This window comes from Zootoca vivipara, chromosome 1, assembly GCF_963506605.1.
Source record: "Zootoca vivipara chromosome 1, rZooViv1.1, whole genome shotgun sequence".
Lineage (NCBI taxonomy): Eukaryota > Metazoa > Chordata > Lepidosauria > Squamata > Lacertidae > Zootoca > Zootoca vivipara.
Window position 1 is genome coordinate 106,267,215 of NC_083276.1, and position 113,895 is coordinate 106,381,109.

A 113,895-nucleotide genomic window follows, 5' to 3' on the forward strand; every position below is an offset into this window, starting at 1 on the left:
ATATATATATGCATATTTGCAAGGTTGGGGCTCCGAGGCTATCCTCCAGCAGAGAGTTGCAGTAACAGACCTGTTTCTTGATAATAGCAGTTACAGTCCTATTTTTAAATACGGTAGTTATAGGGAGGAGAATCCCCCCCATCCCATTCCTTTATTCTGTGGGGTTTAATGGCTCAAGTTTAATTCAGTATATTCAGAGGTAAGTGCTACTGAACTAAGTGGGGCTTGCTTCCAAGGAAGTGGAACCTAACTAGGATAATTTCCAAAATTAATTGCAGAATTGCAGCATGCACAGTTCAAGCTTGCCACCCTTTCCCCTATTTCAAGGGGAAAGTTCAGCAGATACTAAACCTAGTGCAGCTCTTGTCACAATTTCCAGGCCAAGGTATGGGTTTCCTATGAAAGTACAATTACAGAGGGAGAATTCCTTCTTTGATTATTCCTCCACATGAGAGTCTTCCCATGCAAAGCCAGGTAGCATGTGGTAGTCAAGAGTGAAGCATAAGGGTTGCCCCTTGTTGTTTGGATAGTCAGAAGCCACAGGCCACATGGGAGGAACCCAACCAATAGTTCATCCTCATATTCGTGACATACCTTCTGGAAACTGAAATTCCGCACACACCCTCAGTGGTAATGCCAAAGTGGGCTATTATGGCTGACCTACCAATAGTTCAGAATGTGGCGACAGCATTCTGGTCTTTATACTGTTTTAATGACCCCTACCATGGGGTTTGGGATGCGGGTGGCTCTGTGGATTAAACCGCTTGCCAGTGGCTTGCCGATCAGAAGGTTGGCGGTTTGAATCCCCACGACGGGGGGAGCTCCCGTTGCTCAGTCCCAGCTCCTGCTAACCTACGGTAGCAGTTCGAAAGGACGTCAAAGTACAAGTAGATAAATAGGTACTGCTACAGCGGGAAGGTAAACGCGTTCCGTGTGCTGCTCTGGTTCGCCAGAAGCAGCTTTGTCATGCTGGCCACAAGACCTGGAAGCTCTACGCCGGCTCCCTTGGCCAATAACGCGAGATGAGCACCGCAACCCCAGAGTCGGTCACGACTGGACCTAATGGTCAGGGGTCCCTTTACCTTTACCATGGGGTTTGCCTTTTCCACAGCTGCCACACACTGAGTCCACACTGGGTCAATATATTCAGTGAGCTATCCACTACGACCCCAAGGTCTTGTTCCTGGTCAGTCACCACCAGTTTATATCCCATGAATCACTTTTCACTTTGCTTACTCGAAGTTTCATTTGCCATTTTATGGCACATTCACTCAGTTTGGAGAGTAAAGGCGTTACCTGGGGGTACGCCTCCTTGAGCACACCACAGTGGGACTTTCTGAGTAAACATGCATAGGATTGCATTAAAATAGTATGGCTGCAACTGATTAACTTGTTCGATCAAAGATTAACCTTTCAAGCAACTTATAAAGATGTTCCTGATTATTTGGGTAACTTACATATGTGTGTGTGTGTGTGTGTGTGTACTTTGGGGGCTTCTACCCCGGTGGGGAATTTCACGTCAACAAAGTGTAGGATCATAGCAATGAAAATAATGAATAGAGTTGGGCCAATAACACAACCCTGTTTAACACCTGATCTCACTGTGAATGGTTCACTTTGAGAGCCATTGTTATCTGCGATTGTTGCTGTCATATTATCATGGAGGAGCCGAATGATGTTTACAAATTTATCTGGGCAGCCAACTTTCAGAAGGACAGTCCACAGGGCACTACGATTTACAGTGTCGAAAGCCTTAGTCAGGTCAATAAATACAGGGGTTGGTTTTGCTCTCTGCTGTTGAGCGGTGAAAATCATGTCCACTGTCCCCCTAGAAGGCCGAAAACCATTTTGGGATTCAGGAAGGGTCACCTCGGATATTGTTACCAGGCAGTTTGCTAAGATCCTTGCAAGAATTTTGCCGGCCACAGCTAATAGAGAGATGAAGAAACCCGATCTCAGGATGCAAGGGGGAAACATGCTAAGAGGAAGGCACGCTTGGCAAATCCACACCGTGATCAACTCCCATCTGGAAACCAATGTTCCCACTGTGGAAGGACGTGTGGATCCAGATTTGGCCTCCACAGTCACTTACGGACCCATTGTTAAAATCGTGTTTATGGAAGACAATCTTACTCGGCTACATGTGATCGCCAAAGAAGACTTGGGGGGGGGAGTAATATAAGTAAATACGGTACTTATATAAATGGCAGGTGTCATTTTGGGCGGGGACGACTCTTTTACAGAGAAGGGCTTTGCTCTTCTAAAATGTAGCACATTCATTAATCATCTAAAAACAAAAAAGCGGAATATTTTACATGTCCACTCAGAAGTAAGGCTATATAACATTTACCAGGTTAAAACACAGCTAGGCCATTCAGTTTGGATCAAAGCTGGTTTGGGGGGAAGTGCATCAAAACACAGTATTTCATAAGAAATTACAGGATAGATACAGTCTATATATGGATTGTGGCTAATGCCATGTGTACAACTGCTACCCTAAACAGTAGTGGGGGTGCACTGGATGTACAGTAAACAGGACTGTGCACGCAGCTGCTATGTGTACACCCTACTGCTTCCCAAACCCATGGATGGAGCGCACTGGATGCAAAGCCAAAAGGGGTGTGTACAAAGCCTAAATCACATTGAACAGTGGAGCTTACTCCCAGGTAAATGGATATTGTATTGCCATTTTAAGTTTCTTGACCCATTTACCCGAGAGCAAACTTCATTGAACTCAGTGGGCCTTCTGAATAGATATGTATATTGTAGCACTTTAAAGCTATTGATTTTTTCATGTTCATATTTGTATAGTATTACTCGATTAATTTATTAAATTAAATGGATTGAGTAATCTTTGTTTTATTGATCAAAACAGTTAAATCACCCAAGATTTCTGTAACGGGTTGAAGCCCAAAATGGAAGCCATGCACCTTAAAAGGCGAATCTAAATGTGCCAGGACTTTAGAATGTGTTGGATAATAATATTTTGGATAAAATGTCCCTTTTATGTCTCATAATTAGGGGTTGATAGCGAGACGGAAAACAAGAACCCAGTCATTATATCTTTGTATCTAATAGGGCAAACATTCTCCTCTGTGTGGAGCTCATAATAAGATAAAGCCCTGGAAACTGCTAGTTGCAGTGCTGTAAAATTGAATTAGGAGGGACTGTGGAGCAGAAGGCTTGTTTACAGTATGCAGGGGATAATATTAAATATCACTGCGAGGAACTAGATGACCATTTCCTAGGAAAACAGAGCTGTAATGAACAACTATTGCTGAACAGCAGGGCAAACAATAAAACTGAATCTAATTAGCAACTCATATATGTGATATATAGAGGGATACACAACATAATTCCAGCAGATGCAACAGGACTTTCTATTACTTACCTCCTGCAGTCCCCTAGAACTTTTCCTGCAGATTCTTGGAATACATAGGTGACTGCAACATACTAGATATTCTGGTTTGAATGAGGCCTCTTAAATATACTTTGGAGTAAAACATACCATCCTAAACAGGTTCAATTTCCCTATATATATACTATTGCAAAAGCCCATCATTAGGGCTTAATTAGCAAACGTGGACGTACTGGTGCTAAAACTGGTCATTTTCTCTTAAACGGAAGCCCTGCTGCATAATCCAATACAGTATATGCAAAACCTGGTTGTGGTTACGCAGTGGGGGAGACTGGACCCCCTTTACATGCTCAATGTAACTCTTTTTGTTATTACTTTTCTAGCTCTAAAGTTGATGCTTGGCACTGTAAATTAGGTTCTTGGGTGAGCCCTGGCTCACATTAAGCCTTGTCTTTTACTGCTTGGCCTCATTTAACCTCAGCTCATCAGTGTCAACAGTATTATGAAAGCTCACTGTAGTATTGGTATGGTTTAAACTTTACAGTATGTCTCATCAAATCAAAGAAGGAAAGAGAACCATTTTTGTATTACTGAGATGACTTAGATGTAATTGCTCCAGTCCATCATCCCTAATTGCTGTTGTCAGACATTACAGAGGAGCACAACAGGGGTAAGGAGGGAGAACTTATGCCTGAAGAAAGAAAAAGATGAAAATGAGATGACATTCAAAATATCAAGCATGAGCGTGCAAGGAACTCAGGAATAAAGGAGACACTCTCTCTTTGGGAGTGATTGTCTTAACCCTATTGGGATATATACACACACACAGAGGGAGACTTTTTTCTTATGGCATTCAGTTCAGTTTTATTTATTTGAGCTATTGGATTTAAGCAAAAATTAAATAAGATGGAATTTAATCTAGCATCTACTAAATTCATAAAAACGAACTGGGCAAAATTCCATTATTCATTTTACAAGCAATCAACTCCTATTTGGATACTGTGCAAAAAATAAATTATGTGATTTCCTAGAGACCATTAAATCACAGAACACAAAAACCAATCTCAAATTTATTCATTTGCTTAAAACATTGTACTTATTTCAATTACTGCTGCTATGTGGTTCTCTCTTTTGCAGCTGGTAGAATAAAAATAAATAAATAAATAAGCAAATTCCAGTAATAATTTAATTTAAAATGCATTCTTGATTTCCCATGGAATTTTATTTTGATTTTAATAATAATAATAATAATAATAATAATAATAATAATAATAATATTTATACCCCACCCATCTGGCTGGGGTATAAAACCTACAGATAAGAAAATACATGTCCACCAGTACAACAAGATACATAGTCACCTCTCTTGTCTTGTTTTAACATTCATTTTAATCGCTGGAAAACATATCAATAAAAATAGGCTTTCCAGATTATCTGTAATTTGCATATAATTTTGAACATAATTGATATGTGAAGTTTTGAAAGTGCAATTCAAAATTTTATTTCCCCAAAAGTAAAACAAAAACACTTCACAGTTGAAGGACAGGACTGTTTTTCCTATTCCCTTTGTTTTAAACGAAGCAGACAGTGCTGCAAAGGACTGAACCATTTATTAATGCTTTCCTAATAGCTTATTATTATACAGTACCTGTTTCACAATTACATTCTCTCACACCTACACACCCACACCCACACCCACACCCATACACCCCATAAACTCACAAACACAGAGAGTTAAACAAATCAGAGCCTGCATATTTAGAGACTAAGTGTCGTCACCCTCTTGAATTTCATCAAGGCTTTCTGAAACAAAGGCTTTAAACAAATGATTTCATCTGCAGGGAGGCTCTTGAGAAGAGGCACCCTTGTGTACGGAACACTTCAACCAGGCTTCGCTATTTGCCCTTGGACATGCATTTTGTTGCTGCTGCAGTGAAGAGATTTTATGGGAATGGTCAGGACCTTTGCACAAACACACAGAAAACCTTTTGATATGAATTAATAGAAGCTAACTGTATAATCCCGGTTTGCTTGCACAAAGCTTATAGTGACGTTAGATTATATCCACTCTTTATTGAGCATACATCATGTTCTTAATCATTCATTCCAATCCATACTTTTCAATTAATTTCCATATCATCTTCCAAAATGCAAAAAGTCTGGTCTATTAAAGGTGCCTGGTTTATGTGTTTTGCTGGTTTTTATGTTATACCCAGTGTGGCAGAAAGTCACACCGCCCTAAATCCACCACTGTTGCCGAGTGGAGCAAGATGGGCTACGAACCCCTGCCCCCTGTGTACAGGTAAATATATCTATATTCATATCTATACCTTTAGTACCAAGTACTCACATTCTCCCATTTGAGGTTTCTGGAAATGGCATCTTAACATTTCATTTATCTTTAATTGTTCTTTTTGCATGCAACTTTTCCCATGAACATTTCTTTCTATCTACTGTCTCATGTTTAACTCAACCATGATTATGACGACCTGAAGCTTTGCCATTAACACTGCACAAGGATGGGATGCAATGCCTTCCGTGTATGAAAAGTGCTATGGAAATTATGACTAATTATTACTGTTGAACAAACCTGTGATGTGACTGTGGAAATAGGCATTTCTAACCTATGTGTTTTAGAAATCCATGTTCCATCACATGGGTGGGACCCAGGTGGCGCTGTGGGTTAAACCACAGAGCCTAGAGCTTGCTGATCAGAAGGTCAGCGGTTCGAATCCCTGCAACAGGGTGAGCTCCCGTTGCTCGGTCCCAGCTCCTGCCCACCTAGCAGTTCGAAAGCACATCAAAGTGCAAGTAGATAAATAGGGACCGCTCCGGCGGGAAGGTAAACGGCGTTTCCGTGCACTGCTCTGGTTCACCAGAAGCAGCTTTGTCATGCTGGCCACATGACCCGGAAGCTGTCTGCGGACGAACGCCAGCTCCCTTGGCTTATAGAGCGAGATGAGCGCCGCAACCCCAGAGTCGGACACGACTGGACCTGATGGTCAGGGGCCCTTTACCTTTACCTTTAACCTATGTGTTTTAGAAATCCATGTTCCATCACATGTCAGTGTTAGTTCAGCTTGGTAGTGTGTTTGATGCCCAGTCAAGCATGACAGCATCAAGCCATTTGAAATGAAGAGCAGGGGGGGGGGGAAACATCATTGAAATCTATATGTGAAGCGACGCTGACTACAGAATGCATCTTTTCTTTAGTTCACAAAGTCAGCATTTGTGAGGGACTCTCATCGCATCTGAAGCTCAACAAAGTACCATAACATCCTAGTTTTCTGAATCTCAGTTCTGTTAGACTCTCCCAACTTTAACCTATGAAGAATTATCAGGTTCCCAGCTAGGAGAATAAAAGGAAGAAAACGTGTTGACTTTTGCCTTGGGGCAGTGGTTGTGTGTGTACCACTTGACAATTGCTGGGCACTTAAACTTCTGTTCAACAAATCAAAGCATTCATTAACTAGAATTTTAATAGCCACAAGTCTTCTGGACTAAATATGAAGAAAAATAAAATTACACTTAGCCTTATATCATCATCAAAACCAGTACTATATTATGAAAATCATGGGTCCTGTACAAGGCGGCAGAGAGGGCCCTCATTAATTGGTAAATTTTCAGGGGCGAAATAGTACACTTCCCCATGCTATATTATAAAAACCAAGGGCTCCAGGAGAGTGGTTTATTTTTTAGAACTATTTGGTCTGCAAACACTAAGTAGACAACTACTTCATTTTCGGTCAATTGTTAAGCACATATTTGTACCAGCCATAAGTAGCCTTCAATGTAGTAGTTTGTTGTCATTACCCAATAAAACGTTTGCATTTCTATTCTGTCTTTAATAAAAATTAAGCTTTACTGAAAGCCCGAGACTCCACTTTTAATAAAAGTACATAAAGTTTTGAAGGTTTCATTCCCTAATAAGTCTTCTGCCTCTGTTCAACCACCCAGTTGCACACAGTGCCAGTAACTGCACTTTTTGCAACACAACATGTGAGCAAAATATCAACAGGTCAGTACACTGAAGGGCTGAATATAATCCAAGCAGTTTGCCCCACCACTTTGGGGTGGAAAACACCCAACACCAAAAAAAAAAGTCAATGCAAAAAGGAGATAACATGGACTGAAAAGGCATAACAAATAACTCCGTATACCTTGCACCGTAAAGCGCCCCAAACTGGCAAAACATATAATAAAAATAAAATAATCAAAGAAGCCTGAAAGAGAGATAATGAAATCCTGTAAAGTGTAGTACAGTGTAGCAGTCTTTATTTTTCAAATAAAACAACTTGCATACAAATACATCATTGGTACAAGTCAGACATAAAAATGGTTTTGGCAGGCATCTTAGTAAAAACAGAAGATGCTACTGTATAATTCGGGTAAGAGGAAGGGGAAGAGAAGATTTGTTGTTGTTCAAGAGGAAATGCTTAGGTTTACAATGCTTTCTAAAACCCTCAATTTTGCATGTAGAGAAAAAGCATGAGATTTTGGAATTCTTTTGGAAGTTGATTGATGCTATCAGTGTAGACGTAGGTATATTGTTTAGTGTATTAAGAGATTAGGAAGTTTAAAAATTTGGAAAATTTAGAATAAGGATTAATTTTTAATTTTGGTAACTGCTAAAGATGAGTAAAATTGAAATTCAGAGAGGGGGGACTTGAGGAAGTCACCCAAAGAGGTAATAATAATAATAATAATAATAATAATAATAATAATAACAATAATTTATACCCCGCCCATCTGGCTGGGTTTCCCCAGCCACTCTGGGCAGCTTCCAACAGAAATATTAAAATACACTAATTTCTTAAAGATTAACAGCTTCCCTAAACAGGGCTGCCTTCAGATGTCCTCTAAAAGTCTAGTAGTTATTTTTCGTTTTGACATCTAGTGGGAGGGCGTTCCACAGGGCGGGTGCCACTACCAAGAAGGCCCTCTGCCTGGTTCGCTGTAACTTGGCTTCTCGCAGCGAGGGAACCGCCAGAAGGCCCTCGGCACTGGACCCCAGTGTCCGGGCAGAGCGATGGAGGTCGAGACGTTCCTTCAGGTATACTGGACCGAGGCCGTTTAGGGCTTTAAAGGTCAGCACCAGCACTTTGAATTGTGCTCGGAAACGTACTGTGAAAGGAAATCATGATATGATAAGAATCTATATGTATTTTTTTTGGTTTGTTTTTGTTTTGTAGTGTATGTATAAGTGTGTTGTTCTAAAATGAATTTTAATTTATTTATTTTTTAAAAAGAGAGCTCTGCTAGATCAGGCTAAAGTCCCATCTAGTCCAGCATCCTGTTCTCACAGTGGCCAGAAGCCCATAAGTTGGATGTGTGACCAGTGGCGGAGGAAGAGGAGTGCAGGGGGAGTGCACCATCCCCCGGCAGCGTGATCCCAGTGGGGTGCTATCACCCCCAGGACGCCCACCATGCCCCTGGGGGCAGTGGGACGTGTGCCAGCCCTGCCCCCGTCTGTTCTCCACACACACCCCCGGTGCCAGAGCATGAAGCTCCACCACTGTGTGTGACATAATTAATACCTATTATACAGAGGCATACTGCCTCTAGCAGTGGAGGCATCCTCCTCCATGAATTTGTCTAATCTGCTTTTGAAGCCATCTACGTGGATAGCCATCAGTACATCTAGGTGAGAATTCCATAGTTAAAGTACTTCTTCGCATAACTCAGCTATCTTTTCTGCCCTAAAACTTCCAATGGCCTTTGTGATTTGAGTACAATACAAACATGTATAAACAACTAAGCAGGTGAAATCGCCAAACTCAATTAAAATTTAAGAACTATACCATTTAAAACTCAGTGCATTGTTGTGGCCCTTATTTTAGTTGGGGTTTCTAAACAATTTTGCAGTTTTTGCTGTCAGGGGCTTGTTTTGATCTCCAGTGAGAAAAGTCACATCATAATCAGCTGGACACTCTGACTGAGACAGTAATAATGCAGGCACCCCCAAACTGCGGCCCTCCAGATGTTTTGGCCTACAACTCCCATGATCCCTAGCTAACAGGACTAGTGGTCGGGGAAGATGGGAATTGTAGTCCAAAACATCTGGAGGGCCGAAGTTTGGGGGTGCCTGGTAATAATAGAATGATTAACTCTTTATGTAAATCTCTGTACAAAGAGCAAGACAAAAGCACATCAACCAGTTTTAGCTCTGCCGTCTCCGCATGAAGATGTCTTCCACTTCTTCAGCTTCATTAGATGATGCCAAGTTCTAGTATTATGAGAAAGGCTTATCCACTTTTCCCATACCACTCAAAGTTATATATATTTATTTATCATGATCCCCGCCTTACTCAATTTCTTCCTCCAAAGAGCCCTGAAAGTTCACTTAGTAGATGCTAAAGCAGCCTTTGCCAACCTGGTGCTCTCCAGATGTTTTAGACTTAACTCCCATCAGCCCTAGCCAGGGTTTGTAGTCCAAAACATCTGGATTGTGGATTTATAGTCCAAAACATATGGAAGGCATCAGGTTGGCAATGGCTGTGCCAACAGAGATTGAAGATCTGGCCATGCATGTAACACTCTTGTGAGCTTTAATTAATACTTTTTAAATGAAGTCATCCAACTGTGAATACACGCTTTATAATAATAACATCTGATTGATTGACATTTATTACAGCCATTGGCCCATCACACAACAATTCATAACATCTGCTTCCTTGTGAAAACACTGAATGACACATATCTGTGGGTCCTATTTGATGTCACTGTGTCCTGAGATTTTAGCATTTGCGAAAATGACTTCTGTGTAATCAATGTAGTTTTGAAATGATTCCTCCTCCTGCCAATCACATTAGTCAGTCTCTCCACAAAGGAAGTGGTAGTCAAGCAACATGCCTTAGAAGCAGCTTATCCAGTATTTACTACTATACTTCTTATCTGATGAAATAGCCACACTTAAGTTGATCAGAAGAACCGTACGGTCTGCAGTGGTTTCTTTCTTTTTCTTTCCCCCCATCCCCTCTGGATGCAAACTTTTCTGCCTGGGAGGACTCACTTCATTAGTACTTTACCACTAAACTGAAAGCACAGGACGTTAATTTCATGCGACATGCTGCTTAAGTGTTCTCATTTCCCATCTGGCTAGAACAATTATTATTCTGACTTGGAAGGCTATGTCTGTGACACATCTTCCTTAACTTGGAAAGTATAGTTCTCTGAGGAAAGCAAATAAGAATGGAGCCCTTTAACCCCAGCGGTGTTATTTTTGGGGATGGGAATGAGGAACTGTATTATATGAGAACAAGCTTTAGCAACCCAACTCTCTTGTTACAGAAGTCGCTTTGCAATTTCAGAACTAATCAATTTTTACAATTTATGTTGCAAGGACAATGAGCTAACCTTCTTTTTCCTTCCTTGGAAGAAAGTGCCTCACTTCCCTAAAACCAAAAAGAGAACTTGCTTTTGTATTGGTTTCTTTAGCTCAGACATGTTTTCATACACACCATTATTAGAAGCTTTATGAAAGAAGACACATGAAGGGTATGTGGAAACCATAGCTGACAAGCACTGAGGAGAAACGAACTCAGCCCACTCCAAACCACTACAGTGGAGAGTTGCTATGATGTACCTTTCACAGACCCTTTCACACAGTGAAATAAGAGAATTCTAGTCCATGGAAGAGGAGAATAATAAGGCATGGGGTGCTGGTATTTTGAATCCTCCTAAGGATTTTGATTCCAGCAGCATCACAGAAGGTCATGTTCTCCAAGGTACCATCCTTAGACATCACTCAATGACTGCTTACTAAAGAGTCTTGCGCTGGAGAACCTTGTGCTTGATCTTGATTCTTCCAGTGGGTTTACTGGACGATAAATATCAATACAGTGGTACCTCGGTTTATGAACACAATTGGTTCCAGAAGTCTGTTCATAAACTGAAGCGTTCATAAACTGAAGCGAACATTCCCATTGAAAGTAATGGAAAGTGGATTAATCTGTTCCAGACGGTCCGCGGAGTACTTAAACTGAAGCGTTCATAAACTGAAGCGAACTTTCCCATTGAAAGTAATGGAAAGTGGATTAATCCGTTCCAGACGGGTCCGCGGAATACTCAACCTGAAGCGTACTTAACCCGAAGCATGGGTGTAATTGGTTCCGGAAGTCTGTTCATAAACTGAAGCGTTCATAAACTGAAGCGAACTTTCCCATTGAAAGTAATGGAAAGTGAATTAATCCGTTCCAGATGGGTCCGCGGTGTTCGTAAACTGAAAATTCATAAACCGAGGTGTTCATAAACCGAGGTTCCACTGTAGCATCATATCTGCTTCAAGTCTGTGCACTAACTTCCATATATAGCAATGAACATATAACATGGTGTAGGCTGTAGTAGGTCTCTTCCATTCTCGATCAGTCAAAAGCTGATTACAAAAGGGTACAGGCACACAATGATCTGATCTTACATTGTGATAAGAACACGAAATTGTTTTTAATTGTACAGGCTGAATATATAATATTTTGTATTAAATGAATGTGTTCTTGGTCCTTATTGCTGTATCATTGAATTTCATCGTTCTTCTCAAGATTGCAAATGAGGATGCTTTCTTCAATGGGTGGAGTGTCAGAGTTTGCTTCTTCTGGACAAGCACTTCTCGGCTGCAGCATCCTTCTAAACAGATGGGTGGGTTTGTTCAAGCACCACCAACATGCAAATATAGCACTGGCAGCTATCACAAATGTCAATAATACCACCAAGACCACAATTCTACGGTACGATACTGGGAAAGGTGAAGGAGGAGAGGAGAAAACATTAAGTGAAATAACACTACATTTTGTTTTTAGCTTCAATTTCTCTGACTGAGATATAGCAAAGTTATTACAAAACATACCTTTAACGGGCTGTACTGAAATTTCATGATGAGCTGAAAAATAATAATAACCCAGAATTGAACAGTGCACAAGAGTGGGTTTGCACAATTAACTGCTTAAATGGTAATACACAGAAGATATTGTTCTGTAGCCATCAAGTCAAGTCTCACATTTATTAAATTCATCTACATGAAAAAAGAACTTGAGAACCAAGGAACAAATCTGGCCAGGCAATAACATCAATACCTTAACTAAAAATGGTCCAGTTAAAGGACATTTTATCAACAATTAACCATTCATTCTTCTAGCAACAAAAATGCTTTTGGTTTTTATTCACATTGTACAGGGTTCTGTACATATAGTGTTTAACCAACTAGCAATGCAGTCCTAATACCTTACTTGGAATAGAAGTAATCACAACTGATTCAATGAAAGTAATTGAAAGGGAATCCCACAGGAAAGTGATGAAGTAGTACGTTTCTTGCTCACTAACAGGAATCAATTTTCAGTATCCAACCAAGTGACAGGAAAAAAACCCTACTCAAGATATGCGATGGGAGCAACAAAACTGATGCTGTGGGAAGCTGGGCTGCTGATGTGGTGGCGTCTCTGCTACTCCATAGAGCCCTGCTGACAGGAGGTAGGATTTTTACTGGTGCCAATAATCTGATTACTGACAAAGCATAAGTTGGAAGGCTAGAATTTGAAGAGGAAACATCAAACATCTCCTTTGACAACGCCCGCCTCCAGCTCTCCCAATTTTGTATTTTGACATTTGTGTTTAGATCAGGGGTTGTCAACCTGGTCCCTACCGCCCACTAGTGGGCGTTTCAGGATTTTAGGTGGGCGGTAGGGGGTTCTACGGCACAAGGTCAATCCTCCTTTCATCGAACACTGGTGGGCGGTAAGGAAATTTTACCATCAAGAAAGATGCATTAGTGGGCGGTAGGTATAAAAAGGTTGACTACCCCTGGTTTAGATAGATGTGTTACTTGATTTGTTTGCTTTTTTTGTATGTGTCTACAGTTGTCTTGGCTTGGGGGGGGGATGTTCTGAGCATCACCTGTTTTTCTTCTGCAGATTTTCAGGTGTGCTCCCCCAGGCCCAAAAAGATTGGGGACCCGCATATGTTGTTTTAAATGTAGATTCATACCTGTGCTTCTTTTGCATACAAATCCTTTTTTATCTTGGCAGGTTGATGATTGCCAGACTCCATCTGTGGTCCTTAAGGCAATACATACTTTTCCTGTCAGCTGACCTAGATCAGGTTCTTGGATGCCCCAGTTTGAATATTGAATGGGGGAACCATCAAACCACGTTATTGTATTGTCTATGGGCAAAAAAAATATTGAAATCATTATACAGCTGTGCAAAGCAGAATGTAATTCCAGTTGTCACCTTCCTTCCCCAATATTTGCTTACATCAGAACTGAAATTTTGTTTGGGTTTTCTAAGAGCATCTATGAGCAGAATACCATATTTTGTTGCTTCCTGTATAAAAACTAAGCGGTTTTTTGAGGTCTGCAGAGGTGAGGGTACGTTCCACCTAGCTTTATCCACCTCCAAGCAAGACCAAGGAATAAGAAGGTGTTCTCCTTGCCATAGAAGTTAAGCTATTTTGGAGGCGTTAATGGAATATTTATGAAAATTCATTTTCTTTGGGGATCTACCCTCGTTTTTTTTAAAATGCAATGTGTTTTTTATTTTCATTTTTTTAAAAAAAATATTGGTTTTTAAGTGTCTGCTGCTCACAGCCTTTGGGATGGAGTGGGTTACAACCCCCCCAAAGTTATTTATTTATTTATTTATTTCATAAACTTCATATCGCTTGATTGTAAAAAACAAAAAAACCTCAAAGCAATTTACAAATGATCAAACAGTAAAACCAAAAAAGTTCACAACCGTACTCGAAATAATAAAAGGAAGTGTTTCCTCTAAGTCCAAATGTTTAATTCAGCTGCAGTGCCAATACTGTGTCCTTCCAAAATTATTTTGGAATCATCCCACAAACCTGTAACAAGCCTATAAGCGCAGTTCAGCAGAAAGAAATCTCTAAATAAGATTTGTCAATGTGCAAAACAGAAATGCTTCTGGGCTCTCTGGTAATGGTACCTATAAGAATTCCAATTCATGTTAGGAACATTTAAGAACTTTGGCATAGGAACACTGACCCCGCAAGACGCTTAAAATTGTATGTACTGATTATTACTCTTTTAAATTTGTAAATTTCATGACATTGTAACTTGCTCCCAGATTGGTCACGATGGAGTGTCAATTTTAAACAAACAAACAAACAAACAAATATGCCTTGACTTGTATTTCCTTCCCTTTTTAGTATTGGGAAGAATGCTTATAGCAGGATAAGATGTAATAATAACTCTGGGCGGCTTCCATCACATATAAAAAAACATAATAAAACATCAAAGGCTTCCTGATACAGAGCTGCCTTCTGATGTCTTCTAAAAGACATCTCCTTGACATCTGATGGGAGGGCGTTCCACAGGGAGAGGACTACTGCCAGGAAGCCCTTGAAAAATGTGCCCGGGCTGAACAATGTGGGTGGAGATGTTCCTTCAGATATGGCAGGGGATAGCAGAAGATAGAAGGAACAACATTGACCAAAAGGTGTGGCAGGGTGTGTGTGGGGAGAAACCTGGAGGAAGCAACAACCGGCTTTCCTTCCAGACCATCTGTATTTCAAACACAGAGACTTACCGGTACTTAATAGTAGGTATTCAGACTAAGGAATTAGCCCATAAGAGGAAATGCAACAGAAGCAAAGTGATCATGTAGCCAGAATGTGGCAGTGTGTCTTACCAACTACAGTGGTACCTTTGGTTTAGAACTTAATTCGTTCCAGAGGTCCGTTCTTAACCCGAGGTACCACTTTAGCTAATGGGGCCTCCCACTGCCGCTGCTGCGCAATTTCTGTTCTCATCCTGAGGTAAAGTTCGTAACCTGAGGTACTACTTCCGGGTTAGTGGAGTCTGTAACCAGAAGTGTTTGTAACCCGAGGTACCACTGTATATGTTAACTAATGAGCAAAGCAACTTGCCCTGTAAAGACAACTATACAGAAATGGATGGATGTATCTGCTCAATTCCCTTTACTTACTCTCAGTAGCGAACTGGATATTCAGCCAAATCGTTTCAACTGAAGGCCCAGAAGAATACAATTCTTCCAGAAGAAAAGCATTTTCATGTTCATCTGCAATAGTTAGAAGATTAGAACCTGAGGATGAAAGCAGAGAGAGAGATTTATGCATGATTTGCTTAAAAACCAACAGTCTCTCACAACGCTATCTGAACTCTATGTATTGCTATCAAATGCAATGAGCAGACCATGCCAGTACATTGCCAATTGCAATAGTTTCCAGTTTGTTTCTAGGCTCAGTTATTTGAAGTGCTAGTTTTTACTTTTAAAGTTAGAACCTGAGTGCCTAAAGGAATGCTTGCCCTCACATGTGCCTCCTTGGAACCTAAGATCTTAATCAGAGACCTTCTCCTTTTGTCCCCACCAAGTGAAGTACAATGGGAGGGTACTACTAAGCAGCCCTTCATCCACCGATGACACACTCCCTGTGTGATGCTCACCTTATGGAGTTTGCCTATCTTAATGTCAGTTCAGCAGCAGGCAAAGACTTTATTTTAAAAGAAACCTTTCATGTTTTACCTTCAAATCTATGTTTTGTTTCTGTGTGTGCATGCAACTAAGTTAACATATATTTCTGTTTTATTGTTTTGTTTTTGTATTTCTTGACTACATAAACTGCCCTGATAAATCACTGAATGGTAGGGCATTGATACTCAAATATGAACAGTACTACATAAATACCCCCTCCCCATTAAATCCTCAGCTAGCTTCCATGATACTCTGAATCATTACTCAACATCATGGGTGCAACCTTGGATCAAGAAACATTGTCACATTAATTCAAGATATATATTTACAGAGTTTGGATGAGCAAGGCTGCACAATAATCTAAAGAGGAAGTTGCATGGGTCTGTTTCATTGCAATTTTCTCTTGCAGGCATGTGAATTTCCCCCTCCTTGGTAGCTCTGGGACCTGCGCACCAACAAAAAAGCCTAGCAAAAAAAATTCCAGGCTAGGCCTTCTGATGATGTAGGCCTTCTGATGATGTCTGGTATGAAGAAAAACAAAATTACATGCACAGCAAGATTACATACTTCCTCATTCCAAATCAACACCAATAACCTTTCCATAGTGGTTTCCATAAATGCAATGGTTCAGGTGAAGGGTTGCCAGACTCAATAGAGGACAGGACTTCTGTGCCTTTAATTGCCCTGCTCTCTTTTGAGACTGGAAACCTTAAAGAGAAACCAGCAGACCCTTTGCTTGGAAATTAAACAAAGGGTCTGCTGGTTTCTCTTTAAGGTTTCCAGACTCAAAAGAGAGCAGGGCAATTAAAGGCACAGAAGTCCTGTCCTCTATTGAGTCTGGCAACCCTATTCAGGTGTGCCCAGCAAGGCCAAGCTGGAACTGGGGAGGTATAGCAGTAGACTATCCCCCAAAATCTCAGAAACAAACCACCTCCAGAAACAGAATAGTTCTGCTTTTGGAGTTTTTGTGTCTATACTAGCCATAACAATATTAACCAGATTTCCCCCCAGTAAGGGGAAATCTGAAGTAACAAGCAGGGGGTGGGGTGGGGTGCAGAATTTTGGATGCATTCAAGTCAAACATGATGCTGTGGATGGCTGTTGTAATTGCATGTAAATTGCCTAGTTAATTTTTATTTTAAAAATACAGTATTCAGAGTACAATGAACTAATAACATATAGTAATGTGTGAAGTGGCCATGGACTCACCACTTTGGCAGTACCAGAGATTTATCTAGCTTTCTCTGGACTGCATCTGCTATGCTGAACAACATCAAAGCAGATCAATAGTCTTTGAAATAACTTCTCTGAAACGTTGAAAAGAACACTGACGATTAGGCAATGCAAGGCCATAAATCCTCTGCCAATTTTCCCACCAACAGATTACCTCGCTTTTTGCAGAATTCAAATGCTTCATCAAAGTCTGAGTTCTCTAAAACTGTGGAAAAGCTGTAGCAGCTCCTTTCAAATTTTATCCAAGGGACAGGTTTTTCATCACACAGTCCCTTATATTCAGTTGGCTTCTCCTCTGTGACAGAAGGAATAGTTTAGCCACAACAGAAAGACAGAATTTGCTCTCCAGAGGTCTAACAAATTCTGCGTTAGCCTATTGAGACAAATATATTACATTAGCACCAGTCCTAGGTCTGTAGAAGAGTACTTGTGTACCTTATGCCTAGGGTACCGGTATGTACATTACCAAAAACTGGGAGGAAATGGGGCAACTCTCTGCTTTTAAGTAATCTTTTGCTTTTTTAAAAGGAACTTCCCCCAAGAACTATGAAGCATGCTGTGGGCTCATGACATAATATTTTCTACTCCTTCACTGTACTCTTTTATTTTTTTATCAGCTTAGCCCCAGGCAGCCAACTCCTTCCCATCACAAAGAACCAGCTCAACTGAGCAAACTGGTTGCACTTCTAGTCGTATTTGGGGAAAGCTGCCTTCTTTCCTTAGGCAGGCATGTTATTACAAAGTCTGACTATTTACAACACAGGCGAAATATATCTCAACATGGAGCATTTTAAACAAGACCCTTTCCTCATTTTAACTTCCTTAAGACAATGCTCAGAGGCCAGAATGGGCTCTTTGCTGAGTGTTTAACGTGAGAAAGAACCAGCTTACGGGGTGGAATATGGCAAACTGCCCCAGTCAGAAGTCTCTCACAATCAGTGCTTCTCCAGCGCCCGTCAATATCAATGTAGACACAGCTTCCAGAGGTCTGTGATTCCTCATCTCTCCAGAAAGTATACGGAGGGTTGGTACCATCTGACCATTCAAAATTAAGGCCGTTCTGACAAAAGAAATGTTTGATTACCTCTAGCAGTTCACAAACCCTTTCTCACAAAATTGCAGCCCATCCTCTCTCAGACAGAAATCTCTCCCAGTCCCAAATAGAGATGCCAAGGATGGACCCTCGGACCCTTGTGCAATGCAGGTGTTCTACCACTGAACTGCAGCCTCTCCCAGTATTTTTTTAAAAAATAAGGTACTTTTAGAGGCAAATGGTAATAGAGACACACAGACACAGATAGTTTTATTTACAAACTCACTTAACATGTTCAGCCACTGAAAGGGTAAATTTGAACGTACTTGCTAAATCACAGCAAAGGAACAAATCTTTTAAATACCTACATCTGAAGTGGATAATCCAATCCAATGGGCAAAGCCTAGTCGATTAACAATTACAGTGAGGAAGGCTTGGTGATAGTGGTCTGAAATGCTGACCAATTCAGCCCCATTTTCCTTGCAGGTTTTTAAAGCCATGTACCAAGTCATATTCCCACGGATTAATGTATATGTCTTGTTTGCATATTCTAAAGTATCTGGTACTGGGTTCATCACGGAAGAGTGTATGACATTTCTAGACATATCTGTGACAAGAATAAAATGAAAGATCAAGAGTCAACTGGAAAGCCGTAGAAAACCTTTTCAGCTTAATGTATGCTATTAAGAAATTTACATTTTCAAACAGGATATAGCAATGTCTGAAAGTAATATAAGTAACAACTAAATTAGTCTATTAAAAGCAGCAAGGAAAAAAAACCCCAAACAAAATAGATATTAGAAGATATTATGGTACATAATACTATTACCAGAACTTGTTTAAAATTCATCCAAAGGAGGAATAAATAATAAAATCACATTTTTCGTTGGCTCAGCATTTGAAAACCTTGAAAGCACCAATCACTGCACAGACTTGGACCAGAACTGAATTGTAGCATAAAGGAACCAGTTGTGCCTTTTCACTGACACTAGCACTGAGTGCTCCCTGGAAGGACAGATCCTGAAGCTTAGGCTCCAATACTTTGGCCACCTCATGAGAAGAGAAGACTCCCTGGAAAAGACCCTGGTGTTGGGAAAGATTGAGGGCACAAGGAGAAGGGGACGACAGAGGACGAGACGGTTGGACAGTGTTTTCAAAGCTACCAATATGAATTTGACCAAACTGTGGAAGGCAGTGAAAGACACGCTCTGGTCCATGGGGTCAAGAAGAGACACGGACACGACTAAACAACAACAACAACAACAACAACAACAAGCACTTTTAAGCATAGTTAAAAGGCATAAGCCCCATAATAGCACATCACAGATCAAGCTGTAAGTGCTTTGAGAATTTAAGTTCAGAAATTATCTTTATGCTGAATTTTAAATTACATTACCATAACAAAGAGGGTGAATATGACAATTCTCCAAGCAGTTTCAACTAAGTTGTTGCATGCACAGATTGGGGTCTGCACACATAATGGAACTTACCCTCTCTTCCCTCTTTGCCCCCTAAATTTGTTCTGGAAGGTTGGGGGAACCCCCAGAATAGGTGTGGGGGGAGTGTGGTAGGAAGGAGACGGGGGGGGGGGGAAAGGTCCCATTGCATGAGTGGACCGCATTCCCATGTGCATAAGCCCCACCATGTTGAATCCTACCCAATGGAAACCGACTCTGAGCAGGACTTAGTTGAATGGAACTCTATGAATCACTCTTGCTTATGGGGTGCTACTACTAGTATCCAAATACAGTGGTACCTCGGTTTTTTAATGTCTCCGTTTGATGAACGTTTCAGTTTTCGAACGCTGTAAACTTGGAAGTAAATGCTTTGGTTTTCGAACATGCATTGGAAGTCGAACATGCTACGCAGCTTCCGTATTGAGTTTTCAGTTTTCAAACGTTTTGGAACTCAAACAGTCTTCCGGAATGGATTATGTTTGAAAACCAAGGTACTACTGTAAGGACAAGAGTTTTCCTCTGCTCTAGGGTGACATCTGCTACTAGTAAAAAATAAAATAAAATCATATGATGAAGCTTGAAGTAATCTTGGGAAATGGGAAGAGTGAAAAGCTCAACCACTAATCTTAGCCAGTAGGACTGTAAAATGCCCAAACATTCACTAGAGAGAAAACATTTCATGTTTCATTTCCAAAGAAGAGAGTAGAGATACAAATGTACCATTGCAGCTGGATGATTATAGGCCATTTTTGTCTCATAATACTGTTGTGTCTACTATTTATTAAATTGCTTACTAAAATTAACTCAGAGCAATTTATGACTCATATGGCATCTTAAAATATCATTTGCTTGTATTTGCTTTAAGATAACTCACTGGGGATTGACAAAACTGGGAGAAAAAAGACACAGAAAGGAAAAAGAAGAGCTTCTATTTTTTTGGCAGACCTTTAAAACCCCACTATGCCATTTGTTTAAAAGCAAACCCTGTGCATTCTCTTGATTGTAAGCTAAAGATCAGTCCCATGTCAAAAACTGCACCCCCTGAAAAGTAGCTCCACTGTAGCAGCCAACAGAACCAAGAGAGATACCGTATGTGGAAAGAGCAGCACCAACTAGCAGTTTACTGTATAGCAGAATGGAGGGTGCTGGCCCATTCACTTCCCACTTCTCACTCTTCTAAAATCCAATTACTAATTGTAGCAGTAAGCACTGAGGGTAGGGGAAATGCTTATTCTGTGTTCTGCACAATGCCAGGAACACTGTTGGAGCAAAATAAATGTTAAATAGTAAGTTAATCCCATACTATGACTATTACACCTCCTGAAGTGCTAATATGCCTTGGAAATTTTCTTACACAGAAAAAGAACAGAACATACATGCTTACAAAAACAAATGTTACATGACTTATGGTACTTTTTTTTGCCTCTGAGGGCCACAGGTGTAGCAATGGGTGTGTGCTCGGGACCTGCCCAAACACAAACACAAACACAAACACACACTCGCTCAACAGATGTGCATATACTCATTCAACACACACAATAGTTTTTCAATCCTCCAGCTACTTATCTGGGAGTAACCCCTGTAAATTCAGTAAGACTTAATTTGGAGTAGACATATATAAGTGCCTTTTTAGAGGGGGGGGGGTAGTAGGGAAAAAATAATTTTTTACCTTGAGCCTTTTGGCAGATAAACCCATTACTTTCCCCACAGTTTTCTAGGTGCCATTTTCCCATTAAACTGAAGCTAGGCTTATTTAATATGGAAGCACATAGCGGGGCTTTTTCTTGGATTCCAGTACTGTGATCACTGTGATTCTGTAATCAATACATTATGATGGAAATCACTGTGAGAACAACACACACACACACACATATATACATATACATGTGTCATATTAACAAAACAATCATCAGAAAAAATAGAGATTACTCAGTAGATACAGTAATGAGAAGACCCTGAGCCTTTTATGAAAGAGCAATAGATTTCCCAGTACTTAAAACAGGCACCCCCAAACTTCGGCCCTCCAGATGTTTTGGACTACAATTGCCATCTTCCCCAACCACTGGTCCTGTTAGCTAGGGATCATGGGAGTTGTAGGCCAAAACATCTGGAGGGCCGCAGTTTGGGGATGCCTGACTTAAAAAATAAAAAAGTTTAATGAAAATGCAGACTAATAGTGAATTTATGAAGGCCATGCTGGATCAAGCCAAAGGCAACTTATTCTAACATTGGCCCATGGGCAGCCAGAAAGCAGTATCCAAGTGCAACAGCACTCTTCTCACTTGTGATTCCCAGCAACTGGCATTCAGAGGCAGCCTGACTTCGATAGTTCAGGTAGAGCATAACCATCATGGCTAGTAGCCATCATAGCTGCCAAGTCCGGGTCGTAAAGATCCAGGATCGGCAGCGCGCGCATGACCGGAAGTTGCGTGACGCGACTTCCGGTGGCGCTTTGCCCTTCTATGGGCACCAGAAAATGGCGGCGCCGGCGCCGGAAGTCGCTTCCGCGCATGACCGGAAACACGTAAAAGCGACTTCCGGCGCCGGCGGCGCCATTTTCTGATGCCCATAGAAGGGCAAAGCGCCACCGGAAGTCGCGTCACGCAACTTCCGGTCATGCGCGGAAGCGACTTCCGGCGCCGGCGCCGCCATTTTCTGGTGCCCATAGAAGGGCAAAGCGGCACCAGAAAAATGGCCGCTGGGCAGAAGCCAATTTAAGGGACAATACCGGGATTTTCCACCAAACGGGAGACCACCGGGAAACGGTAAGAAAAAAGGGGTTTTCCCAGCGGATACGGGATACTTGGCAGCTATGGTAGCCATTAATAGCCTTAATCCCCCTGTGCAATCCTGTCTACCAGCTGTCTATCAGCTCCATCTGGTACGCAGGCTGAGACCCTACCTGCTCGCAGACCGCCTTGCCAGAGTGGTGCATGCTCTAGTTAACTCCCGCTTGGACTACTGCAATGCACTCTACGTGGGGCTACCCCTGAAGGTGACCCGGAAACTACAACTCATCCAGAATGCAGCAGCCAGACTGGTGACTGGGAGTGGCCGCCAAGACCATATAACACCGGTCCTGAAAGACCTGCATTGGCTCCCAGTACATTTCTGAGCACAATTCAAAGTGTTGGTGCTGCCCTTTAAAGCTCTAAACAGCCTCGGCCCAGTATACCCCCACCGTTCAGCCCAGACACTGAGGTCCAGCGCCAAGGGCCTTCTGGTGGTTCCCTCACTGCGAGATGTGAGGTTACAGGGAACTAGACAGAGGGCTTCTTGGTAGTGGCACCCGTCTTGTGGAACACCTTCCCATCAGATGTCAAGGAAATAAACAACTATCTAACTTTTAGAAGACATCTGAAGGCAGCCTTGTTTAGGGAAGTTTTTAATGTTTGATGTTTCATTGTGCATTTAATATTTTGTTGGGAGCCGCCCACAGTCGCTGGGGAAACCCAGCCAAATGGGCGGGGTATAAGTAATAAATTATCATCATCATTATTATTATGACAATTTTTATTAGAAAGGACTGAAAAGGAGGATACAAAAAAAAGCCAATGTCAAAAAACGCACAAACAAAAACTCCACACAAAGCTACTTTTAACACTTGCCTGCACTGCTTCTACTGGATACCAGTTGGAATATTCCACCTCTTTCCCATTGACCCATCTTTCATAATCAGTACTCTGCAGACCAATCCAGACATTCGATTTATGCCCAAACAGATTCATTGTTATGAAAGCTAGACAAGGAAATCACAGTTAGAAATGAATCATCATAAGTATAAATCAAGCAATTGATGATGACAGACTTTGTTAACTCATTAAGAACAGAAGCAAAACAAATAAGTTAGTCTCTACTCAGTGGCACTTTACAGAGGCTGAAGTCACATGGAAGTGAGAAACGAAAAGACTACTGATTAAGTCAGTGGGAAATGACCTGATGTAATGATGTTTTCTTTCCCCACCTACTCTGTGGTGTATTTTGCCTCTTGTGTGTGGTACAACAGAGGCTAACACAGCCTGATCTATGCCTATTTACTCGAAAATAAGTCCTGGTGAATTAATTGAGCCTTAATTCTAGGTAACTCTTCCCACAATTGTGACCACCCACTTGAAGTTTTCTTTGGAAGGGAAATGAAGAAGCATTCTTCACCGCAGTCTAGTCCTCAGCTGTTCCACTATCTTTCCAAAAAGGTCATTTGCTCTGGCGGAAGCCAGAACAATAAATGCAGTCAAAACAATAGAACAAGAAATGAGGGCCCAATACGTGACAGACACAGACAACAGCAGCTTCTTCTTCTCCTTTTTCCTCCCAGAGAACGTGTGAAACGGCAAAAAGGTTGTCATGCCAGGCACAGTTACATGGGAGTAACTCAGGCTTGCTTTCAAGCAACCTCCCTATATAGCTCTCTGTACCTCTGTCTCCTTTGTACTGTCAGTTTCCAAGTTTATTTGCCAAGGCTGAATGCAGTGGAATACTTTGCCAATGCAAATACAATACAAGATTGGGTGATAGTGATAGTGTTTAGATCTGGCACCTTACCCTAGCAAGCACTGGCACTGGTTAGTATCAGTATTTTGAAACGGGAAGTTTTTACCCGATGCTATTTTTGCTCTTTTTTAATATTAGGTTAGAACCCACCTCCTGTGAATAGAAGGCAGGTCTAAGGCCATTTCCTACGTGAGGCAGGAATCCTTGATCCTCAAGTAACCAACCTTTAATTCTGGAGGAGGTTACGAGGGCAGCAACAAGTGACATCCTCTTAAGGCCATGTTTTAGGCATCTGAAGATGTCTGAGATGGAGGACAGCCCATTTGCCCACATGGATAAAGTGCACAAGGCCATACAAAATCTATGCAGTGGCCTGTTTCACCTCTTTTAGTGTGAGATGTGACAGCAAGTCATCAGAACCCATGGACAGGATAACTTTAGCTACAGGAACAGGACATGTTTTTAGGGAAGTCATTGGTCTTTGGAGAATATATGGGACAGATTTCAATCAAATCAGAAGAGGCTGGTATGCTTTCCTCCAAAACACTTCTGAAAGCTATGTATATCTATTTCTTAATGACACATTTATTCTTTTGGCCCCTGGCTGAACCCAGGTGGAGAGAGTGAAGTGTCTGCCAGTATGTATAGTGTTACATAAGTACATTTTCAGATACTGCCCTAAGCCACATACTCCCAAACCTTCCCTTCCTATCTGGGAGGAAGTGCTGAAGCCATTGGGTGTCTACAAATTGTCTTTCTGCTATTGTTTTGACATTGCCTTTTGATTTTTGCAGTTCTTAAAGAGCTCAGCAGAAATCTTGTTTTGCTGTCTGAGGCAGGAAGACAAATAGACATCGTGTGTGTGTGTGTGTGTGTGTGTGTGTGTGTGTGTGTGTGTCAGTCAGTCCCAAATGCCAGAAAACGGTTTTAGCCCTGTTTTCTGTTCCCAAGAGATGGGACCTTTCCCAGAATGAAATGAGAATATACATCTCTTTTGAAATCATTACTCCCCTCTCCCCCGAAAATACATTTCTCCTCTTTTAACTACAGACTTCAAAGTACAGCTGGAAGAGAAGATCTGTAGTGGTAACTAAACGATGGGCAGTAGTATTTTACAGCCATAGTAGAAAACAACAAATATTTGAATCTAGCACAGAAAACTCATTCAGGTCATATTATTTTTAGTGTTGAAGGAATCGTATTTGGATCCTCTCAGTACCAATACTTAAGAATAACGACTGAAGCTGTTACAACTCACTTGTGGTTTTATTTAAGGTGCACAGGTTATCTCTCGGTTCTGCCTGGGATCCTATTCATAAAACAAACAAATAAACAAAAAATCTTTATAGTGTTGTTATGAAATGGTTCACTATTATACCTTGTTGAACTTCATTTTCAATTGATGCAAGTGATCCATCATAGTGACTGCAGAATGCTTGTGCAGAATTCCAGCTCTTCAGGAGGCCTGGGTCCTTTGGAATCTGTACCAGATAGCACTGCTCAAAAAAGGAAATAGTTATTTAAATGGAGCAGTAACTCTTAATGGAGGGGAAGGGTATATTTTGACCTACTTTCTCACCTAGACCTTACTCTCTAGGGCAACCCATACATAATAATATCCAACAACTCAGTGCTGTGGAAATAGTGGGTAGAAAGAGGAATCGCACGGCTCCAAACACAGAACAGCACATTTTAAACCTTGGATACCTTCCAGGAGGCGTTTAAGGTCCCCTCTGCCCTTGGTAGGAACTTGGCAATTTCCGCAACACAGTAGAAAGGGAAAAATTGGATCAGAAGCACTAAGTGCAGGGATACACCAGACCCTATTACTCATGGCACGTTCCTTGGCACTCTGCAGAAAACTTAACAAATGCTTCTGTTCCTTAGTATGTAATGCACTAAGCCCAGCCGTGAACTCAACCAGACAAAACTGGAACAAATAACTGGAGACTTGCACAATGGACAAAAAGCTTTGTGCAGCATTAAGGCAGCCACCTGCAATATTAGACTGAGACTAATTCAACAACAACCACAACAAAAACACTGCATCGAGCCTACTGGACACCAGCACGCTTTCAATGCCTGGGCATTTTGCCCACAGACAAATGCTTCTCTGGCAGCCAAACGAAAAATTCTCCATCACTGGAAATCCTGAGTCACACCAGGCGTGGATGGTTGGATGCAGGATTATTATTATTATTTTTAGCAGCTCAGGAGAAAATCTTGTTTCGCAAACAACATAAAAACCCATTCTTTCAAGAGATTTGGAGTGACTTCCTGCAGCTCTTCACCAAGTAGCTCACATCTTGCCACGAAAAGTGGGAGGCTTAGCGTAGAAACAGCAGCCTTACCAATCTGCCATCTGCTTCACGGATAACGCAACAAAAGGTTGTTGCATATTGATTTTGATCTTTATTTAATTCACTGCCCATTTAATTCACATTTAATCACGACATGATTGAAGAGATTAAGGAGTAAAATGGAGGGTGGGGAGGGAAAGACCAAACGGCGCTGTTGGAAAAGTGTGGAAACTCTAATAAACTGTCCATGAACCCCCACCCCCAAAAGAAAACTTGCACCATTAAAGGCAAAGACAGATTTAACATCGCATGTGTTTTGGCCCTGAATAACCCATATAGGATTTAAGTTGCATGGCCTAGACAAGAGGAAGTTTGGAAAGAATGAAGAAATTAAGTTGAAGAAAGAAAGGAAAATGAACAGGAGTGGCTGACTTGGTGGTGGGGGGGGGGCAGAGGCCACCCTTCCAAATGTGGTGCTGTTCCACTTACCAGGATGGGGCAAGATTTAGGGCTAAGCAGGCACACTGGCAGGCGACCCACAATGCTGACCACTTCTGAAAACAAGTACATACTCTTGAGCATGTTACGGTGGGGGAGGAAATACAAAAGAAACCTCAGATTAGGAAAATAGATGAATAAGGAAGAATTAAGTGTACTTGGAAACAGAAAGCCACAAGGGAGAGAAAGTGACAGGGGGAAAAAGGTGAAGCGATGAGCAACAATGACTAGTGAGGCAGCTTGCCAAGGGAAACTGCTGACAGTGACTGTGTGAAGATTAGGTCAAGACAAAGCAGAATTAAAGTGTGTGTCTGTGTGGAAATTCCCACTACTACTTTTGGGTGTTGGGAGGAAGTGTTAGAGGCAGGAGAAATCTCAGCCAAAAAAACCCAGCCAAGTGCGCAGTTGCAGCCTGAATGGTTGCTCCAGGTATGAGCTGCTGATTTTCCATGGTTCTACCTGAGGTAACTCACCAAGAGCACATAAGAACAGCCAAAGGATCAGGCCAAAGGTCAATCTAGTCCAGCATTCTGTTCTCACAATGGCCAGACAGATGCTCTATGGGAAGCCCGTAAGCAGAACCTGAGTTTAACAGTGATTCTATAGCTGGGTTTACAGCACCCTTCCATTTTGGAAATGCATGTCTTTTTGCTATGGAGGCTGCTCAGATTCAGAGGCACAGTGTAAATCCAATTTCCAGGTTCTGCTGAATTAACTACCGTATTTTTTGCTGCCCGGCGCCTCTCCCAATCGTGGCTCCTATCCCTGCTCTTGCGAGCGGGCCTTCACTGTGTCTTACGGAGCAAAAAATACCTAACCATAGAAGACATTTCAGAAGATGTATATGGGTGTTTATAGAGGTGGGGTGTGTTTAGAGTGGAGGCTATGAGTATTATTATCAGTGCCAGATTTATGTATAGGCAAAGCAGGCTGAAGCCTAGGGCATCTAAAACTAGGGAGCCTCGCCAGCTGTCCCGCTCCCCAGTGGGCAGTCTCCCTCTCCCAAAATTGCAAACCCAATACTTCATGTGAGGGCAGGACAACTCAGGCCTCTAGATCTAGGGGGCCTCGCCAGCCTGCCCGCTCCCCAGTGCCGCAGTCCCCTCTCTCCCAAAATTGTAAACCCAAGACTTCATGCAAGGGCAGGGCAACTCAGGCCCAGCAACTATTAGACTCAGGGCTAGCCAGTGAGGCCCAATTTGAAGCAGTGGGGCGCAACTTGAATTTTTTCATTCTGGAGTCCCACTTTTTAGAAAGCATAGCTGGGCAGGCCGTAGGCCAGGTCGTCCTCTTATATACCTGCTGGGATTGACAAGGCATCTGACCTCACCTGAATCTCATAGCTCTCCTGTAGCTGCCTCTGATTAGATATCATTTAACTCTTGGGGGAAATAATTAGCATCACACCACATGTGCATGGAAGTCACCAAGCCAATTAACCAACTAGAAGGATTACTATGAATAGCACCAGTTTTCCTATAACTGGACAGCCTCCAGGTCCGCATCCTGCCATGCGTTCTACAGAGGGCTGCCTCCAAAGACGCTCCCGTCCGTCCCTCCTCCCGGCTCGCCACAAAGCAAGCGGGGCAGGCTTGGTAGCCTTGGTTGGGAGAGGTGCTGCGCTGCTCCTCTCCCAACGGTGGCTACCAAGCCTGCTCTTGTGAGCAGGCCTTCACTGTGTCTTTCCCCTTCCTTTTTAGAAGGGAAAAAGTGTGTCTTATGGAGCGAAAAATACGGGGAGTTAGTTTCGCCCTACTATGTTGACAGGGATGCCTGCCACCTTCAGGAAGGTGGTCATTATTAGCTATAGCTGCAACGTATGATATCAAGGCCTGCCAGTTGTTTCATGTGCTCTCAACATTTGTCTTCCTTCTGACAAAATTGTTAGATTTTCCAATAAATCAGTAGTCACCAATCTTTAGCGACAAACTGTAGAAACCGTACTTCTATTGGCTGCAAAAGAATGCTTATTTCAAGCCTAATTTCAATGGGGAAGGGGTGGGAGAACCTGTGGGTATCAGAGAAAGCACGTGGGCTTCTGCAGCTGACAAGTTGGTGAACTCTGCTATAAATCAATGGGAATAAATTATATATGAAAAACTTTTCCCTTGAACTCTAGCAGCATCCAAATGCCCATTTATTTTTAAAGGTGTATGTTAATATGCTCTGGTTTTTGTTTGTTCAAACAATCAAGAAAGTACCTTGAATGCAAAATAAAGCCATCCTTTCGGGCACACTCCTTGATTAGGCTGCTCGTTTGGTATTTCTCTCTCAATAGTCCATATCTTTTTACGTTTGCAGATACAAGGTAGAGAATTGGTACAGCTTGCAAATCCCCACAACCCTAGGATAAAAAAACACCAGAATGCTTATTAATACTACACTTACTATGTAAATACAAATATAAAAACACTGGCTATGAATTTGTTTTTCATGCATATACTTATATATGTTATGATTTATGGGCAATGGTTATTGAGACTTATGTCCCTTCCAGAAGAACACTTATTAAATCCTAACTTATTTAATCAAACTATATTGCCATAAACAGCTGCTGATGCAACACTAAAAACACATGAATAATACTTAAGGTAGGTACTTCCTGTTTTTGTTGAAAACTCAGTGTAAGAAACACAGCAGGCTTGACTTTGTTCCAGAATCTTCTTTCTTGCAGTTGGTAATTACAAGGACAAAAAAATGTAACATATCCATGTGTGAATCCTGGATTTTCACAAACGAAGCAACTTTGCTCTAAGCTCAATAACGTGGGAGCAAAAAACTGAAAAAAGGCCATTTCACAGTGCTCAAATCTTTCTCCAATATTAGGGCTCGTGGATCTTTTTCAGGGTATTGTGTGGATCTACAACAATCATTGCTGGGATGAAAGAAGCTGTAGAAATTGGAGTTCTTGGTGAAGTCCAGAAATAAACAGTAAATTGCAAGAACTTGGGCCAGAAGGAAGATGAATTTCAAGTGAATCTTCAAAAGGTTTTATTTATGTAATGAAGAATTCAAATAGGAATCAATTCCAGTATAATAGTCAAATAACCATTAAATACCAAATAACCATTAAAACATTGCTGACGAAGAATTGTTGAAACAGGGCCTTGTCCTGGGATTTTTTCACTGGAATTTATTTTTATTTGCCTATTATACTGGAATTGATTCCTATTTGAATTCTTCATTACATAAATAAAACCTTTTGAAGATTCACTTGAAATTCATCTTCCTCCTGGCCCGAGTTCTTGCAATTTACTGTTTATTTCGGGATGAAAGAAGCTGCCATATGTTTTGTGGGGTTGTTTCCTGAGCTCCCCAAGATCAGACTGTAATCTTTCTATTGTTGAAATAGTGATTTATTGTAGCAATAGTGTAACGCCATAGGTAAAACTGTAGAAGGGCAATTTGGTGGCCATGGTAGAAGGAAGCACTTGGAACACGCCATGTATTCTTAAGGCTATGATCCTATGTGCATTTTCTTGAGCCTTGGAGCCAGGGCAGTCTCGAGCAGGGCGGGTGCCCTGGCGCTGAGGGGTGGGGATTGCTCCGGTGCCCCCACCCTTGCAGGGCGCAGCATGGTTTCCGCGCGGCTTTGCCGCGCAGCGCCCTGGTTACCGGCCCGGCGCTCTGGTGCACCGCGCCACCGGGGCTCTACCTAGAGCCGGCCCTGCTTAGAGCTCATCCACACTTCTGCTTGTATGTACCGTGCCTACACAGCATGGGTCCAAGTGGTTTTCTCCTTGCCCCTCTCCTTTCCGAGGGAAATGAACAAATAGATAGGAACAAATGGCAATCCAGGGAAAACCCAAATTGCTGTTTGTTCTGATTGAGCAGTAAGGAGCAGTTTCCACCAGGGAAATGAAGTGATACACAAGAGCAAGTGTTGATAAGTCCTACTGAGCACAGAAAGAGGCACTGTGGCAGCACTTACTATTATTCACATAAGTACCATGCTAAGTAACTTTTGCTAATAGGGTATTTCATCTGTTAGCAACATGCCAATGTTTTGCTTGCTTGCTCAGTTAAATTGGGCTGCAGAGCAACTGATTCCGTACAGGAAAAGATAAAAGAACAGGTATACAAAGAGAAAAGGAAGAAACAAAACAAAAGCATATGGCTCCTCGAGGATTTGCAGTCTGGATGACAAACACAGCATCTGTGGCCAGAAACATATCCTCAACACATTATGCATTTTTGGTTATGAAATGCATATGCATAATTTATCATGAAGGAAAAACCTGGCAGAAATGATATGAATATCTACTGTGTTATCGGAGAATATATTGGGCTGGATCCAACCTAAATTAGACTGCATTCCTATCCCCTTGCAATCAGTTATGTAACAGAAATAGCTTCCTAAATATTTCATTTGCAGGAAACAGGAGGCAAGTCCTAGTGTTTTCAATGAGACTTGCTTCAAAATAATGTGTTTTAGGATTTGTTTTGGGATACCAGTGATCAAAAGATAATACACACCCCATTTTTCTTCACAAGTTACTTTGAAATGAATGTTGTATAAAAGAGGAAGAACACCTTAGTTCTTTTTTTCTCTAACTGCATATGACTCAGTTTGGTTTTGCAGCTTAGCCTTGAACTCCCAACCCAGCTTAAGTCATGTGTAGTTGCACATGACTGGTTACACTAAAACGTAGATGAGAATTCACACCTAGTATAAAGTAATACACAACATCAGAATTTGCATATGCACTCAATTTATGTGTTATTGAACAGTTGGTATGCATACAGAAGCCTGCTTCCATGAGCAAATCTCCTCCAGCGCAATCTCATTTCAACGACTCACTGATGACTAGAAGCCCAAAAGTCATGCTGTCAACATTTAAAGGCCAAGCATGGGGCATACCAACCCCTATGCCTGGGACATGAGAAACAGCAATACGTTGTTCAAATTATCGTCACCAGCTTTAACAAGAGGAGATATTTTGGAACAGAATGAAAGCTACTTCAAAGAAAAGTTTCATTCACGAAATACAATCAATCAATCCCCTTTATTGACATAGGAAAAAGTGCATCGTATACATGAACACAACACAGCATCAGCAACTCAGGTGATAGGCCACAGGTTCTGATTTTGCTCTAAATGCAAGCTAGCCATTTGGAGTGGTGGGATTCTGCCAGCATGAGGAAAGTTACAGAAGACAGATTGGACATGAAATGTAGGCGGAGACAGAATTTTATAGCAGTGAGCCACTATAAATATATGTACCTGTTTGGGAAGAAATAAAACCACATTTCTCTCCATCTGCATTCATAGGTCTTTCTTCACCTCCTTCCCAGTTTTGGTATAATAATGGTGAGCCATCTGCCCATCTGTGTAGACATTTTAAGTATTTAGTTCTTTCACTGCAAATGACTGTCAAAAAACCCCTTTATTCTAAACTTAGGGCATGGGCAGTCTGAAGGCAAGTTGGAGCAATCTTGAGAAGCTAAGCATATCTGGGTCTTGCCGGTATTGGATGGGAAACCACCCTGGAATTCCATTGAAGAAAGGGGAGAAATGACTGGAAAATATAATGCATTTCCTAGAACAATGACTTTGAATTCATTGATTCAATTAGTGGATTAAGACGTAATTAAATATATCATTATATATATATATATATATATATATATATATATATATATATATATCCATGACTGAAATGATTATTCAATACAAGTGTAAAAATAAGGGACAGGACCAGAGGAATCCAACTCTAACAGTCAAAGAAGCTGCAATGCTTGAAGATAATGGATTACCAGCATATTCTACAGTACCAATATTCCCCCCCCCCCAAAAAAAAATCTGTAACAAATATCTAAGCTAAATTCAAAATAAAACAGATGACGGAAAAAGAATCCTTTCACCAGAAGCCAAGTATAAGAAGACAGAAATAATTTGTTTAGGTATTATTATTATTATTATTATTATTATTATTATTATTATTATTATTCCCTCCCATGAAAAAACCGTATTACACTTATATTTATAATACAGAATATATTATTGTAAGGGAAATGTCTGGGAGTCCAGATCTCTCTCCCTTGGTGTCAAATCTAAACGTATTTTGTAAGATTGGACATAATAATTCAGTCTTACCGAAATCCTTCAGTAGCTATTTCTGAATGCAATGCAATCCACCAATCATTATTCATTTTTGATACCTGTAAATATATATATATATTTAACATTTTTTTTCAAATGTTAGATTCAGACATCCCCAAACTGCGGTCCTCCAGATGTTTTGGCCTACAACTCCCATGATCCCTAGCTAACAGGACCAATGGTCAGGGATGATGGGAATTGTAGTCCAAAACATCTGGAGGGCCGAAGTTTGGGGATGCCTGTAATTTCTTGCTTGCTGGTAAACAGATTTATCCAACTCCATCTTGCATTATTTATGTTATACCAGTCCATTAAAATGAAAATATGGGAAACATTAAAATGAGCGGCAGAAATCAGACTGCCATCCTATGGACTCCTGTCCCACAGGTAAATACACAGTCACCTCTGGCTGGACTTCACCGTCCAGGGACCCTTTACCTTTTACCTTTACATAGCGGTAGTAAAGAACCTTTGGCCTGTGGGCCAAGTTAGGCTTGTCAGTCTTCCTATTTGATGCAGCCCAGCCACACCCACCTACCCAGCCATTTGTAAACTCAAGAGAAGATACACAACAGCAGCACCTACACCATTAACTTGCCTCAGTCTCTGGAGAGGAAAGAAACTGCATTTCACTAATTTGGAGTTACTGTATATTTACGTTTGTCACGATTATGTAGAGATGGTTACTATAAGAGTTAAACTATAAACGTCTTTCAAATATTTTAAAGTGTTTAATCCCCAGGGATTTGTTTATTTTTTGTAATGCAGAGGAGGCAGGGATAAATGCTGTTCCCTGAAAATGTAGAGAAATGACTTGTTATAAGTGTTACCTTTTTTATTCTGTTGTGGATAAATTCCTGTTCGTTGGAAGAATGTATTGTTGCTATATTACCACGGAGCCAGCCACAAACAAACTGAAAAGTGGGCCAGTCTGAGGCGCTGTCATAAAAAAGGTACTCTGCTCCTTGATAATAAAACCACGATGGCTCTAAAAAAATCAAGTTAAATATTATCTATTTGAATATGTACATGAGGTAATTTTAGAGTTAATTCAGTTTTATTGCCGTGGAGCTGATGTTCCACAAAAGGACCACAATCCTTCTAGATCAGAACTTGCAGCATGTTTGGATAAAGATGCACCCCTAGTGGTAAGATGTTGCTAAAACTGTTTCATTTGGGAGATTCTGCTGCAAGTACATTTTCAGGATTATCTAACATACAAGACTTGTTTTTGTTTTGTTTTTTGAAGACATTCTGGTAATCCAAGTAAAATTTAAGTTATTACAACTGACTGTTTTTATTCATGTCTTTAAGGAAACACAGAGAAAACTTTTTTAAAAATTATGTTCATTAATATGTATACAGTTACAGGTAGGTAGCCGTGTTGGTCTGACGCAGTCAAAATAAAAATAAAAAATCCTTCCAGTAGCACCTTAGAGACCAACTAAGTTTGTCATAGGTATGAGCTTTCGTGTGCATGCACACTTCTGTTTCAGTGTATCCGAAGAAGTGTGCATGCACACGAAAGCTCATACCTATGACAAACCTAGTTGGTCTCTAAGGTGCTACTGGAAGGATTTTTTATTTTTAATATGTATACAGTATCTCATAAAATGATACTGTTGCAGCATGTGTGAAATAAAACAAACAAACCCTTCCCCCCCACCTCATACCATGTATATACCACTGCGGAATCCTTGGTTTCACACCTGTAACAGAAACAATGAACAATTTGTGCCAACCATGCAATGGGATTTCACAGAAATTATTTAACCAATCCTCCCTTTCTTAAGTATCTTTTGCTAGGATTTCATTTCCAAATTCTCATCAACACTGAAAACTTCCAAACTAATGATCAATACTGTACAAGCGAGCTAAATATACTGCCTTGTAATCTTCAAATCCTGGTAACTGTGATTATATTCTGCTGGTTGGTTCTTCGAGTGACTGTCTTAGGTCAAGGTTAATGTAAAGGGGAAAAGGTAAAGGACCCCTGGATGGTTAAGTCCAGTCAAAGACAGTTATGGGTTATGAGCAGCACTCATCTTGCTGCTAGGTTGGCAGAAGCTGGGACACAGCAACGGGAGCTCACCCCGTCATCCAGATTCGAACTGCTGACCTTCTGATCGGCAAGCCCAAGAGGTTCAGCGCCACCTCCATCCCTTAGCTCATCTAGCCCAGTATTCTCTACTCTTACAAGCAGCATCTCTCCAGGATTACCTTGCCACCTCATCCTTTTCTATCTAGAAATTCTGGGGACTGAACCCAGGTCCTTCTGCCATCAGGAATTGGCGAGGCAGGTCTGTTCACCTGCGTTCCTAGTGTCACACCAGGGGAGCAGCTCAAATGTATTCTGCATGCAAGGTATGTGCTCTACTGAGACATCATCCCTCTTCTTTATAAAATAGTCATAGCCACATATAATGAAATATAATTATTAAGCTAGGTTTTTTACCTTTCAGTATTTTGCATATCCATTCACGCTCAGAACTGCAGTGTAGAGGCAAGACTGTTCCATTAACTGTATATGCAGCACAGCTCCTCACATTATCTTCAATGTAATTGTTTTCTAAAAAGGCAGATGCAACCTGCCACAGAACAGTGCATTAAACTGAGTTATGATACACAGATAAAGATGGATACAATTAGTAAGGAAAATACTTTTGGGCAGGTTATGCTCCTTCTATTTAATGTATGGACTGTATTTGTTTATGGTCACCCTAAAGGACACTTCTCAAAGTGCATTGTACACTTGGCAACAGGCACATGGATTGTGTCAGATAAGATGAGCATGTGTGTATAATAGCACTATCTTTAAACTACATGGAAGCAGCAAGCAGGTAGAGATGAGTTTCCCACCTGTGTGATCCCTAAATATGAACAGCAACAAAAACTGGGGGTGGGTGGGTTGTAATTCATTGCTGGTATACAGGTCCACAACTTTTTTGGGCCCAGGAAAACATTTGGACAAGTAGAAAACAATTGTGGTATAACTAAATATCCCTTTAAAAGAAGAAAAATTGGGAGGGAGTACTGAAGATGCTCAGAAACAAACCCCAGAACAGGAAAACAAAACACAAACTCCTTAAAAAGGCAGCCATCTCAACCAAATACCAAATCTCTCTCTCTCTCTCTCTCTTTAAAAAACAAACAAACCAGAGAGACAGGTATGTACCCAAGATGCTGAAGCATTTACGTCCCCAATGATACACCATGACCCTTACGTTTATTATTTTATAGTAGTCCAGTCATCTTAGTGGCCCTACTATAGTTTCCCCCCTATCACTTTCATTCTGATTCTGCCGTTTTAATTTCCCTTTGATTACATTATTTAAAATATCTTTCCTTAAGATATGATGCATCAAGGCAAGGGCTTGTTAATGTTTAAAGTGTACTAAAAGATATAGGGTGCACTTGCGTGTAACGCTAAGTTTAAATGCATGAACATGCTGGCTCCCCTGGAAGAGAACAGTTGCTTTGCTTTCTGCCGATCCTTTAAGCTTGGCAGGGCATGACAGTTAGCCAAGGTTTGCCCTACCATTACAGTTTGTGGTGAGGAGGCAGCTTAATCACAATCTCATGTTTGGATGACACAGTTAAGCTAAACCCTGGCTTAGCTGCCATCCTGAGCTAAAAGGACCAGGGAGGGGCAAAGTGAGTGTGAGCTCCTCTCTGGGAATCAGCAAATTTGTATGGACCATGTAAACTGTGGCTTGACTTACTGTGATGTGTGACCCAGACCACAGATTGAATCTTGTTTTGAATGGTCAGGAAGTTTATCATTGGTGAAGCAGACAGATGTGCAGGAAAAACAAGTCATATCTAATGGTAATTTTGACTTGGTGGAAAACCTTTCCTCTCATGCAACTCAGGCCATCCAATTTTCACTGATCTCACCTATCTTCTATAGCTTTTCTTCGATTATGTTCCATTGGATAGTAGAACCTTTAGAACAGGGGTTTTTAGAGGTTGAATTGGTAGGATGGGTTAATGAAAATTGGTTTCCCTGCTTTGCATGAGCAGGAATGCTTTTTCATACAGCAAAGCCACCACTGGAAACGATCTAATTTGTTTTCTACTTTTTAAAGCCTATTTCAATGTAATGAGGGAAAAAAAAATATTTACAGGCGTTCCATCCGACCATTCCCAGGATCCTCCAGCTAATGGGTTCCTTTTGTTGAGTCCAATCCAGAACTGTCTTTCTTCATCACTATGATTAAAAAACAAACAAACCCCAGAAGACAGATGAACACTGTTAGCCACTATTGTACCCTTGCACGCGTCAGAATAGGATGTGTGCATGGAGCTGAGGAAAATTGACCGAATTGTTTGATTCACTCCTGAGTTTTCTGAAAGGGTGACCCAATTCCTGACCTTTTGAAAACAGGAAGCAAACAGCATGCTACAAGTGCATAGAGAAGCCTTAATTGGTTTTAAGGAAAATAAGTTGCAATTTTTATTAGAGGAGCTGTGAGTAGAGAAAGGTGGTGCTTAACACATTCGCTTCCAGATATTTTTTACTATAAATCAGGAGTGGGAAATTTTGGCCCTCCAAATGTTGTTGGAGTAGTTTCCATCAGCCTTAGGCCATGCTAGTTGAGGCTGATAGGAGTTGTAGTTCAGTAACATCTATCTGGAGGGCCAAAGGTTTCCCCATCTTTGCTCTACATATTACACCCAATCAGCTTTTCTTGGCACTATTTGTGGGCTGAAGTCCATTTTCTCAGATGCATGAGGTATCATCCTCACTCAGTGTGGCAAAAAGACCACAAAATGCAGACGGTAAAGTCTTCCGGGTGAACGTTATTTTCTACAACTTACACACACTGTATGATTACAGCAGAAATATTCTAGTCTATTCTTAGATTAAACTGCAAGTTCAAAAGATCTATATCTGAAAAGAAATCGAGGGAACAAACACTCATCTGATTTCCCCTCTCTTCTGCAGAAGTCTCTTTGATAGTAAATGGAAGACTTACACATGAAACATGGTGTTCAAAAGTTTGCTCAAGAAATCCTCTTCAAAGGCATGTGTAAAACTAGCCAGATGTGCTCCAAAATCTTGACACAATGCTTCAGCTTCATCCCAAGCCCTTTTCATCAGTACTTTTTCACTGTGAAATACCTGTGCAATAAAACAAATACCCCCCCCAATAGTTTAATTTGCACATTGTCAAAATACTATGGAGGGAAGAGAATATACAACATATACTAAAAAAAACCTACAAGCCTGTTCTAGAATAAATAAATTATTCTCCTTTTGTTATCTATAAACATATCACTCCATGCCTTCCAATATTCCACAACTGAAAAAAGGCACATGTGTATAAAATCTCCTGTCAAGTGTCACTGCCTGAGCTTGCCCCAACTATTATATGTGGCTAAAGGGTCTACTTTGCTTGCTGCATGTTGTATTCATTTGCCCACTCAGCAATACAGTGGTGCCTCGACTTACGAATTTAATCTGTTCCGAAGGCACCTTCGTAGGTTGAAAAATTCATAAGTCGAAAAGGGCCATTGGAAACGCGATTTCCCATAGGAATGCATTGGAAATGGAAAAATTCGTAAGTCGGAAAAACCCTATCTAAAACCGCTGTGGTTTCCGTTCAGGTGTCGAGAAATTTGTAAGCGTGCGGCCATTTGCCCCATTTGTAAGTCGAAAAATTCGGTTGTTGAGTCGTTCGTAAGTCGAGGTACCACTGTAGTTTTGTTTAAAAGCTTAGGTGTTACTTGTTCTTTTTCGTAAAAGATACAATATTTTAAAAAACCCAAACTGCCTGGCAATATGCTATCAAACTTCAAATATATATGCAGCTTATGCAGCATGTGTAACAATAGGCTCTCCACTTCATGGTGCTTTAGCATTTATACCCCATGTACTGTATTTAAATGCACACAAGGCAAGTTGCATCCTTCCCAATTGAAGCCCTGCAGAGGTAGTTTGTTCCTGGGGAATGGCAACATGAGCAATTCACAGCAATTTAATAAGGCATCTTAGAAGTCAAAAATAGGAACATTGTGGGGATATTGGTTTCCCAGGAAAACCAGAACTGTCCATACTAAATAGGGCCACTTGAAATTTGTGTCTGGCATATATAATACTATTTATTACCCCACCATGGATTCCTAAGTTCATTTCATTTGAGTTTTCAGTGATAAATTTGTCCTCCTTCTCACCTTATAACAGCTGAGCAGATTGTGGTCCGATTCCCATCCAAACATGCAAGAATTAAAAGACTTTTCAAAATGCGATTCTTCATTAGGGTCATTTTCTCTATGGTATTTAGCTTTTTGCTTACACAGTGACATAGCCTTGAAGCTTGTACAGTTTTTCACTTCCCAAACACCAAGATGTCCCTTCTGTCGTTGCATAACAACACACCCTCCAGAATGCCCTATAGTGGGGGTGGAGTGGGGAGAGAAAGACATTTTAGTGTTGAGTATAATTTTTTTCTTTCCAAATGTGAATTTTTTTTTGTTGGATGGTAGGTTTTTCCCTTCCAAAAGACAGAAGCAGAAGGAAGCTATTTTCAGATGCCATGCTTTTACTGTTACCAGTTGATGCCAAATGTGATGTTTACATTACATGACCACTTTTTATTTTGACAGCACTTAAAATAAATAAATAATCTTTGTTTTTTGTTACGCCGGTTCTGAGTGATACCTAAGGCTTATTTCATTACATCAAACATTCAGTGCTACCTAAAAATATTATCACTTTTACCAAAACAAAAACACTGTTCAAAACATTGCAGGCATTCTTCACACTGTTACTGGTCTGCGTTTATAATGTCCAATTTTGGAAATTTGAGGTTTGTTACTTATTAACTAAAAACAAGAATTGTGGTGGGCAGGGAAAGAAAATTATTACTACAGTCATACCTTGGTTTAAGTACGCCTTGGTTTGAGTACTTTCAGTTTAAGTACTCCGCGGACCCGTCTGGAACGGATTAATCCACTTTCCATTACTTTCAATGGGAAAGTTTGCTTCAGGTTAAGTACGCTTCAGTTTAAGTACTCCGCGGACCATCTGGAACGGATTAATCCACGTTCCATTACTTTCAATGGGAAAGTTCGCTTCAGGTTAAGTACGCTTCAGGTTAAGTACAGACTTCTGGAACCAATTGTGTACTTAAACCAAGGTACCACTGTAATCCCTAATTGTAGCCATTAACTTATGATTTCCAAAATACAGTAATATCTAAATACCATAGATTCACAAAAGGGAACAAAAATTACCTTTTAGAAGTCCTAGAGCAGGCACCCCCAAACTTCGCCCCCCCAGATGTTTTGGACTACAATTCCCATCATCCCTGACCACTGGTCCTGTTAGCTAGGGATCATGGGAATTGTAGGCCAAAACATCTGGAGGGCCGCAGTTTGGGGGTGCCTGTCCTAGAGGATAAGGATCAAAACTTTCCTCCCCTGTGCTTGGGAAAGTATCTAACTTGTTATGCTTTGAGGGTGAGTCTGCATAACTACTATAATTTAAGGCTGCAATCCAGTGCACACTTAATATGAGAGACAGACAGACAGAGAACCACTTTATACAATGGAACTCTTTTTAAATAAACTTACAGAATTACATTGAATGTCAGCAGCAAACTGATTTACAACACAATCTCCACAATGTCCATGCAGAAGTAAGTCCTGTTGCATTAAATGTGGCATACTCCCAAAGTAATGGAGTCACAATTGCAACCTTATTCAACAGTTTCATCTACAGTACTTACACTGGAAAATCTGAAGAAGAGTTTGGATTTGATATCCCGCTTTATCACTACCCAAAGGAGTCTCAAAGCGGCTAACATTCTCCTTTCCCTTCCTCCCCCACAACAAACACTCTGTGAGGTGAGTGGGGCAGAGAGACTTCAAAGAAGTGTGACTAGCCCAAGGTCACCCAGCAGCTGCATGTGAAGGAGCGGAGACGCGAACCCGGTTCACCAGATTACGAGTCTACTGCTCTTAACCACTACACCACACTGCCGGTAGGCACTACTAGAACCAGATGGTTTAAGTTCTTATGCTACAAAAATATGCCAACTCATCCAAATAACTTAGTACCTGGCCATTATCAAGGCAGTGTGCCTTTCTGCCCCCTCTGCTTTCCCCCCTGCTATCTCTACCATCTGCCTGCAACAGACCTGATCCTGTTTTCCAATGGATTCAAGATGAATATCTGAAACATTGTTTTAGATATATTGTTTGGAGGGTCTGCTAAGGTGCACATGAAGCTCAGACACTACTTGCCCCCAAAGCAATTCCTTCTTGAGAAATCATAATACAGACAGCAGCTTTAGTTATCTGGGGAAAGGATATAAGAAACACCAAATAACTACGTAGGCTTTTGAAGTCTGTGAATATATTTCCCTATAGTCAACCAGTAGAGGTCACTGTTGAAGGACAAGAAGAATCCTCCTTAGTAACAAACCAGGCAATGCTTGTCCTTCCGGCTATAAGAAATGAGTAAGTAAATGAAACTACAGAATGATGCAACTTTAAATCACTGTGCATTACTAAATGGGGATCGAATACAAAGAGAGAGATGTTCAAAGGGCTGTCTCAAGTGGATAAATAGCAGCTTGGCAGATAACTTCAAAAGCCTACCTGCACAAAATATAGTTTTCAAGCCTTTTAGTTCTGCATGTACTTACAAGGCAATTTTAATGGTGAAGCTGCTAGCAGACTACTTGCCCACAAGAGATTGCTAATCAGGTTAAGTATATGAGCAGCTAACTGTAAGAATGGAATCCGGAAATTAAGGCTGCAATTCTAAACACATTATGGGGACTGTAGTACAGCAGCTGTAAGACACCAGGAAGGCTATCCCTGGTATCTAGCAGGGTATCAAACACTTAATTTGTTGTATTTGCAGGTTCCATTATCTTGAGGTAAATTGTCATGTTATACTCTGCCCCAAATTAAGACAGCCTGTTAATAAGCGGAAAGCAGAAAGTGAGGGAAAGTGGCACGTTTGCTTCAAGAATCAAATATCAACAAGAGCTATAAAGGTTATAACTCACTAGGTTGATATTTCCCCCAGTTTGTATAGGTCAGACGATGAGGCTTCCCATCTTTATTTAGCCAAGTGTATTCTCCTGTATTGTTGAGGTCTTGCAGTGCTATCCAAAAATAAAGGTTATCTGTTTTCACCATGTTGTGAATCATACTGTAGAGAAAACCCTGTTCAAACCTTGAAAAAAATATGAAATAAAAACAAGGTATTAGATTCCTTACACCACAGTTCACCCTATTCATCCTTTTGAGCGATACAGAAAGCAGTATAGAAGCCTGTTGAAACGGAACAAATTACATAAGAACAGCAGATGAAGCACATTAAGAGTCTGGTTTTTAATACTGCAAATGGTGAGCTGTGATGCAGAGGCAAGCCCCGCTAGAGGAAACTTGAAAGTTCCTTCAAGAAAAACAATATGCCAGATCTCACCGGCTTAGATCTCTTGGAATATAAGTTCAAACGGCTGCTTGCTCAGGACATGCCTCTTTTAACTGGCATCCTGCTCATGCCATGAGCATGCTGGCTTTCAACTCTACAGTGGAATCACAGAATCATAGAATTGTAGAGTTGGAAGGGATCCCAAGGATCATCTAGTCCAACCCCCTGCAATGTAGGAATATGCAGCTGTCCCATATGGGGATAGAATCTGCAACCTTGGAAACACATTAAGAGGGCATCTGTAACCAGATGAAACACATTAAGAATCTGCAACCAGATGAAACACATTAAGAGGGCATCTGTTCCCCCAACTACAGTTATTCTTTTAAAGGTACAGAAGAAAGGTACTTTCAGTTGACATGATTGGTGCATCATTCAAATAAGACTATGCAGAAAGCCATCCCTAGTGGTTGTTCTACATCTCTGTAACATGCTTACTACATAGGTTTGTAAACCCCCATGTGTGGAACATCTACCAGAAACAGTGCAAGACTATTTTTTAAAAAGTGATCTTGTTCTGCGACCCTGTGAGATATGGAAAACAGAAACCTAAGATCGGCCCTTCTCCATAGTACTGCCTAAATTACTACAATGGAATTCACCACCCTGGGAGGTCAAGAAAGCCCCTGTACTTTGTGCACTTAGGTAGCAAGTTGAGGCCTGAACTAGACACAATGTTAAATGCATCCTTATGTTTGCACCTGTTGTGGGAGCTGATAATTATTGGGATCTCAGCAGACGGGGGCAGGGAGGGGGAAGGATTGAACTCTTTCTTCTCCTGGCTGCATTCCTGATGAAAAGCATTCCTTCAAAACTTGTTTTTGTGCTGGGAAGAAATTCTCAGTTGAGACCAATGGGGGAAGGAGGCTTTTTCCAGTGCAAATAATAGCTTCAAAGAAGAGTTGTTGGTTTTTTTTTTATTTAAAAAAACCTGGACAGCAGCAGGGGAGTTAAACTCTCCCTCCCCACCTGCTATGAATTAAACCTATGCACATTAAAAGCACAGAGTTTATAATGAATAAAAATGAGTTATCATAATCAACATAATGTTGATTCAGATGGACAAACAATGACTAGCCAGATGCGTCTAGAAAACTTGCAACTGTTGGAGAATTATTTAAAGACTGGAGGTATCCCTCCCAGAGACCCAAAAGGAAAAGATGCACACTGCAAGTGAAAAGATAGGCTTTTAATTGAATACAAACATACGTAGGGTCAGCCTCCTGAAAAATCTGAGAGAGGCTGCAAAGAACCACATCCAAAGCACTGTTTCTTATACATTTCCTTTCCCATAGAGATTTCAACCCATAAACTTCATTCTAAACCAAGCAGAGATACTTATGCTTTTTTGACTAGCCCACTCCAACCTTGTCATTATAATATGTAATCACACACTGCCATCCTTCAATGTTTGACTTAATTAATTACTGATTAATTATGCTATTCTTTACCTGTCTACAAACGTCTATTCTTAATAACCCATGATTAATATATCCATTCTCTACATTAACCTAAATTCAATGATACAGTCCTGCCTAGCCGATCACCTTTCATGTGTCTCAACTTTTCATTCTTACGTTAGAATGCTGTACAATATGTTTTCACAGTAGAATGCAGGATACGCTTGAAATATATGGGGTGGGGGCGTGTTTCTACTAGGAGAGGTTGTTGAGAATTCATACATGGATTGCTAAGCAGCAATGCTAATGTCAAATACGGAGTTTTAACAAGCAAAATGGAATCCTAACAGAGAGATAAAGGGAGTTGGGACATTTTCCTTCACAAGCAGGGCATGAAGCCAGAATCCTTCTCCTGATGTTCTGCACCTCAGCCCTACCCCAACTGGTATTCAAATGAACACCTCTGTTCCTAGAGGCTCAATTTAGCTAATAATAATAATAATAATAATAATAATAATAATAATAATAATAATAATTTATTATTTATACCCCGCCCATCTGGCTGGGTTTCCCCAGCCACTCTGGGCGGCTTCCAACCAAATATTAAAAATATTAAAATATTAAAAACAGTACAGCATCAAACATTTAAAACTTCCCTAAACAGGGCCACCTTCAGTTGTCTTCTAAAAGTAAAATAGTTACTTATTGCCTTGACATCGGCTGGGAGGGCATTCCACAGGGCGGGTGCCACTACCGAGAAGGCCCTCTGTCTGGTTCCCTGCAACCTCACTTCTCGCAATGAGGGAACCGCCAGAAGGCCCTCGGTGCTGGATCTCAGTGTCTGGGCCGAATGATGGGGGTGGAGACGCTCCTTCAGGTATACGGGACTGAGGCTGTTCAGGGCTTTAAAGGTCAGTACCAACACTTTGAATTGTGCTCGGAAACGTACTGGGAGCCAGTGTAGATATCTCAGGACCGGTGTTATGTGGTCCCGGCAGCCACTCCCAGTCACTAGTCTAGCTGCTGCATTCTGGATTCATTGCAGTTTCCGGGTCACCTTCAAAGGTAGCCCCACATAGAGCGCATTGCAGTAGTCCAAGCGGGAGATAACCAGAGCATGCACCACTGTGGCGAGACAGTCTGTGGGCAGGTAGGGTCTCAGCCTGCGTACCAGATGGAGCTGGTAGACAGCCGCCCTGGACACAGAATTAACCTGTGCCTCCATGGACAGCTGTGAGTCCAAAATGACTCACCTGGTCCTTCAGGGGCACAGTTACCCCATTCAGGACCAGGGAGTCCTCCACACAAGTGAGTGCCCAGGGGTCTGAACACTCATCCCCCAACACCACTTTCTGAACATGGCCCAGGAGGAAGGAGCGGAACCACTGTATGACAGTGCCCCCAGCTCCCAGCCCCTCTAGACGGTCCAGAAGGATGTTATGGTCGATGGTGTCAAAGGCCAGCTACAATGGGGAACACTCACTGAAAATATCCTGTCCTTCATAAATTTGTCTAAGCCACAAATATAACTAAGGCTGCAATTCTATACACACTTTCCAGGGAGTAAGTCCAAATGAACTTAATAGGACTCACTTCTGAGCAAGCAGATTAAATTGAGTTGCCTTCAATGTAGAAGTATGGCAAACACTAAGTCTGTGCAAGGATTTCTCATTGCACATCAGTACATCTCCCCCCTCTGTTCCACCCATGTACCCTCTAAATCTGTTCTGGAGCAGATTTCAGGACAGCACAGAGCATGTGTGGGAGGAGAAAGGGGGGAAATCCCACTGCACCAGTGCTAAACCCTGCAATAGTGTATTTAATTGAATACCTCTCATTGCCTGGGATTTACTTCAATTTGAGAATAAAGTGTAATGAAGAAGAGAAAATCGCATCATCTAAGTAACCAGAGAAAACCTGTTACTGGAGTCATACATTTAATTTTTTTCTTATTGTGGCGAAACTAGGTTATTAAAACAAAAACGAAGAATGTGAATAGTTTGCATCAAATAGCTGCATGTGAGCAAATGAGTATATATTTGTCAGGATTGTTAGAAAACACTCCCCAGCTTCCTGTAATGAAGACGGTGTAAATCAACACTGAAGGAATTAAAATGTCAGAATTATCGCATGCATGAATAATTGCATGCCACTGAACATTTCAATCTAGCAAGTAACTGATTAATTCTATCCGGTTTTCATTTTGACTTGAGCAATAACAATCAGAACATTTTATTTCCGTTAGTTTTAGCTATTGATCCAGTATGGTTCTTCAATTTTCTTCTCCAGTGCCATAAGAGAGTTAAAATACTGTTGTTGTTTTAAATTGTATGGTAGACTTAGGTACCTGTTCATTATTGTTGCAAGTGAAGGACAGTAATAGCCACTGGAGGAGTGTTCAAAGCTTCGAGGGGTTTTGTCCACATGGTAGCAATATCCACCGTGCCTTTCCCATCCCTTCAAAAATAAACATTGGTTATTGTAACATATGGCATATTATATACATGAACTTATCTATACATAATTCTTAGATGCTACCCAAGTAGGTACCAGAGAGACTACTGAGGAAGGGAAGGAACCATTGACAGTCAGAGTAGGCAGGAATAGTCAACCATGCCTTCCTGATGTCGTTGGAAAATACCTCAGCTGGTAGAGCATGAGACTCTTAATCTCAGGATCATGGGTTCGAGCCCCATGTTCGAGAAAAGACTCCTTCATTGCAGGGGGCTGGACTAGATGACACTCATGGTCCCTTCCAACTCTACAATTCTATGATTCTATGATGACAACTCTAACTATCCCTGACTATTAGACATGCTGTACTAGGACTGATAGGGAGTTGGAGTTTACAACATCTGGAGTGCATCATATTGGTGATCCCTAGAGTAGGCGATGCTGGCCTAGATGGGTAAAAGTTTTGAGGTGGCAAAATTGGCTTATTTTGTTCCCTTTCTATAGCTGCATTTTACCCACTCATCATGCAAATATAATTCACACACACACAGAGAGAGAACAGAATCCATGGATAGTGAAATCTATTCAGGACACAGTAATTTCAAGGGGAGATTTAAGCAGAGCCTAGTGGAGAAAGGATATACACATTTAATCAGAAACAAGGCTGACTGTTCAATGCGGCATGCTCTTGGGAAAATGTACATAGGATTGCACTGAAATGTTTAACATTGACTGGATTGTGACCACACTGCACCTTGAGAAGAAAGTGTCAAGATTCAATGCAAATGTAAGGATGATAAAGTTGGGTATAAAAAAGTGTATAAGAAAGGTAGAAAATAGAGTTATTTTGTTAAATATTTTAAAAAGTTTGGTTGCTTAAAGCATCGAGAGCTGTTGATGAATGTCAGGTCAGTGGGTAAGTGTTTCATTATTTTATTTAATCACCCATTTAAACAATTTATATACCACTTAGCTACAATAGTTTCTAAATGGTGAATACCAACAGCAGCAGCAGCAACAACAAAATGTGCTACCCACCTGACTGGGTTGCCCCAGCCACTCTGGGCGGCTTCTAACAAATTAAAACATTAAGTGCAGTAAAACATCAAACATTAAAATCTTCTCTATACAGAAATATATTGAACCTGCTTACTGAACATCATGCTGACTCAGTCTGTATTACTGAAACCTACCTATCCCGATCAGAGGTTGGTGTGAACCTATCCCAAATGAGCTCTCCAAGTTTTCAGGTTCAGTATCAGGCTCAACTAAAGGAGCAAGTGGTTACTTTAGTCAGTTTTACCACCACAGAGACATCACCTTGCCGACAAAGGTCCATATAGTTAAAGCTATGGTCTTCCCAGTAGTGATGTATGGAAGTGAGAGCTGGACCATAAAGAAGGCTGATCGCCGAAGAATTGATGCTTTTGAATTATGGTGCTGGAGGAGACTCTTGAGAGTCCCATGGACTGCACGAAGATCAAACCTATCCATTCTGAAGGAAATCAGCCCTGAGTGCTCACTGGAAGGACAGATCCTGAAGCTGAGGCACCAATACTTTGGCCACCTCATGAGAAGAGAAGACTCCCTGGAAAAGACCCTGGTGTTGGGAAAGATGGAGGGCACTAGGAGAAGGGGACGACAGAGGACGAGATGGTTGGACAGTGTTCTCGAAGCTATGAACATGAATTTGACCAAACTGCGGGAGGCAGTGCAAGACAGGAGTGCCTGGCGTGCTCTGGTCCATGGGGTCACGAAGAGTCGGACACGACTAAGCGACTAAACAACAACCACCACCACTATGATTAGCAACACAGCCAATGACCAATTCTGAGAGTGCTGGAAGACAGAATAAGGAATTAGTCTGGTGAAGAGCTGTGGCTCAATGTTACAGCATCTGCTTTGCACACAGAAAGTCTGAGTCCACAGTATCTCCTAAATCCCTGGACAGCCTCTGACAGTTAGTGTAGATAATACTGAGATAACGGACCAGTGGACCAGCAGTTTCCTATATTCCTATGATGCAAGTGTACTGACTAACTAGTTGCCTAATAGTCTCCCTACCTGAGCTGATGGGAGTGGTGTTCAGTGTGGCATTGAAGGCCCCAAGTCCTGTGTTTTATTTCTCAGCTGGACGTGGAATTATTGCTGGATTTATTAATGTTGTGGATATATGGGATGTTTTGTATTTATATATATATATATATGATCGCTGTTTAAAGTTCTGTTTTTATTTGTGCGTAAGCCAGCTTGAGAGCATTCTTGCTCATAAAGATAAGCCTCTAAATTAGTTTTTAAAAATAAATAAGCATCCCTGGAAGAGTGCTATCCCTGGCAATGTCACGGCCTCATCCACTAACAAGCCCTATAATTTGAAACAGCCTACAGCCAAACACTTAAGCATTATCAATTGTATCAAATGCATACTGAGATGTTATAGGAACTCGGTGAATTAGGGTAGACTTTACATGGGAACTGTGTTCAGTGCAGTAGGCTGTCAACCTCACACTGAAATAACAAGAAAACTATTATTGAATTAAATACTAGCCCTTTGTATATTTTGAGAGAGAGATGGAGAGACCATTTTAAATTAAAGAAGGTAGAATTCACATCTGGCTGAACTACTTCTCTGAGTATTTTTTAACTGAAACAACTAGAATTGCCAATGTAATATTATACAGTAATTTCCCAATAATTCTGGTACCTCTGTCCAATTAGACATAAACTTGCAGATAAAGGTCATTTTTTATGTGAATTGTAATACCGTCCAACTCTTATTATTCATTGCACAAATTTACCTTAACTCATCAGAGGTAAAGGTAAAGGTAAAGGGACCCCTGACCATTAGGTCCAGTCGTGACCGACTCTGGCGTTGCGCGCTCATCTCGCATTATTGGCCGAGGGAGCCGGCGTATAGCTTCCAGGTCATGTGGCCAGCATGACAAAGCCGCTTCTGGCAAACCAGAGCAGCACATGGAAAAGCCGTTTACCTTCCCGCTGTAGTGGTTCCTATTTATCTACTTGCATTTTAACGTGCTTTCGAACTGCTAGGTTGGCAGGAGCAGGGACCAAGCAACGGGAGCTCACCCCGTCACAGGGATTCGAACCGCCGACCTTCTGATCAGCAAGCCCTAGGCTCAGTGGTTTAACCACAGCGCCACCTGGGTCCCTTAACTCATCAGAGAGTAGTTCCATATTAACTTAATTTAATGTTACTAGACCTCCTTCTCCTATCCTTAAATTGAATCATGTTTTGAATACTTACCTGCCTCTGGTGATTTGTATGGATGAGGTCCTAGAAGGCTTTTATCCATGCTATTCTTTAATGTTTCTTATCAAACTTAAAAATACGGTAGGTACCCCATTTCTTCAATGACTCTGGCAGGAAATTGTTAGTTTATGTGTTGCCTAGAAGGCTCCCCAATACTAAGAATCAGGGCCCAAGTCTCTTAAACAAGTTGAAAGGACTAAATCATTGCTTCCCAGTGACTGCAGTGAATGCTTCCCTGTTGTGAAAGAGAATGATAAAGCAATGCCCAAGTGGTAGTCCACATGTCTGGAGCCACTGAACTGTGAAGTCACTGGAGCTTACTTCCAGTAATATGTTCGGTATAGTGATATTAAAGCAGCTTAACTAAACTTGGCTGAGGAATCATGTAAGAAGGGACTGATGTTTTATGTAAGTTCTGGTAAGCCAAAACTGTCTATCAATTATTTATTTCAGCTTACTTCTTTTAGATGAACTTCAAGGGTAATTCCAATTTTTGTTTACAAATAATATCAATATTTTCTGAATTAAGGGTATGGGGCTATATCTACTGTTGTCTTTGCTCTGGTAACCTCTAGCTTAGATTACTGCAATGTGTTATACGTAGGGCTGCCTCTGAAGATGTTTCAGAAACCTCAGCTGGTGCAGAATTTGGCGGCCAGGTTGCTCACTGGGGCAAGACAGTTTGAGCATATTAACACCAATCCTGGCCCAACTGCACTGACTGCCAATTAGTTTCCAGGCCAAATTCAAAGTGATGGTTTTGACCTACAGCCTTAAATGGCTCAGGACTGTAATATCTGAAGGGCCACCTCTCTCCATACGAACCTATCCAGACCCTGCCCTGAGTTAAACACCTGAGGCCCTTCTTTGTGTACCTCCTTTATGAGAGCTCCGGACGATGGAAGCATGAGAATTGGGCCTTTTCTTCAGTGGCTTCCCTCTTTGTGGAATGGTCTCTCTAGGAGGTCCATCTGGGGCCTTCATTATATATCTTTAGGTGCCAGGCAAAAATGTTCCTCTGCAACTAGGGCTTTGCTGATTAACATCTTATACCCCTTTTAAATGTGTTTGTGGGAGGAGGTGTGCAGAGGAGGTTTATTGGTTTGTGGTTTTCTTGTTCTTGTTTTTATTATATATTTTGTGTTTTTTTATATTGTGATTTTAAGTTGTGAACTGCCCTGAGATCTATGGATGAAGGGTGGTATATAATTTTTAACAACAACATATGTATTGGGGATTATGTAGAACCTTTATCTCAGTCATATTATTATCATGAAACCACATCTAAAAGCTTCATGCCTGTGAGTCCTACATTTTCCACAAAATATTTGATCCACAAAAGATAAAGGCATATATCTGTTATTACAAGAACTTATGATTCTTGGTTTGCTGGTGCAGGTTACTTTCCAGCCACACCTGCAAAGGAATATTTTTTTTCTCTTCCAGCCCAGCTTGACTTCAAGCCAGGGATGCAAAGAAAAAAATTTGGAGTGCAAGTTTGAGTGTGCTCTCAATTCTTCTTACATTTAGCAGCAGCATGAAGTTCTAAGCCACAGCTTGAACTTTCCTGTGCCTGACATTATATATGTCAGACTAGGGAAAGTTGGGAGTGGTTTGCCCCAAACAGACTGGTAAACCAACCTCCAAGGTCTGGTGGGCCTAATTACACCTGCTAGCTGACGATTACCCACCAGTGGACTGCTGGTGGACCTTATAAGAAACTGCTCTGTTTAAGAGCCATTTACGATTCTGAATATTCCAAGTCAGAATAGAGACACAACAACTAATTGTGTGAATCATCATCAAGTTAGAAGTTTATCAGCTCAATTCAATCAACTACGGTAATTCCCTTCCCTGGAATTCAATGGACCAAACTGGATTAATTGGTTACAGCATTGGCTACTTACATAAAATTCTGTCATTTCAAATTGTAAGTATTGTCACCCTAGTTTAACCCAAATGTTGTCATCTTCAAAAAGCAACATTTCTTCCTTTCTTCCTTGTCAAGCATCTGACAGCTCCATGATGCCATTCCAAAAGCTGGCTTAAGGAAAGTGCTTAGATATTCACTGCTTTAGTGTTTAGACAGCTAGCTTAAGGAATTTGACCTCAGTAACAAAACATTTGCCCTCTGTTAGCAGTTTATAGATTAGGAGAAGGGGGGAACAGTTTGTTGAATTAGTAATAAAATCACATGGCAAATGGCCAACTGAGCAATGAGCACTTTGCTGCAGTGTCTAAGAAAGATATAGAATCATCAGTTTGTCAGAAATATCAAAATGATTAAAAACAAAAACCCCAACCAAAGCAAATAAGCAGGATAGCCTTCCAAGCATATATGCCTGAAGCATAGCTGCCAAGTTTTCCCTTTTCTCGCGAGGAAGCCTATTCAGCATAAGGGGAAATCCCTTAAAAAAAGGGATAACTTGGCAGCTATGGCCTGAAGTCAGGAACAAATGAGGGTACCCATGGGCTACGAACCTAGAGGTACTGACATGTATCTCATGGTCACAAATGAAAACAAAATGGATCTGGATCTGAGTCCTCTAATTTTTACTCCAAAATGTCAACTAAACTCCAGGCTAGCTGTGCATTGACATTAGAATTGAAGAAGTAGTTTCAGATTGGAGTGGCGACATTCAATAGTATGAATGACAAAATGGAGGCGGAGTTTTCAACAAGCCATTCAGCCCAAAGGCTGCTTGTGAATGCGGGAGCTCTGATGCTCAAATGGGAGTTCATGCCAATGAATGGCTTCCCCCATTCAATGAAGTGTCAGGGAAAGGCCCACATCCTCATTACGCACACAGAGCTGTCCAAATATTGCAGCAAATTAGAAAGCACATGCATGCTGGCAGACATGTGTACATGGCAGACCACCCACAAGCAGGAAAATGAATGGGGTGTTGCTCCAAATGGTCTCACAAAGTTAGCAGCTAACTTCCAGAATGTTAAACTTTATCATCCCATTCAAAAATGTATGTGACCCTTTACATTAACTTTATATTCAAAGACTAGGCAAAAGGGCATATCAGCATATATAAACATGGAGGTGAGAAATCAATTATTTATACTCTATGATGGCTACCTGTGTCTCACTGGGTACTTCTAAGAGCCTCAGTTGTCTTGAATTTCAATATTTCAATATATTAAATGGTCACTGAAGAACAACACTGATAAAGTGGTACCTTTACAGACGCTTCAGGTTACAGACCCAGCTAACCCAGAAACAGTACCTCAGGTTAAGAACTTTGCTTCAGGATGAGAACAGAAATTGCGCGGTAGCAACGGGGAGGCCCCATTAGCTAAAGTGGTACCTCAGGTTAAGAACAGTTTCAGGTTAAGAACGGACCTCCAGAAAGAATTAAGTTCTTAACACGAGGTACCACTGTATATTTATAGACAACTTTCATATACACACCCCAAAATAGAGAAAGCAAATGGTATAAATTAATAATTTTTGAAAGAGGGAATTTAATAGCCAATTAATCCTGGTGCCCATGTATGGATAGAAGGTTAACACAAGGATGTAAGAAAATTAATTCAGTATGTCAAAGAAATAGTTGTTTTCAATCCTGTCATTCCTCTACAAAAGCCACAGGCAAGATGAAACACCATAGAGCAGTTGTTATTTGTACAGATGGTCGACCAAAGTGCTGTGCCTTTTGATGTAGAAAGTTAGAAGAACTGCATTCAAAATCTCTGACAGAGCAAGTGACCCACAAAAGGAAAACTTCATGACCTCAATCCATAAGCGCTCCAACATGCTTACAGTGATTCTGCTTCAGGGCTTCAAAGTGCATGGCAAAGCCTGCCAATCAGGTGATCGATCAGTGGTGCCTGCAAACCTGTTTTTGACTCAGCCATGAACTTACCTGCCCTCCACCTGAACATCATATATGATGATATCATATAGGACTTCAGGTTTAGGGCAGGTGGCCATGGCTTGGCCAAGCAGGGAGGCAAACCAGAAGCTGCCCACCCCTGAGCTATAGCAACACAACTTGTTTTGGAGAATGGTATTTTGTTAATGAAGCAGTGCTATGCATATTTACCTGAAAGTAAATCCCATTGGTCTCAGGAAGATTTGTTTCTGAATAAACATACATAAGATTAGACTGCAAATTGGGGAAAGGTGTGAAATTCTAAATATGCTTGAATTCCTATCCAGATATATTCAAACACTTCCAATATTTACTATTTTAAATGAGGCATAATTGTTTGGTTTAGACTTACTTCTGGGCAGCCTGATTCTTCCTCTGAAATGAGATTTCCAACAGTTCCTGCTCTTTTACAAATATAAAAATATATGTCTTTACAACTTTTAACTTCCCAGCGTCCCTCCTAGTTAAAAACAAACAGGAAAAATTAATGAAGCTTAAATATGTCATTATTTCGGGGGGGGGGGGTATTAGCTCAATGGGCTTATTCATACATGGGAAGAAAAACTGGTGGTGGTGGTGGGTGGTTTTTTTTAATAGAATATTAAAATGCTTCAGTTACAAGTAGAAGTTGCGCATTCTGCTAGCGTTTTTAGATCCCCCATAGAGTTTCATACTGTTAAGTGCATGAGCAGTCTCTACTTGACTTAGCAAATGTTTGTTAGGTGTGACCTTAATCTGTGTATGTGTACACACACACACACACACACACACACACACACACACACACACAACAAATGTATTAAATAAAATACGATAAATGTCAAAGCAATAGTATTTTAGCTTCCACTGCTGGTTTATTCTACCTATTTGCCTCTGGAATTGTCTCAAGGGCTTGATGAGCTACTCTGAAGTATTTCCCGATATTGTAACGGGTCAAAGACAAACAGTGAAGAATTGTGTTTTTCCAAAAAGTTTATCTCAGGGGACATCTCATCTACAGCCTGAGGATAGGGAAAAACTGAGTGGCCAAGTGGAAGGTTATGAGACTAGGAGAAGAAACTAGAAACCTTAAGAACAGGAAACGTGAAATAGGAATAATGATTCTGAAAAAAAGGATAGGCAGAGCACTCAAAGCCCTGAGACAGTGCAGGAGGGGGAAAGAAGGGAACTGAAAAACCAGTGGGCCTGCAGGGGAAGAAGGGTTATCAAACAGCCTAAGGAGAGGAGAGCTGTGTCTTATTAACACATGTTTGGACTGGATAGACAGGATGATCGTGGGCGAATGTTGTTCCATTATGATTTGCTGTGTGCCATGAGAGCAGTCATTATATTATTTGAGAATCATCAAGCAAATAGAGCTCTTGGAATATTCTACTTCTGCACACATAATGCAGCAAAACAACACACACACACACACACACACACACACACACACACAAACAAACCCCACCACTTCTAGGACAGAAACATTTACAAAATATTATTATTTTTATATAAAAAAGAGAAAATAAATAAAACATACATATTGCTCAGCTGAAACACAAAGTTGATTTCCCCCCTGATGGACATTTGGCTCTTGTTTGTGCCAGTAAGTGAAGGTTACCGGAGATCCACCAGACCATTCAAACTCAGCTGGGGTCTTATGACTGCTCAGTCCAAGCCAAGTTTCTGTCACATTTTCTGTAGTATACAATTAAGCGCACTTTAAGATGATTTGGACATACTAGGTCATTTTCGACAGCACAATAAAAAACACACACAAAGTTGTCCCCATATTTTAGTCAGACTACTCTTTTGCAACCTAGTAAAGGTAAAGGTAAAGGGACCCCTGATCATTAGGTCCAGACGTGACCGACTCTGGGGTTGCGGCGCTCATCTCGCGTTATTGGCCAAGGGAGCCCGCACGTACAGCTTCCAGGTCATGTGGCCAGCATAACTATGCCACTTCTGGCGAACCAGAGCAGTGCACGGAAACGGCATTTACCCTCCCACCGGAGCTGTACCTATTTATCTACTTGCACTTTGACGTGCTTTTGAACTGCTAGATTGGCAGGAGCTGGGGCCGAGCAATGGGGATTCGAACCGCCGACCTTCTGAGCCCTAGGCTCTGTCCTAACATGCAGGTAAACTCCTCCTCCTCCTGCTTTGAACTCAGCACATCAGCCTGGAACAAGGGCGGGGAAACTTCTCAGCCTGAGGGCCACATTCACGCTTGAGTAACCTTCCAAGGCTCACCTGCCAGCCGTGGGTGTGGGCAAAGGCAAAAGGAGGCAGGATCAAAGTCACATACATACGCCAATCACACATCTCCCTCTACACATACATACCAGGATTTCCCTGAGGGGTAATTCAGTTTTGCTGATGTATTGATCTGTGATTTATTTTGTGCTTGTTTTATGAATGTAATTTAAATGGCTTATATTATGCAGTTTATTGCTATAATATTTTTTAATATATCTAGAGAGAGAAAGAGAGAGAGAGAGAGAGAGAGAGCACAAATAAAAATAAATAAATAAATAAATAATAAATGTCCCTTCCCTTTCTCTTTCTCTTTGTCTCTTCTCTTCTTCTTCTTTTTAATTTTTATTTGCATTTTCAAAAACAGGAACAGAGAGCATATTTAACTCCCTCCCCTTCCCCTGTCCCACCAACAATTTCATACGAAATACAGCATGCATACATATACCACATGACTTCCCTTCCACACTTTTCCTGGTTCCTTTGCTTTTCTACTACTCCATATCATTTTCTACGTAATCCATATCATTTTAACCATCCAATTTGTTATCTGTTGGATTTACTCAAGACCTGCTAAGCTATGTATTTGTCTATACTGGTTCTTAAAATATTCAATAAACATTGTGCATTCTTCCTTATATTCCTTATCTCCGTTTTCTCTTATCAGACCAGCCAGCCAGTTCAGCATACTGTATTTGAACATTTTACACTGCTATTCTTCCTTACACTGCTATTGCTCCAGAGCTGCAGGTTAGGGGTTAGCGCAGGTACGCCATCTTGGGGCCCTAAGCCTTTAGCAACTTCCTGATGATGCCAACTTCTGACACTGGCCCCCATTGGGGTTTTCCTATCAACTTTGGGTTGGATTTTCACACTTGACAGAAAGGAATTCAGTGTGGCTGTCTTTAAAAGGAAAATTGTCTGTACCTTAAACCAATGTTTAGTGCACATTAACTATGAGGACTCACCATATTCAAGAAGATTAATGAGCATCTCTGTATCAGCCAAAGAGGTTATGCTAATGAGTGTGCTATTATCATCCTGGCAGGAAAGCAAAGCTTCATTCCAGTTTTTTCCTTCTTTATAAAGTTTATAGCAGTAGCGATTATATGGATACCAATTATAGTCACAGTCGGTAGGATAAAATTTCCACGAATCTTTTCAATTAAAATGTACAGAAACAAGGCTATATTAACCAAATGAATTCTTTCCTAGTCCTCATAAATCTATTTATGCAATATACATGCACATATATAATAGCTCTCTTCACTATTTCTTGTTTTTAAGAAAAGAGAACATGTTTGCCTACCAAGAACTAGCTACAGTGCAAAAATGTGTTATATGAATATATTTATGCATGTGTAAGCACACCCACCCCACAAAGAAAGAAAATAAAATTGCCCTAAGAATGTTCGAGAAGTTGAATCTTTGTGAATTCTGACATAATCTGACCTAAACCACACCTTCCAGCCTTTGAGGTTCTTTTACAGTCAAGTGGCATTTAAATTTTATGAATACATAAATAAATAAAGACTGCCACTACAGTTACCCATCAACCTTTGAGCTTCCTGAACATTCCAATGCAGTTCTCACTCAATAAAAGTATCAAAATGATTTTAAAATAGACGAGTTAAAAAATAAATAAATAGGGTTTTCATACAGATTTTTTTAAAACTTCAGGTTAATGTAGACTAATGGGTCAAACAGAAACAGACTGATTTACCTATACTGTTACCTTTCATTGAATGTAATAGGGCATACTTCTGAGTACTTTGTGTAAATAGTGTTCATTAACGACCAATGCATTACTAACAACAAGTCTCAGCTCCATTTGTCTATATTCTGGAGTAAGACCCTAACAGAAGGGTGGAGGACCTTTGGACCTCCATATGCTGCTGACTCCAACTCCTGCCAGCCCCAGCCAAAACGTCCAGTGGTCAGGGGTGATGTGAGCTGTAATTCAGCCACATTTGGAGGGCCACAGGTTGCCCACCTCTGCCCTAATATAATAAAGAAAATGTTGCGGATGAAATTAGGGCTGGGCAGGGGAGAGAAATATATCCCTTCTAATTTTGTGTTCTGCCATGCTCTCCACTGGCAGCCATTTTTTGACTGGTGATTGTTGCAGTACTCTCTCAAAAGTCTAACTGTACCTACTAGTCCAAAAAGACTGGCGATCCTTGGACTATAATCTATAATAACACCACCTTGACAGGGCTGGGAACTGCATCTGGCCAACTGGCCAGATCCTTATTGCCATATCTTCTCCTGTAGGCCAAATCTGACAGGTAGGCAAATTGCAAAACTGCCCTCCTGTCAATCACGTGGCATCACAATGCTGTCGCAATGTGACCTGATGCAGCCTGTACAGTTCGAAGTCAAACTGTGAGCAAAGCAGTCTGCAAAGCACAGAAGATCAATTGGTTCATCGGCACTTGTGAAGCCCAACATCGGCACAATGTGCTTCCCAAGGGCCACTCAGTTGATTGTTGGTGCTTGAGAAGCCTAGTGCAGGGACCTTTGCCGACACTGCTGATCAGTTGTATTATGTATTATTTTATCAGATGTAGGGCAAATGGGCTTGGATTGGCAGAAACGGGTGAAAGGAGAAGGCGGCAGCGGCGGCGGGGGGGGCTAAGAGGCCTGCAGACTGGAGGTTTCCCACTCCTGCACAATGAAATGATAAAAAAGGAATAAATGGGATTCTATTCTCCACTACATGCAGAAAATGTTCTTCTGAAGAGCTAATTTCTCCTCTTTAAAATCTAATGAGATAGGTACGCTTTTTGCCCTCAGAATGGTAAAAGTGGGATTGTTAAGTGTTCTATTGCCTTCAAAGCTTATATGCCAATTTACAAACAAAGGGACTCTGAACAATGATTTATACTTAAAACTACCTTTCTCCTGAATTCAATTGGCATACTTAGCACATCTTGTAATTCCCAAACACTTAAACTGCCTGAAGCCCAAGATGTGGAATACATATGTCCCCCTTATTAAAAGTAGAAAGAGATATAAAAAGCCTCACAGATCAAATTACATTGCTGGTTAGAGACTCACCAAATGCTTCGTGTTCAGTAGCATTTAAATATTTTTTGCATACATATGGTAATCCAGATTCACATGGGTAACTTTGCCAGTCCTGCTGTATTTTTGAGTTAAACACTTTGCAGCGATGTTGCCCAAGAGAGCTGTCAGAAGGATCTGCAAACAGAATATTATTTTAGTACCATGTGTACAGTACAATACAATATGCAGTGGGTATTTCATATATATCTCTGTATCTCAAAGCCAGTTCCTGACATTCTGCCACAATCAGCAAGATTCTCCAAGTCCAGAATGATGACCAAGGAACAGAACCACACTTGGGCAGGCATGATTCTCAATGGCTTTCGTTGCAAGTTTAGCCTTCCATCCAATGGTGTCCTGAAGTGGCACCACTTACTTTATCCCATATTTTATTTTTAATTGTATTGTTTTATTTTTTTTTAAGTAGAATTTACATCCAACTGTTTTCCTCCAAGGAGTTCAAGGTGGTTCTTCCCCATCTTATTTAATCCCCACAACAACCCTGTGAGGCTTCACGGCCAAGTGTGGATTTGAACCCTGGTCTCTCCCAGGTCTGACACTGGCTCTTTTTAGTTTGGTGGCTCAAAAATTCTATTCCTGGCAACTCTGAGGTCAGTGGATTAAATAACATTTTTAACTGCAACTTTTTTAAAAAGCTTTTTTTTAAAAAAAATTGTGGATGTGTTTGCTACTCTGGGCTCCTTCGAGAGAAAGGGCAGGGTATAAATTCAATCCATCTATTCATCTATCTATCCTGTAGTTTGTCCATTGCCAAACTACTGGATGGATGGATGGATGAATAGATGGACAGAATTAAGCATTCTAAAACAGTTACAGTTAAAAATGTTATGTGCTTGCCACTCTGTTATGGTATATAAAATGACAAATATTTCAGCATGAAAATTGTCTGTGCACTTCAAGGAAATCTAGCAAACACATTAAGCTTTGAGTTGTTGGATAGTAATTTATTGCATCTTTATAAACTTCTTGCATCTACCAGTAATCAGGAGACCAGAAAACTCAGTTCCTGGTCTTTCTAATGTTTAGATTGGAAAATACTATTGCCAGCTTGTATTTTGATTTCAGTTGCAATAGCCATAGAATCCTGGTGTTATAATAGAGCCAAGGAAGAGGATCTGCGTACCTGATTGCCAGTTCACAAACGCCAAGGGTGCTCCATCTGACCATTGCCAGCCAGCAGCTCCATCCAGTTGATTTAAACCTGTCCAGAGGAGAACTTCCTTTGTGCTCACCTGTTCTACAGTGTAACAAGAGATTTAGCTTGACATTCAGGTACCAGTTCAGTACTGCCGAATTTATACAGGAATTGAATACCCAAGCTGGTGGGTTACTTTCTCCACCTTCCACTAGGGAGAATGAGACATCAGCAGGAGGTACAGGTAACAGTATTCTGCATTCATTACTGCCAGAGGAAACCAGAATCATTTTCAACTCTATTGGACATGCCCAGGTATCCCAAGATGCCAAGCAGTGTAACAGGGATGAGCCCATTGATTTCAAACACTTGGATAGAGCCTCCTTGCAGTTGAAATCTCTAGGCTCCCCCCCCCCTGCAAATTATCTCTCAATATATTTTTGCAATTTTCTTTCAAGATCAAATCAATATTATTTTGATTCGTTGTCCTGGGGCTCCTAAAAGGTGTGGGGCCAATAGGCCCATGCCTGCTCTGCCTGTTTGATAATATGGCACTGCCTCCTTGCCTACGTGGGACAAGTGTACAGTAGTTCCTTCTTCCTCTCATCACTCCAGTTGAACATGTACTGCTAAGCTAACCTCTCTCCTGGTATTAGTAAGTTTAGCTGCTGTCAGCCTTTCCAACCAAGGAAAGGCAAAGAGTGTGCAGGGTGAGGGTGGGATTAATAGTGGAAGGGGAAGTAGGAGCAGTCATATTGAAACTTTTAATATTATTTCATCACAAACTATAGATCCTCTTGCACACTAATGAATGTCTTCCGCCAAGTGCATGGGCTCATTCCTATTATCATGCCCCCAACATATAGGAAGACCAGGACACATCCAGTGCAGTAGACAAGGAGCAAGATGATTCCCATGTCCTATGATATGGAGCACAAAGTTCTCCATGAGTTTGTCTGCTGAACAAGGTTGTAGGAGAGGGGAATCTGGAAGGTAGGTGCAGTTTAGGGTGTTTGGGGGTGGTAGTAGGCTGGTTGAAAAAGTTTGAGAAGCACAGCTATGCCTCTTTGTGAATCACCTGTCATTCGGGAGCACACATAATGCTAAACCATAGTTTACTGCTATGTGAATGAACAACAGTGATCTTCAAGCTTGTGTACTCCCTCACCCCCTAACAGGAGATTGAAAGCATCTGTTTTCTGTTTCAAGCTAATTGTGGTTTTTCTTTATGCCTGAAAAGGACAAACTGTGGCTACTTTAAACTATGCACTGTTGAAACAAAACAGGATCAAGTTGATTCAATAAACTATGTTAAATTAATCAGAATTCTCAGTTAAGACATAACAGAAACTCCAGTTACATGAAAACAGGAAGAGGATGGTAGAGAGCAGAGGAAGGGTCATGCAATGGTTGAACATGGAAGAGAGGGGAAGGAGTATGTGAGCCCGAGGTTTGTTGCTGCTCATTCATGTAGTGTTAAACTATGGTTTCACATTACATGTGAACTGGACCAATGAATTTTGCACAAATGGGGCTAGAGCAACTAGGATGAAATGTGAAATGGACAGCTCTCCTATTCTAGCCGCTGACAGAGTCAAATGAAAGGTTTCACTCACAAACATGGTTTCAAACCTACCACTTAGACCACTAATATACTTCTGTTCTGCCATATCTGTGATGCTTAGCAAATCTGCTCCTTGTCCCTGACATGCAACACGTGCCTCGTTCCAAGAGAGAACAGAAAGAAGATTGAATTGGTAACAGATCTGAGTGTCTGCGTTCATCTCCCAAAAAATGTCACAGCCAGTCTCTGTGTGAAAAAAGAGAAAGAAATCAGTTAAAAACAGCATGATATTACAAAGCAATTAAAGAAGATAACACTCTGAGATAACAATCTAGCTTAATTAACACCAAATGAACAAATGGAACGATATTATTACAAATTACTGCTAGGACGATATTATTACAAATTCGCTTTCAATGTTCTGGTGTCAAAACTATATCAGGAAGTAGGATGCACTCTGAAATTTAAAAGGAAAAGGAAAATCAACTTCACACATAGGACTGAATCCCTCCTGTCTTGATAATGTCAGTGAGTAATACGAGTTTTAACAATTAAGCAAACAGTGATTTGAATTGGTGAGCAGGATCTAACGAAACATTTACTTCCCCATCTTTCCTTTCTCACTGTCCATTTATTGGTCTGATCTCCACTGACCAATAGACACATAAGTAGAGTTAGTAGACAGAGGTGCATATTAAGTAACATTTCTTTTGTTTAGAAGTGAATTGCTACATGATGTGGCAACTGCAGCTATGGACAATGAAACCCTCAGATTAGTAAGAACTGCAACAATAAATAAATTGATACAATTTGCAAGTACTGTAGCAGGGGACACCGTTGAAATGCAACATTTGTTTTCCTAGGGCATTTATATCCGAGGTGCACTCCAAAGCTTCTTCACTTCTTAAAAATCCTCCCCTTTCTTCTATCTTCTAGATTAAGACAGGAAAGAGACGGGAATCCTGCTGTATTTGCACATAAGGAAAACATGGTTGGTTCTTTAAAAACAACAAGTGGGAATTCCTTTTCAAAAGTTGTAACTTTCTTGCCAGGTTGTTATGGGGCTGCTAAATACTTGAACCTAAGATGTAAGGAATAGCTCTTATGATTGCATATTGATGGAAATGGTTTAGAAAATAACAAATCTCATACAAAGATAACAACAACTTCTCTCCATGTTGTCAGGAAGACTAATGAATTATTGGGAGGAGGAAGAGGAATAGAATCTGATCTGATGGAGTCAAAAGTTTATATTTTCATGTAGAATTATGGAAAATGTTTAATGAAATGAGCATGTGGTGTTGCATCGGAAGTTCATCTCCCTTGCTATGATAACAATTAAAAATATTGTATCAGCAAAAGGAAAAAGTAAGCATTGACACTTGAAAATCTTACTGATTTCAGTGGGGGAAGTGTGCACTTTTGGTTTCTTCCAGTGAAATGAATGGGATGTGCAAGTGCTTAACTTTGGCTGGATCATGTGTGAGTGTTGTCCTTGCAAGCATAGTGTAATCCAATACTCTTTCTTTGAAAGTGGCCAACTAGAGAGAGGGAGAGAAAGAAAGCAGATGAATGCTGGCGAAATTCCTCACTTTGGTTTTATGATAGTACAAGGCAGCTTTTACTAACCTGGTGCCCTTCAGTTGTTCATCCTAGCCAACAAAGCCATTGGTCATGAATAATAGGAACTGAAGTCCAAAAAGATCTGGAAGGCACCAAGTTGGCGATCCCTGCTATAAGGTATGGGACATGCTGAATGTAGCATGTAAGATGTGACTACTGTATCTTGTTATTCATTACCTGTTGAAGAACATGAGCACATACCAGAATTTGGGCAAAGTCCCCATTTTTCGTCTTGCTCATACTGACTTGTTGTGGAACACCAGGGATAGTCATCTTCTCTGGAATCTCTGATGCACTCATAGTGCCATTGATTGTTGTATTTAAATGGAAAAACACAAGGCGAGCCATGGGAATTTCCCAACAGGGTATATGTCTCTGCATGAAATAAAATACTGAGGATAAATCACTTAGAAAAAGAATATAGAAAACAATAGGAAGCCCTCTAATTTGTACTCCCCCAAATCTGGTATCACAGCAGTCCTTTGATTTGGAATAGTAATCACACTATTGAAATCAGTAGTACTTCAGAATAAATGCATTTGGGATTAGGATCGAATGTCAATAATGCAAGATTTTCATCACCAAGGCTGTGAGTTACTGTAACTATATTTATTTTTCCATTCTTCTTGATATTATAATGTAGTAGAATAGCAGAAGTGACAATGAACTGCTTCAAAAATGCATCCATTTACAATTAGAAAAGATTCTCAACTGCTGTCATTATTTTAGTTTCATGGTTTTTGATTTTTAATAGTAGCAAGACAAAATTGCAGAAAAATTATTATGTATGTGTCATGGACAAAGAATGCCAGAGTTACCTTACTAAACCAGGACATCCACTCATATTTTTATTTGGGAGCAGTAGACTTGGCCTTTTAAAATGCATTACTACAACCATCATAGGATAATTAAGGATTAGAAATTACTCCACAAGCCATCAAATCCAAATGATGCCCTTTTGTCAAGATGTCATATACAGTACTTATACCAGTGTAAATTCATTCAGCCTCCAAATTTAATGTATTTTAACATTAAAAAACAAGAGCCATCTATTTGCATTGTTTCCTTATCAAATTTATACATCTCCCCTCCGCCCTCAAACATTTGTTATGGATTATGTCTTGATAATAACAACTTGATTTGCAACAGAACATAGGAGGCAGCCTTACACAGACTCAGACCGTAAGTATTGTCTTCATTGGCCAGCAGTACCTCTCTAAGGTTTCAGACAGGGGTCTAACCCAAGCCCTACTTGGATAACTGAAGAGCTTATGCACACAAACCAAATGCTCCACCACCGAGCCATGATATTACAGCATTTTTATTCGGTCATTCATCTAGTTATAATGCATTGCAAATAGCTAAATGCTGACCCCGAGACAATAAGTATATATTTATTGTAAAACTTATACTCACAGGTGGTCTTTCTGCAACATCAGAACACGTGGTGTGTATCGAGCACAAAACTGTGCAGATTATTGATTCATAAATAGGTTTGTAATTGTGAATGCAGAATTGCAGGCTTCACACAGGAGCATGACTGGAACAAGTATCACGTAAGCCCAGTAATTGTTGGGCTTAGCCATGTGAAATAGATTGAGAATTAGGAGCATAAGCACATAGAAACTGGTGACTGTGGGAGTGCTTTGAAATTAGCAAGCTAAACAACATTTTTAGAGCACAGCTGCTTTTTTGAACTGAATTAATATTTGAGAAATGTATCACACTGATAGTCTAGAGAGAGATCGAAGCCCTTGGGAAGACAGGCGAACTAATATCAGTGTACTGGAAGAACCAAAGATCACCAGTGTTGAAGCAATGATTCTTCAATATCAACTTCGTTGGTCTAGGCATGTTGTGCGGATGCCTGATGATCGTCTTCCAAAGCAACTACTCTATTCCGAACTTAAAAATGGAAAGCGTTATGCTGGTGATCAACAAAAGAGGTTTAAAGACTGTCTCAAGGCAAATCTAAAAAATTGTAGTATAAACACTGACAATTGGGAAACACTGGCCTGCGAGCGCTCCAGTTGGAGAACAGCCTTTACCAAAGGTGTCATGGGCTTTGAAGACACTCGAACTCAGGACGCAAGGGAGAAATGTGCAAAGAGGAAGGCACGCTTGGCAAATCCACACTGTGATCAACTCCCACCTGGAAACCAATGTCCCCACTGTGGAAGGACGTGTGGATCCAGAATTGGCCTCCACAGTCACTTACGGACTCATTGTTAAAAGAGCCTAGAGAGAGAGCCCTTTGCAGCAAATCAAACTCATGGCACACATAATAACACACAAGAAACGGTCTTTGGAGTGCTTCTCCACATAATATGGGAATGGTTGGCTCAAGGTGTGTTTGCTTGCAAGCCAGACACAACAATGGCTTTCCTTAACCCATGTGATTGGATCCTGTTTCTGTTTATTTTAGTCACTTGTAAAATGCTGTTTTGAAAAAAAACTGTTACCAGTAATATTAATGGAAGCAGGTAAAGAAAGCAAATATTTATTTTACCTTTGAATGCATGTCCACAAAGATCCCCATCAAGAGACAGGAATTGTTTCCATCCATATGTTGAATTTCTTTTTGCCACAACAAATTTGCCACTCTCAAGTGCTAATTTGTACTGCGATGCACCAATCAACCCTTTTCCAAGGCAGCTCCACCACAGTGAATGCTGAGCTGAATTGCATTCAGCCATGACTAATGGCTGCTCTTGGTTGCTGATATTGAGTCCTAGACAAGTGCTTCGGCCGATGTTGAAAAGATGCTGTTTAGAACCCCATTTCCATAACATGTATTTCGAAAGCTGAGTGCAGTCTTCAAGGATGAGCTTCGATTTCTCGGCTTTAACACATGTGTTGAGGGAGTCACTTTGGATAATAAATATCCCTTTTTCTAGAACAAAAAAAGCTCCATTTCAGTTCATTACAATGAATGGATTATTATCAATAATAGTGATAAGACATACACAGTGCAATCCAATTCATGTCTACTCAGTAGTAAGCACCACGGGAGTGCAATGGGTCTTACTCCCAGTTAACTATATATAGATAGATAGATTGAATGAATGAATGCATGAAAATCCTTTACTTCCATGGACTTCCATTTCATGCGGCTCAATGTGGTGCCTTCCATAGTACTAGTTACAGGTAGTTGGCTGTGTTGGTCTGATGCAGTCAAAACAGAGTGAGGTTGATGGACTACCTGTAACTAGAACTATGGAAGGCACCACATTGAGCCGCATGAAATGAAAGTCCATCAACCTCACTCTGAGTAATACCCCTCCCTACCCTCTGACTATACATAAGGGTCTGGTGACTTCTGTTTCAGTGTATCTGAAGAAGTGTGCATGCACACAAACGCTCATACCTATGACAAACTTAGTTGGTCTCTAAGGTGCTACTGGAAGGATTTTTTCATTTTGTTTTAACTATACACCTATTAAATAGGAAACTCAATGGGGCTTCCTGTCTACTGTACTTAGGAATGCCTCCAGGCTATCACTATTTTGCAGGAGGGTTTCAAACACAGATCAGAACTTTGGATTTGTGCGATTAAAGTAAATTAAACACAGCTAATGTGGCGCTGTAGTCTAAACCACTGAGCCTAGGGCTTGCGGATCAGAAGGTTGGCAGTTCGAATCCCCGCGACGGGGTGAGCTCCCGTTGCTCGGTCCCAGCTCCTGCTCACCTAGCAGTTCAAAAGCATGTCAAAGTGCAAGTAGATAAATAGGTACTGCTCCGGCGGGAAGGTAAACGATGTTTCCTTACACTGCTCTGGTTTCATCAGAAGCGGATTAGTCATGCTGGCCACATGACCCAGAAAAACTGTCTGCGGACAAACGCCGGCTCCCTCGGCCAGTAAGGCGAGATGAGCGCCACAACCCCAGAGTCAGACTTAACTGTCAGGGGTCCTTTACCTTTATCTTTTTTAAACACAGCAAACCCACTTAAAAAGGCAGATAACTTTTTGCGTTTAGGGAAGTGATGTGGGGAAATTCATTGAAAAGTATAGGTTTAACGAATGATTAGCAGGGCAGGTGCTTCAGTCACCCCACAAACAAATTGGACTTAATGCTCACTGGAAACTAGGTAAAGGGGCCCCTGACCATTAGGTCCAGTCGTGTCCGACTCTGGGGTTGTAGCGCTCATCTCGCTCTATAGGCCGAGGGAGCCGGCGTTTGTCCGCAGACAGCTTCTGGGTCATGTGGCCAGCATGACAAAGCCGCTTCTGGCGAACCAGAGCAGCGCACGGAAACGCCGTTTACCTTCCCGCTGGAGCGGTCCCTATTTATCTACTTGCACTTTGATGTGCTTTCGAACTGCTAGGTTGGCAGGAGCTGGGACCGAGCAATGGGAGCTCACCCCGTTGCAGGGATTCGAACCGCCGACCTTCTGATCAGCAAGCCCTAGACTCTGTGCATTAACCCACAGCGCCACCTGGGTCCCATTGGAAACTAGATATACTCTATTGGCGGATCCCCCGCCGCCCGAGAGCTCAATAGAGCGATCGTGAGCCGGCGGGGTTGAACCGCGGGAGCCATTTTGGGCCACATCTTGCCTCCGGGAAGCGAAGCTCCGAGTCCTGACCCGGCAAGCGGCGGATTCTTCCGATTTGAAACTAAAGATTCCTAAAGAAGTAAGTGGAACTTTGATTTGGACCTTAAATTTGCTGATTGGAAAATAGGAGAGACTTTAAAGAAACGGAAGCCGGTCTCTTCCTAATGGGAAACTGGGAGGCGTTTGGAAAAAAAAATCCTAAGCCGAATAACAAAAGAATTTGAAACTGTGGATCCGAGAGGGAAAAAAGACTTTTTGGAACCATCTCAGCCCCTGAGTCCGGCACCCCTTGAGGTACAGCGGTATTAAAGGGAAGAGCGTTTTGACAGCTGTCAAAAGCTGTCAAACTGTCAAAAGACCGGGTGGATTGATTGCACTGCTGTGAACAGGAAAAATTGTTTGGAATTGTCAAAGAATTACTTAAATTGGAAGTAAGAATGGATTTGGGACTGAGTTAAGAACTAAGAAAAAGAACAGCCAAAATGGAGTCGATCGTCTGAGAAAGGAATTTTCCAGTACCCATTGTTCCCTACACCCTGTTTATCTGCGGTTACGAGAGGTATGAAAACAAAACTTTCTCGAGCCTTCCAGGAGACTGTGCTGAACTACTTGCTGTCATGGGAAGATTTTTACAAGGAACGGCAACATCCCAGCTCACCACCAGTTGAGATTGAAGTCCAAGTCCAGGACTTAGAGGTTAATTCAAATTTGGAGATTATTGACTCTGAGACTGTGGGTGATAAGAAACAATTTGAAGAGGACTTGGACTATGACAAATTTGTTTGGGATGAAGCAAAAGATGACCTCCAAAAGGGAGAAAAACAAGCAGAACAAGAAGATGAGAGACAAAGGGACTTAAAGTCTAATGGAATTGAAGATCCTGGAAGGGTTAAAATGTGGAGTGGGGTTTTTGTGGGATGGGAAGGACAGGGGCAAAGGGGGGCAAAGGTCTGGAGATGGATTTGGGAAAGAATGGGTGTGGGGTAAAAACTTTAGTTAAAAGGTATTGTTTTGGTCTCTGAAAGACGGTTTTCGAAATCTTGGCTTGACAATGGAAACGCTGAACCAATTGGGGGAAAAAGACTTTGGGAGAGGAAATGGAATGCAAAAAAGAAAGGGAAAAAAAAGTTATGTTTCCTTAAGGGAGTATAAGAATGGTTGGGAAAGAATTTTTAAGTGATTGTAAATTATTGCAGGTTAAGTGAGGTGTTTAGGCAGAAAGCTGCCCACCCTCCTCTTCTTATTCTGAGGCACTCAGTGGCAGGGGGTGCCCAGATGGGTGAGGAGGAAATGGAACCTTGGAAGTGCTGTTACCCTGCAGGTACCTCTTGTGGCAGGAGGGGACCTGTGGGGGGACAGCATGAAAAAGGAGGAGGATTGAGTTAATATTATAAGATTAAGATTTGAAACTGAGTTGGAAAATTCGCCACAAGTAATCAGTTTTTGTTGGAAAACCATTAGGAAGACCACCGAGGGAGTCGCAATTAAGATGTTAAAATAATAAGAACTGGGAAGTTTGAATTCTTCCCAATTTTTTTTCTTCTGTTTTTTCTTTTGTTCTTTCTTTCTTTCTTTCTCTTTTAGGTTTGTTAATATGATTATGAAAGAGTTGGGGGATGCAGACCCCCATAACTCTTCCCTACCTGTTCTCTCAGTGGCAGGGGGGGGGATATGGGGGGAGGAGGGAGGGGGGAAGCAGAACTCAATTCATAATTGGACCCCTTTGATTCTTAAAGCACACGGGTCCTACTGGTGGCAGAAGTGGACCGGTGTGTGGAGGGAAAACGAAGGGACAGTGTTATACTGTATGTTTTGTTTTGTAAAATCAATAAAAATTTCTTAAAAAAAAAAGGAAACTAGATATACTCTAATCATCAGTGCACGAAGAAGTCAGGATGAATGATTGTTGCTTGGAGGAGCCCTAAGCCTATTTAGGATTGCAGGCCAACAGCGCAATCCTAGCCATCCCTACCCAGAAGTAAGCCCTATCGAATTCAGTGGGTTTATTCCTAGATTGGGCAGCTGCAGTGCAACCCAAGTTATTTATAATGACAGTGCCACTTAAGCACGATGCCAAGCGTGCAGCGGCCCCCCTGGACTGGAAAATTAACCCCATGGGAACTTGACGGCTGACTCGCTGTGATAATAGCTGGAAGGGAATCAAAGGGGAGAGAGAGAGGAGAAAGAGAGAGGAGAGAGAGAGGAGAGAGAGGAGACGCGCAGAAAAGAGCCGCCGCTTTCCATTCAGCGCCGTCCAAGGCAACTGCACTTTCCCAACAAAAACCCGGCCGCTCCGTCCAGCTGACTTACTCCAAAAGTAGGGCACTTGGTCGCGCGTCAAAGCGGCGAGCTCCTCTTCAGCCAAGCTGGAGCGAACTATCAGCATGGAGCAAGTCCAGAGGAGATGCAGCAGGGACTTGGCACGAGACATTTCCGCCGCGTTTTAAGAGAGGGGAAAACCTTCCCGCGGAGTTGGCAGGAGAAGGACAGCCCCCGTCCGGGAGAGCATGAATGGGGAGCGAGGGGAGGGAGAGCAGCTGCTTCTGTGGAGCTGAGCGGGAAGCGCCTCCCGCCCTTTCCGCCCGAGGGAGAAAAAACTCCGCAATTTCTTTTCTCTTGTTGCTGCAAGTTCCTCTCTCCCCTCCTGAGGGGAGGCGGATGTCAAGGAACCAGGCCGTGACCACGGCAGAAAGAAACAGGCAGGCCCTGCGGGGCGCTAAATAAACAAACCACCTTTATGTTGGCTGGCAGAAGTAGCTACCGTAGAAAAATGGGGGAGAGGCCACTCTGGTTGGCGGTGTTTTCCAAACGACGTGCTCCTCCTGGTTGGGTTGTGGGGACGTTGCACTCGGACGCTTCTGCGCCGCAGTTCATTGCGGCTTTGGCGTTGCTGGCGCGCAAGAGTTTGGCTTGCCATGCCAGTACAGTAGCAACGGGAGTTTGCTCAACCCACATACTGTAGCGACAGGCTGGTGACGTGATGGAACGTAGGCTTAGCAGCTTGTCATTTGCAAAGCTAGCCCAGGGAGGAAGACAAGCATCTGAGCAAGAATCTTGCCCCTCAACTATCTCCGGCGAAATTCCAGCTGTGAGGTTCTGCTGTCAGCGCTGGGCAGCAAGACCCATATGCGGAGATTGCTGCCTGAACAAAGGGCAACTTTCTTTGGCTCTTCTTATACCCAGGTGGCGCTGTGGTTAAACCACTGAGCCTAGGGCTTGCTGATCAGAAGGTCGGCGGTTCGAATCCCTGTGACGGGGTGAGCTCCCGTTGCTTGGTCCCAGCTCCTGCCAACCTAGCAGTTCGAAAGCACGTCAAAATGCAAGTAGATAAATAGGAACCGCTACAGCGGGAAGGTAAACGGCGTTTCCATGTGCTGCTCTGGTTTGCCAGAAGCGGCTTTGTCATGCTGGCCACATGACCTGGAAGCTATACGCCGGCTCCCTTGGTCAATAATGCGAGATGAGCGCGCAACCCCAGAGTCGGTCACGACTGGACCTAATGGTCAGGGGTCCCTTTACCTTTTTATACAGCCTTTAGTATCACTGGCGCCAACTAGTGACATTAACTAGGAACCGCTCCTACTTTAAAAGCTACCAGATCACATGTATCCCTGGGGCACATGTATTCAGGGGCCAATTTGTTTATTTATTTATTCGGCAGATTTATAGATTCCTCATTTCAAGGTGGATAATTGTGTTTCCTAGAAATGTAGGAATCTGCCGTATAACTGGCCCATGCCATGGCTCTTCCTATCCGAGTCTCTGGCTAGTGGCATTTTATATAGTTTGTAGAAGAATAGTAACAAAATCCTGTTGAATTCCATGGGACAAGCACCTAGGATTGCAGCCAGGTAAATAGCTAGGTGGCACTGGACTTAGTAACAAGGTGGAGTCAGGAGTTCCCATCTACTGTTCTCAAATACTGATGTGCATTCTATGGGAACTTCCAGATTTGTATTTTTGGGTGGGATTCAGCCACATCCCTGAACATTGGTCATTTTTTAAATAAAAAAATATTTTTATTAAAGATTTTCATGAAATACAAAAGAACGTGCAATCTCTTTTTTTCTGTTCAGATTGTACAGTCCAGGCATCCCCAAACTTCGGCCCTCCAGATGTTTTGGACTACAATTCCCATCTTCCCCGACCACTGGACCTGTTAGCTAGGGATCATGGGAGTTGTAGGCCAAAACATCTGGAGGGCCGCAGTTTGGGGATGCCTGGTATAGTCTTTTGGTTACATTCAGTGTAGGCCATGTTGACTGATGGTAGTTGGAGTCCTGTAATCCTGGAGGTCTCTGCCATGGGTGGCTTTTACTTATTATTTATAAATTTATATACTAATGGCATTATAAGCAAGTTTTGGCAAATAACTTTCTCAAATATATTAATGTTTATATATACATCTCAGTATTAATAAATTTAAACGGCAGCACTAATACACATGTATAGGTTTGGGCTGTAAAGTGGTAGCTGCAGCAAGTGGCCTGCCATGCTAGTCTGGTTCCCCTACAGATGCCAGATTTACAGCACAACCCAGACCATGTCATTGATTTCAATGAAGCTTTCTTGCAGATAAGTGGGGTTAGACTTGCAGCGTAGAACCACCACTGACAATGGGTTTTGAGACACATTTACTTGGTAAATAAGCCCCACTGACTTTAACAGGGCTTACAGGGATGAATGGGCAGCAGGTGTAAGTGGATTATTCAACGGTTAGGGAAATAACAGAAAAAAAACCTGCTTCTATGTTTAGTCCAAATGATATTTTGATACCCAAAATTGATTCTTGGAAAGCAAAAATTATAAAAGATGTGTATTAGCATTTCTCATAGGCATGCTTAGTATCACAACCAGGCAGCTCCCAATGTTTTGTGCCACAACGGTTAAAGCGCATTCATTCCTTGGCAAGTTGTGCAGGGATAGATTTCATTTGATTCACATACCAGACCCATTTGCTTCCATTGATCATTGCAGCTAAGAAAAGAAGGGCATTTCACCCTCACCCCAGCAAAATGGACCACATTGTTGGAAAGGAAACTGCATATATTTGCTCACCAGAAGTCACTGTGAAGAACTAGTTCTAGTCCACATATATCATTAAAAAAATATGGCAACATGTGAAAAGTAGTGTTCTAAATAATAGAACAGATGCTCTAGATGCAAGTTGCATAGCACAGCAGGAGCTTTCTGTGTTCATATTAATTGATTACTATCAAAGTCATTTGACCAGTGGGGTCTCATAAAAAAGAAAGATATAATAAACACAATATACAGAAGTGCTTAGAATTCTAACAAGGAAAACCACAAAACTAAAAATAGACTTTTGCCTAAAGGAGCTTGCTACAATTTAGAGGTTACATCTTTGGAGACAGAAGCAACCAAATCCCCAGGTTTTAGAGGCCCATCCAGAACCTTTTGAACTTTCCATAAAGCTTTGTGAGAAACATCCAACACCAGAGGTGGATTTAGGACAGTGTGAGTGTTGCACTGGGCATGCAACTGAGGAGGGCGCCTTCTCAAAGCCTAATAAGCACTTGCACAGCTTCTGGAAGGTGGTGTGAGGGTTTGGATAGAGTCCTCCTGCCTCCTTTTCAAAGCCGGCCAAGTGCTTACCAAAGAGTAACTTGCAGTAAAATATTTTAAAGCGTTTTTTTTTAAAGAGGGAGAGGGAGAGGGAGAGGGGGAGAGAAGATTGTTGTGGGAGGAAAAAAGAGAGCCAGCCAAAGTTACAACTTTTAAAACCAGCAACTTTGAGCCTCTGGGAAACTTTCTTGACAATCTTCTCTAATGGGAAAAGCCTTTTATTTGCTTGCCAACCTTAAGGCTCCAGCTCTTACCAAAAAGGAAGTTTAGGCTTGCAGATCAATAGAATGTGCTAAAAGAGGGAACAGGGATTCCCATGACAAGTGCTTGAACAGCACATGTAAGCCAGTAGTGAGGCTATGTGGTCACTGTGTGGGCTTGGGCAATGGAACTTCCCCTCCCTCTCTTTCATCCCCAGTGCACCTCTCCCAAAATTTGCTGCAGAGATTTGGGGCAACTCCCAGAGCAGGGTTTGGGTTTTGGGGGGGGGGAGGTTGAGGAAGGAGGGGGAGAGGAGAGAGTTGTTCCACTTGTGCATTGAATCTGTGGAAAACAACCCAGTGACCATATCCAACGTTAGGCCTTCTCAAAATAGACCTTTTGAATGTGGATTTAATTCTATCAATTTCAATTGGTTTACTCTAAGTATGATAAACATTGGCTACCACCCTATGTAAGTAATCCAAAACAATGCACTTTTTTCTGACTCTGACTATACTTTTATCCTTGCAGATAAAAAAAATGTATCTGGGTATGCTTCATAGCTTAGAAGCACACTCCGATACAATTTTTTAAAAAAATCTGTAAGGGTGAAACAAGCCCACACAGATCAAGGATTCTTCCCTTACCGTTCAGTATAGTCATAGTTAGAAAAACTTCCAAATTTGTGAAAGTCTTTGGCAAGCTTTTGCTTTTTTATTATGCCTGGCATGTATAATCATGGTTCTTTTAAAGATATCTATCCATCTTTGCCAATTGGTGACAAAATGTTAAGACAGCGGAAAGATTTCCAAGTATGGACCATTTTCTGGAAATATAGAAAATGAAGATTTAGAGAGAGGTTGATTGTAGGTAGGTTCTGCTATAAATTACAGACCACGGATAGCCACTATAGAGCTAAATCAATTCCAGCTTTCATACCCCACTGTGAAATATAAGCAGACATTCCCATGGTGTGCTTGAGAAGTATGATAGAGTGGCAATATAGCCCCTGTCAAAGACAGAGAAGGAATGTGCTCTTCATCACAGCAGGATATTAGCAAGAAGGATAAATATATACTGTATATGAATTTATATTAGGGAAGAAAAATGAGAACCTACAGAGAAAAACCCTGCAATTTTTCCAATATTTTACAACAGTGTAGAAGAAAAATAATTATAATGCATATGTCTTCTCTATCCAACAATTACACATAATTGTGTAATAACCTGGAAAAGCAAGTTGACTACAAAAGACTACATTTATCTGAAAGTTCTTCATAAAGCAGATGCAAAAATGAGCAGTAATGCTGGAGTTAGAGCAATGTTTTAGAAAGTTGCAGCACCAACAATATCTATGTCCAGAATTTGACCTGGGGTTACATAGGTATCACTATTAATTTTGCCCAAAGTAATCAATAATGTAAGCTCTTGGACAAAATAGGTTGGGGGAAGAAAAGCAAAGCAAAAGCACTGTAGGAAAGCAAATGGAGGTCTATGGGGATTGCTGGGGATAATTGAACTCTTTAAAGCAATTTGAAAACTTCCAGAATTGGCAATCTAAGCATTGTAAAACAATGCAATCTTCCCTCTTCACAAAATGTTTAATAAACTTGCACCTGCAAATAAGATGGAGTGACTTTACTTGAAAGGGAGTAGAGGGGTAATTAGTACCGGTATATCATATAAACTTTGTAATATTATGCTTATGTGGCAAAAATATCTGGTCTGAACCAGATAGCCCGAGTTGTGATATTCTATGTGTGATGGGATGCCAGAAGATGCATCCAGAATGGTCATGTAATATGGCTGTCCCTTGCAGAGAACTTTATGCCTGAAATCCTGATTTGTGCAATCTTTTAATCCACATTCGATGGAAAAGAATAATGCAGACCTGCTTGGCCCATGACAAGGCTCAGCATTAGGCACCTTCAGCATTTACATTGCAGAGTGTATGGGTTCATGCCCACTCTTCTGTAGAGGTGACACAAGTCATTTTGATTTATATCTGATTAAGTCTGAGATTCCGAAACTGTGGTCCATAAACTAGCTTAATTCAGATGTTCTGTGGTGAGTTCATGCCTAAATGCCACTGACAGACTTGCCCTCTGTGAATCTGTCTAAGCCTCATCCTTTTAGACCATTGGCCATCACCACATCCTATGGTGAAGAATCCCTTATATTATGTGTTGTGGGAATTATGTTATGCTTTCCCATGCTTCAGGAAAATCCAGGTGGGCATGTTAATTCAAGTGATGGTGGCAATACACACATGTAATTAAATATATATGATACTGCATAGGGATCCAAAGCCCTTTCTTGAAAGTCAGTGTGATGTGTGGTGGCCCTGAGATAAACATTGTGAAATTGTGACACCCACCCACCCGAGCTACTTACAAAACAGCAGGAATCCATACCAAATGTTGTGACACATGGCACACACAGATTATAATCTTTATGGGTCATTACCATGCCCAGGATATTTGACTTGTTATAGAATCTGAAAATCTGTGCAAAAGTGCTTGATTAGAACAATTCTGCTTACATATTAACATTTTAAAAAGAAAAGAAAAACTACTGTAATTACAATGTCAGGTTTTACATTTTTTTATTTAATGCATGCCTTTCACACAATATTTACATATAAAAAAACCTCATAACAAAATGCCCAAGGGACTCCAATGAGTAAAATGTAGTATGTTTACTGGTAACGTTTTGGCCTCATTTAAGGTCCAGCCTTGGGTCAAAACTATTTCAGGAAACATAACTGTTCAGACATTTCCAGTGTCTTCACCAAGAACATTCATACTATGAATAACATAGTGAAAGTTTGCTTTTGGAGAAAAAAAATCAAATACCCCTTCATGGTAAAAAACAAAACAAAAAAACAAAACCCGCTTACAAGCCAGCTAAACCCTCCATCTTTTGTCTTACCTTCTAAAACGCAAGAGGCAAATAGTCTGCAAATAGACTTCTTTTTATTTTTTGTTTGTATAACTACCGTATACAGTGGTGCCTCAATTTACGAATTTAATCTGTTCTGAAGGCACCTTCGTAAATCGAAAAATTCATACAGTAAGTCGACAAACACCATTGGAAACGCGATTTCCCAAAAGAATGCATTGAAAACGGAAAAATCCGTAAGTCGAAGCAACCCTATCAAAAAATTCGTAAGTTGAAAAATCCCTATCTAAAACCACCACAATTTTTTTTTGGATGTCAAGACATCCGAAAAATTCGGTTGTCGAGTTGTTCGTAAGACGAGGTACTACTGTATTCCGGCGTATAAGACGACTGGGCATATAGGACGACCACCAACTTTTCCAGTTAAAATCTAGAGTTTGGGATATACTCGCTGTATAAGAAATTCGACCTGGCGTATAAGACGACCCCCGACTTTTGAGAAGATTTTCCTGGGTTAAAAAGTAGTCTTATACGCAGGAATATACAGTACATATACAAAACAACATTTTAAAGCAAATGTAAGTTCTATTTTGCGCAACAGGATTTACATCCTAGTAGCAGGGCAATCCTATACATATTTATATACAGTAAGTGAGGCTTCCTTCTGAGTCTCTACTCTATATATAGGATTGCACTGTAAGTCTATTTAAAATTGCAGTCTTAGTTGTGGGGAATTTTATTAGCCAAACACAGAAACCTTTCCTAAGTCTGATTACTTTTAGTACTGGAATCTTTCACCATGTCAGGGCTTTAACTACCACACCAGAGAAAGAAATTCAACAGGTTTTGAAAGCAGTAGTGTTAATATCTTGAGTTTATGTCATGTGGCTATTAACAGCATAGAAATCATGCCTCAAAAAAGTGGCAACTAACATCTTCCATGACTATTACTGCTTATGAGTAAAGCTACATTCTGTTTTGTCATTTGGACACAAATACAACGATTAATGAACATGCAGCATTTTATTGAGATGGCTTACATGTATTTTTTATAATGACCTGCTTTCTGAGGTGATTTGCAAAGGAATGCACATAGCTGCCACCTTTGTTGAGGTGAGTGGGGAAGTTCTCATATGCACAATTTCTGCCATCTCAGAACATAGTGCATCCTAAGAGAGGTTTGGTTTCAGGCAGTGACACTTGTTTACTCTTGACAGGTCTCTCCAGCGTCTGGCTATGTTGTTTCTGGCTGCTGAGAGTAGGTGGGTTTATAGTGTGCATGGGCATTATTATCTTGGTTTAGTAGGCCCAGTTCTTGGGTGACTTTGCTTATTTCCTGTAGGACTGTTGTCCAGAAAGGTTGGATTTTGGGACATTCCCACATGTGCCTGTGGCTGTGGAACCGCAACCTCTCCAGCATTTTGGTTACTTCACATCCAGTACTGAATTCTGACACAGAAAATGAGTTCTCATAGATCAAATTAAGCTATGACTATGGGTCTTCCAACCATGAAAAGCACATATTCTGTCATCCTGTCATCCTAAACTATTGTACCGCTACAGCATATTAATAATAAATTTTGAATAAATTTAGTAAATGTAACATTTTTTTCAAACTATTCCCCTCCCACTCCAAAAAAATCATTCAGGGTGCTAAAATATATCCGCAGCAGATCCAGGTTGTCTTTCCTTTTGCCGGTATGTTACATTTTTAAATGTTGTTGTTGAGCCTCTGTACAATGGGTTTATTCCCTAGAAAAGAGGGAGAAATTTGTATTCAATAAACTACTTCATATTTGATTCTGTGGCTTTTTAAAAACTGCATTTTTTAATCAAAATGGTTAATAAATAGATCTGTACTTAAATCTGATGTTAAATGAAAAATGCAAACAACTGAAGTAAAGTATTTTGTATATTTCCCAAGAAATAACTTAGGCCATTGAAGGGTCATGATGATCCTATTTATTTTCTATTTCTGCAGAAGTATGACAGAAACAAGTCAGTCTATTTTACATAGTTATTAGTATACTATATTAGTTGTCCTGTGTTAAAAATGCAATCTCTAACTAAATTTGTGCTTGTATATAATAAAGTAACTCCACTGAATGGGACTGTGGTGTCAAGCAATTCATTCCTCCTGCTCTTAATTGCTTGTTCATGGAGCATCAATGATAAAACAAATTACAAGCTCTTCCCATTAATGGAAATTTCATTTGATATTGCTATAAGCATTGTTCTTCCTGGTGGAAAAGACTTTTCACATGTCATACTTCACTATGTTCTATATGTGCATTGTTCCTTTTAACTCAGAAAGCCTATGTAGCCTCTAGCATCACAAGACATAGCCTCTCTTATAGATTGCAGGGCTTAGGTGGAGAAAAGTGCAGCATAGGTTGTTGGCTATCCAGTGTGATACTGGGCTTTAAAACTTAATTGTTACTTCAAAGCCAATTAGTAAGATGCACACACTGGAATTCCTTGCATGAGGAGGATGTCATTAATCAGGGATAGGGAACTTCCATCAGCCCCAGTCAGCATGGCCAATGGTCAGGGATGGTGAGAGTGCAACAACATCTGGAGGAGTGGAAGCAGAGGGATGGAACACAGATTCTCCATATGAAGCTGCTGGGATTTGGCGTGGGGCCTGAATCTTCTCAGCCATAATGCCACGGCCACTTGCCTTCAGCAGTTTGGCCAGGGAGAGCCTGCCCCTACACACTCAAGAAATGGGCAGGGAAGTTTGCCAGTAAGCCGCAATACAGAGCTAGAGAAGCTGTATGTGCTTCTCTCCCTCTCAGATATGGTGGTACACTTTCATTAGGAAGAAAACCTAGGGGGTGACATTTCATGGGGAGTCAGACATCTGCTGGGTTGAAAGCAGCACATGCCTTTGTTGCATGCTACCTTCTATATAGATGTTAATATGTTCTGCCTGGGCCAAATTGATCTTCAGATGTGAATATATTTACTCCTTACTTTAGACACTTTCAGGAAAGAATTATGATGTTTCCTTGCCTATTCTGAAATATCATTTTTATAGAGAATCCTTCTTACACATTTTAACAATTTTAATGCCACTATGTTCAGGTATGCCTTAGTGAGTCAGTGGAGTCACTGCAGAACATTCAGTTTTTCTTGAAACACAAAATCTACCCAAAACATGTGGCAGCTGCCATTTCACAACTGGATAAAGTAAAGAACTATGAAATTTTACATACTGTTTGCCATTTGGCCTTCGATCTCTCTGCTTCAAAATTAGCAACTTCTTTGCGGTCATGAAATGAAACAAACAGTTTCCATATGCAAAGCAAGACAACTCCAGTGAGGGAGATAGCAATAGAAAGACCCAACACAATCATTGTAATATTTGGAGGTTGTGGACAGGCTGTAAAAAGAAAGGAAAACTCACGTATATGGTTACAAATTAGGCTACACATTTGAAAGAGGCTCTGAGTGGTTTAGTTCTGTATGCTTTTCATGTAAAGATTGGCACCCTAACCCAGATCCCAGTGAAACAACAAGGGATGTTATGTATGCTGGCTGCCTCATTCACTTCATTTCATGAGGAAATTCTGCATGCATGAAGGAATGCACATGTGGAACTCCACCCATCATTCAAATGAATAGGACAAACTTTGGGAGCATCCACAGTAAATCAGGTGATACATAGCTGAAAACAAATTAGCATTGCCAGCCAGGCTGATTTCTTTTCCATATTGCTTCTTATCAATGGTTGTGTAAGAAGCAAATATCTTAGGTGCACTTTCTTAGCTCATTGAAGAATCGTATCTCTATAACTTAATTGGCTTTGAGACTGAAAACTGGACCTCCTCTTCAGCTCCCTGTACCCCTGAAAAGCTTCTCTGGTTGGGGGGGTCAGTGGATTCTCCTGAGCACTGCGGAAATTTTAGAGGCAGTTTTAGGGCATTGTGACTGGTGTGGTGACACTACTACAACGGAACATGAGAGGTGGGGTGCCCTGAATTTTTTTGCGTTGCACAAGGTGCCACTGAAATTTGAGAGCCCAAAGTCTTCTACTGGCAGAATGGAGCATTTCCAGGGAGTGTTACCCAAATTATGGTTGAGCTCCACTTGCACATGATGCAACTGTTTGATTTTGGCCAATTTGTTCTCTACTGCCCCCAACCTCAGCATAGGAATGTGTGTGTGTGTGTGTGTGTGTGTGTGTGTGTGTGTGGCATGTTATTCAAGAGTGCCCCTAGATGCTCTGAAGAAGATTTTCAGGCAAATAGTAGAAAGGATAGGAATGGAAAAAATGGTAAAAACGCCTTCTGAGAGTGTCCTCCTTGAAGTTCTCAGGATCCAATCCAAATTTCCAGACCATCTTTTAAGTGTGTGTGTGTGTGTGTGTGTGTGTGTGTGTGTGTGTTAGTAGTGTATGTAAGAAATTATTTACCAAATCCAAGTCGCCTACCTTTTTGATTTATGCTACGAATGGTTGTTTTTCCCTGTTCATCAGCTGCCATTTGAAATGTGATAGCACATTCATTTTCTCCAAGTAACAAACAAGGAACAAATTTATCTTCCATGATATCTGTGGGGGAAAACACTTTTTTTCAGGTCAAAAACCATTCATCATGCAGTAACCATGCAGATTAAAGGATTTATATCACAAGGCTGTTTTCAACAGGCACCAAGGAAGGAAGCTAAAATACTTAAAAGAATTTCACACAATACTTCTACCACTAAAAGGGTCCCTCCCCCTCTCGTTTTTGTTACACTTTGCACTTAGGTTTCAGTTGAGAAGGTCCAGGTGTTGTCAATCTGCATTGACCATCAAGAGCACCCACCAAGTCTGCTGTAATTTGAAATTCAGTGAATTGGAAATACTTCCAAGAGAGATGTCATAGCTATTTAGGGAATATAATAGCCCTGATTATAGTACAAAGTAAATAATATGTTCTCTTTGTTTTTTTGCTACTGGTAGTATGTCTAGACAGTGTTTCAATGCATAGCATGTTCACTTCTCAGAAAAAGAAAGGAAGGATACCGATCCTTTTCAAAGGAGCTGCCACATATTGCTTCCAGAATGTTGTTATAAAGATTAAGGTAAAGTGCATTTCAATAGTGATTAAATCAAAATATTATGAAAAAAAACTGAAGCTTTTGGATAATTCTAATGTTACTCACTGAAAAATAGATAAAAACGAATCTAAGATTAACCTAAGATTTTCCTATTTTTATTTGCCTCTGTGCATTTAATATAATTCTGCTAAAAATGTTTTCACCTAAATAGGAAAAAGTTTATGCCCATTCAAGAGCCTAGAAGGGATGGGTTTTGTGTGAAAAACTGTGACTGACCACGAAAAGGAAGACCAATGGAATCTGAATCAGTTCACTTTAATGTACCTACAGATGCTAACTGTCAAGTCTACAATCCACAAAATATTTTCAAATAACAGTAATAATGGTCATCATGGAAGTTTATCTGAAATTTATAGCCACACCATGAAAAGTACCATATTGGTTTAATTGGCAGAAACAGTTTGCTGAAAGATTCTGCTTGCCCTCCAAACAACCTTATTTATATATACCGGTACTTATTTGGTAGTAACTTCCATTGAACTTCAATGGGTTTGCTTTCGAGTAAAATGCATACAATTGCTGTGCCTATCTTGACAGTGGGGCAGAGGATAGAAGGAGGGAAGGACGAGGCAAAGATAACAAGGTGGGTATAATTGTAACTGAAAACACTACAAGTTTGAAAAAGCTGAATGCCCATGTATGACCATTCTCTGGGCCTAAATGAGGCCTAGGTCAGGGGTGCCCAAACTAAGGCCTGGGGGCCAGATGCGGCTCAATCACCTTCTCAATCTGGCCCGCAGACGGTCCGGGAATCAGCATATTTTTACATGAGTAGAATGTGTCCTTTTATTTAAATTGCATCTCTGGGTTATTTGTGCGGCCCGCCTGGTGTTTTTACATGAGTAGAATGTGTGCTTTTATTTAAAATGCATCTCTGGGTTATTTGTGGGGCATAAGAATTTGTTCATATTTTTCCCCCAAAATATAGTTTGGCCCCCCACAAGGTCTGAGGGACAGTGGACCGGCCCCCTGCTGAAAAAGTTTGCCGCCCCCTGACCTAGATGAAGAGAGGCTTCCCACACCAGTGCAGAAAAATGGCAGGAGAATGCTTCTCCCCACAAGAGTCATGAGTTAGGTTGCGCATATGCACTTCCCTAATCATAGCACTGGAATAGCATGTTAGCTATTGGTCTTGCTGAAATTGTGGTGGATTCATGGAAAGTAAGCGGAGTTTGCTTTTCACTAAGACTGCATACTCAGCCCCAAAGAATCTTTGGAACTGTAGTATAAGGGTGCACACTTAAACTACAGTTCTCAGGATTCTTTAGGGGAAGCCATGTGCTTTCAATGTGCCTTCAATCTATGTAAAAAAAAATCCTCTGCACAAATCCCCACGTGCATATGGATCCTTTTACAGTGCTTTGCTTCCCTTCACCCAATTCTGCACTCCCAAGAAATATACTGTTGCATTAACACACACACACATATATATATGATGATGATGTACAGAATGTAAACATCAGTTGATTGTTTCTATCTGAAAAGCCTTTGGATTGTTCTTAGCAATTTCGTCAAGATGCTGATTTACTAAAAACACCTCGTTTGGGTGTTTGACCTAATTATTATATCTGTGAGGTCATGTCTGTGAAGTGTTTACAGCACCCCAGATTATCTTACTTGAACTCAAGAACTACAGTTTTGTCTGTTATTCATATTTGTTGTGGGTGGGAATAGAGTTGACAAATGACTTCATGTAATAGATAAAAGGAAGTAAGTCTCATTTTTTCCCTCCTTTTAGAGAAGCTGTACTTCTTGGTCAGCTATTTGACATCAGTTCTGCCACTGGGGTCAACAATGAGTCTGGGTTGTAAACTGAAAAGAGAAATTGCCTCTCTTCCTGCTTTAAGGAATTTAACAATTCCTATCAAAGTTCGAGAATGAAAAGTGAAATTTCTTTCAAATTCTCCTGTACCTTTAACAAATTTAGCAGATGAAATCATTGTGTGAGATAAAGAAGTCCCAGGATATTGTCTGTAGGCAGATGAGGTCACCACCTTCTACTGCTAAACAGTTCTGGATAAGGGGCAGTGCCTGTCTCAGAGCAAAATAAATTTTAAAAGCTTCATGGTTAATTTCCCTGCATCAAGTTGCAGTTAAATGACAGGCACAGGAGTACCAGCTAAAACATTGCCAGCCCTGAACCTGAAATTGTTGTAGCTCTTTTATGTTTGACTAGTGCTAGTGTTAGGGAGCTCATCTATTCTCAGGATTTCTTTATTTTGCAAACAAAGCCCATAAACACCTACTCTTTTCATCTTCCTTCACATTGGATCACATTGCTGTAAACTGAGATAATCAGTTCTGTTGTCAGCATAATGAATTTGTTGCATACATGTAGTTGCGTAAACATTTGACCTTGAACACCAGGATTTACTCTCTGCACACTAAATTAGTTATACATATAAGTCATATGCCTGATGTTTATATCCTATGTATAAGTCTAAAATATTATACTGTATGCTAAGATTTCTGACATGAATTCTTAGAGCAAGATGTAATAGAATAAAATAACCAAATACACATTAACAGTTAAAAACATACAGTCCAATCTATACTTTATATTGGATAAACTACCCCCACTTCCTGAAGGTAGACGTCAGATCAGGGATGAGCAACCTGAGGCCCTCCAGATGTTGTTGGACTATAACTCCCATCACCCCTGCCCACTGGCCATGCTGGCTAAGGCTGATGGAAGCTGAAGTCCCACAACATGTGGAGGGTCACTGAGATTCTTCATTTCTACAATAAAATAATAGAATGACTTGAAAAATACAAGCAGCAGCATATAATAAATACTACTGGGGAGAAATAAGCCTACAACCCACGGTGCCTAAGCAATACATTTAAATAAATAAATGTACTACATACCTTCTCCACTACTGACAGTCGCATCAACCAATTTACATTTCTCAGCACACTCTTCCTGAGACTGATCATTAGAAGCTAAATAGCATTCTACGCAGCTCCTGAGAAAAAAATGATTCAACAGCTCATCAATCTCTGTCAGTTACAAGGCACCAGGAACAAAAGGGAATACATATGTAGTGTTCATCTTCAAAAGTAACTTACAAAAGATCTGCATGGGTCAATAAGTAGTACTTAGAAGTGTTATGTGTACTGCATTTAAAAACTTTGAAGAAATATCCTGCAGTTGTCTTTTCCTGCACTTCCCCCTTCCTTCTTCAAGCTCTCATTGGATATAAAACACAAGAGGGCAACATTATCCATGTACAGCAGCTTTCAAACTGTGTGTTGCGACACAGTGTGTAGGTGTGTCGTGCGAACACTCCCCACACTCCTCCCAGGGCTGGGAAAGGGTTAGCTTAACCTTTGGTTTGCTAGTAAAACTAAATTACTGTGTGGCAAAATGATGCAAAACTGAATCACTGTGTAATGAAATGATGCACATCTAAAAAGTGTGTCACCAGCATGAAGAGTCTGGGAAGCTCTGATGTACAGCATCAATGAAAACCTTGAGTAAACCTGAGGCTTGATTAGCAGTTCGAAAGCACGTCAAAATGCAAGTAGATAAATAGGAACCGCTACAGCGGGAAGGTAAACGGCGTTTCCATGTGCTGCTCTGGTTTGCCAGAAGCGGTTTTGTCATGCTGGCCACATGACCTGGAAGCTATACGCCGGCTCCCTCGGCCAATAATGCGAGATGAGCGTGCAACCGCAGAGTCGGTCACGACTGGACCTAATGGTCAAGGGTCCCTTTACCTTTACCTTTTATGTGCTCTCTACAGGGCTCTCTACAGGGCTTTCCTTAGGCTTAGTCCAGTGGCTGCAGCTAGATTGCCAACTAGAGTGATTGATTGCTGGCACATAACAGTTGTGTTACGGGATCTGCACTGGCCACTGTGAGGCCAGTTGTAGCTATTGCTCTATAAAGCCCACGGGCATACCCAGGCTGTCACCTGCCAAGGGCACAGACTCAGGGGTTGCAGAAATCACGCCTCTCTGCTCCAACCTGGAGTGACTAGGAGCCCACCTGCCCATCCACATGCTTCCTCGCTGCTCTTCCGCTGCTCTGGGTGGAAGGGTGAGGCATGCAGGCTCTTCTGGGCACTTCCACAGCAAGGCTCCAAGGGTGAAAGAAGTGGGAAGGGCACTAATACAGCTCCTTGCCAAGGGTGCAAGGGAGCCTAGGTATGCCTCTGATAAAGCCCTTAACAACTTGAGACCAGGGCACCCAAGAAATAAAGAGTTACTAAAAATGCCTTGGTTTTGATTATGTTTTTTTAAAATTTGCTTGTTTATACAGACTCTTGTGGTAGAGCAGAAATTTGCTCTAGAATGGGATATATAATTTCCAAAGTCGACTTGACATTTAGATAAAGGTTGCAGATGCAATGTATAATTTTAACTACTTAAACCTCATTAAAATCCAAGGGACTAAAGTGTGCCTGACTTTGGGTCTGGTATGGCCCAGGGCTTTAGCCTTTAGTCACAATCAAAACTGGGTTCCTAATAGGCCCTCCCCAAGTGTAGCATCGTGATAAAAGGGAAGAAAGAAAAAGAAACCCCGTTTCTTCTCTTAACAGAAGTCGCTGGCATATTAGTCACATTTCTTAAAAGGTACAAATGAAAACATTAGTTAAAATTAAATGTGTTTGTTGATTTAACTGATGGCTAGAAATGACGTAATTAAATTCATTGAAGAATTATGCACAAATAAAAAACATATCTGAATTGATCTAACACCCACACAAGTTAGTGGAAAGGTTGTTAATTATTCATCTGCAATTGAAACCAGGTCTGAGCTTCCAAGTTAAAGAACATAATGAATGACATTCATGAAATAAATTTATTTTCATACAACCTACCAGAAAAATGACTAATCTAACGCTAACTTGAACTGGAGTTCAAGGAGTGCAACTTCACCCTATGAGTAATTCTGCCAGCAAATACGTGTTTCGTACAGGTCACAATGACCACTCTGCTTGCAAAAGCCATTTTATAGGGCATTGCCTTGATGTTGCAATCCAAACCATGGCACAGCAACAGTACTGACTGATTTTTAACAATGTGATGTACATGCAATATGAGTAATTTACTTTTATTTGCTGTATAATTATCCTTACCATATACAGCTCCTTACTCTCAGGTAGGACTGATACACATATATGCAAATATTGCAGATTAGGTATATTTTCCAGTTCTGCAATCCAGAATTTTAAGTTAAGACATTTTAAGCAAAATCTGCATTTTTAATTTTTTTTAGTCTTACTGGCCTTTATTGATCATTCTGGGTCTGGCAATTACCCATAAGCACTCTCTTAGGAGCTTGTGTAGTGATTGACCGAGAGATTGAACTATGTATCAGATCTCACTCTTGCTATTAATTCACTCTTAGCTTCAGCACCCCATCAACAAATATGGGGGCAAGATTAGTGGCCAACGTTACAGGAATTCCTCAGGTTCCTACGCCAAAGGATAAATGGACATAAATCTGACATCAGGAACCATAAGACTGAAAAACCAGTAGGAGAACACTTCAATCTCCCAGGACATTCTATACAAGATCTCAAAGCAGCTGTTTTATTACAGAGAAATTTCAGGAACAGACTGGAAAGGGAAGTTGCTGAATTGGAAATCATTACCAAGCTTAAAACCATGGAAGCACCTGGGATGAATAGAGATATCGGATTCTTATCTCATTATGCATGATCAAGCTTTCTTTAGCACCTCAGCCCAGGACTAATTGCAGCCATCAGCAGCCATTAACACCCATCTACAGGTTTACCACTCCCATCAGCCCATCTCCCATTCCCACCCACCCCCACCACCCTCTGTATATATATAGGGTCTGACACTTCTGTTTCTAGTGTATCTGAAGAAGTGTGCATGCACACGAAAGCTCATACCAAAATATAAACTTAGTTGGTCTTTAAGGTGCTACTGAAGGAATTTTTTTATTTTGCTTCGACTCAGACCAACACGGCTACCTACCTGTAACTAGTCCTCAGGTTCCATTAACTTCCAGGGCAGACTATCCTAACATCCCTGTGGAAGAGAACGGTAACCAAAGGCCTAAAACTCACCAGAATGGTAACCAAAGGCCTAAAACTCACCAGAAAGGGATCACATAAAGAAATGGCATAGTGGCATAGTAAAATATACTATTCTTAGAAATCTTGAAATTATTAATAGTGAGGTTATGTAACCGTTTGACATGTTTTTAGATGTTCTAAAAATATGTTTTTATTTAATTTTATTTTAATAGTTGTTTCCCCCACTGGGCTCCTTTGGGAGGACTGGTGGGATAGAAATTAAATAATAATAACCAGTGAATTATTATTTTTTGTAAAAAGAGAGAAGTGCTGGTACTCTTTACCAGTGAATACCATCATAAAAAGCAGCAGCAGCAGCAGCAACAACAACAAGAGGACATTGAAAATAAGAAAAATATATCAGGAAATAAAAGGTAAAGGTAAAGGACTCCTAGACAGTTAAGTCCAGTGAAAGGCAACTATGGGGTACGGCACTCATCTCGCTTCAGGCCAAGGGAGCTGGCATTTGTCCACAGAGAACTTTCCGGATCATGTGGTCAGCATGACTAAACCGCTTCTGGCGTGGCGGGACACCGTGACGGAAGCCAGAGTGCACCGAAACACCGTTTACCTTCCTGCCACAACGGTACCTATTTATCTACTTGCACTGGTGTGCTTTCGAACTGCTAGGTTGGCAGAAGCTGGGACAAAGCAATGGGAGCTCACCCCATTGTGCGGATTCAAACTGCCAACCTTCTGATCAGCAAGCCCAAGAGGCTTAGTGGTTTATACTACAGCACCACCCTTTATATCAGGAAATACAGTAAATACACCAGACACAGCAAGAATGGTGAACAAAACTCAGTACCCTTGAAATATTGCTATACTTTTGGACATGCAACAGAAACAGACATTTCCAGACATTTAAATGTGTATAATTTACCGTTTAGAAGTGCAAGGGTCAGCATAGGGTGAGTATTTTTCACACGTTGTTCCTGAAACCCCGGGATTTGTGCACACACATTTTCCACACATGCATTCACCTCTCCCACTGCAGATTGTGCCGTCAGCAGAAACACAGCTATTGGTGTCAGTGGTGCAGTTACAGTATTCACCCGTCCAACCACTGTGGCATCTACACTGACCACAGTCACAGTTGCCGTTGCCTAAGGAAAGTCATGGAGGTTAGTTCTTGTTTTGATTTCTGTTCTCCCCCAAGCCAAGGTCTCAAAGCCCAGAATAATTTGTCCAATCATTATGCCCCTCAAACAACTCTGTCATTAACAACCTTTCCCTCTTAATCCCCACAAACTGCCTCAAAAGGTTGATCGTGGAGTTTGGGGATGATGAATCCAAGAATTAATATAATTTGAAGAAATTCAGATACAGTAACTGCTACAGTATTGTAGCACTTTCATTGGAACCAGCTAAAATGGCAAAGTATTGAGCTAGATTTTTATGTTTGAGGGGTTGATGTTTCACAGACAAACTCCCTGACAACGCCAATCCTATGGTTGTTTATTCAGAAGTATGTCACATGGGGCTTACATCTTAGTACAGTGGAACCTCGGTTTATGAACACCTCGGTTTATGAATTTTCGGTTTATGAACGCCGCGGACCCATCTGGAATGGATTAATTCATTTTCCATTACTTTCAATGGGAAAGTTTTCTTCAGTTTATGAACGCTTCAGTTTATGAACAGACTTCCGGAACCAATTACACCCATGCTTCAGTTTATGAACGCTTCAGTTTAAGTACTCCGCGGACCCGTCTGGAACGGATTAATCCACTTTCCATTACTTTCAATGGGAAAGTTCGCTTCAGTTTATGAACGCTTACTCCGCGGACCGTCTGGAACGGATTAATTCACTTTCCATTACTTTCAATGGGAAAGTTCGCTTCAGTTTATGAACGCTTCAGTTTATGAACAGACTTCCGGAACCAATTGTGTTCATAAACTGAGGTACCACTGTAAATGTGTTTAGGTCATAGGGTTGCAATATTTTGAAGAGCAAAAAAGAGGATGCTATGATGACTCTCATTTAAAATACCCCTATTATAGTGAGGCTATAGAAGCTTTGATATACTGCTGAGGAGGGCAGGAGAAGAGAAGAGAAGAGAAGAGGAAAGCAAGTCTTCAACCACCAGTTATGTCTATGTATCACCCAGAAAGTATAGTCAGAGACATTTTGACAAATTTTTAAAAATCCACCCAGACAGAAATGTTAACCCTGAAAAAGAGGATGTGTCCTGGAAAAAGAGGACACATGGCAATCCTAGTTTAGGACTGCAGCAGTAGTCTGCAAGAGCCCCTTGAACCACCATGTTAAGAACAATCAATATGAATTTTTAAATGGATACTGTTTTAAACTTGAATACTGCTTATACTTGAATACTGTTTTTGAAATAGAGCATATATTCTTTTGCCAACTTCTATTTTATTATTTATAATTTTTTAAATGGCAGTTTGCAGTGGACTTACCTGCACATAGTAGTCCTCTAAATCTCCCACAAGAGAAACTGTCACATTCACAAAATGACCCATAAATATGTCCATATGCTGATGGGTGGCAAATGCACTGTCCACAAAAGCAGTCACCTCTTCCACTACAAGCGGTCTCCTCTGGAGAACTTTTGCAGGAACCTGTACTCAATGAGTCTTTTTCACCACATTCACAGCGAGGACCCATGTAGCCTGGGTTGCAGTTGCACACCCCACATTCAAAATAACCATGTCCGCCATTGCACTTGAAGCTGTTCATTTCAGCTTCCTTCTGACAATTACAGCTGCATTCTGACTGGATCTCAATTTCCAGAGCTTCATTCAAGCCCACCGGCTTTATTATGATGTTCTTTGGACTTTTCCCACAAGCAGATAGGCTTAAAGTCACATTGAAACTGACCTAGGAAAGGAGGAGGGGCACCTGTATTTAACCACTCATTGCTTCAGTGTACAAAAATGCAAAAGAACAAATATTAAAAATATAAGCTAACAAAATCTAAGTATTCAAGAAAGTAGTTCTATTAGTGCAAGGATTTCTGTTCACACAACAGAACTTCCCTTCCCTCTCCTTTCCCTATGTGTTCCCAAGCCCTACCTAAATCTGCTTTGGAGGGTTTTGGGGAATTCCAGAACGGATTTAGGAGAGAGAAGAGGAGAGTCCATCCCTCCCCCCCCCAAATGCAGCTGATGGGAAGCAGAAGAAGAAAGAAATCCCTGACTAAAGATGTTTTACCATGTGATGCTATGTCTTTGGCTTGGGGAAAATTTATTGTTTTATTGCATTGTAATGTAGTTTCTTTGGTTTTATTGTTTGTTGTATTTGTTATTTTGTAAACTGCTTACAGACTGGTATATAAATTTAAATAACAACAACATTACAAACTTTGGCATGTCTGCTTTGAAGTAAGCCCCATACAACACAATCATAAGCACATTTTTGCAGGGAATAAGCAATTGTTTGGGGACTTACATCCGAGCAAACATGCATAAACATTGCACTGCACACAATGGAAAACACAAGAAGGAAGCATTCACTTTTATGCAATTTTATAATCAATTTAACATAGTATCCAGTAGGAGAACTCTTTTTTCTTTTCTTTTTTTTTAAAAAAGAAGAAAACTATAATTGGAGGCAAAGAAAAGAAAATTCTGTTACAGCATTAAGTCAATTCCAGCTCAGTCCAATGTCGGAATTCTCTGACATTGAGCTCCGAGGACTGTGCTAAACATTCTGCATGCAGGAACTTCACAGGGAACTGTGAATTGCAGCTCTGTGAGGGGAATAGGGGCTTCATAACAACTCTCAGCTGATATGAGTTGTAGCCCACAATATCTGGAAGGCACCAAGTTCGGGAAGGCTGATATACACACCTTGACTGTTCCTTACTAAATACTCCTGATTCATAGAATCAGGTTATAATCAGATTTACAATGAGAAACATGACTTATGAAATCAGAACCTACTTACCACCTCTCCCACTTGAATGTGAGAGCATTTCTTTTGGTGTGGAAAAGCAGTGCTGTTGTTACAAATGGCAGTGAAAGCTAGGTTTACTCCATCCGTGTCTCCCAACACCTCCAGCTCAATTTCTGACCGGAGTGCCTTAAGGACATAACGATTGGAACAATGTCATTTCATTTGGGAAACTAATATCTTGGGAGGCCCTTTTCCAAGTTGCCCTGCCAAGTGACGTTCAGTAGGTAGTTGTGGAAGAGAGGGTCTTCTCAGTATGTGGAATGCCTTCCACAGAGAGGGGCTCACCTGGAACTTCATTTGACATCATTTCAGTACCCACTGAATATCTTTTTTATTTTCCCAGGACTTTTAAAACCCATTTAAGTTTTTCACAAGCAGGATTTGAACTATGAGCAACAGAAGGGATTGAAGATTATAGTAGTTTTGTTAAGGTTTAAGAGATAGAAGACAGTGTGAAGCAGAGGGAGAGAAACAGACACACAATGAAAAAGGGGGTGGGAAGTAAAAAAAAAGTTTTTGTTATGTATTAACATTTATGTGTGAAATTTTGCAAACATTCAGAGTGGGCAAATGTAATTTATTTGGTGTTAGGGTGAGAAAAGACAATGGATGAACACTTGGTTGAATTTAAATTAATTATGCCTGAATGACCTTAGTGACCCTCAGGTGAAAGCCTTGAAGGTTTCTAAGATGCATGAGCAAGCATGCAGTAGGAAAATGTTGCTCAGCAAGTCTTGCAACATTTCATTTTACAGCTGAAATATGCAAAACCTTTGTTTGCAGTTTAACTTACTTCTCTTCAGTCTTTTTATATATTAACTGCTAAAGGGAGTCAACCGCTGGTAAAGGGGTCTCTGTGTGGTCTTATTTAATAACTTTGTGTTCCAGCACCAGTCGTTACTTCACACAGACTTTGACTGAAATGTCTGCTTTGAAGACACAAAACATTACTTCAGATTTTTTTTTTTTGCAGTTTTTAACCTCTCAAGGCACGTACTGACATGCTTGCTGGAGGCTGTGACTTATGTTGGAAGGGAATAGGAGAACGTTTTACAACAAATATTTTGACAGCTCTCTCATATGCTCACTTCCTCTGAAGAATTTAAAAGCCAACACATCTGTGAATAGTAATAACTTAGAGCTTTCCACTTTAAAATTGTGGCAGAAATCCAAGGACTCAAGAAACTTCAGCATGATTATCCTTCTGAGGGCAAATGACAATTATGATTCCGTTTCCCCCCTCTTAAGAGCACACTGAGGCGGAATGGTGAAATTATTCTTCTTGGGACACATACATTACTGAATTACATAGTACTGCTGGCGACATGGGGTGGCAGAATGGGGGCAGGGGAAAGAGCGCCAATATTTTTGTAGTAGGAATTACATTTGGCAGTGAAGTGAAATTAAATATATTATCCTGTTGTGATGGAAGCACCGCATCATCTGTTTACCACAGTCAGGCAATCAATAGCAAACACCCCATGGGTTCACACGGTATCGTCCTCCTTCCTTCTTATGGTACCATTCCCTTTTCCATTAACACTATGATTGGCATAGGAGCCAACTCCTAGGGACCGAGTTCCCTCTGGCCACCCCAAATTGTGTTTGTGTGCCACATCATGTGATCAATTATGTGGGCGGGGCTTACCTGCCCCCAACATTTAATTCGGGTTGGCATCCCTGGTGTTTGGTATTACATCAGCATTTTCACTAACCATAGTTTGCAAACCCACTTCTAACCACAGTTGCAAATTTTCTACTTTATTTTAGTTTTATAAAATAGATCTGGTATAGAAATAATTGTTTATATACCTTTGTGAACAGAATCCTATGTAAGTATTTTCTCACAGCAGAGTTGGTATGCCCTGATTATTCAAAGTAGTGATTCCTAAAGTCACATTTACATACTCTAGGCTTCTAAAAATTGTTACACTCTTCTGTCAGGGATGGAGAAAAGATAAAATTACTTGTTTCTTATCTTAATGGTGTTTTGGTTGGAGGTACACGGGTTAATTACTTGGTAGGAATTGAGTTTTAAGACTGTATTTTAGGGGAAGGGATGAAGCTCATAATTTGTATTAGGTCCAATTCCTGGCATCTGCAGGTAGGGTAGGGCTAGGAGAGACTCTTGCCTGAACCCTTCAAGAGCCACTGACAGTAAGTGTCTACAATACTTAGCTAGATGAAACAATGGTTTGACTTGGTATGAGGCGGATTCTTACATTCCTGTCACTCATATCGGTTGCCATGCACACCTCTACTTGTTTTGCTATACATCTATACATAATGGGTATTACAAAAAACACCCCAAGTACTTTCTGCTCCAAAGGAAAGTGATCTCATAAGTTGCCTGGAACTTTCCATTTCCCAGGAAAGTATGGAATATGAAATGAAATAAGATTATTCAAAGTTGCAAGCAGCTGAATAAAGAATAGTAAGCGAAAGCACATGTTTATAGATGGAGGTATAAACTGTGCTTTTAATCTAACCAAATAAGTCTGTCTGTTTGCAATATACATTTTTCCAGTTTTATCTTTCTCACTGGCTAAATGTGGGCAGAAACATAGGGAAAGCTACACCATTAAAAACACACCCTAAAAACACTATTACTGTGTTTTAATTACTTTATTGTACACTGCTTTGAGAGCATTGGGGGCATCAGTCAAATAGGAGCTTATATATTTGACAAATATTGTCAAAACCATAATTTACTGACTGCATTCTACTTCTTAAGAAGTCTTGGGTGGCGGTGGAGGGCATAATAATCACATAGCTAAAGCAAGGGAAACTGTTCATCAATAATATAATTCTTGCATTTTTCTATTACATCTTTTTAGATTCTGGAACTTTTCTCTGTGTGGTTTCTTTGTTTGACATCTGTGCATAACAAATGTTTCACACACACACACAAGAAAAGTGTGACCAAATTTTTATTTGCACCAAATCACTGTTTCTACAGGCATTCAGTACTACTACTGCCACCACTATTATTATTACTGATATACATTCATATATATTCATACCTTATATGCATCAATGATCAACTGGAGAACATTTCCAGAATCCATCTGGAGTTTTCCAACAGTAGCCCCAGGAATAAGATTAGCATAGTTCTGCAAAACACAATTATGACCACAAAATTATAATAAGGTAATCTATAATTGGTGAAAACAAACGTGTTTCTTGAATGCTTTTCATGAAACCCCTTTTGACTTCCCCTTTCCTCCCTCCTCCCCCCAGCTTCCTGTAAAACCCCAGAATCTGCTCCAAACCTTCTGGAGCAGATTGGTGTGAGTGCGTGTGTCTGCAGAAAACAGGATGGGGAGGAGAGGATGTTGTGTTGTCTGTAAGTGGGATATTGTCTTATATGTTTCAATAGGATTATCAATTCACAGGTTAAAGCAAAAGGCAAGTATAATGTTGGGTTCTCCATCCATGGGTTACCACCCTGCAGTATTTTCTCTCCACCCCACCACCCCACTGCCACTGTCCTTTTCTCCTTAGTTGGGTGCTGATGCTGGAGAAAGTGCTTGCGTTGCAAGGAAGTGAGACAAAGTAAGGAGAAGAGTATATTCTTAGAGTATATTAGCATTGCATTTCAGAAAAAAGACAGTTCATAGATTGTAAGTGAGAAATTGTGAAGTCAGACTCTGAAATAGTGCAGTCTTTTCCTGGCACATTGCCAAACTATAGCATTACATAACTCATTAGGGATCACTTTATTTCCATCAGTGCAATCTCACTGAATAGAAATCTATTACTGGAAGAAATAATATTGGAATATAGTCAAAGCTATTTAAGAAAATGGGACAAGTGGAAAAAGAATCATTTTGTAATAGGCCTGTTTTTAATATTTTTTAAATATTTTGTGTTGCTACATCCTGGTTCACCCATAACACAAAACCATGATTTGTTTAGCCAAAGTGTGGCTTGTTTGGATGTCCAAACTGACCCCAGCTGATTAAATGTGGCTTGCTTTATGGCAACTAATCACCATATGAATCATGTATTTTAAAGACAATATTTTGCTATTGTATCCAAACTCAATAATCTTGTTTAACCACAGTTTGGCCACCCCACCTTGGACACTTGCCAAATTACAGAGACATAAATAAGGCAGCAGCACTAAGAGCACAAACCAAGCTTTGGAGAAATACAGTCATACCTCGGAAGTTGAACGCCTTGCAAGTCAAACATTTTGGCTACTGAATGCTGTAAACCTGGAAGGGAGTGTTCCGGTTTGCGAACATTCTTTGGAACCCAAACATCTGACACAGCTTCCATGGCTTCCAATTGGATGCAGGAGCTTCCTGCGGGCAATCGGAAGCCGCGCCTTGGTTTCCAAATGTTTTTGAAGTTGAACGAATTTCCAGAATGGATTCCGTTTGACTTCTGAGGTATGACTGTAATGGCTTTTTTGCTTTTCTGTGAGACCACCTGTGATTAATAGAACAAACCACATTTTAAAGAAACCATGGCTTGGCCTTATGTTCAAACACAGTGTCCTAGTGTCCTAGGATCCTAGTGTCCAGGATCCAAAGAAATGCACAACTAATTTCATCTGCCTAGGAGATGGTAAATTTGTTTCTTTGAATAGGGACCCCACTGGTTGCATCTGGAAATTCACCTTTGAAATTGAGGGGAACTTCAAAAGCAGAGCATGATATATTAGACAGACCCAGGGTTTAAGGAGTAAAACACAAAGTGTCTTTTGGAACATGCATCCCCTTGGACATATCTAAAACTGCAATCTCAGCTCTAAATGAAATTATTTATGAATAAGCATACATAGGATCAGGCTGTATCTCTTTACATCTTGGCCAATATAGGTATATGTCGCTCCAGATAATTACCAGTCTCAGAATATACTGCTGGTATTTGTTATTTCTCTTTAAAACAGAGTACATATTGTTGCTGAATGACATTTTCAACTAAAACATAACAAAGAACGTAATGTCTAAAAGCAACTAAGTAACAGTAAGAGGATACAGTACAACTTGAATAACCAACCTACATAGAGCAGAAAGAAAGGGGGGGGGGTGCCATGCCACTCACACAACTGAAGCAATGAGCAGGTAAATAATTAAAGTGTGAGCAAGCACAGTGAATTCAGGAAGCTGTAATTACCAGTAGATTTTTAAACTAGCACACCCCAATACACAGTTGGAGAACAGTGAAACAGGATAACTGAATCTAAGCGTATACATAAATAGAGCTGATATGAACAAGTTTGTAACATGCCTGGAATGCAATGCTTTTGATTTAAATGACAGAACAGAACTTCCAGGATGAATTAATGATAGATTCAAGCCCTGCTATGTTGGATAAGTGGAAGTTGTAATAATTATATGTGGACTACTGCAGTGTGGGTTAGATGGGGCTGCTTTTGAGGGTGGTTCAGAAACTTCATTTCATTCAGAACATAGCTGCAAGATTGCTAATTGGACTTGTGGAGGGAAGGGGAATATGAGCATATTAACTGCTGTTTGCCAGCTCACTGGCTCACTGTGTTTCCAAATCAATTCAGGTTCAGGGTTTTGACCTTTAAGGCTATTCACGACTTGGGAACAGGGTACTTCTAGGATCACTTGTTTCCATATGGCACATATCCAGACCTTAAGATCTTTTTCTGAGGCTGCTTCTTCAGGTGAGCATAGCTGCCAAGTTTTCCCTTTTCTCATGAGGAAGCCTATTCAGCATAAGGGAATTTCCCTTAAAAAAAGGGATAACTTGGCAGCTATGGGTGAGGTGCTATTGGACAAAGGATCTTTTTAGTGGTGGCACCTTGGTTATGTAACATTCTCTCCAGAAAGGCTTGTCTAGTGCCTACGTTGATGCCATTTTAGCACTATAAAGATACTTCAATCTTTTTCTTTTTAAAAACTGTCCTAGACCTTTAAATCTGTTCCTACTTTAAATTAATTTTTCCTGGGCTGTGCATTTTAAAAATGATGTTCTTGGTGGTTTCATGGATTTAAATTTGCATTTCTGATGTGTTTTTACTATATAGCTATAAACCCCTCTGAGAACATGTTTATAGATTGCATATACATATTATAAAAATACTAATTTTATAATATCTACCTACTTATCTAAATATTGTGTATTTTAATGCAAACAAATGAAAAGGATTTCTGTTAACTGTAGCATAACACCACTCTCAGTCATTCCATAGAAAACAAAATCCTCTATTTGTGATGCCAGTTATTTCAAGCTGTTGGATCCAATCTTGGGGGCTTTTACTTGTATTCCAGTCTATTTCTATGGGAGATTTGTATGAGAAGGGGGCTGCAGCTTACACCAGCATTCCCTCTAAGGATGCCCTTCTTTATATGTATGGAAACCTTGTCTGTGTGCAATACTAATTGACTGACACTTGCTGGAAACTGAGCTTTTGGAGGTAGACATTCCTGTTTGTATTCATACATGGTGGTCCAAATCTGTTCACATAGATACATTGAGGGCTTCCATTGTGTATCGCCACATATGGAGTGACATCTAGGGTCAAACTGCACCTGCGATTGTGTCTAACTAAATAATGAGGCCCTTGTTCAGCAAGAAATCTTAATTCTAATGATACATGCATTGCAGAGTTCAATTTCTTACAGGGAAACCCTACTATTCATATATGGGTTGCTGGGACAGAGAATAGGCATGGGCATAGGGGCACTAGCAGTGGGCATGGGGTGCCAGGTGAGATCTGCTGGTGGAACAACCACCAAAGCCATTGCTATGCCATTTCACTGTGGGCAGGGGAGATTTTGGGGGCTGCTTTAATTACCCACTGGGATAGCTCAGTCAGTAGAGTATAGGACTCTCAGGGTCATGGGTTCGAGCCCCATACTGGGCAAAAAGATTCCTACATTGCAGATGACCCTTGTGGTCCCTTCAAACTCTACAGGCAGCCCTTGGACTGACATAAGAGTCCTACCATTTATGCAGGTGTGCTGGGGAAATTATGGTGCTTTGGATGCGGCATCTTTATGCCTCCCCACAACACATCCCATTTTCACCCACCCTACTAGTGGAGCTTTCCTTTAGTGTGTCTCCCCTCCTCAGTCATCAGATCATTCAGAATGCCTCTGCTCAGGTGATCTGCACAGGTTAACTGAGAAGAGGGCTGTGTGTGCACGCATGTGTGCACACCCACCACTGGCACACACACACTCTCCCTCTCACACACACATAAAAATATCATTACTGTATATAAATAATATAAATGTATCTTCTTGTGGCAACATGAGGGTGGCAACATGAGAAGGGCCTTTTCTCTAGTGGCTCCCTGTTTGTGGAATGCTCTCCCCCAGGGAGGTTCGCCTGGTGCCTTCATTATATATTTTTAGGTGCCAGGCGACAACATTCCTCTTCAACCAGGCCTTTGGCTGATTAAATTTTACAGTCTTTAAAATGTGTTTGTGGGGGAGGGGATAAAATGAAATATGGTACATAGGAGGTTGCAGGGTTTTAGAATAACCAATCTTAGAAGATAGAGATATTAATATAAAGACGAAAGTAATAGATTAAGAGTTTAATTGTTTAGAATCACTAGATATGGTATTATGATAATATTTAAGCAAATCTAGAAGTATGTAAGATTAAGAATTTACTAAGCTAGATATGTAAAGAAGCGTAGCGGGAGGAGGGAGAGGAAGTCAACAGATTAGATTAGTAATAAGGATATCAAATATGAATTTTTGTTTTTGTAAAATTTTCTTCTTTTTGTGTGTTTTTGTATTCTTTTTTCTTTTTGTTGTATGTCATTTTTGTTTCTTCTTTTTATATTTCTCTTTTTTTATATATAAAAAACCTTAATAAATACGTTAATAAAAAAATAAAAATAAAATGAAATATGGTACATAACCAGGCTATATTAAATCTGCAACAGGAGCTATAATGTCTTTGGTACAGGGCTATTAGTGGTGTGAGACAAGGGGAAGCCTTCTAAACAACACATGACAGTATTATGGAGCAGAAATGTGGTCTGGACTGTGTTGTTCGGAAACCATTCATTGCATAGGCTGAGCATTATATCCAAGGGAACACAGGACTTTCAGAACTGAAGAGAAAATATTGAGTGGATATGTTTTTAGATAAGGAGTCTCTGGCTTCCGTTCAGTCTCTGCAGTATTATTTCATCCTGAAACAAACTACCTCTCAATGACTGCAAAATTCCATTTTCCTTTGGAATGCTACATTTCTCACTATCTGAGTGGGCTACCACTCTTGTTATAAAAAGCATCACGTTTCAGAATCTCTTCATCAGTTTTATCCTTGTATCAGAGTTCTCAAGTGACTTCCTCTGTTCATTGGGAACATTATACCAAGTTTTATAATGTATGAACCCTTATTCTATTGTTATACTTTCTATGGCATTTTTGTTCCCCTCTTCTTAAAAACACTACCTCTATTTTTTGTGTCTTGTAGAGCATGCAGTTCTTCTGCTAAATAAGTCTTGGTTCCATATTTTTAGTGTTGAATTAGACTAAGTGCCTATGTGTGCTGAATCTATGCTACTATGAAAGAGATTAGGATCCTTAATTAGAGGATGTTGGAAGCTTTACAGTGCTTTTTGTACTGATGTGCCATCTTAACACACATGAAAAGGGGGATCAAGTAAGAAACATGTCTCTTACCTTATACAAAGGAACCTGTTCCTTTGTCACTGCAAAAATTAATAAAATGTTGTTTTGCACAATTTTGTCTATTAATTGTCCCAAACTTGGATATTCCTGAAGACAAACATAAAGAAAAATAAATCAAGCAAAAGTTAAACTTTAACTAAAAAACATGGCTTTGCTGTCTCTTGGCTTATCAAAAGAAGATGGTAACACAGAAGAGCCTAGAAACTGAGGCCTCTGTGTGCTCATCTCTGGATTAGTTGGAACTATGCATATCCTTCATACATGCCTCTGGTGAAAAGTACCATTTGTTATATTTTACAGTCCTGCACATGGCTCTTCAACACCAGGCCAACACATACTAATTTATCCAGTGATGTGTTGCCGAACTTCACCTGTTAAAAATGTCTTTGTGTTGAAGTCTTAATTAAAAACACTACAGAAACCATGCCTGTAATAAAACAAGTGACAACTCAAAACCCAAGCAGCACAACTTATTATACGAGTTGCTACAGAGCTGCCCTACTCAGGGCCGGCTCTAGGTAGAGTCCCGGTGGCGCGGGGCCGGTAGGCAGGGCGCCACACGGAAGCCATGCTGCACCCTGCGAGGGCGGAGGCGCTGGAGCGATCTCCGCCCTTCAGCGCCAGGGCGCGCGACCTGCTCGAGACTGCCCTGGCCCTACTGGGATTAATGCAGTATCATTTACCAAAGAAATCCAGGGCTCTGCGTATTTAAAACATGACTGATACACTGATGTGGAGAGAGATGGTTGCTTTCCACACTCCTGAAATGGAATATGGGTTCCATTGTATAGTCTGAAGTCAGGTGAGTCCACCACCTTCCTGAAGTGAAGTAGGACTGGGTCTGGTCAGTGTCTGGATGGGTGATCACATGCATGTTGCCTTAGATTCCACAACAGTAGAGGGGTGGGATAGCAATATAATTAGGTAGACAGACAGACAGGCAAATAAAATAAAACAATAAATGTTTTAGTTCTCAGATGGATTCCTGCCCTCCCCCCGGGCATTAAATGATCTAAGTATCTCTGACAGCGTTTTCAAATTCAGTTGGGAATGGCCCCAATGGTCCTTTCATTTGTTTTCTGTGAATGTGCACATTGCACATACAATTAATTTCCAGAAGAGTAAAGTGTAAAACTTGAAGCATATTACCAAAACAGTTGACATGGAATACTCATTATTATGATCCAAGTGGCATTTCCCATCATTTGGAATTACAATTCCTGCCAGTTTGCTATCCATCCCGAAATGGGAATCGGCATCACTCACAAAGACCAACAGATGTAATGAGTCGTTCCTCCACCCAATTTTTTCCTGCAATAAAAATGTAAACAGTTTATGGTAGCAGATAACATTGCTAATGTATGAGTACAGTACTTCTATATCATTGTCTTGCTTCAGTGATAAAAACCATAACTGTCCGTGCTCTAGTGACCTTCTCAGGCCTTACAGTCAGCACCAGAGGGCCTCTTGATGGTACCACCTGCTACCAGATGCTGCTGAGAGGACTTTCTTGGCATCTTGGATTCATCAGCATTTATAAAGTGGAAGTTAAGATTTCAGTCCAGCTCATGTTAGATAAACTTGGACTCTGTGGGAAGTAGTTTACTATGGCGAACACAGCAACAGAACTTACCTAAAGAGTTTTGATTTATATTTCCTTACCTTACACACAGCTGCCTGCATAATTGCGTCAAATCCTCCCTCTGGAGTATCTATATTAGCACTGATTTTCTGTTCTTTCACAATTTCATTGAACCTTTCGGCATCATTTGTCAATGACAGAATGTGCTTGTATCCAAATGTTGGAGAGCAGTCATGTGGGACACTTCTGCAGACACAGACACACAATTAATGCAGCAGATCACATGAAAATTCTTATTAATGAAACATACAGCATGGCACTTTACTATTTACAATGTTCTACTGTGCAACTTTATTTACCCACAAATGCTTATAGATTAGCATACACTCAGTAATAGCTTAAAGAAGACTTGTAGTCTTTGTAAATATGCTTTCGGCTTCTACACCCTAGCTATATGACAAATACGGATCTTTTAAATGTTCTTATGGTGTTTATTTGATCAGAAGTGAAATGTATAATGATCCCATAAAGCAGGGTGCTTCAGAGACTTCACAAGACTTGGCTGTTACAGAGTCTCAGTATTCTACAACTGCAGTGGGATTTAAATCCATCTGTTCCAGACCAACACATCAATTATCCATCAGGCCAAAACATTCCCCCTAGCCTTATAATTTGTAAAAGCTCTCATAATTCACAACTAATGCTATAAAAATGATCACTACCTCCAACCGAGGCAAAATATGCTCAGAAATGTTCAAGAATTAACATCCAAACCAGATTGTACCAAATCCAGGTAAGGACAGATTCCAAACAGCAGGGAGAAAGGGGTCAAAACTATTAAAGCAGTGAAACAAATCTACCAGGCTATGTTAAAAGCAGAAAATGTAGTTGGTATCAGTGGAATCACTTCTGGAGAGACAAGGGGTAAAAGTCTAACTCAAGAAGAAGGAGGCAACACATAGATGATGTGAGGCAACCAACACATTGCATCAAATTACTCAGATTCCCAACAAAAATGGAATTGGCTGCAGAAACTGCAGGCCTTCACTTATTCATCCCATGTCTGGAACGGAGATCAATCCAGTGAATATGATCGGTATTCACTGTTGTTACTATCAGTCTGTGAATAATACATATAAGATTATGTTTTTTCTTTGTTTTTTGCTCTGCACTAAAATGGATGGGGTGGAATAACATAATAGTTACATTTGGCCATATTCATTTAAGGCACTGCACAAGCAGAAGCCAATATAAAGATGATGATGATGAATATTTTATTAGATTTATATACCTCCCTTCATCATAAAATTTCAGGGTGGTTCACAGAATAAAATACAAGATAAAAACAAGCAAATAATTAAAAACAAAATAGTGAAACAATACCCACCCTTCCCATAAATGTGTCTACATTTACAAGGCTCTAGAATATTAATTAGCCCAAGGCCTAGTCGAAGAAGAATGTTTCCATCTGGCACCTAAAAATAGATACTAAGGGCACCAGGCGAACCTCTCTGGGGAGAGCATTCCACAAACAAACAAGGAGCCACAACAGAGAAGGCCTGTTCTGATGTTGCCACCCTCTGGACCTCATGTGGAGGAGACACCCCAAGAAGGGTCTCAGATGATGAATGCAGAGTCTGAGTCAGTTTATATGGGGAAGAGCTGGTCCTTGAGGTATTGCGGTCCTGATTCTTGTGAGTGTAACGGGACTTCTCCACACCTCTGCTCTTCCTATGAGCCCCCATGCCCTTCCCAAATCTGTTCTAGAGTTCAGAATAGTGTGCGGAGGGAGGAGAGAAAAGATAGTTCTATTAGGCTAGCAGAATTTTTTGTGCTGATGGAACAATCTCCTTAGTGGTATGTTGAACACAAACCATAATCAATTAAATAAATACCTAAGTTACAAAATTTTGCTACAGTGGACAGCAAGACAAATAACATGCTTTTTGGCAGAAGCTGATCTACAGGGTAATGGAAACAGTGCTGCATGTGATGAATACAGGGAGGAACACAAAATGGTACTTCCCTATATCCTAATCTGTCTGTCTGTCTAGTTTTATTTTTATTTTATTCTTTTAAGTGTCATATTTAACAAATAAAAAGATAGATTAGAAAATGGCTGAAAAAAATGCACACTGTCACTTCACATTGAGAACAAAATAGCCACCAGTTCTTCTCTCTAAAATGAAACAAACAGTATGATAAAAGTCCTCCAGATGCCCAAATAGGTATCCACATGAAATTGGCATTCATAAAAATATGTTCAAATGTAACAAAGGTGGTAAGGTCCTCAAATCACTGTGCAATGGACGGTGGGTATTTATCCTTCCAGGATTGAAGTATAAGTCTCTTGGCAAACATAAGGGCTCACAACATCTACTTTTGTTCTGTCTGTCTGTCTGTCTACACACAAATACACATTCATGTATAATTGTTTGATTAAAATTAAAAAATAAAAAGTAATCGGAAAGATAATATTTTTCAGGCACCAATCCAATGGTCCTTGGGAAGGCCTCCAAGAAATTACAGGATGTGTCAGAGACTGTCTCTCCAAGGTTGGAGACAGAGACTTACCTGTGGAGACATTGCTCACCACCATGGAAACCTTGGCAAGCTTTGCTTTACTGAGCTAAGGGTATAGGAAAAGATGGTTCATCTGCCTTTGGTTCTCCTTCCTCCCACACTTTTAGATTAGTCTGCCCACATTTCTATTGTTTTCAAATCATATAACACAAGTAAAAGGTGAAATACTGATACCCCAAGAAAATAGCAACTAAGGAGACTGGAATCCCCTTGAAAATGAAGGTAACTGGCCATCCTGCCCCCCCCCCAGACCCAAACTAAAATCTACTCCTGAAAAGGGCAGAAATCTGATCCAAAATGTATTTGAACTCGATGTTTTTGCTACTCACTGGCAAGGATTCTTGATTTCTTCTGGCACGGTGTTAATGAATGGTGAAACTGGTTTTTCTACAAAAGACCCAAAACCCAGCTGAAAGTTACTTGTCAGTTTAGACATTTCTTTTGACAAGGTAGAACCCAGTTCCTTAATGGTTTTCAGATCATCATGCATGGAAGCTGAAAGATCCATGAGGTAGTAGAGGTCAACTGGATAATCTTCAGTCTGACGAACATTGATTTGTATTGTTTCTTCATTTCCTTGTGAAACCACAGGGGAAACAGAAAAGAAATTAACACAGCTGTCATTAGAGAGTGAAAAGGGAAATGCAATATTGACTGGAACTGTTTATTCTTGTTGCCACACAGTATTCTTTTTCTGGTCCTTTGTAACAAAGAAGTGTTCCCAGCAGTATTACTAGCCATCACAATGTGCTAAAAGACATATTTACAGTACAGTGTGATCCTAATGGTGTCTACACAAGAACAAGCCCAAAGAATTCAATGGGTCTACTCCCAGGTAAGTGGAGATTGCAGCCTAAGTCCTGCTTTACACATTATGCTTGTTGTATAGGATGTTCCTGGACATGGATAAAATCATTTCAAGCAACATGGGTGCTGCTTTACACAAGCCACAAACACAGAAGAAGTCAATGTACTTTGGGTTCGCTGTAGCAACCATGTCATAAGAAAAACATTTTATGTTGGAAGTGTAGAAAGCCGAATGTTAATTATCAGCAATCATGTAAACTTCTTAATAAAATATGGGGGAGTAGCCTTGGGAACTTTGGAAAAATCATTTGATGGGATGCATTCCTGACATTGCCCTCATGTAGAACCTCCTATTCATCAGTTTCTGTACCCTTTCTGTCTCTGGACACTATGTGGGATGAGCTGAGGAGTTTTACATTCTGAAATTCAGAAGCTCATAATGAGCCTCTATAGCCGTGCTTCCAAGCAGAGTTCTTACCAACCCCCCCTAAGACGACTCCAAAAATGCAAGCAGATGTGTTGATTCATCATATGTGCATTACATTTACACCACACATTTCAGTTTCTGATTACTTTGTAAATGGGAAGCTGCGTCAGAAGGGCGGTTGTCACTGCCACAACAAGATTTTAACTGAATTAGCACCTAGTTTTTCTTCTTTTTGATGTAAAACTTTAAATCCCATTTCAGAATATTATCCTCTTATAGTATGACCACTCACCTTTTGTGGTGGGTGGCGTTGCGGCCGGGCATCCAGGCCCTTGCGGTGACCCGGCTTGGGAGTAGGAGATTGTTGCCCCCCTTGCACCAACCCTGGCCGCGTCACCCCCACCTGATAGTAGCTCTCACAAAGAATAAAAAATGTGTTGGCTCCTCTTGTGTTAGCTGCAGGGCTGGCCTGTCAAATGAGGCAGACTGGAGGAGGGCCTCAGGTGGCAGAATCCAAGGGGTGCCTCTATGGGCACATTGGCAGGCATGCCCCGCAGTGCCAGACAAGTGAGGAGAAGTGGTTGTTGTGGCTTCTGGGTTCAGACAAGATCTTGCAAGAGGCCTTTGTGTGATCTTGTCAGAAGCCACAGCCACAGCCACACGCCACAGCCACACGACCCCAGTAACTGAAGCTTCGGCGGGGATGGAGTGTGATGCCATGCACACTGATAGTGCTACATGAATTATAAAATATAATATTGAGATCTGGCCCTGATTCCATATTTATGGTAATTGAAGAAAGTTGATAAAGCAGTATAAGAGCCGCATGTGAAAAGCATAGATAGGAAAACTGTCTGAGTAGGCAAAAGCTAACAAAAAGAAGCATGTTGGTTATGCTAATTTCTCAATGGGAGGAATTCAAGCAAATTTCAGGGGGCTCATGGGAGGAAAGCTCCACTGAGCAAGCCAAAATCTATGTGTGTTTTCTGCTGATGGGACTCATTAGTTGAATCCCACCGATCATTATCCTGGAGATTCATCTGAAGCCTGTGAATAGTATGAGGCAGTTACATATGAAGGTTGGTTCATGTGATCTCAGGTACAGCTTTCACCAATTGCTACTGCTGCTGTGGAGTACAATTACCAAATTTATTTATAAAATGTGCTGTGATCATTTCCAAGCCTTTAGGAAACAAACAAACTATTGACCTGTATCTGTAACACTCATACAAATGTTGGGGAGATATGAGTTTAGGTGATATTGGTGGATATTCTTAATTCTTTATATTTCTTACCTATCCTTCATCATTAGTTCACAGGGCTGGTTACAGCCATTTAAAAGCACAATTTTAAAATTCATTAAAATAATTTGCAACCAAAAAATAGGGTGAGTCCAAAAAGAGAGCTGCTTTTGTGCCATGCGAATGTTGCAATGGAAGAAATACAAGGAAAAATACAAGGAAACAAATCTCCCCCTGCACAGATGCTTGGCGGGTGGTGGGGCGGGGGCAGGAGTTCCCAGATGCTCATCAACCTTACACATCTTTACCAGGTGTTCTTTCATAGCTTCCATTTTTAAGAAGCCTAAATATGTTTCCTCAGTAGTAAATTCCTCTAAGTTCAACGCAACTCTAATAAGCAAGTTTAGGATTGCAACCTAAACATGTCACATCTCACATCCTGATATTTAATATGAACAAATGAAAGCTATGTACAAAGCTACAAAATGATTTTAAACGTACCTGGCCGCAGTAGGATAGTTAGCTTTTGAGGAGAAATCTGTGTAACATCTGAGTTGTTTTCCTGCGGCCCTTCACTAAGAGGCTTGTTTTTGTGAATTACCACTTCAGAAGTAGGAAATTCAATGAAATTCAGTTGGCATCCTTTCGAAATAAGCTCTTCAGGAGTGCCACACCTTCTAAGAATTTCAGATGGATCAGTAAAATTCTATAAGAAACAAAGAGTGCAAGAACAGAGTGTAATGCAACACAATATGATGCCAATTCTGCAAATGACTGAAGGCATAGCATAATATTTTTTATGTAATGGTAAGTTATGTCACAAATCCCTATTTGAAAGTGGGGATACACAGGAGAACAGTGCAACTATGACCTACTTCGAAATTTTTGTGTGCAAAAAGGGTGTACTTATAATTGACTTTTTCAATAGATTAGTCTCTTTCTCCTGCACTTTACCCTTCCAGCAACAAGGATGCGCACTCATTAAGCAGAAGAAAAATCAATGCAATAGAGTCATTGCTTATAATGTCATAGTCATACATTCCATTACACCCATCACCAATATTTTCAGCACTATATAATTTAATACACATCACAGAGAATAGAATTTGTGGTCAGGGAGTCTCTGCCCAAAGTGATGATGTGCATCTAGTTCTCAAGATATGCAAAAACTCTGATTGCCAGAAACTGCAAGTCAAAACTAAGGATGGGTCATTGAACTAAAGAAGGCATATTGGAATAGGTGAAAATATGAGCCAGTATAGCATTCCAAATGCCTTTCCTGTACTTGCATTCAAAAACTGTTGTTTACCCAAGGGGGGAGTTTTGAAATCACTTAAAAATATGTGTCTTCTCTGTATTATAAAAACTTCGACACAAAATTGTGTCTTTTGCAAATAAACTGAAGCTGGCAGAAGAAGCAATCTCATAATATTAGGCTATATAGACATTAACTTCTGAAACTTTTTTGCTTTAATAGTCCCTTTCAAATACCACCCATAGTATGATGTGGTTATCCTAGTATGAAAATATTTCTAACAACTACTTTGTTACATGCAAAATGTCAAAGACCCAGTTAATATTAGGCTCAATAATAATTCTATTGGGTGATCTAAGGGAAACAAATGAAATCAATTGGGTAACATTATTGATTATTTGTTGTTTCTTATTAACAGTGAGACTTTGGGTAATTGGAAAATGTCTAATATGCCCTCTATCTCAGAATGGATAAAGAGCTTGTGGCTAAATTAGGAGGGAAAAAGATATTATAATTAAAAAGAGATAATATGACAAAATTAATAACTTGCATATAGTATGGTTTCCTTTTGTGAAATATTGCGTGACATATAATAATTCAAGTAAGCTGGAAATAGATCTGAAATGATAACCATGCAATCATTTCAAAATTAGTTTGTCCAATTTTGTCATCAGTTTAGGATTTTTTGAAGGATCTGATAGCAAGCATTAGTGTGACCCAGCAGTCCACTTACAGGTCTTTTCTAGAAAAGTCACTGGAAAAAACAATTATGATATACCAGTAACCTCTTCCATGTTGGGAAGGGTGAGTTGGAGGTATATTCTCAGGAATCATTCTAAAGAAAGAGGAATACTTTTTTAAAATATATTTTTATTCTTGTAATTTTTAAAGTAAATTGTATAAGTGATTCAAAATTCAGAAATAATAATAATAATAATAATAATAATAATAATAATAGTGTGCTAAGTACAAATAGAGCAAATCCTGTGTTAATGTTAGATGAGGGGATGGTGCTTCTAGAGACTACCATCTCAGCTTTTGACTCTTCTAGTTGCTGATGTGAAAATGAAAAGCATGTAGAGTGGGATTATGGGGCTGCACACCTGCCTCTGTTCCCTGATGCCAGACTCCCCCCCCCCCGTCTCACCCCTGCCATCCATGTGTTAGCATGGTCATCTATGGCAGGGATGCCTTTGCACTTTTACCCCTTTGTGCAAAGGTTTCCATGGATCTTGTGCAACTGCCTGAAGATTTGCCCACCTCAGACAGCTATTCTAACACTTGTATGGCGGTGGCTGGGCTGGGCATCATGTGCCATAGTGGGTGGGTCAAAAGTGCAGCCCACAGTCTCTCTCTATTCACTTTTCCTCTTTATTCAAGTGACTTACAAAGAGGGCTTCTGAGTGGGCCATTTTTGTTCCACTGCCCAATTAGATCATGTGAAAGTTCTGGATTGGACAAGTCTCTGTGATTGCCATATATTTGTCAACCATTAAAAAAACAAAACTGTCTTAAGCACATTTACCCCCTCAAGTCATGTAATTTCAGATAGGGCAACTGAACAAATAATAGAGCATGGCTATTTTAAATCTACAAATATAAGATCTGCCTTTGCAGTCCTCCCCAAGAATAAACCATAACAGTATTAATACAGACTTTTCAGTGCTTCTGTCTTCAACATAATTTCTCGAAAGATTGCTATTCCTCATATTTCCATGAAAATCAAACTTAGTTTATTAATATATTCAAAGGGGATATTGGCTTATTTTTAATTTGGCAACCAAGCTTCCACAGCCAAATCAGTATATATAAAAATCACCTACTGCTATGAAATGCTTAGAGACAACAGCGTATGATCATCTCCAGAAAAACACTCTGAATCTGCTGACTTTTCAAAAAAAAGAAAGATGCATTACCACGTCAGCCCATATTTTAAGGATGCTTAGACTCAGTATTTTTAGCCAACAGTCTGTGCTGGTGATTGTAGACAAAAAAAGAGGTAGGGGAAAGAAAGAAAAAGCAAAAAGCAAAAGCAAAGGCAAAAGACATGCAAAGAAAAAAATCTAAACAAAAACAATAGCTTAGTGTCTTTTTGGGGATTAACTAAAAGTCACCAGCTATTTACAAAACTATTCTTCCGGCTTGATATTCAACACAAAGCAAAGGTTTCAGATGGGACTTCCATTCCCTACACTTGTGTTGTGCCTGGGAAAGCTTTGTTGAATCCAGGGGGGGGGCTCCTTTACAAACATCACTGAATCTGCACTTGACTGGACTGATTCCAATGTTTTTTCCAAAGCAAGCAGGCTTTTTATTTCATTTTTTGCATTTTTATTGCTTTTTATATTTCATTACAATTGAAGTTCTATGAAATGCACAATGTAATCCAATAAATTCCAGTATAACAAATAAAAGAAGCCACTGAGATACACTTAAAAATCAAATAGCATCTTACACAGTGAACTACAACAGGCAGAAAAATAATTAAGTGGTCTGCCAAGACCATTAACAATTTACATGCATTTTGTGAGGGGGGGAAAGCATTGGTCTAGTTGGATTAGAGATGGATGAACCTGTTAATTCTGGTTTCCCTCAGTTTTCATTTTCCCAATCTTAAATTCAGTTCTGTACACTTCCACAAAAATTTGCAATTATCTTTTAAAAAACATTTTCATGAAAATTCGGCATTTGTGTATGCTTAAATGCTAATATATGCATTTTATGCACATGTACCTGTAGCATTTGCTTACACATAGTTGTACAGATGTTTTAAAAAAACCACTGGCACTTTAAAAAGTTTGAAATGCTGTATAGAAGAAATTGAGGAACTGAAGAATACTGCTTCTCCCCTCTCTTTGCTTAATCAATGAGGTTTCTAGTTCTTTCTCAGAATGCCATCCCATACAAAAGGAATATTTTAGTTCACTTTAAGGAACAAACAAAAATATAAAGGTTTGGGATATTCCAAGAAAATCCAGACAACGGAAAATTGATGCACAGTAGAACATAATTTCTTCCTTGGAAACTTCTGAATACAAGAAATAGTTTCACAGACTGTTTTCTCTAAGTACTGTATATGTTGTGAAAATAATGCCTGATGCAGTTACTTAGAAACTGCCATTCAAGGCCAAAGGTACTAATTTTCTGCAATTCTGAGCATGTACAATTCTGCATAGAACTCGATATGTGGTATAATATTTGCATTCCTCACAAACTCAGCTTTTGCTTCCAAAGAAAAGGAGGAGTGCAATTCAGTCAAAGTTAAGCACATTCAGTTCCTTTTGATTTTGATTGCCTGTATGTTAAACACATGGCCAAATCTCCCCATCAAAGTAGACAGCACTTTAAGGTTATAATCCTATACCCATTTGCCAAGCAGTAAGCTCCATTGAACTCAACGGGATATACTTTTGAGCCGACACATATTGGATTACACTGTAAAATCCTTAGCTGTGGCTGGTTCATGACTGAGGTTCAAGTTCAACTGTGGACAGGCATTTGAAAACATGCAGACTGTACATTAAGAGTCTAAATGTACTTTTCATGTAGTTGTGGCAGTGTGTGAAAATTTTCCCTCCAAGAACAAATTCAAAACATATTTTTCTGCACCTTTGCCTTAGGGGGGCAGTTGCCCCATCTGTCAACGAAGAGTTTCTGGTCAATCCTGTTTCTGCCCATGGATGGCCCTTACTAGATCTACACATTTTTTCTTTAGGTGGCTTCTGAAAGATAGTTCCCTTTTCCTTCCAGATAGATTTGTGTTATATCTTCTTACCAATGGGCCTTTGCTTCATGTCATTTATCCACCTCTCTATTTCTGTCACCATATTTCTTTCAAATTCTGCAAAATCTCAAAAATGTATACACTGAGCCATCCTTAGGGAAATACTTTTCAATGCTATTAATACGCAAGGCCTCTTTTTGCTGGAAATCTTATAAATGCTTTGGATTTGTGTTTCTCAAGCAGCAGCTCTCCATGCCACACATCAGACTATTTTTTGAAATGGATGGGAATGTAAACAACCTAGTTTGTGCGGTAGATTAGGGTTTAGGGCTGGGGACCAGCTACATAAAAGAAGTCAAATATTTTACTGGGTGTGCTCAAGCCCTTAGGTTCTGAAATAAATCTTTTGATTCAGCTTCTGAATTTCTTCCCTCAGGGCAGGATTTGAATCAGAGCGGAGAGTTGGACAGACTCTTTTCATAACAACTTCAAGTACTGGTGTTACTTTAAAATATTTCAGATAATTCACTTTACCTCTTGAAAGCACCATCCACAATGCGGTCCAGAAAGCAAACACTCTTTACAATTCACTGCACTCCCTGGATTACAATTCCCTGCATATAAAAATCAAGGAAATATAATAGATCAGAACACAGCATAATTATTGCAGATAAGAAAATGTTCTGGGTATTCTTCCAACTTCACCAGTGTACCAGTGTACCCTTTCCACCCTTTGAATTGAGTGTCTTTCGATATTCAAAATGGTAATCAAAAAGTGCCGTGAAATTGAACTCATTATGAAACAAAATTACGTCGAAGCATAGTCCTGACTGGAATTAATATCCAGCTTTTCCCAAGGTGACAACTGGCAAAAAGAAAGATTTGTAGAAAAATATTTTTTTTGTATGAATCAGTCATCGTGTTTCATGTACTTGATCTCTATCATTCCTGATTCAGCTGGATCATTAGCTCTTTGTGCACCAGACATTTTCTGCTGCTGCTACTTTTCTGGATATTACTTGTACTGTAAGTTTAAAATGTATTAGGTCCTTTAAACATAACAGAATCACAGATGCAGTGTAAATTCTCACACTATTCATTTGTAAAATTAAGCGGTCCTTAGGACTACATTCTATACATAGCCTCGGTAACAGGAACGAAACTCAGTTCAAAACAGCTACACGGTAGTAAAGTGGAAAGATACAGCTGCATGCATAACAGGACCAGTGTACTCATTTTAAAAAAGTTTTAAAAAGAGCAGGATAGGACATTTTTTCAAAAGTTAATACATCACCTGTGAGCCTTACCTTGTACATAGTTAATTCTTTGCAGGAATAGGAAAAAAAGGCAAAGCAATTCAATCCCCATTCGCTTTCAGATCTGGCTGCACATACAAAACATATCAAAAGTAATTATGTCCAGCGTAATGAGCCCAGTGCAGAAACTTTATGAGAACTTGACGATTGAGAACTTCAGTCCAGGCAGGTTTTAGAAGAAATATTCTAAGTTACTGGAACACTACATTAACATAAACAAGGCAAAAATACAGTGTGCCACCTGGATAGGTGAACTGCAAGCTGTGCCTAAGGGCTATTAGCATGGTTATGGAATTCTTTATCTTACTTCCTTGTTTCCCTTATAAGGAAGACAGGTATATACCGGTAGTCAGAAGAAGGTGGGGGAATTCATACAGGTACAGTCCTGAGTTCCTGGTTGCTGTTTTAATCCACAGACTTAGCCTTACAGAGCTCATTAGGAACCCATGAACGTTGGAATATAATGTCTTTAGAGTTGATATACAGGCCCAATATTGGTTTTTTAAAAAAATGCTCCCTATGTGCTCCCTGAATGGTGGAATTATTTGGGTAAAATACCTGGAGTGGAGGTGTATAATTCCCATTTCCCCCCCAACTTCCTTGTTGGATATGAACCTTGTAAAACCAATTCTGAAAAAGGAAAAAAGTATACAGTATGTCACCACTGTGTAATCCTAACCAGCAATGTTGGAAGTTGTGATTAAATTTGCAGACAATGTTGAACTTTGCATTAGAAGGATAAAAAGAGCAAAAGCAAATGTGTGTGGCTAAAAAGTAAAAAAAAAACTATTATGAGACACATCTGAATGTCAGCTTGCTGGAATACATTTTGAAATATAATAATAGAAATTACCCTCTAAGCTTACTAAAATGTTGGCTGCCTAAGGCCCTTGATGTCAGGGACATCAAGCAGCACAGGAGCTATTTTACCTCAGTGGGATTTTTTGTGTTTGGAGGTTTCTC

General features: G+C 40.5%; 2 protein-coding genes across 3 annotated transcripts; both read right to left on the reverse strand.

The window, feature by feature from the left end:
* Positions 1–7,626: 7,626 nt before the first annotated feature.
* On the reverse strand, positions 7,627–70,155 carry PLA2R1 (phospholipase A2 receptor 1). Its single transcript, XM_060280151.1, has 30 exons — positions 69,897–70,155; positions 65,539–65,922; positions 63,231–63,404; positions 61,479–61,652; positions 59,831–59,944; positions 58,678–58,821; positions 56,586–56,774; positions 54,902–55,059; positions 53,732–53,839; positions 46,118–46,227; positions 41,940–42,109; positions 39,094–39,311; positions 37,896–38,041; positions 37,042–37,126; positions 35,372–35,504; positions 34,590–34,625; positions 33,747–33,904; positions 32,911–32,975; positions 32,038–32,141; positions 29,015–29,157; positions 25,394–25,511; positions 23,133–23,263; positions 21,194–21,338; positions 18,436–18,674; positions 17,926–18,094; positions 17,189–17,329; positions 15,295–15,411; positions 13,334–13,510; positions 12,201–12,233; positions 7,627–12,089 (listed from the first exon to the last, which is right to left on the reverse strand). Exons 1-30 carry the CDS (start codon positions 70,015–70,017, stop codon positions 11,869–11,871), a joined length of 4,425 nt encoding a protein of 1,474 aa, XP_060136134.1. The 5' UTR covers positions 70,018–70,155; the 3' UTR covers positions 7,627–11,868.
* Positions 70,156–74,827: 4,672 nt separating this feature from the next.
* Positions 74,828–113,233, reverse strand: ITGB6 (integrin subunit beta 6). 2 transcript variants are annotated; one of them, XM_035132394.2, is made up of 16 exons: positions 112,924–112,943; positions 112,151–112,230; positions 108,626–108,727; positions 107,139–107,343; positions 104,492–104,738; positions 101,660–101,825; positions 101,147–101,308; positions 99,989–100,084; positions 94,379–94,468; positions 91,347–91,481; positions 89,858–90,278; positions 88,317–88,539; positions 84,249–84,346; positions 80,710–80,829; positions 79,493–79,659; positions 74,828–78,026 (listed from the first exon to the last, which is right to left on the reverse strand). In XM_035132394.2, exons 5-16 carry the CDS (start codon positions 104,668–104,670, stop codon positions 77,928–77,930), a joined length of 1,956 nt encoding a protein of 651 aa, XP_034988285.1. In that variant the 5' UTR covers positions 104,671–104,738; positions 107,139–107,343; positions 108,626–108,727; positions 112,151–112,230; positions 112,924–112,943; the 3' UTR covers positions 74,828–77,927. The 2 variants fall into 2 exon arrangements, with proteins under 2 accessions (XP_034988285.1, XP_034988267.1); XM_035132376.2 differs by lacking the exon at positions 108,626–108,727 and having other exon boundaries at positions 74,829–78,026; positions 112,924–113,233.
* Positions 113,234–113,895: the final 662 nt, after the last annotated feature.

Bases quoted from the DNA above. Each gene is read 5' to 3' on its own strand.
- PLA2R1 (XM_060280151.1), bottom strand. From the start codon at position 70,017: ATGTCTCGTGCCAAGTCCCTGCTGCATCTCCTCTGGACTTGCTCCATG. The intron at 38,042-39,093 runs GTGAGAAGGAGG...TTTATTGCACAG, and splicing joins ATCTGCTCAGCTGTTATAAG to GTATTTCACAGTGAAAAAGT. The intron at 12,234-13,333 runs GTATGAATCTAC...ATTATTTTTCAG, and splicing joins TGTATGCAAAAGAAGCACAG to CTCATCATGAAATTTCAGTA.
- ITGB6 (XM_035132376.2), bottom strand. From the start codon at position 112,984: ATGGGGATTGAATTGCTTTGCCTTTTTTTCCTATTCCTGCAAAGAATT. The intron at 101,309-101,659 runs GTAAGGAAATAT...TTTTTATTGCAG, and splicing joins TGCAGGCAGCTGTGTGTAAG to GAAAAAATTGGGTGGAGGAA. The intron at 90,279-91,346 runs GTAAGTAGGTTC...CTCCTTTCCTAG, and splicing joins ACATTCAAGTGGGAGAGGTG to GTCAGTTTCAATGTGACTTT.